A 144,179-nucleotide genomic window follows, 5' to 3' on the forward strand; every position below is an offset into this window, starting at 1 on the left:
ATTTTCATGATTGTGCTTTTCAGCCAAAACAGTCCTCACATGCTATTTTCTGCCCTGTTGTTTTGTACAGTCAACAATGTGTAACCAACACTGTCAACAATGGCAACCTTCTTGCCTCACTGTAATCTCCACACACCTCCCAATGGCAAGAACCTGAACATGTATGAATGCAGCCAACTGTCACCGATCATGACATCGTCAGCGTGCCATTCCAGCTGGCTGATGTATCATGTCTCCCAACCATCACTGTAGAAGCTGGCGTTCTCTCCCTACCATGGCAGTCAGCCACGATGTCATACTTCCACCAAGATGATGTGACTGGAATGATCACTGCCTCGCAAGAGGGGGAGGGGGGGGGGGGGCACTTCCCTACAGTGGTTGTCAGATGATGTAACAACTTGTTGTATAGTGGATGCCGGTTTCCCACTATGTGCCACATGTCTATGCTGGTTCCACCTGTGTGTCTGGCTCTTCCATATGCAAGTGCAGATGGACTTGGACATTTTGCCATCATGTGTGACCCATATTGCACATGCAGAATTGCCTGGAGAACGCTGTTACTGCAATGAACATGCAATTCAAGCAGCATAGCACGGTTCCACTGACATCTAGTGGGCAACTTGTTACACACTGTTCCTTCCTGAACAAGTGGAACACTTGTGTGACCAAGTTATGAGATATAATTTGCTGCTTTCAGACAATCCTCTCTCACAACAGACGGTAACTGCAGATCAGGGCATTCAATCTGCTGCCCATGTCACAGTTATGAATTTCCAACCTGATGACTCGTATCCTACAATCTCTGTGAGAAATGGTCCAGTTATGCCTCATACACCTTTGCGTCTTCCCATGAGAAACAGTCTGCCCACCCATGCTCTGTCCTGCAGCCAGCCATGACACAGGTGGTCACAAGCACCTGTCCTGATCCTGTGCTCTGCACTAGATGGAGTGGGGGTGGGGGAGGAGGCTGGTCTCTGTGGGGACTCGACCAGTGAGACTTCCCAACACAATATCTCTGACTATAGAGCAGCACCTAGTGGATACTCTCTGCCAGGTTAGTCTGGACCCAGCCTGTGTTACATTAGGACATTGAGTTCACAGCAGTGTACATACATAATGTGAATATAGTAGTGAACTCTAGTGTATGGATCCATGTTGTGTTTTATTGTACCCATCCATACATGAGGTCCTACAGACAAAATGTTATTGAATTAACATTAATCAGATTCAGGTTCAATTGAAAAAAGCATTTTGTATTGATACATGTGTGTAAATAGTACAAATGACTCGACTGTAATAAGTAACAAGTAATGTATTTTGTTTTTTACTAAAACTTAAAGGCGATTATTGTCCAGTTTCAAAAAGAATTTGTGGAAAAAATTAAATTTATGACACAGAAAAATGTCTCACTGTAGTTTTACTTTATTATATATAAAGTCACAAAGTTTGCAGTTTTGTTGCTCTGCACATACTTATGGTAGCTAGATCATCCCAACTTGGTAGGACCTATAACTTCAGTATTATCTTTTATATTGGAATATGACAGATTTTTACAACTCATTCCATGCTAAAATATTTTAAATTCTATTTGGCTCTAACAATATTAATTTCATGAGGCTCAATAGCCTGGTGCAAGTCTTTCAGCTGGATGCAACGTAAGTGACACCTGTGTTTCTGAGCCAACATCACCTGGTTCCCAGGTGGGCACCAAACCAAATTAACGCTTAACTAGGCCAGACGTTGCTTAATGCCAATGCCGTGGGAGAACTAGTATATCCATCGTGGAAAGGCCACAGGCAGGTTTGACTTGCATAGTTGTTAGTAGTAGTAGCAGCTTTATTCATCTGTAGATCTCTTTTTACAAGAATATAGGACATGTCGAAGTATTTAAAAATGTAGATAATTTTAAAATAAGCTAATTCGTATACACATATATTTACAGACTTCTAGTTAGAGACAATCATTAGATTTACTTCTGGTATACAATACTTTTTTTACAAATAACTTATTAAATAATGTAATGCCACATTGTTCACTCATATCTCACTATCAGTAACTGCACACACTATACACACATTGTTTCATAACACTTCACTCACTAACAATACACACACACATACACACACACACAGGTGATCTCTGGGCCGCAACTAACCATTTGCTATCCTGAAAAACTGAGTCAGCATCCCTCCATAATGAGTGAGATGTTGAGCTCAGAAAGAGGAGGAAGTGTTAGTATCGTGCTATGCATAGCTTGGGGTAATTATTTCTAGAAATGAAAAACCGAAGGAAAAAAAAACAAAGTGAAGGTGTTATGTGGAATGTTGGATATTTTATAATCATTATTATTATTATTATTATTATTATTATTTACTTGTATAACATTTTTTATCAAACCCCTACTCTGTTTTAGCTATGTAATACTTCAATGAATAAAATGTATTGCATAACAGGTACTTTTTAGCTGCCTTTTTAAATAAGTGTATTTTGGCAATTTCTTTAAGCTCTTTTGGTAATTTATTGTACAGTTTTATTCCTTGGTAGAAAATGTTTTTTTGAGTTTTATGTTTATTTTTTCTTGGTAAATGTAAGTTGAGTCTATCTCTTGTTGCATGGTCATGGACAGAGCTGTTTGTACAGTAATTACCAATGTTATTTTTGATGTGCATAACTGACTGGTAAATGTATTCACATGGAGCAGTTAAAATCACCAGTGTTCTGAACAGATCTTTACAATGAGCTCGACTAGTATTTTTGGATATTATTTTTATGGCTCTTTTCTGGAGTTTGAAAATTGTGTTCATATTTTGTACATTTGTTCCCCAAAAACGAATGTCATAGCTAAGAATTGAGTGTACATATGAATAATATGTAACTAAAAGACACTGCACACTACACACTGATGATAGAATTCTAAGGGCATAACATGCTGATGGCATTCTGTTTGCAAGTACCTTTGTGCGTTCACACCACTTCAACTGAGAATCAATATTCATTCCTAGAAATTTTGCATTTGTAACAGTCTAAAGAGGTGTCATCTACATTTAATTTAACATTGTCATTTTTTATCTTCAAACTGAAATTCATGGCATTAGTTTTCTTTATGTTCAACGTCTCTTTATTACTTATTGACCAATCATAAACTTCCTTGAGAGTTTCATTTGCTTTCTCGGCAAGGAGTTCTCATTTTCTCAGTGACTATAATATTGCTGTCATCAGTGAAGAGGATTTTTTCACCATGAGTAACACTCCTGGGAAAGTAATGATGTATATCAGGAACAGTATCCGTCCTAATATGCTGCCTTGTGGAATCCTATATTAATGTATTTTGGTTCTGATACGTGTTTTACTTAATGTTTGGATCTATTTGAAGTATGTGTTATCTCTACTCTTTGTACCCTATCTGTTAGGTATGATCGAAACCAGTCATTAGCTACCCCTCTTATTCCTAATGCTTCTAATTTATTTAATATAATCTTGTGATCGACTGTATCAAACGCCTTAGAAAGATCCAAAAATATGCCTGTGGCACACTTATCTTTATCAAGAGTATCAAGTACAACTTTTGTGAATTCTACTATGGCTAACTCAGTATTTTTGCCACTTCGGAAACCAAACTGTGATTCGCTTAAACGATTGTATTCAGGTAATTCATTAATCTGTCTTCCATAATTGCTTCTATTATTTTTGAGAATGCTGACAGCAGGGAAATCGGCCGGTAATTTTCTATGTCTTCTGCATTACCTTTCTATTTTAACTGCTCTGGAAATATCCCTGATGTGAAGGATTCATTTATTACATTTGTTAAGGGCCTTGCATAATCCCTAAGCATTGTTTCAGTACACACTTTGGTACTTCATCTAAGCCTACTGACTTTTTATTTTTTAGTTTTTGAATTGTTTTATTGACTTCATTCTCTGTGTATTGTAACATCATTGTATTTAGTGCAACATTATTTACAGGTGTTATATTTGTTTTGGGGAATTTTTGCTGTAACTTCTCTGCAATACTTGAAAAATGCTCGTTTACATAGTTTGCTAAGTGCTGTGGATAATTTATTACTTTATCCCCCTCCCTTAGCAGTATGTTATCCTGTGTTTGTTTGCCTCTCCCCGTTTCCTTTTTTATAACATCCCAGACTGCTTTGCTTTTATTCTCTGCATTATATATTATTTTGTCATTAAATGACTTTCTTGCAGCAATCAGCACCTTCCTATAGATCTTTTTGTACCTACGATAGAAATTTAAGAATTCTGCATCATTGCAAATCTTTTTCATGGAACTGAGGTGTTTGTTTGAGAGAACTTCTTAATACCCGCTGTCCCATCTGTTTTTGTGAGATGTTGATACAGACATGCATACTTTTGGAAATGCCTTTTCAAAGTTCAAATTAAACAATGTGCAGAATTTAGAGAATTTCATATTCACATTGGTTTCCTTATACACTACATCCCAGCTTTGTTTTTCTAGTTCTTTTAAAAAATCTTTTATTTTGATTTCTGATAGATGTCGTTTGTAGGCTCATAATTTAGGGAACGATCCGATGCCTGACTTTATTGTTGTCATTTGATAGAGATGGTCTGATAGTCCAAGATCTTTTACAGCTACATCACATTTTTCCCTGTCCATATTTGTGGCCACATGGTCAATTACTGATGAAGTCGTCGTGGTAACCCTTGTTGCACTATTGATCAATAGGGACATGCCAAAACTTTGAAGAATGTTTATGAAGGTGCTGCTGGATTCATTTATGATGGTAGTGTTGATGTTAATGTCCCCACACAGAATTATGTTGACCTTCGTACTTGAGACTTTATCTAGAACTTCTGTTAACTTATTGAAAAAGGTTTCCACACTACCATGGGAGATCTATACACACACGAAATGATTAATTTCTTGGTGATATCAAGCCGTATTAATTCAATAGCTGATATTTCAAAGTGTTTCTCTTTGCTTACGGTACTGAGGTCATGTCTTGACTTAAACTGTGTTCCTTTTCTGATATAAATGCTTGATCCTTCACCCCTTGAAGTAGTTCTGCAGTAAAAGTTTGCCTTTTCATATAATGATAATACTACATATTGGTTTTCTGTGTCAGCACCAGTGCTCAGTAATACAAACTAATGCGCAGATCAAAGATTGGAGCTCAACTTCTAATAGTTGTATTTTATTTTTTATTGATTGCATGTTTTGATGGAGGATTGTTAAGTCTGTGAAATGCCCCATGTTACTCTTTCCAGTGGTTTGTTTTTCTTTGTGACATCTGGCATATGTGATGTTTGAGGTGTTAAAATCTGTCTTGTGAGCAATTGTTTTAGTATTTTTTAAAGTGCTGTAGATACTCTGTAGGCAGGGGAACCTGTTGTCTGGATTTATCCTAAAAAAGACCTACTTTTCCCTACCTATGACAACAGGTATTTGACCATGTGTAGCCCGAGATCCACCCCTATACTTTCAAGAATCAGCTGTACCAATCTTTCCTTCCCAGTCCTGTTTAGGTGTAGGCCATGCCTAGTGAAACCCCATCTGTTGATAATCCCGACGGGCAGCAGAGAAATATGAGCAAAGTTGGCTGCCTCAGAGCTATCCCCAACCCCACACTGATTCGCCTCACAGCTCCATCAAGGTGTGGTCGATCATGATGCTGAAACAGCTCAACAAAGTGTACATTGGTGCCATGAGTCAGGGAAGTTATCTTGTCCAGGTCACCACCTATGTCCTATGCCCCATCCCTGTCCAAACTGTTTCCCGCCCCACCCACTATCACTACATTGTCCTCTTTTGTAAAGTCCTTACATAAAGACCCTAGGTCCTCTATCACATGACTTAGCCCTGCATTTGGCTTGAAGATACTGGTGGCCTGGTACACTGCCCCTAAACTTCCCTGTAACTGAGGCTTACACCTCGCCCATGGCTACTACGAGGGCAGTTCAATAAGTAATGCAACACAATTTTTTCCTCGGCCAATTTTGGTTGAAAAAACCGGAAATTTCTTGTGGAATATTTTCAAACATTCCCGCTTCGTCTCGTATAGTTTCATTGACTTCCGACAGGTGGCAGCGCTGTACGGAGCTGTTAAAATGGCGTCTGTAACGGATGTGCGTTGCAAACAATGGGCAGTGATCGAGTTTCTTTTGGCGGAAAACCAGGGCATCTCAGATATTCATAGGCGCTTGCAGAATGTCTACGGTGATCTGGCAGTGGACAAAAGCACGGTGAGTCGTTGGGCAAAGCGTGTCTCATCATCGCCGCAAGGTCCGTGCACAGCTGTGACTCCTGCAATGGCGGAGCGTGCGAACACACTCGTTCGAGATGATCGACAGATCACCATCAAACAACTCAGTGCTCAACTTGATATCTCTGTTGGTAGTGCTGTCACAATTGTTCACCAGTTGGGATATTCAAAGGTTTGTTCCCGCTGGGTCCCTCGTTGTCTAACCGAACACCATAAAGAGCAAAGGAGAACCATCTGTGCAGAATTGCTTGCTCGTCATGTGGCTGAGGGTGACAATTTCTTGTCAAAGATTGTTACAGGCGATGAAACATGGGTTCATCACTTCGAACCTGAAACAAATCGGCAATCAATGGAGTGGCGCCACACCCACTCCCCTACCAAGAAAAAGTTTAAAGCCATACCCTCAGCCGGTAAAGTCATGGTTACAGTCTTCTGGGACGCTGAAGGGGTTATTCTGTTCGATGTCCTTCCCCATGGTCAAACGATCAACTCTGAAGTGTATTGTGCTACTCTTCAGAAATTGAAGAAACGACTTCAGCGTGTTCGTAGGCACAAAAATCAGAACGAACTTCTCCTTCTTCATGACAACGCAGGACCTCACACAAGTCTTCGCACCCGAGAGGAGCTCACAAAACTTCAGTGGACTGTTCTTCCTCATGCACCCTACAGCCCCGATCTTGCACCGTCGGATTTCCATATGTTTGGCCCAATGAAGGACGCAATCCGTGGGACGCACTACGCGGATGATGAAGTTATTGATGCAGTACGACGTTGGCTCCGACATCGACCAGTGGAATGGTACCGTGTAGGCATACAGGCCCTCATTTCAAGGTGGTGTAAGGCCGTGGCATTGAATGGAGATTACGTTGAAAAATAGGGTTGTGTAGCTAAAAGATTGGGGAATAACCTGGTGTATTTCAATGCTGAATAAAACAACCCCTGTTTCAGAAAAAAAAATGTGTTGCATTACTTATTGAACTGCCCTCGTACCTAGCAGCAGCAATTTCTTCTTCCTGGCATTTTGTACATTCCTAGGCTTCTTGGCCTCGGTTGAAGTGTGCTGCACATTTCCTGCTTCTCGTTCTACCTGAGGCTCTTCTCCACTTAACTCTGGCAGTGGTAGATACCTGTTTTTTGTGTTTATGATAAAACTGTCCTCGTTCTCTTTCTTCCTATCCTCCTGCCAGCTGCCAGTTCACAACCACCCTCCTCCCCCCTATCTCCCTTGATCCTTATGAGTTCCTACCTTGCTTCCTCCAACTGTGCCTGAAGGGCACAGATTTTCATTTCCTGTTCCCCAATCAGAATGTTCCTACTGCATACTCTGCAGTTCCAGGAGAGAGCCTCTTTCGTTCTCCCAACATTCTCCCCACTGCATCCCCCCCAGTGAAAATATTTCCTACAAGATTGGCAACAAATCCCTCTACTCACTACCCTATAACAGCTCCCACATTTCTCACTCATGGTCAGTTTCGAAAGAACAATTAAGTCTCCGGCAGCTCACTGAGAAACTGGGTGAATATGGTAAAGATTGCATATTTTATTCTTTGATTTTAAGAAGGCATATGATTGCATACATTGCAAGAGCCTGCTCAACTGTTGAAGGGAGTTTGGCATGGCAGCGAAACTCATCAATCTGATAAAGATCTGTCTGAACGAAACACGTGCAAAGGTGAAGTTGGGAAATTGGGTAACTTAGGAATTTGAAATTGTGACAGGACTCAGGCAAGGAGATGGGTTGTCCCCTATCCTGTTCAACCTTGCCCTCAAGAATATCGTACGTGAGACCTTCCAAGAGAATGAAGGGATTGAAATCGGGGGAAAGAGGCTGGCATACTTAGCCTATGCAGACGACATCTGTTTACTCTCTAGGTCGGAAGAGGAGTTGGAGCAAATGACCAAAGCACTAAAGGAGGCTGCCAGCAAATTTGGGCTAAACATAAACGAAGCCAAGACAGAGTACCTCGTTATGGCGCGTGGTCATTGTCAGACTGCTGGTCATCTACAATCACTGCCGGTTGGGGACCAGTCCTACAAGAGAGTGCATGAATTCAAATACCTAGGGGCAATTTTCACTGAGAACTTTTCATGTGGAACAGAGATCAATGCCAGAATACAAGCAGGAAACAAATCTTACCACAGCCTAGCACAACTGCTTCGGTCCAGATATCTCTCCAGACAGTTCAAGATTCGACTGTACAAAACCCTGATCTAGCCTGTTGTTCTATACAGCTGTGAGATATGGAGTTTCCGGAAACAGGACTTCCATAAGCTCCTTGTTTTTTAGAGAAAAGTTCTTCGGAAGATCTTTGGTCTGGTTCTGGATGCAGATACAGGGGAATGGAGGATCAGATACAACCAAGATTTTATTGTTTATGTCATGCAAAATTTCGGGTTATGTCACGCAAAATTTCGGGTTATGTCACGCAAAATTTCGAGTTATGTCACGATTATCAGGACTTCTGCTAAAGAACAAGTTTTTTCAAGAACAAGCACTGCTGGGATGCTAATATTTAGTTGTGTGACAAGAACAGACACTACAGCAAGTATAAAAAACAAAGAAAATTTAAATTTGACACTATTTCCTCTTAAAGAAGTTCTTTTAGTGGACGAAGAAAATACCTGTGATCTCACTCAGTGGCCATCTTGATTCTCTGCTTTATTTATTATTTTGTCATTAAATGACTTTTTTGCAGCAATAAGCACCTTCCTATAGATCTTTTTGTACCTATGATAGAAATTTAAGAATTGTGGATTATTTAATAATTGGTTCTGAAATTATTCCAGCCTGTAATTCGATACCATTCACTTACTCACTTCCAACTTTGCATGCAGAAGCACCATATAAACACTAGATGACATTAAACAGATTTATGTACATCCTGCACCAAACTTGTAAGCCACGAGGTATAGAGTTGGAAGCAGGGGTTGTGTAAGGATGGACGAGTATATTGTGTAGGTTTGGTGTACGCGGAATACCACTGTGGGAGGGGTGGGAAGGATAGTGGGCAGAACATTTCTCATTTCAGGGCACGACGAGAGGTAGTCGAAATCCTGGCAGAGAATGTAATTCAGTTGCTCCAGTCCTGGACGGTATCGAGTTACGAGGGGAATGCTCCTCTGTGGCCGGACGGTGGGACTTTGGGAGGTGGTGGAAGACTGGAAAGATAAGACACGGGAGATTTATTTCTGTACAAGACTGGGAGGATAATTACGGTCTGTGAAGGCTTCAGTGAGACCCTCGGTGTATTTTAAGAGGGACCACTCGCCACTGCAAATGCGACAACCACAGGTGGCCAGGCTTCTTGGTATAGAACGGGTGGCGGCTGTCAAAGTGGAGGTATTGCTGGTGGTTAGTAGGTTAGATATGTACTGAGGTACTGATGTAGCCATCTTACAGATGGATGTCAACATCTAGTAAGGTGGCTTGTCGGGTTGAGGGGGACCAGGTGAAGCAAATGGGGGAGAAGCTGTTGAGGTTCTGGAGCAATGTGGATAGGGTGTCCACACCCTCGATCCAGATCGCAAAAATGCCATAAATTAATCTGAACCAGGTGAGGGGCTTAGGATTCTAGGTTTTTAGGAAGGATTGCTCTAGATGGCTCACGAATAGGTTGGCATAGGATGGTGCCACGGAGACGCCCATAGCCATACCCTGTATTTCTTTGTAGGTAATGACTTCAAAGGAGAAGTAATTGTGGGTGAGGATATAGCTGGTCATGGCATCTAGGAAGGAGGTTGTTGGTTTGGAATCTGTCAGGCATTCTTAACATTCAAGAAACTAACAATGCCGTCACCTTCATCCTCACTCTGCAAAGTTACATCAATGGACATTCTGTTCACTTACATTGTAAAGTTTTTGATGCACACATAATGCAATGGTTGAATATATATTAGGAGCAAATGCATAATGTTTTTTTCCTTAAAACTAAATAAGCATTCATTTAACCAGCCATTAACATTAACAGATTATGAGCAGCTTATTTAGTCTGCCCATCATTCCCTTTTTGCATCATCAGTGTTCCTGTTCCTATACTTAGGGCAATTTTCTTCTCACTTATAACCTTACACTGCAACTAATAACCTGTGCTTCCCCCATGAACCATGGACCTTGCCGTTGGTGGGGAGGCTTGCGTGCCTCAGCAATACAGATGGCCGTACCGTAGGTGCAACCACAACGGAGGGGTATCTGTTGAGAGGCCAGACAAACATGTGGTTCCTGAAGAGGGGCAGCAGCCTTTTCAGTAGTTGCAGGGGCAACAGTCTGGATGATTGACTGATCTGGCCTTGTAACATTAACCACAACGGCCTTGCTGTGCTGGTACTGCGAACGGCTGAAAGCAAGGGGAAACTACAGCCGTAATTTTTCCCGAGGACATGCAGCTTTACTGTACGATTAAATGATGATGGCGTCCTCTTGGGTAAAATATTCCGGAGGTAAAATAGTCCCCCATTCGGATCTCCGGGCGGGGACTACTCAAGAGGACGTCGTTATCAGGAGAAAGAAAACTAGCATTCTACGGATCGGAGCGTGGAATGTCAGATCCCTTAATCGGGCAGGTAGGTTAGAAAATTTAAAAAGGGAAATGGATAGGTTAAAGTTAGATATAGTGGGAATTAGTGAAGTTCGGTGGCAGGAGGCACAAGACTTTTGGTCAGGTGATTACAGGGTTATAAATACAAAATCAAATAGGGGTAATGCAGGAGTAGGTTTAATAATGAATAAAAAAATAGGAGTGCGGGTTAGCTACTACAAACAGCATAGTGAACGCATTATTGTGGCCAAGATAGACACAAAGCCCATGCCTACTACAGTAGTACAAGTTTATATGCCAACTAGCTCTGCAGATGATGAAGAAATTGATGAAATGTATGACGAGATAAAAGAAATTATTCAGGTAATGAAGGGAGACGAAAATTTAATAGTCATGGGTGACTGGAATTCGTCAGTAGGAAAAGGGAGAGAAGGAAACATAGGAGGTGAATATGGATTGGGGGGAAGAAATGAAAGAGGAAGCCGCCTTGTAGAATTTTGCACAGAGCATAACTTAATCATAGCTAACACTTAGTTCAAGAATCATAAAAGAAGGTTGTATACCTGGAAGAATCCTGGAGATACTAAAAGGTATCAGATAGATTATATAATGGTAAGACAGAGATTTAGGAACCAGGTTTTAAATTGTAAGGCATTTCCAGGGGCAGATGTGGATTCTGACCACAATCTATTGGTTATGAACTGCAGATTGAAACTGAAGAAACTGCAAAAAGGTGGGAATTTAAGGAGATGGGACCTGGATAAACTGAAAGAACCAGAGGTTGTAGAGAGTTTCAGGGAGAGCATAAGGGAACAACTGACAGGAATGGGGGAAAGAAATACAGTAGAAGAAGAATGGGTAGCTCTGAGGGATGAAGTAGTGAAGGCAGCAGAGGATCAAGTAGGTAAAAAGACGAGGGCTAATAGAAATCCTTGGGTAACAGAAGAAATATTGAATTTAATTGATGAAAGGAGAAAATATAAAAATGCAGTACATGAAGCAGGCAAAAGGGAATACAAACGTATCAAAAATGAGATCGACAGAAAGTGCAAAATGGCTAAGCAGGGATGGCTAGAGGACAAATGTAAGGATGTAGAGGCTTGTCTCACTAGGGGTAAGATAGATACTGCCTACAGGAAAATTAAAGAGACCTTTGGAGAGAAGAGAACCACTTGTATGAATATCAAGAGCTCAGATGGAAACCCAGTTCTAAGCAAAGAAGGGAAGGCAGAAAGGTGGAAGGAGTATATAGAGGGTTTATACAAGGGCGATGTACTTGAGGACAATATTATGGAAATGGAAGAGGATGTAGATGAAGATGAAATGGGAGATAAGATACTGCGTGAAGAGTTTGACAGAGCACTGAAAGACCTGAGTCGAAACAAGGCCCCGGGAGTAGACAACATTCCATTAGAACTACTGATGGCCTTGGGAGAGCCAGTCATGACAAAACTCTACCATCTGGTGAGCAAGATGTATGAGACAGGCGAAATACCCACAGACTTCAAGAAGAATATAATAATTCCAATCCCAAAGAAAGCAGGTGTTGACAGATGTGAAAATTACCGAACTATCAGTTTAATAAGTCACAGCTGCAAAATACTAACGCGAATTCTTTACAGACGAATGGAAAAACTGGTAGAAGCGGACCTCGGGGAAGATCAGTTTGGATTCCGTAGAAATGTTGGAACACGTGAGGCAATACTAACCTTACGACTTATCTTAGAAGAAAGATTAAGAAAAGGCAAACCTACGTTTCTAGCATTTGTAGACTTAGAGAAAGCTTTTGACAACGTTAAGTGGAATACTCTCTTTCAAATTCTGAAGGTGGCAGGGGTAAAATACAGGGAGCGAAAGGCTATTTACAATTTGTACAGAAACCAGATGGCAGTTATAAGATTCGAGGGGCATGAAAGGGAAGCAGTGGTTGGGAAAGGAGTGAGACAGGGTTGTAGCCTCTCCCCGATGTTATTCAATCTGTATATTGAGCAAGCAGTAAAGGAAACAAAAGAAAAATTCGGAGTAGGTATTAAAATTCATGGAGAAGAAGTAAAAACTTTGAGGTTCGCCGATGACATTGTAATTCTGTCAGAGACAGCAAAGGACTTGGAAGAGCAGTTGAACGGAATGGACAGTGTCTTGAAAGGAGGATGTAAGATGAACATCAACAAAAGCAAAACGAGGATAATGGAATGTAGTCGAATTAAATCGGGTGATGCTGAGGGGATTAGATTAGGAAATGAGACACTTAAAGTAGTAAAGGAGTTTTGCTATTTAGGGAGTAAAATAACTGATGATGGTCGAAGTAGAGAGGATATAAAATGTAGACTGGCAATGGCAAGGAAATCGTTTCTGAAGAAGAGAAATTTGTTAACATCGAGTATAGATTTAAGTGTCAGGAAGTCGTTTCTGAAAGTATTTGTATGGAGTGTAGCCATGTATGGAAGTGAAACATGGACGATAACCAGTTTGGACAATAAGAGAATAGAAGCTTTTGAAATGTGGTGCTACAGAAGAATGCTGAAGATAAGGTGGGTAGATCACGTAACTAATGAGGAGGTATTGAATAGGATTGGGGAGAAGAGAAGTTTGTGGCACAACTTGACTAGAAGAAGGGATCGGTTGGTAGGACATGTTTTGAGGCATCAAGGGATCACAAATTTAGCATTGGAGGGCAGCGTGGAGGGTAAAAATCATAGAGGGAGACCAAGAGATCAATACACTAAGCAGATTCAGAAGGATGTAGGTTGCAGTAGGTACTGGGAGATGAAGAAGCTTGCACAGGATAGAGTAGCATGGAGAGCTGCATCAAACCAGTCTCAGGACTGAAGACCACAACAACAACAACAATAACCTGTAGTCTTCATGTAAAAAAATATTACTGCTTGAAAGTGCTTTCATAACACGGAGGTAAGGACAGGTTAAAAGGCATTTTCAATAATAATTTAAACATGCAATAAAATACATTACTTATTATTATTATTATTATTATTATTATTAGAATAATTCTTGCAGATCTTCACAGTTATTTTCCTCATAATAGAATTACAAATATTCCCTCTAGTATGCTGAGATACATTTATGTAATGTCTGCTTTCCATGCATTTAACTACCCTTCAACTTGGGCTAGTTCGCCAACCTCCACTGCTACACATTTATATATGTCACGCAGTACATTTTGTGAGGGATAGTGGACCTAGTCCAAAAATCTTAACTTTGGCCTTGCTCAGAATGTCTTAAGAACACTAGGACAGAATTTGGCAGCCACTTTGTCACAAAAGATATGAGAGATCCTTTGTTACAAGGAAAATGTGTTTTTCATCAGTACATGTTAAATAATTTCACCCCAAATAAGCAGCAGTGAACAAATTATTTCAGTATATTTAAATACATATAAAATACAGAACTGAACTTTTTTTCATCCACATAACAATGAGCATTTAAGGCTAGGTAACTTCAGGAATGTCTGTCTCTACAATATCCATGTTTCCTTTCAGTCTGAGTTAACTGTAGATGAGATTACAGAGATTTTAAATAATACAAGTGAACGTGACTTCTCTCAACCTGAAAATTCTTACAAATGATAGAAATTTCCCCAGATGCTACTTCTACTCCTGAGATGCTGCAAATGTAAGATATTTTTGAGTCAGTAAATCTTGAGGATGCCCTCTAAGGTATAGCAATGTCATGGATTAATGGGGACTTTATTGCAGAAAGTCAGTCTTTTGTGGAGCTTCCAGCAGTTGATCCTCAAGAAATCCTCCCGGTTTGGAGTATTTTAAATACCTTATGGTACACTGAAATGATGAAACTCACTCTTCAACAAACTAGTATTTATAGAGCTTGGAAATAGAGCAATGTTTATTGGCATTCCTGTAATTGAACAAGAGCAGTTTTCAGGTATGTAGTTGCAAATTAGACTTTGTTCAAACACCTAATGTGAGATGTCATTCACAAACGAAGATAAATACAATCTGGTTGTCCAAGTAACAGCATAAAACTACTTTTTAAAAAATCAACACAATTTCCTAGGCAACCTTACTGATTTTTTCTTTTTTCTAAGTTATGGAAATTTTACATTCACTTACTAGGTTCTCAACAGTTTGCCTGTTATTTCCTTATTGGAATCAGTGTATTGAAAAAGAAATTACAGCTTTCAAAGGACACAGCAGTCTTTGACAATATATTCAAAACAAGACAATAAGGTAGGGCTTCAAAATGTTGGCACACACTGGTTTCTCAGGACATTTTTATCACTCGATACATACCAAGGTGCAGCATCTAATGTAACCACTTTGAAAATGTCTTGGTTACAATATTGTAACTAAACTAACTAGAGAACCAGAAGACAATCACTTTTTTAGTGTGTGTGTGTGTGTGTGTGTGTGTGTGTGTGTGTGTGTGTGTGTGTGAGGGGGGGGGGGGGGAGGGGGGCATGCGAGCATCTGTGTGCATGCGCACGTGTGCGTGGGTGTGTGAATGCAAATATCTCTGGCATTCTGAAAGAGGTTAACTTCACTGCAGGAATACGAATTACTGATTTTTCTTACGCGTCAGGAAAGTGAAGTTCAGCTAAAATAGCAGTTTCATTAGCATAGGTTACATTCACTTTTACAGATAAAAAAACCAAAACAGGCATTTCTGAACATTACAATGAAAACTTGCATTTCTTAACCTATGGGAACATATACATCTATAAAAAAGGAAGCCATTCTTGTGATTTCAATAACTGTCATAAGTCTGATAAGAAGCAATAGAGTAAAACGGTACTCAGTGATAAACAACATACAAGTTTCCTAGCACACTCAATGAAAAATAGCAAAATCCTAGGAGGAAACAGTTTTGCTTGGATGAGGAATGTGCAAGTTTCAAATGAAAGGAGACTTTTCTCTCAAATTTAAGGTACATAATTCCCATTTCTCATAATAAGGTACATGATTTCCATTTGTCATAATCTGAAGTTTTTCCTTCCAGCACCACAATGTACAAAAAAATCAATATTAACAAACATAGTCCCTAACACAATAATCAAGTACTTATAATTGAGCACTGAAATATAGAAAAAAATGTCTTTGTCAGTTCTTTTGCAGAAGTCTTGACTTATTTCTGCTTACAGAAAAATAAAAAAATAAAAAATTCATCTATGGTCAAATTACAATAAATGCAGTTTTCTATCTGGAGAAATATCAGCCTCTTGACAATCATACTGATAGTAAATCTGTATGTTTCTCTTTTGGTTCTACTTCATCTAAAGATGGTACAATGGTTGCACAAACGAGACCTATCACTGCGACTCCAGACACAGTCTGCCAGTCGGGACTATGATGTCCAAATACAGGCACTGCTAACAAGCAGGCAACCATACGTGCCACAGCATTAGCCTGTGGAGCGGCCCTTGTCTGTGGAGCCCATAGCTGCAGACATGTTCCCAGCACTCCGCTGCACAGACAACCAATATAGAATCTTATCTGCCGCCTGTGGCGGAAGTGCAACACGGAGAATGCCTCCTCCAAGTAAAAGCTTGCAGGGGCCAACACGACAACACTGAAATACACAAATACAATATATTCATTATCTGTTCATCATTGAAGTTCCAAATTAACAACAGTATGCTTATAAGAGTACAATAAAAAATTAATGTACGGACATAAAACCATGCCCTATGCCTACAATGACAGCTGTACTCTGCTGCTGTATATCCAGTGTTTAAGCCACATGAGTATGGCATGTGCAACAGAATGTTTAAACACAATGTTGCAGTATTTATCCAGAGTTAAGTACACAAAATTATATAGTAGAAAATTTTCTACAGGAAGATCGACATGCAGTGATACAAGCCACAAATCCCATTATTTCAAGATTTACAGTGCTAGTATCCTTATTGTGGAAAGTTACCATTTGTCTTCCTAGCCCTGAAAAGCCTGAGACATGACGACAAGAGACGCCAACTTCTAGACATCTTGTGAACAGGGAAGTGTAACATCTGCAAGCAGTACACCCTCATGGCATGCAAGTGTGTGTGTGTGGGGGGGGGGGGGGGGCACACACTTGTAAAGTCATTTCTAGAAATAACATGCTTGTAATTTATTGTGTGATTCAATACCTAACAGCTACTAAATTCCACAAGACTTGATGATTAACTCTCAAGAGCTCATTTGATTTTCATTCTTTATGCAGTGTGAAGACTAAGTCACAAAATCTTTGGCCCACCATGCACATTGCTTCCAACATTGACAGCTAAGATAAAACATATAAGTTTCATAATCTCTTTCAAATAAAAACTATTCTGAAGTATCACACTAGTTCCTCTTGTGCTAAAAACTGTTGCTCTCCTATTCCCTATACTACATAAACAGTTAATGTAAGTCTTCAAATCGATATCGGCTGCCATTCAGTTAGCCGTAATTTCAAATACACGGGTTGTCCAGTTACGCCACCTGATTCCTACAGCTGCCATCATGGCATGAGGGTGCTGCCATGAACAATTACGCCAATGCTGCCAATGAGATGCAAGCATCCCCTCTCTGGATATCCAGCAGCAGATGTACTTAAATTTACACATTTATGCACTGACCCCATTTTGTATGTCTGTTATTTACAGACTTTCATAGTGGCCAGGCATCTTCTGAATAGACATTCTATTGATGAGTGACAGATTTATAAATCTCTTGTATCCGTATATATTTCTACATTCAGATCTACTGTTAGCAACTGATGTTGCAAATACAGCAACAAAGTTATGTATTATTTTTACTAGTTAATATCAGATGTAGAATAAATTAATATCAGAATTCTCTGTTCATAAACAGCATCTGTTCCTCACTCTTGTATCCAATAAGGAATCCAACAGCAAGCAAGGGAAGACACAAAATCTCTGGCCAGTTCCATTTCCTATTGTTGCTGAGACAAAGTAGGTACATTGAACTTGCAGTTCTTAGTCATCTACCACAACTACAGTCATCATCAGACCTCCAGCCGAGAGTGTGTACAAAAGAATAGGTTAATGGCATTCTTAATATACCAGGCAAGTCATAGCATATGAAAATCCTTGAGATATTTAACATCTGGTACCAGACACACTGACCACAGGTTGCAATTGAAGCAGTTCTCTAATAAAATACCTGCTTGCACAATAATTTTTTTCCCATGTACGACCTCACTTTCAAAACTTCCCTGTTCTATAAATTGATGTTCCACTGTTGGGAGAATTGCACATGTACACTGCCATTTCATTAATACTACACTGGTTCAACTTTAATACTCTTCTATACCAGCATCTCAGGTTACCTGTTCACTATCTGGTTCAGTTCATTCCATAATTGTATTATAACAAATCACAAAGTACTGAGTATTAACTGCAAGACATTTAGATAATTTTAGAGATTAATGTGCCCTTATACAGAGCAACGAAACACACACACACACACACACACACACACACACACACACACACACACACACACACACACACACAAATCAAATCAACTAACCACTGAAGCTGCTAGAGTAACATGATTTTATCACAGATTATGCAATACATCTACCCTCTTGGCTAAACTTGGTACAGGAAATTTAAGTATTTTCCCTGCCTTTCTGTTAAAATTAGGGATTAGCTATTGGAAACTCAGGTTTCTCACATTGTGCTTTGGTAACAGTTATTTATTACTACAGGTTTAAATGATCACTTCCATTACTAATGTTAGGCTATACACTTTGGAACTCAAATCATGACGATGCAAGATTAGCTTGTCCATGATCTTCTGAGTCCTGCTGTGCAGTATGGGATCTGTATCAGATAGGATTAAAGCTCCTGTCATTCAGCTGAGACCTCAATCATCCCAATAAGCCTCACAAATCTTTGTGTAACTGATACCATGAATTTAACAGTTTAGTGCCCATAGTAAAATTGTATGAGACAAGTGCAGGTAACAGTCATACAGTAATTATATTTTAACTACAGTAAAGAAAAAAAATTACAAAAATGCCTTAAACTTACTCTCTCACGCGCGCGCGCACACACACACACGCGCGCACACACACACACACACACACACACACACACACACACACACACGCACACACACACACACGCGCGCGCGCGCGCGCGCGCGTTGGCCACCCTCCCTCTCATTACAACGTAAAATTCAGTTAGTTAAAACGTGGTATATGGTGTTTTGCAAGCCACAGACATTATAGACAAGAAAGAAGGGGGGAGGGGGGGGGGCACAGGAGATGACCTCTCACCAGAGTTTTATGGCATTATTAGGGGTCAATGCCCACTATAGACGCACCAGACTGACCGGTCTGAGCTCTGTGTTAAATGGAAGGTGAATCTTGAAGAAACAACTGGGGAACAATACTGAACAACCAAGGCAGTCCTCTGTTTTGAACCATCAGTGTACACTGCTTTAAAACAATGGTGTCTTTCTAAAATGTTATAAAACACAGATTTAAATGTTAAATCTGGAGTGCAATCTTTCTTAAAGTTTGTCATATCTAAAATAGTTCTTGGTCTCTTTAAGAGCCAAGGTGGAGATCTGCCCCAACTGTGGTATAAAACTTTAAAATCTCTAAAAGGCAATGTTTGACAATAAATACTTTTCTTTGTCTGTAAGTGGTCACTTCCTTGTTTGAGAGGAGGAGAATGAGATACCCAGACAAACACATTTGACCTTCCAGAAAGTATAAAACAGTTGCTTCATAGGAAAAAACAAAATATATGAAACGGAAACAGAATTTTTGTATATGTCGAAAATTTAATGCTAGCCCTTGATTAGGAAAGCAAGAAATAATAATAAGTTACAATTTGGGATTGAATTTCCTGAGTACTTATTCACAGGACCAATACAGCGCACAGAAAAATAATTTAGAAAAACAGGAAAGAGCCTAAACTGGAATGACATCATTAGTCCTGATCATTATTGTCTAGGATCATGTCTCCCATGTACACGGAATTCATATCCTTTTCATACATATTTTTACAGACATTACTTACATATTATTATGTTGTTTTCCTAAAACTATATTTCATAATACTCTATAGAACTGACTACATACAGGGTATTTATAAATGAATATCGGGGTTTTAACACTTTACAATATTTATTACATTAAACTTACAATTATAAATTATGTGTCAAATGAAAGAGCAACTCAAACAGTTTTACCAACAACCTTATAAATGTTCAATGTGAGCACCATTTGTCACTGGGCACACATCAAGTCTATAGCCCAAGCACTGGATAGGTCGCAAGGGGCCCAATGACAGGGCTTGCTTTGCATGGCCTTCACGTTCACCCGACCTAACACCATGCGATTTTTTCCTTTGGGGCTTCAACAAGGATCGTCTGTAAGTGCCTCTGCTACCAGCAGACCTACCTGAATTAAGAAACTGGATTGAAGCAGCTGCTGCTACAAACACTGAAGACACACTTATCAATGTTTGGGAAGAACTCGCCTATAGACTTGATGTATGCCATGTGACAAATGGTGCTCACATTGAACATAATAAATATTATAAAGCGCTAAAACCCCGATATTCATTTATAAACACCCTGTATATAAAGGTTAAAGCAGCGACACAAATAAACTTACCTAAAAATGTTGCTATAATACAGCTTATCTGTCTCTGTGTAGTGACTGTCAGTTATCCTGCCATGCAGAATTTGAGCTGTTATGAAAACAACATGTGCCAACAGCCAGGTGTATCCCGAATCTGCAAACTGTCCAGGTATGATTTTGAATACTGCAATAAAATGGAACAAACTGTTGACGACAACAAATTGAAATTAATATTTAATAGCATATATCAGCAATAAAATTGTCACACAGTCATTTGCAGTTCTGTTTCTTTGACATAAATCCATTTTTGTGCTAATTTCTTTTACCACAAGTTAAGAAATTAACTTTCCTACAGATTATATCTTCCTCTTTAAATGTTTAAGTAAGAAATAAGAGAAAATAATAAAAACAACTATTCTGAGCCATGTAAGCATTCCACTTAAATTGACAGAAGATGATGCAAAACAGTCTTCCACAATCTCTATCATCAATTCAGCAATCCACTGCTGTGTTTGTGTGTGGGGGAAGGGGGGCGGGAGGTGCTACTACTTTAATTTCAGCATTCAGTACTTTCATGTTGCCCTGCTTGTCCACCTACCCATTTATTTGTTCTATTTTTATTTCTTTGATTGCTATTAATAATTACTGATAAGTAAGTCTCAGCTGTCAATTTCTTTTTTTCTCTTTCTTTACAAGTTATGTCTCACAATTACTACAAGTCAAAACAGACATAACTAGCTAAAGACAAAACTTGTTTTTAAGAACTATGTAGCACACCAAAAAAACACTAAGTGGTTTTTTACTCTTCTATTTATTTATTTTTTACATCTGGTTGTTCCCCCCCCCCCCCCCCCCCCCTCTGTGGTCCCAGCTGCAAGAACAGGTCCATCTGGTCCGTCTATTGACTTCGTTCTCTTCTATGTGATGGTTTTATACATTTGTTGCTTAATATAACTGATTTTCAGGGATGCTTTCAAATTTGCTTTACTAAGTTTATCTGCACTATAAGCAAGCACACATACACAGGCCTACACCCCTGGATTAACTGTGTGTATTTTACTATCACTCAGAAAAGGATCATTCCGAAAGCTATTACTTTTTTAAAAAAATTTTTAAAGCAGAAAACTGCACTTGCCAAGTAATGATCCTAGCTAATATCAATGTAGTCCCTTAGCTATCTCTACACAGTTTGAAATGTTTCTGGAGGTCTTGGAAGTAATCAGCAAATTTTCAACTGTGATGTTTGTAAGCTCATTTGTTACAGCTTGTTAGATGTCTGTGATATCTTGATGAAGCTTTCCTTTCAGTCAACTTTTCACTCGCAAAACAAGGAAAAAAATTGTAAGACAAGAGGTTGGGCAAATATGGCGGATGAGAGATGGGAACAACAAAATGTCTGGCCAGATAATTGGTAATAGATAAAGCAATGTGGGGGTCTTGAATTGTCATGCACTAAGAACTAGTGCGGAGAATGCCAAAAACTAGGGTGGTGATGCTGAATTGCTTGTCACAAACATTTCAAGACTTCAATGTAAAGAGTTTGATTCACTGTTTGAGCTGGAGGAACATACTTATGGTGAACTAATCCTTTACTAGCAAAGAATCTGATCAACATTGCCTTTGCTCTCGAAGGTTGTTGTTAGACTTTTTTTGAGGCTGGTGATACAGGACTCCGCATTCAGCACTTTTGACGCTTCATGTGAGGGGATACTAGTAACACCAACTTTCATCCCCAGCAACAATCTTTGGAAAAACTATGGATCATGTCTAGCTCTATCCTAAAGTGTAGCAAAAATTCTTTGTCTTTCCTCTTTCCGTTCATCTGTTAGTATTCGAGGGATGAGTTCTGCACTAATTTTCCATTTCCCTAAATCTTAGCGTAAAATCTTATGACACAAATGATGAATCAAATTAAGTTCTTCTGATACTGCATGCACAATTACATGATGGTCTTCTTGCAATAACTGCTTTACATGCTCCACATTTGCATCGGTATGTGCTGTAGATGGGTGGCCAGCTCTGGAGTCATCTTGCACTAAATCTCTCCTTTCATGAAACTTTTGTGCTACTCAAAAACACAGCTTCTTGAAAGTGCCTCACCTGCATATGCTTGCTTAATCATTGTCCACATTTCATTAGGCATTTTACCAAGCTTAACGCAGAACTTAATGTTCACTTCTTGCTCACAATCAGCATCAATTGTGTCACTGTGACTAATGCACCAAGAACCCAAACAACATGTTACTAAGCACAGCCCTGCCACACAGTGAGTTTATGCGGAAACATGGCCAAGGTCATTTCAAGCATGCAAACATACCAGGTAACATAAAAACATTTTTTCCTTTTTAGTATTGAAAACTCAGAAAAAAGCCTGTCATGGATCTTTTCTGACAAAGAGTGTCGAATAAATGAATGCCATGTCTCAAGGGCCATTTGCACAGACTATGTTGAAACTGACTCAAAAACTACTCCAGCTTTTATGAATATTAAGTAAAAATTTAAACATTTCTACTGAAATATCATCAATTCTACATACCTTGCCTTTCTACAAACTGTAACTCATTTTATACACCTCACCTAGACATCACTTCCTGACAGTCACTACTTTCATTACAAACTAATTGCTTCGGCTTCATCTCAAACTACCCAAACATTTACAGAAGTCATCAAATGCTTCTAACAATTTTCCCTCCACCATAAGTTACTGTGCCATTTTTCATCTTATCCAATGAAATGTCATTTCTACTCACCATAAGTTATGGGGTTGTTTCCTTCATACTCCTTTTGTTTACACTTTTTTCTCTTATCAGACTGTAACTGTACCTTCAGACATCCTTTCAACACCATTTCATAGTATTTCTATTAACTCAGCCTATTCTATACGGTGTCTCAAAAGAAAGTTTATATCTGATGTGTCAAAACAAAATAGAGGCTGAAGTCTGTCCACAAAATCTTCATGTATTTTTTAAATTTACAGTTTCGGAATTTAGTCCTCAAACATAATGTCATTTAAATGGAATCCTGCAAGCCTATGGCACTCATTTAAATGATGAACAAAATTTTGCATGGCGGCTTCACTGCGGATATTTTCTTTCAGTTGCTCCAAAGAAGTTGGATTATTGAAATGCACTTTAGATTTGACATATCCCCATAACAAAAAACTGATGGGGCTCAAATCTGGAATGTGAGGGACCAGTTTATGTCACTCCTCCAGAAGATCAGTTTGCCAGGGGAAATTCCACGAACCCGTAGTATAGACACATTTGACAAGTGTGCTCTGGCTCCATCTTGCTGAAACCATATTCTTTGGTTTTAGCCGACAAAGTTTTACAATTCAGGCACCAAAAAGTCATTTAACATCATCACATAATGTTCTGAATTCACTGTAACTACACGACCACTCTTGTTGTCGAAAAAGACTGTCCCAATTACTCCTTGAGCTGACATCGCAGCCCATACACTAACTTTTGGTGAATGAAGAGGTTCCTCATGCTTCTGTTTAGAATTCATTGCACTCCAGTAATGGCAGTTTTGCTTATTGACATGACTGTTCAGCTGAAAATGAGTCTCATCAGAAAACGAAATGTTGTTAAATGAATGACACTCAGTCACATCGTTAATGAACTGCAGTCTATATGTCTGGCTACCTGAAGCTTTAATTCTTGCACCAACTGGATATTGTAAAGATGCAGTTTAAGGTCTTTTTGCAGAATTTGGTGTTTTGATGATCTATGCACATTTAAAGAACCTGCACAGATGAAAATGGGGAAGTTAGGATTGTCATGAACAGATCAATTTTCACTCTCCACGGATTCGGTCGCTCTTGATAACCTTGGTCACCCAATTTTCAGTTTGGTCAGTGTTGAACTAGTCTCCTCAAACGTTTTTATCCATTTCCAAATAAGGGGAACACTTGGAACATCATTTACAGTCTGCAATCCACAATCACTACAAAATTTCCTCCATGCTAGTCACAAAATCACCATTTTTATAAAATTCTCGTACTCAGAATATGCAGTCTGCCCCTGAGAAGCACTCCACATTTATTAATTCCTAAAGGCCAAGCAAACAATGAATGTACATCCAACTCTGCTCTGATTTGATATGCATGCACAGAGAGCTCTTCAATTACAAACTTTCTTTTGAGACACCCTGTATATTTTTCTTTATTGTTTGCTCATAATTCTCAGTTTTTCACAGTTTCCTCTTTCTATCTAAGATGCTTTTCTTTTTCCTTCTTCATACAGTATTTGCAACATTTTTTGGTATTTTTTAAATAACTTTGTTAAGCAATTATCCTCTTCATTTATGTCCACATGATCTTAATTTTCCAAGATGCTGAACTTGTTGCTGAATTTGATAAAGTGTACTTCACTATTAAGTGAATTCTCTTAATCAACATTTCTGATTCTCTGCCTAATATGGTTGCTTCTTTTGATTTTTGTGTCAATTTTTACTTTTGGTCTTAAAAGGTTATGATCAGTTGAAAATCTAAAATGGTTTCAGCCTACCTGCTCAATTTCTTCATTGTCTGATAAATATAATCAGTTACAGTCATCCGGCACGCTATTTTGTCATTTTTTCACTACTCTCTATGTAACCTTACAACATACAACATTTGGTTTAACTTCTTTTCCAAATCCACTAACCTATCACTCCTTCATAAAATTCTGTGATGTACTGTCTCTTGAATAAAAAAAATGTTTAAGTAGTTGGATTTTTAAAATCCAAATCATTGTTACGTGTAATTGTTTGTTACATTATCTAAAGTACATTAAGGTCTGACTGAATCACAACACACTTGATAAGTACTTCATCTCCTTCCACTGACAACAAAAAATTTGCCACGGTGCTCATAAACTGCTGTTTTATTCAGCAGTGAAGCAATAAATAATATAAAATGTACGAATCCAACTGTCTACTTTTACAATCTAAACTAACAAATAATAACTCATCTTCCACAATTCATTCAAAGCACTAGTCTCACCTACACAGCAGTGTTTACGACCATACATAGGCAAACCTTTGATACAGTGACAACAGAAATCCTGATGCTCGTACTGCTACAGAGGACAAATCCCATGGGCACCCAGTCATGGTGAGCTCGCTACCAACGAATATACTGCTGTCTCAATACTGATCATCCTAACAATGACTGTCAGTCATATAGCTATTGTGTGTGTGTGTAATTATTTAATTAGCTGAGGTAACAAGAGAATGCTCTCTCTTCATCGTGGTGACTATCAGAAATTAAACTGCTCATAACTGAATACACATCAAGAAATGAATAGATATTATGGGGTGAAAAAGTGGCTTAACTCAGAACTGGGAGGAGAATCCTTAAGGGGAGCTGGAACAATGAAAATGACAAAATTAGTGTATTTTGTTTTCTTTTTCATTATAAAATTATTTGGAGTTTTCTGAATAAAACAAATCAAGTTTCACCCTTCTAAGTGAATTCTATGTGCATTATTTATCGCTGCAAAGTTGACGTGCCGCGTAAACGGTTGTAGTGACTTGGTGTGTCACCTCCGACGGCGCTGCTCGCTGGCTGTAAAAATGTGCACCATTCCAGCAATAGTGTGTTTAAGAAAAGGCACAATGAGTGGAAGAAGAAATCTTTTGTTGTCTCGAAGGGAGATGCTGCTGAGACTGCTTCACCAACTACTCCAAATGAATGTGATAGAACTTCTTCCAGCAAGAAACTTTGTGACAACAAAGAAAAATTTGAGAACTATGAAAGTGACAGTAATGATGTGAATGGAATAATTAACATTTCCTTGCTCTCTAATATTTTGAAACATAACGTATTATGCCAAGTTTGCAAAGAAAGATGACTGGAATTGAAAATAACTTCACACATTGGTTTGGCATGTAAAATGTTATTGAAGTGTAACAAATGTGCTGCAGAAGTTTCATCTTCTAATTTTAACAGTATTCCTCTTATTGGTAATAATGGAAAGAAGGTGCATGACATAAATGTTAGGCTAGTGTACGGCTTGCGTTGCATTGGCAAGGGCAGTGTGCAGGGACAATGCTATGTGGAATTATGAACTTGCCAAAATCACCAACCAAGTTTGGATTTTATAATGAATTGGTGGGATCTTCTGCTGAAGATATTGCTCAAGCAACAATGAAGAAAGCAGTTGAAGAAGCTGTGACAGATAATGGGAATTGTAGAGATTTAACTGTTGCTTTAGATGGATCATGGCAATGTGGAGGTCATAAATCTCTAAATAGAGTTGTGGCAGCTACCAGTGGAGACAGTTGCAAAGTAACTGATGTTGCTATTCTCTCAAAACATTGTAGATGTAAGGGCAACACCAAGGACGAACGTAGTGAAAATTGTGAAGCAAATTTTCACGGTATGAGTGGAGCAATGGAAGTAGAGGGAGTGAAAGCAGTTCTTTCCAGATCACAGGAATGGTATAATGTATGATACACTAACTATCTAGGAGATGGTGATTCTAAGGGATATAAAGCTGTAGAGGAACTCAAACCTTATGGCAATGAAATTCACATTAAAAAACAGGAGTGCACTTGACATGTGCAGAAGTGCATGGGGGCTCACTTGTGCCAACTTAAGTAGACATTAGGATCCCAGAAGCTTAGTGATGGTAAGACCCTTGGAGGAAGAGAAAGATTGACAGATGAAGCAATTGATAGATTGCAGAGGTATTATGGGTGTGCAATTAGGCAAAATACAAGAAGCATTGAGCATATGAGGAGAGCAGTATGGGCATTATTTTTTTATACTGCATCAACAAATGAGCACCCACAACATGCACTGTGCCCCACAAGTGATGACTCATGGTGTAAGTACCAATCAGGAAAGGAATATGCCCATGAAAACAGTTTGCCAAATGCTGTAATTAATGTAACTAAGCCCATATTCAGAAGTTTATCACAGCCAAGTTTATTAGAAAAGTGTTTACATGGGAAACACAAAATCCAAATGAAAGTGTAAATAATTTAATTTGAATTAGGATTCCCAAAAGACTGTACAGATAAAAATGTTGCATTTTGGAGTGTATGATGCAGTGACAACATACAATGAAGGAAACATTATCAAATGTGGTGTGCTGAAATGTTTAGGTTTCCAACCAGGACACAACACCATTTCCACAATGCAACTAATTGATGAAGAAAGACTAAGAGGTGCAGGAAGAAGAGACAAAAGCCTACAACATGCAGCAAAAGGGAAGAAAAGACCAGTGCAAATGAAACAACACTGAAAAAAGAAGAGGATGCTGATAATCCATCATATGGGGCAGGAATGTATTAAAAAACTTTGGAAGCCATTTCCCGTAACTTAAAAATTTCCATCTTTGAGGAACACTTTCTCAAAAACTGCTAACAGTATACCATTTAAATTTATACACGACATTGTTTTCTTCTTTTCCTTCATTTTTATAACAAATTGTAAAAAAATATTGCATAATTCAAGAGTTATAGAAGAAAAAGTGCAAAATTTTAGAGAAAAAATAAGCATCTGTTTAAAAAAATTGTAAAACAAAAACCAATACATATTTCTTAACATGGCATTATAACTTTGTAGAGAAATATTCACTGAACATGTACTCCAAATTTCAGAGCAATATGTTTAATTTGCTAAAATTAACATGGAGGAGATGGACCATTCCGGCTCCCTTTAATTATACCTCAGAGAGGATTAAGGGAAACAACCAGATTCAATCCCATAGTCCAATCCAGAGACACTCATTATGCATCTGTTAGCCATTGTCTTCATGAATCACTTCATGGAAAACAAATACAAATGGGCTGCTCGCCAATCTGTTCAGCACACAACAAAATAAGTACTGAATATCTGCACCTCCTTAGACTAAATGTATTATGTGCTGCCAATAAAGACTGACTGCGAAATGACAATATCAGCATGAGATTCCCGCTGACCTGCTGGCCTACAATCAGTATGTGAACTGCTCATATTGATTCAGACTTTTAAATTCAGAAACACTCAACTCTGGGCTCAGAAAGCTATCAGCCTAACTTTGCCAATATTTATAATTTTTCATTTGTCTCATGGTACTTTTTGGCCTTCCATGATAGTGTACTAGCGGTAGGGCTCTCAAAAACCTTTCTGCCATAGGCAAAATTAGTATTCTGGTTCACATAAGTGACTACATGGAGGAGTGGACTGAAGGAACTTGGGCAATGGCTTCAAACACATCCAGTTATTTCTATATCCATATTTTACTGCATGAGATAGGGCTAAACTGTGATGCTGATGGTAGCGATGGTGGTGGAGGTGATATATTTGTTTCACTCCATGACACCTTGGTCTTTAGCACTCTTACGATGAGATGTGTGATGTTAAAAGAAAACAGTATTTTAGACTTGAATTAAAAGGTACGTCAAATCTCTCTCTCTCTCTCTCTCTCTCTCACACACACACACACACACACACACACACACACTAAAATCCAACCACCGGTCAGTAAAACTTCCGACTAAAAGAGAAATGACACAATGACTGTAAAAAAATTATGTAGCAAAAATCATGACTTAAGAAAGGTGAGCCAGCCACTTGAGCACACAAGACCTGCAACCTAATACAAGGGCCAGTCACAAAATTTTAAAGCACGAACCTTACTCGTTTCATCATCTTCTGAAATACAAGGCAGGCCCTAACATAACATCAAAATATGAAATGAATTTCATTAAAATCACACATAGGGAAATACCACAGGTATTGAAATGGTTGGATCCTTTCACAGGAGCTAAAGTCATGCCTAAGGTGCCTATGTCCTACATAAAACTGAGTGAGTGAGATTTTTTTTTTCTTTTTGTGTGATTGGAAGGAGGAATGCCACAGGTAGGTAGCTGCTTTCACAGACCACATATTCTTGCACACTCTATAGTGTGAGCACACACAATCAAACACTGCGCAATACAAGTGCCTACAGAGGTCGCATCACAATGTGGTCAGACAGTGCAGCAAGGTTTGTGCCATGTGCACAACAGCCCCATATACGTTCGGTGTACTGGGCCTCACTTATGTTTAAGCAAAGTTGTTGTATGTCACCTAAAAGACTCTATATTAATGTGTTCTATAATTACGAGACTTTGGACTGCTATATACTTCATTCAGTGTTATTGTGGATCTCTTCATGTGGAAGAAGAACATTGGCGGTGAGTGCAGCATTCTACTCCACGTGTTTCATTTCTGTGGTTCGATATATCATGTTAATTGAAGAACTTCTTCCATCTCTTGATGAATAACAGCGAGCTCTCACTGTCCAGTGGCAGGCTATCTCCATGGCATGAAGCATTTTGGCAGCCTCAGTGACATCACATTCCACAGCTGTTGACACAACCCCCACTGTTTCTTCCGTATGATGATTCCGTGGAGACTGGGACACACATGAAAAATGCCTTTGGCAACATTTTCAGGCTTTTGGAGTCACCAATCACAACTTCTGTATGGCTTTATTTTTTCCAGTAGATTTCTCCTCGTGTTTATCACCTTTTGTATCAGCTAGCTCCTCTTCAGGAACCTGCCAGTCTCTCTTTTGATGAAATATGTCAGTTGCTCTATAATTACCATTGCAAATGTACTCGTGTTATTGCTGCTTGCATTGAGTTATACTACTATCAAATGTGACGGTAAGTCATACAGAGCTTGGGCAGCAGAACTCCATGGGCTTAGTGTAGTCATTCAAGAATTTCTGTGTGAATTCTAGAACCACTCAGCCTTCTACCGTCTCAGACACATGATATTCTGGATATGAGTGTGGGGTGGTAGAATCTTACCAACTGCACGTCTCATGTTTGTGTGTGCAGGTTAAAAATCAGTCACAGGAAGAAAGTAGACGTGACGGATGAACGGCATCGACAAGTACCTGTCGGGCAATCCATAGATGTTTTAGTGAGTGTGTAAGGAAGAACCATGGAGTTTATATGCAGCTCTGTGCTTATTGGGTCATTGACTATTGTTATTAAAACAAAGACAGTTGAAAAAGAACTCTTGAAAACTCTTGACGTAACCTTGCTATAGGCAAGACTTACTTTGTGGTTTATGTTAAGAAAAGTTATGGTATGAAAGCCAACTTTCTTTTGACTGTAACTCAATTTGTTTCTGACGTTTGACTGTTACCGGAAGTTATATACTTATGTTGAAAGTGAGGTTTTATTGTGTATGAAAGTCAAATACATCGTTAATTGATGAAAAGGAAAGTTTGTATGTCTACTTATTTCATAAGTAGAAAGAGTCTAACAATTCCTGTACCTAGCTTTATTCGACAGAGAAGAAGTCAAGAGGGTTCCCAGCAGCCGGCTATCCAGTAAAGAAGATTGGCTGCAAATTCCAAGTAAGTCACCTCGCAAATAACTGGAAAGTGGTTTCGAGGAATAAACTGAAATAACCCAGATTCGCACTCACACTTTAAGTCGGAAACTTTAGATTAGCTGTCACTGCCAGTTTGTTACTGAAGCCTACAAGGGCTCATAAGCTGATTCAGTGGTTCGTGATGCTCTAACATGCCTGGCTCCTCCTCAGCTAGCATCGGTTAGTTCGTGGTAGAAGATGATGAGTAGCAATGCAATCATGGCCTCCATGCCGCATGGGGCAGCACCATGCTAATCAGCAGCAGCAGTTGGCATCAAAACAGCAGACATGTGCTCATCTCCCATCACAACCTTATTGTTTTGTTTAATACGTACTATGTGTCAACCTGCTTCACCAGACATAAACCTGGATGTAAGCAGTGTTTTCCAAGTGATGGAAGCCTCAAACAAACTCTACACTGAAGTATGTGTGATAGACAATGTTAAATGTGCAAATGTACACAGATGTGACAGTAATGTTAAATTTTTAAATGTACATGGATCTTGGATTACTGGCATTGCCATCTGTATCTCATCAGTTGGTGAGTTACAACAAACAAATAATACCCATACTGGGACAGTTTTCAACTACCATAGTGTACAAAGCAGTTGTTCAGCCTTTCACCTAACACTACCAACTCTCAAAACTTACTTGGGTTAGATGTCTTTGAAATTTTTAGGTTCTCTATTTCTTATGAAGTGCATCTGGCATCAGATCAAGCTCTGTATCAAAAACTGAATGTGTTCTGCTGGGATTTTTCCTCCCTGTTCTTGGAAGATTTAGGATGCGCTACCAATTTTAAGGATCATAAAACAATGAAACTGATGGCATTCTCCCCCTCACCTCCTTTTCTTTTGTGCCTGCCCAGTCCCAGCAACTTTATGGGAGAAAGTCAAAGTGGAACTAGATCATCTTACATCTTTGAGTGTTGTCACACCTGTTCTATAGTGAATATTCTACTCTGTTGGTAAATGTCAAAAAACCTAAAGGCTACCTTCAGCTCTATGGTGGTTTTAAAGTGCCTATAAATTCACTGTCTGTTAGTGATACTTATCCCTTACCCCATCCGGAAGAACTCTTATCACAACTATCTGGGGGCCAGTACTTTTGCAAAACAGACTTGTGAGAAGCCTATTTACAACTGCCTCAGGATGACGATTCCAACCATGTCCTCGTAGTGAATACTCTCTTCGGGTTTTATCAATCCCAGCACCTGCCATTCAATGTGTTTAGCACCCCTGCCATTTCCCAATGATTTTTGTAACAAATCACGGCCTCTGTGCTGGGGTGCAGGTTTCTTAACAGGCAAACATTTGCAGAACCTACATGCCTCGTTCACAGGTCTACCGGCCTCTGATGTAACTTGGGCAAGCCACAATTTTTTCAGTCTTCTACAGTTTATCTCTGTTTTGAAGTCTCACGTGCTGGCATCAAGTATTTACAACAGCATGTCGATGCCATTACAGTCTTGATGCATCCTACCAATGTCAAAGAGTTGTAAGTCTTTCTCGGAAAGATTGTATAGTATCATAAATTTCTTCCTGGTGTAGCCACAAAGGCCCGGCAGCTTCATGATCTCTTACGTAAAGTTGTTCCATTTCACTGGTCATCCACCTGCCAGTGTGCTTTTACCCCATTAAGGTCGAAATTACACTCAGCATCTTGGCAGGTGGTTCCGAAAGCCCTATTGCATACACTTCTTTAACATTAAATCAGATGCAACAGAAAAAGAAGCCCTTGCTATTTCTATGTACTCCAAAAATTTCATGTTTTCCTATACAGTTGTAAGTTTCATTTGATTACTGCTCATAAACCTTCAGTTTCTCTTTTCAGTCATTCAGCATCTTTACCAGATAAAGTGGCCCATCATCTGCAATGCTGGGCTCTGTTGTCATGCTGTAAAGATGAGATTCATTTCTGACCCGTAGCACAACACACTAATGTGGATGCTCTTTCTAGTTTGCCAACTGACCCTGATCCAGCATTTGAACAGAAGGAACTGTTGTGTTTCCATTTAGACATCAAAGCCCAAAACACCATGCCTGGTTTTCCCATTACCAGTTCTCAGACTTTGGTGGCTGTTGCAGCTGATTACGCTCTCTACCACCACCTCACAGCTCTCAATGATATTACTGTTGGCTACTGAAGAGCCAGCACCCAGGTTTGTGATCTTATCTGCAGTGTGGCGGGATGTCATTCTCCATTTGGACCACTGGGGTGTTTCTCATACAAAATTGCTGGCCTGCTGCCACATTCTGGCCAGACATTGACAATGACATGTGCATTGTAACAGCCTGCCTGCAGTGCACCAGGGTCATTCCATATCAAATCACCCAATATAAAATAAATTTTACACCCACCTCCTGAGATTTTCATGAAATTTGGCTCAAATGGTTCTAATACCATCCTGACAACACCTGCAATTTTTTTTTTGCTGTATCTCTTACAGTTTTTTTTAATAAATTTTTAAAGTTTTTATGTTTTGCGTTTTCTGAACCTTCAGAAATGGTCAATTTAATTTGTATTCAAAACTTTAAATTTGCTTATCTTAAAAACTCTTTTAGATAACATCATGAATTTTTGCAGCAAGTTTATTTATTATACATATTTGAAGATAAAAATGATGCTATTAAAATATATTAATATTTTCTATGAAAAAAAATATATATGTATTTTTTTCTTTTTTCTTTTTTTTACGGATGTTTTGTTTTATAAGAATTGCAATATCTAGAGTCTCAGACCTGATAGAATGCTCAAATTTGTTTTAATTTACTCTTAAACATATAGGCTACTTGATAAAACAAAAATAATGATGGCTTTTTAACATGTTTATTAATTATAGTAGATTACATTAGAATTATGTACAAAGATACTTACGACACTTATGTATAACCCAACTGATTGCTTGAAACATTGAATTTTTTGAGTAATTTTGTATTTTTAATAAACATTAATGCTGATTCAAACTGTTTTTCCACTTCATCCAAGAGCTTTCAGTTCTTTTGATACAGTCTTTTTTGAAGTAATACATTCTCCCAGTGCCGCTTGATTGAGGTGCGTCTACTACACAGACTATGTGCTCCAAAGGCACTATGCAGGAATCTTCTCTTTCAGGCCAATAAAATGATGCAGCGGGTCCTGAAGGATGTAGAAATAGAATTTCTGTATCTTCTTCATCATTGAATATTGTTTTTACCAGTCCAAAGTACCAGTTACCATCATAATTTGCAGCCACATAGCTATTTATGGATGGTTCAACACGAACCCAATCAGAAGAAGAATGGAAAGAAAAGACTAAGGAGGGTTTTACACTATCTGTAGTCCTTCTAATTTCAAGGTTGTTTGTTGGAAGTGGTTTGAAGTTATGAAAACTTCTTGTTCCAGGAATGGTTCGGGTTGCTGAAAAACGTTTTTCTAGTTTTAACCGTAGCAAATCAGCTTCTTTTTTGTCATTATTTGTTCTTTGTCTGAAAGCTGTAGACTGGCTTTCCTTAAAATTCTTTTAATAGTTCCTCCTAGGCCATCACAAATTGACTTCCCATGACTTGTTGCAAAAAAAGAGTGTTGGGCCTTCAAATTAGTCTCTCAAGTGTTCAGTCAAATTTTTAAAACTGTTTCTATTTTTGTACTGCCCAGCACAACCATCTGTGAAGTAGTGAACTGAGTCAATGTCAGTATGATGTAATGACAGCGACTTTGTAATTTCTTTTTGTAGAAAGTTAACAAAACCAGTGTCATGTTCTTCGTCATCACTAATAAAACAGTGGTTGGAAACAAAAACATTGTTTTCCTCATTTCTTAGAAAAACTCCAGCTGGGTGTAGAGTACAACCACCTCTAATCCAGTGGTAACTTTGGATCTCATTTTGTATAACAAAGGAATAATTTTCACTGAAATCCATCACAATAATTGCTGTTTTGGGTGGTGGGTCTTCTTTCAATCTTTTAAAGGCTGCTGATTAGGATTTTGCTATAAACAAGTTCGGGGTGAGCTTTTCCAATGACCTAACCAATAAAGAAATGTAGCCTTCAACACTGATAGACTGTTTGATCATTTCTGCCCTGTCTGTGTTAACCCACTGACTGATTACAATTTCTTCTTCTAAATCATAATATTCACTTAGTTTTTCAGTTAAGCACTCAGTTAGTGCAGTATTTGCAGGACAGCTGTTGCAATGATGTAGCATGCAGTTTTGGTTTTCTGTGTTGCACACAAGCATCTTAATTAAGTCTTTATAAGATTCTTACATTTTCACAGCATCCAGTAATAATTTAACATTCTGGTGGATACTGCATACACATACAGTGTGTGTGCCTGCAGCACCAGCAAGGATACACCATTTAGGTCTCAAGAAACAAAATTTTGAAAATCCTACTTCTACCTCGGGATTCTCCTATTTGAAATAATAATAGAGTTCTCTCAAGTTACACAAAATGAGTCTTTTTTGCATGTACACATTTTCTTGAACACTTACTTTGTCTTTCGTTCCAGGTAGCACTCTGGAACTTTCATCCTTTTCATAAAAATCTGTTACAAGTCTTACTGTATTTTCAGAAAGAGTTTTACCTTTTTTTGGACCAGGAGTTTCCAAAATACCCTTTTCAGATTTTAGCTTTCTAGCTTGTCGCACCATGTACTCACTTACATTAAATTCTTTCATCACTTTATTTCGACTCCAAGAATCTGGAGCCAAGGTCAGAATCTGGATTTTTCTAGACCTCCCAACAGATGAAATCTTCTCTTTCATAAGAGAAATCATTACATAAAAATCCTTTGCTTTCTCAACCACAGTTTTATCTTCTTCGTCATCATCAGAACTTGGTGCATCATATTTAAATGCTTTTGAAACTGCCTTTTTTGCAGTCTTTTCAATACTGCTAACCTTCCTTTTAAAATAAGACCCTTCACTTTGTTCTAACAAGCCATGAAGCTTTATCGGTGTTAAACCTAAATAATCAAGAGCAATGTTTGTTTGTACGAGGGATTCATTTCTGGATTCCAATGATTCTAATTCAACCATGACTTCATCATCTGTTTCACTTTCATTGACTTCAACTCTTAATTTTTCCTCACAAAAGTTACGGCATGTTGAGCAAAGCTTTTGTCCGGGTTTTATGCTAATATTTTTTTTCAGTAATTGTTTAGAAAGATCCAAGCCTACACTTCTCAATGATTTTTTGATGGGCTTTTTGTGTTTTTTTAGTGTGTCTACACATGTTGTTTGATACTTTTCAAAAACATTTAAAAAGTAGTAGCTGTGGAGTGAACATATATTCTTAAATTCACACAGATTAATTCCAGATCGTAAGTGGATCAAATCTTTTTCTTCCTCACTCAATTCTGATACCGGTTGTAACTTTTTTGAAGGTGTGTAGGTTGTTTGGAAACAGTCAGATTTTTTAAATAACCCTACACTACAGGTTTGAATATCTGACATACTGATTTCACTTTTGGTCTGATTACTGTTCTGGTTACTTTTGTAGGATATTGGAAAAGAATCTATGTAAACTAAGTAACAGTACTTACTGAGAGTTCGAATAAACTTAATAAAATACTATCCAAGCACTATTTAACACTGTAATAATTTTTTACTTCAAAACACAGGAGTAACAAAACAAAATCCAAGTGTACATTGCTACTCCAAGAAGACAAAAACTTATTTTCGGTGTCTAAGTCACTTGGTATTTTTTGTTTTTAAAATATAATTAATATTATTTTAAAAATTAGATAACTATTAAACAGGTTAAAAAGCCAACATAATTTTTCTTTTATCTAATAGCCTATACAATTAAGAGTATTTTAAAACAAATTTGAGCTTTCTATCAGGTCTGAGACTCTAGATATTGCAGTTTTTGTAAAACTAAACATCCGTTAGCTAAAAAAAAAATAAACAACTTGTAAATTTTTTTTCATTTGGAAGATTTTAATATATCTTTATGGTAATTTTTTTTAACATTTAGATATAATACACAAACTTATTCCAAAATTTCATACTGATATCTTGAGTATTCTTTAATATACAAATTTTTTTAGTTGTGAGGACACGTTAAGTTACAATTTCCGACTGCTGAAACAACGCCAAATCTAAAAACTTTAAAAATTTATAAAAAAAGAACTATAATAGATAGAGCAAAAAAAATTTACAAGTGCTTTCAGGATGATAAAAGAAGTAATTGTACCAAGTTTCATCAAAATCTGACATGGTTGGTGTCAAGGCCTGGGTGACTTGACATGGAATGACCCACCACCCATCAAGATCTCTCTTTCCCTTTGGCCCGCCCCCCAGCACCGCTGAGAGTGTGGTCATGCTGATCTTGTGGGGCTGATCATTCACTCCTTTTGGTTTGAAGTAGCTGATGCTTCTTCAAAATTTCCTTGTGTGGTTTGTTGCCTGTCCACTTCCACAGTGGCTATGGTCACAGCCCTCTCAAACATTTTTTTTTTCTTTAGAAGAACTGCCACATACACGTGTGGCGAACAGCGGCCAAAGTTTGTGCCTCAAGATTTCGTAGATTTTTGTACAAAGAGTGCCAACAAGCATGTTATGGCCCTCCATTTCATTCCCAGTCCAATGGAGAGGTGAAATGACTGGTCCATATGTTTAAAACGCAGATGAAAAAAACACTCACTCTCTTCCCAAGGAAGCCTTCGATAGGTTCTTGAGTTCATATAGGTTCACTTCAGTTGGCGATCATAGCCTAGCGGAGCTTCTTCATGGCTGCCGGCTGCTTCATCTGCTCTGGCCAACACCCAGCCATCCACCAGCATCCGACTCACCGCAATTCTATATGGGCTTTGCAGTCGGGGTCCACGGATTTGGCTGGCGCCCTAAGTGGGTACCAGTAGTCACCCATCACCACTAAGGCTGCTGCCTCTGTGTCGTGCGCAACTCTGGTGGCTCAGTGTCATGACACTACAACCAGCAAAGTCCGTAGGCGACCGACCATGCACCACAGGGGCCTCTGCCCCCATGGCCACTTCCACCATCTGTGCCAGCCTCCACAGTGCAATACACACCTCCTCCAGCTCAGAAGCCATCTTTGCTCTGGGTGCTGCCACCACTGGGTGGAGCAATCAGTGCCAGGCCACCTCCACCTCTGCAGGCCCTATTGCTGCCACCATTTTCTCTGCTACCTCCATCACCGCATGCCTGTCCGGATGTTGACATGGGTACAGCATCACCATCACCAGTGCTTCCTTACTGTCTCTCAAGGGGAGTCGGCACCACACATATCTGTGCCCGTGCCATTTCAGACCAAATTCTCCTGTGACAGCACGACAGCCACTCCAGCAGTCCTCACTTACCGATGAAGACATGGACAGTTTTCCCCAAGGGGGAAGAAGTGTTGGACCTTAAGTGTGAGTGTGTGTAATCGAAAAGTGCATGATGCAAGTGCCTCCACAGCTGGCCTTTGTACTGTTCTCTACCTCATTTAGTGTTAGTGTGGATCTCTTCATACAGAATAAAACTTGGCTGGTGTTACTTCTGATATTGTGTCCATACAACAGTACAACATCCTTCATCTCCGGTGACTCTTCCACCCACTAGTAAAGTATTTTTGGGCTCAACAGCAAGCTCACAGCCTGCACAGAAGTGGCACACTTTTCAATTCCATCATTCCTAAAGGCTTTTATTCCCATGTGCCCTTGTAGCAAGTAGAATGCTATATCCTGTTCATGCTGTTGCAGCAAGACAAGAGTATGCTGTATATTCTTTATAATTTCTCAGTCGGCTCAACATAACTGGAGGGCAACACATTTTAAAATGTTAGGAGCTTTGAGGGATTCAGTACCCATGTCGTGATATGTGGCACTCATGTAAGCTACCGAATGAAAGTGGTGCCCAGAAACCTCACTGACTCTTTAAATTTGAAAAGGTATCTCTCAATTTAAGTTCCACCATTTAACACCCCCTTTACAAACATTAAGTGTATTGTGTTGGTCAGTTACAACTGGATGTTTGCCTAACTTTTGACATTTCAGTAGCAGTTATGCTTGCTCAGCAAATGACATCTCTCCTAGAAGGATTCCATCCTAGAGGCATTCCATTGACTTCAAATTTACGTAATCGATTCTAATGTTATATGCAGTAAAATGGGGATACTAGAGGGAGTACTAGAAGGAATACATTTTGAAACATGGATGTTTTCACTTTGTGGTACTGATTGTTTTGGGAGCTAGTCTGTTGAGCTCTCCTGTTTAGTATTAATGTCAACCAATGATCTACATCTATAATCTGCAAACCACTGTGAGGTGCATGGCAGAGGGTACATCCCATTGTTGTGGCGTAACAAGCTAGCTACGCCACACTGAGAAGGGAGCTGAAAGGCACGCGTACACACACGCCGACTGGCGTCAAGTCTGGAACAGGATTCGTAATGACTGCTATAAAGAAAATACGTAGCTTTGGAATATACTTAACTTTTAATCACTCCTTGTGGTACATCTCTCTGGACTATACAAATGAGACTCGTAAGATACATGCACTGTTACAATTGGCGCCTTGCTAAGTCGTAGCCATTAACTTAGCTGAAGGCTATTCTAACTGTCTCTCGGCAAATGAGAGAAAAGGCTTCGTCAGTGTAGTCGCTAGCAACGTCGTCGTACAACTGGCGTGAGTGCTAGTACGTCTCTCGAGACCTGCCGTGTGGTGGCGCTCGGTCTACGATCACACAGTGGCGACACGCGGGTCCGACATGTACTAATGGACCGCGGCCGATTTAAGCTACCAGTTATTAGGGTTTCTTCTGGTTCCATTCATGTATGGAGTGCGGGAGAAATGATTTTTTGAATGTCTCTCTGCATGCAGTAATTATTCTAAATTATCTTCACAATCCCTATGTGAGTGATACATAGCAGGTTGTTGTATAGGATACTATGTTTTCTCATTTTGTGAAGTGCACTTCACATTTCTGAACATTTAAAGCAAGTTGCCAGTCTCTGCACCACTTTGAAATCTTGTAAAGCTCTGCCTCAATATTTATGCAGTTTCTTTCAGATAGTACTTCCTTAGAGATAACTGCATAATCTGCAAAAAGCCTGATTTCACTATTAGTATTTTCTTCGAGGTTATTAATATACAACATGAGCAGTAAGAGCCCCAATAGACTTCCCTGGGGCACATCCGAAGTAATTGCTACATCTGCTGATGACTCTATATCCAAGATAACATGCTGTGTCCTCCCTGTCACAAAGTCCTCAATCCAGTCACAAATTTCATTTGATACCTCATATAATTGTACTTTTGACAATAAGCACAAGTGTTGCACTGAGTCATATGCTTTTTGGAAATCAAGAAACACAGCATCTACCTGGTTGCCTCAATCCTAAGCTTTCAGTATTTCATGTGAGAAAAGTGTGAGTTGGGTTTCGCATGATCAATGTTTTCGAAATCCATGTTGGTTCGTACTGAGGAGGTCATTCTGTTCAAGATACCTCACTATGTTTGGGCTCAGATCATGTTCTAAGATTCTACAACAAGATAATGTCAAGGATAATGGATAATAGTTTTGTGGGTCACTTCTACTACCCTTCTTGTGCCTTTTCCCCTAGAACTGGGCATGGTTTTTTGTTCGAGGGATCTACAATAGATTGTAGTTAGAAGAGGGGCTAATCAGCCGCAAATTCAATATAGAATCTGATAGGGATCTCATTGGGCCCTGGAGCTTTGTTCAGTTTTAACAATTTCAGCCGTTTCTCAATACCACTGACACTAATACTTATTTCATTCATCTTTTCAGTGGTATGAGGATTAAGTTGGGGCTATTCTCCAAGGTTTTTCTTTGTAAAGGAAAATTTGAAAATGGAGTTAAACATTTCAGCTTTTGCTTTGCTACCCTCAATTTTAGTTCCTGTTTCATTCACTAGGGACTGGACACTAACTTTGGTGCCACTAACAGCCTTTACATACAACCAGAATTTCTTTGAATTCTGTGAAAGATCACTTGACAATATGTTGTTACAATAGTCATTGAAGGCATCACGCAGTGCTCTCTTGACAGTCAAACATGTTTCATTCAGCTCCTCTCTATCTACAGCCTTGTGTTTTGTCTTACATCTCAGTAATCTCTGTTTCTTTAGAAGTTTCTTTACAGTGACTGTAAACCACGAAGGGTCCCTTCCATTATGAACTGTTGTACTGGGTACATATCTATCTAGCAACTAATCTTTTTAAATTCAGCCAGAGTTGCTCTATACTCTCCTGCCCTGATGGACTGGACATCTTTTGGCCGAGAAAGATGTGAGCCATTTTGATTCTATGAAATGTTAAGGAAATACTTGCACATCCAGACAGAGGCCTTCATGTAGATATGCCTTATCAAATTGGGGAGCAGTAGGTGGCTCAGAGGCTGCTAGCTAACACTTGCTTCGTCTCAAAATCCATTAACCCCATTGGCACATAGCACAGTCAGACTGAGGGTGCTTTTTTATCTTCATGATGTAAGCATGCCCCCTCTGACATACAACATTTCACCTCTACATTGCACGATGGTCATTGAAAGTTTATGGTTACCAAGTACTTACGTTATTCAGCAGTCCCCAGCTCAGAAACTAAGGGTTCGGCAAACCCAGAAGCCTAGCTCCCTGAGGTGATCACAGTTTGACACAACCTAGGAGATAAACATTGCTTTACAAAAGTCATGGAGACAGAGATCATTACATTCAAGTAAGGCTTTGTAAACTGTGTGGTTACTTGATACGCAAGTGGAGTTAAAAGAGAAATCAAGCAGCATCAAATGGGGTACAGTAGGTCACAGGTGGACAGCACGCAGCCTACAGGTCAGATGTGGCACACAACTGGTGTGTTTTTGAGGTGTAATTTTCTACTGAGGCTTTTCATTAAAGAGGTGTCATTAATATCGGTGCAATATATCGTACACACTGTCATGGACACTACAGTTCTGGAGTGCTGCTGTCGTATCATGCCTGCGAGCCTAACAAACGTGTAAACAATGTCCACTGGTCACCAAAGGTTAAGACTGAGTACAGTTATCAGAAGTGCAGGAAAAGACCAACTTTACAAGGACTAAATTGAACTAAAAATCTCATTTATCATGGAATACCAAGCAATGAAGAAGCTATATTCAATTTAACAGTCATATATTATTTCAGAATATTTCATGTGGAGATAGACTAGTGCTTTACAAATTGAAACTAGGTATAAAACTAGAAAGAAACTTACTGATTAGGGAGGAAATCTGAAATGTTGCACAATTATTTAACAATTCTACTTATGCAAAAAGCAAAAGTTCAGGTGTGTAGAGGCCAAAAGAAAATCTCAAATGAAACTAAGCCGCTATTAAATATAATGTGAATTTCAAGCAAACGATAAAAGGAACACGGCGGAATACTCTGAACTAAACAAAATTATTCACAAATATCTTTAAAAGTATGCCAAAAGAGACAATAAAAATTTTGCAGGGGAAAAAGATATCAGTCAAATCCTTTGCAACACGATTTGTCTAAAAGTAAGAAATGAAATAGATGAGAGAAACAATGATGCACCTAATTTGATGTACACTACTGTCAGTGCCCTTCATAGATGTGTCCAATGTTTCTCTAATATATTTTATTTCTTACAGATAGACAAATCATTCCGCAAAATAATTGACTTTTTTTTAATGTTTTGTTCAAAAAGCATGATCTTTGTGGCACCTCATTTGCTTTTCTGGTGTCTTCTGTTCTGGAAACATCCTAAATTTAATGCTTGATTTGTAGGAAGCCATTTTAAAAATCAAATATTGCACCAAAGTTTTTTTACTCAAAATTACTACGCTTAGAAGAGATGACATTTTTAAAACCCCATTTGCCTTCCTAGTGTCTTCTGTTATTGATGTGTCCTAAATTTCGTACTTGATTCAAAGGAAATCTTTCTAACAGTTAAGTACCACACCAATGTAGCTATTTATGTGTAAAATAGCTAGGCCACAAAGAGATTAACTTTCTGACACTTCATTTATATGGCTAGCAATAGCTGTTCATGAAATATTTCAGTTTTACCTCAAATCACTAATTAAGTTTTCCTTAATTACCCAGATTAGTTTCAAGCACTTTATTTTTTTTTCTTTTTTTTTCAAATTATAGATTTCACACTGTCAATTTGACACCCCATTTGTCCATTTCCCACTCTCAGATCAGCTATATAAATTTGGACAAAAATGTATGTGTTATTTTGCCTCAAATCACTAATTAATTTTTTATTAACTACACTAACTTCTTTCAAGCAAATAAACTCTATTTTGCAAAACTACACCTTACGCCAGCCAATCTGATACCTTCCCATTCTTCATTTCACTAAAACAATGTAGCAATGCAGGCAAAAATCCACTGCATAATTGATAGGGAGTTTTGTTTTCGCCCCGCTCAAACATTTTACCAATAATTGAAAACAATAAGACTACAGGGAAAACAAAACAGAAACTTACAATCATTGCTTACCTGTTCTTACCTGTTGGGGATAATAACAACAGAGTTAAATGTACAAGATTCCAATATTATCTTCAAGTTCTTAGTGTGCAAGAGGAGAACCAGATAGTTGAAAAAAATGTCATTCTGAATGTAATGATACACAAGATGTACAAAGCCATGGGTATGAAGGAAGGAAAAGTTCATGGGGATAATTGTGATTCAATAGACTTGTTTATAGCTCACGGAAAAATAAAACATAACAAACTTACAAAGATTTGGTTAATATCACCTGCCAATAAGGAAAAGTCTGAAAAAATTCAATCAGGCAAAGCAATAAGCTGGTTCTGGCCCCTATCCAGGCAAAGCAATAAGACGGTCTCACATTTAGTCAACATTAATGTCAAGTGGTCGTTATGTTTGTTGTTATGTTTGTTATCAGTTGTTGTTGTTACTGTTGCTACTGCTGCTGCTGATGATTTATTATTAGAACCTGTTCATCAGGTATACTCACAGGCAGACTCACGTCCAGCAAGATGACAGATGTAGCTGCCAATAAGCAAACCAACCCTGCAGTCAGCTGCAATGCTGTAGCCTTGATAGCTGATGACACATAGTCCAGCAGGAACACACAAACTCTTGGAAGGCTACCCACACTCACGAATACCGGAATAGGCTGTAATCACAAAATTTTCCTCAGAAAGTAATAGCCACTATAAGTTAGAGTATAATGACAATAACTACCATAAGTTAGAAAAGAGAGTGTTAACAAAATTTAATTTGCCTTGATACCTGCACTGTTGTTCCATTTGAATGAGTGCTTTACAATAGCAAAATAATTTATAGATCACTTTTGAAACTAATGTTGGCTCAGTACACCTGTATTTACTTAAACTGGAGAGAGCAATAGAATTTTAATATCAGTGTTTGATCCTGTGTGTATTCACATGATTTTCAGCACTGGTAGAATTTAATGAAAACTATGTAATATTTGTACCTGCATTCATACTTTAAAATTCATTACACAAAAGCACGTGGTAACAGCTCCTGGTACAGAACTAACATACAAAGGTCCTTAATGACATCTTGGTGACAATTAAAGAAACTAACCATAGTAGATCCCAATGTCTAATCCAAATGTTCAAGCAGCAATTAGTACCCCAAGGTAGCACCTTCATGGTTTACTTTACAAAGAAATAGTACGTATGGGCTACTCACGGCAGATGGCAATATCTCCAGCCTCTTAGACTTCAAAGCATGTCACACAAAGACAGTCTGTTGCACAACAACATCAGCACAAAATCGCACACAAACAAATTTTGAGCCCACACTCAGACTCTGAAGTATTCAGACTTGAGATGAGGCTGCTGGACACACGTGTTGCCAAACTCTTTGAACCATGGCAGGCTATAGTACAATGGATACTGTCATGTGCTGGTTCATATTCCTGTCTGTGTGGCAGAATATTGGGAATACCACTCAGGGAACTCACACAATACCTCTACACCATGGACCAAATTCTTTGCAGTCCTCACAAAACCTCACTATCCGAAATTAGTTTCCACATCTATATCTACATACATACTCTGTAAGCCACTGTATGATGTGTGATAGTGGGTACCCTGTACCACTACTAGTCATTCTGTTTCCTATTCCACTTGCACAGGTGGCAGGGGTAAAATACAGGGAGCGAAAGGCTATTTACAATTTGTACAGAAACCAGATGGCAGTTATAAGAGTCGAGGGACATGAAAGGGAAGCAGTGGTTGGGAAGGGAGTGAGACAGGGTTGTAGCCTCTCCCCAATGTTATTCAATCTGTATATTGAGCAAGCAGTAAAGGAAACAAAAGAAAAATTTGGAGTAGGTATTAAAATCCAGGGAGAAGAAATAAAAACTTTGAGGTTCACCGATGACATTGTAATTCTGTCAGCGACAGCAAAGGACTTGGAAGAGCAGTTGAACGGAATGGACAGTGTCTTGAAAGGAGGATATAAGATGAACATCAACAAAATCAAAACGATGATAATGGAATGTAGTCGAATTAAGTCGGGTGATGCTGAGCGAATTAGATTAAGAAATGAGACACTTATAGTAGTAAAGGAGTTTTGCTATTTGGGGAGCAAAATAACTGATGATGGTCGAAGTAGAGAGGATATAAATTGTAGACTGGCAATGGCAAGGAAAGCTTTTCTGAAGAAGAGAAATTTGTTAACATCGAGTACAGATTTAAGTTTCAGGAAGTCATTTCTGAAAGTATTTGTATGGAGTCTAGCCATGTATGGAAGTGAAACATGGACAATAAGTAGTTAGGACAAGAAGAGAGTAGAAGCTTTCGAAATGTGGTGCTACAGAAGAATGTTGAAGATTAGGTGGGTAGATCACGTAACTAATAAGGAGGTATTGAATAGAATTGGGGAGAAGAGAAGTTTGTGGCACAACTTGACTAGAAGAAGGGATCGGTTGGTAGGACATGTCCTGAGGCATCAAGGGATCACAAATTTAGCATTGGGGGGCAGCGTGGAGGGTAAAAATCGTAGAGGGAGACCAAGAGATGAATACACTAAGCAGATTCAGAAGGATGTAGGTTGCAGTAGGTACTGGGAGATGAAGGAGCTTGCACAGGATAAATTAGCATGGAGAGCTGCATCAAACCAGACTGAAGACCACAACAACAACAACAACAACAACAATTCCACTTGCAAAGTGAGCAAGAGAAAATTGACTTTCTATATGCCTCCCTACCAGCCCTAATTTCTCTAGTCTTGCCTTCATGGTCCTTATGCGAAATGTACAGTGACAGCAGTAGAATCGTTCTGTTGTCAGCTTCAAATGCTGTTTCTATAAATTTTCTCAATACTGTACCTCGAAAAGAACATCGCCCATCCATCAGGGATTCCCGTTTGAGTTCTCCAAAGATCTCCAGAGGACACTTGAGCAGTACTCAAGAATGGATCACACTAGGGTTGTGTATGTGGTCTCCTTTATAGAAGAACCGAACCTTCTTAAAATTCTCCCAAGAAACCTAAGTTGATCATTCCCGTTCCCCACTACAATCCTTACATGCTTATTCTTTTGCAACATTATGCATAGATATTTAATTAATTGTACTGTGTGAAGCAGCACACTACTAAGGCTTTTTCTGTAACGATAAGATGAATTCTATAAATATAACTGCTTCTACTGCAATTTACTGAGGAACAATAAACACCAGAAATTTGGGGATCAAATATGGGTTATTGGAGTTGGAAGAGGTGTTAAAAACATTAAATGGGACATGACAGGATTATTAGAAGTGTGCAGAAGGGGGAAATCTGAACTTTGTGAGGAACTAAAAGCAAACCAATGAACAGATTGTATAGGATGTGTCAATCCTAAACAGCTTTACAATTGCTAGTGATCAGACCCTTAACACAAAGAGTTAAAATAATACTAAAAGAAACAGACTCATCAGGCAAGAAATAACATATGCAGATTATGATACTTTACTTAAGAATAGGTAAGCATACCAGATTAAACTATGCAAAAAATTGAATATCTAAGAAAATTAAGGTTACACAAATGTAAATGAATGGGGCCATTTTATAATGAAAGTTCTTATGGGAACAGCATATGATGTGCCAACTATGAGAAAGGAAAAGCAAAAACACAATGTCTCAAATTGAGCAAGGCAGCTATTGAGGGGAAGTGGAGAATTTCAAACAAACAATGAAAATAACATGACAGATTATGTGTGAACTATGCAAAGCTTTTAGTTAAAGGCTCTGAGGCAGATCTACCTCAAACGATACATAAAATGTAGTTTTCAGTAATGTATTACAGAACTTAAATTATCAGGAACCATTCCAAATATTTTCCACGTGGATTCAAATAATGACAGTCAACTTTTTAGAACTGCTGGTATAGAGAGATGTTTTTCAAGCAGCTAGTAGACTTAAGGCTGCAATTACAAATGAAGGTTAGCTCCATGTAATAGATGTTGGAGAGGGGAGAAGGGGGGGGGGGATGCTTCTATGGGGTACTGCTCTTTATGGGCTTCCAGAAGGTTCAAAATCCGAGTCTAGGGCAATTGTTCAATTGTAAGGGAACAATTACTGATACCCTTACCAATCATCGATAACAGCCACCTACTACCAGTGGTTACTAGAATGTTGGTCCTCTAGAAGGTTCCAGACAGGGCAGTTTCACATCAACAGTTGGAGAGTACCCCATTGGACTGCATGCAGTTGGGAGATGTTAGAGAGGCATCAGTGGATTACAAGTAGCCAAAGGTGGTGGACTGGTGATGACTCGGAAGCAGAAAAGTTGTTAATCTTTCTGAACATAAATTACATGGTGAATCTTGTCACTGAGCCTAGACAGCCTGAGTGACGTCAGACTGTGTGGGACTCACTAAGGACCATATACATGTTTAAAAAGATAAATAAACTGTGTTAAAATTGAACGACTCTTTATTATGCTGGTACTGTCATTAAGCATAGATCCATAAAGACATAGGAAGTATTGTGTACGTTGGTTTAGGCACATGGTAAAATTCAGTAGTTGCCTTCATATCTGTGTACCACTAAAATTGAGTGAACTGGAATTAATAAAGTAAATAAGGGGGAGGGGGGTCTACAAATGGCGCTGCATGAAACGACAGTAACTTTTGGTGAAGAAGTAATCGTGGACATTGAATACAGACGATATGCCACAAAAGGGAACTAGAAACAATAGATGCCAATGGTAATGCTACACATGAGGGAAGTGTTTTCATAATCACATTTGGTTGTACGCAGGAAAGAAGTACTGCAGAATCTTTACATCACACTGCATTGCCTTTGCAGTGTGTAATGGATCTGAGAGATGTGTTATTTTCTACCGGATTTGTCGATACCAAATCTAATGAGGGAGGTTGTAAATGTTTTCTTATATTTTTGTCAGAATATTTTTTGTGAATAGTAATTTGCCTTATTTTATGCTAATTTGCTTATATGTTCAAGAGTGACAGCATATTGATTAATATTAGTAGATGTGACGAATAATATCAAAGAGAGTGGTTACAAGTGGAAGCTTGTGTGTTGTGTGAAATGTCTTTGATGCTGGAGTCGTCTTTGACCGTAGTCAGTTGGCAATGAAGCACATTCAGAAAAATGGTATTTGAAGCACCAAAAATGAGGCAAACGCATTGAACCAGGACATTTCCGCAGCCGACAAAACAGCATTATGGAATCATACTTCCACTAGACGACTGAAGCCAACACAAAATAGTCAAATATCATCTCATAAACATCCACGGAAAAGTGAGTACTGTCACGAAATATGCTAAATTCAAGTGTATAAAAATAGTGAGCATATTTCAAGTGCTACACACCAGCAGCCAGATCATCACCATGTACAAAGAAAATGTTGCACGTAACAGCAAAGTACATTGTGTTTCATGGCACTGCATGGTTGCTAAGTGCAATTAACAATGTACATACTGTACTGCATTTTATTTTGTGGAATAACTTACTGCCCTTCGTTAGAATCCTTTTTATGTCATGTTGTAACAAATTCAAGATGACAAAAGCCAGATGGCCAAAATAGCAAACATAGACTTAGTTATAGATGAGAATATAAAAAAGAAATATCCATAGATTTAGGTTATGGGGAATATAATATAACTGAAGCCAGTTATAGTATGAATAATACTCTGCAGATAGTGGATCAAAATGCCTCTGCACCACTACCAGGAACTACACAATACAACAATACGAAATAAATATGAGCAATCCAGTGACAGAACATGAACAGTTTAAAGAGTGAAAACCAATAGAACATAGTGAAAACTCGGAAAGTACAGAAAAAAGTCAAGGTAGTGACCGTCTGCCGTTACGTAGTGTTGTGTCACACGTGGTGTGTGCACGTGTTTGTAAACACTGTGCTGTCAAACATTTTGCACCAGACACCAGGGACTCTGTGCTTTATATATGTGTTTTGGTTTTGTTTATTCTTTGATTTATGGTTTTTATGTTATTCTATCTTTCGTGCCTAATTATGGGATAACTTGCATGTATATTGTTCCTTGTGGATTAACATTGACTTATGAGCTGGTATTAATTGACTTATGAGCTGGTATTAAAATCCATGGAGAAGAAATAAAAACTTTGAGGTTCACCGATGACATTGTAATTCTGACAGAGACAGCAAAGGACTTGGAAGAGCAGTTGAACGGAATGGACAGTGTCTTGAAAGGAGGATATAAGATGAACATCAACAAAAGCAAAACGATGATAATGGAATGTAGTCGAATTAAGTCAGGTGATGCTGAGCGAATTAGATTAAGAAATGAGACACTTATAGTAGTACAGGAGTTTTGCTATTTGGGGAGCAAAATAACTGATGATGGTCGAAGTAGAGAAGATATAAAAAGTAGACTGGCAATGGCAAGGAAAGCATTTCTGAAGAAGAGAAAATTGTTAACATCGAGTACAGATTTAAGTTTCAGGAAGTCGTTTCTGAAAGTATTTGTATGGAGTGTAGCCATGTATGGAAGTGAAACATGCACAATAAATAGCTTAAACAAGAAGAGAATAGAAGCTTTTGAAATGTGGTGCTACAGAAGAATGCTGAAGATTAGATGGGTAGATCACATAACTAATGATGAAGTATTGAATAGAATTGGGGAGAAGAGGAGTATGTGGCACAACTTGACAAAAAGAAGGGACCGGTTAGTAGGACATGTTCTGAGGCATCAAGGGTTCACAAATTTAGCATTGGGGGGCAGCGTGGAGCGTAAAAATCGAGACCAAGAGATGAATACACTAAGCAGATTCAGAAGGATGTAGGTTGCAGTAAGTACTGGGAGATGAAGAAGCTTGCACAGGATAGGGTAGCATTGAGAGCTGCATCAAACCAGTCTCAGGACTGAAGACCACAACAACAACTATGAGCTTCTATTCTCTGGACCTAGTATGTGTATTCTCCATTTCTCCTGCGACTGCATTCAACAAAGTTTGTCATTGGTTGCACAAGGGACCTTTTCATGTTGCCCAATTTACCCATATTGAGATACATGCAAGATTATATCATCAAACTACAGCCTACCCGACTTGCACCAACAAACTGGTGGGATGGCCTGCGTAATACCACTGAATTAACGACTGCTCACAAAGGAGATTTATGAAATGTCTGAGACATCCGCTATGACTAATCCTGCTATGTCACAACTGGTCATACAGCTACCACAATCCGACTTTATGGTTTGTGCAGCTGGAGGCCAGATTTTTTATTCCAGAATTTTGGCGGATGATACCAAATTTGCACTGATAGTAAGTCAATCAGATCACCTGTGCACTGTGGAGGTAGTGCAACATGTAATTACCATACCATCAATGGCTAAATCCTGTGACAATTTTAAGGCAGAACTGATCCAGCGAATGTCAGCATCACAGGAAGAGTGAATACAGCACTTTCCCCACATAAGAAAATATCAGAGACAGAAAGCTTTTGCAGTACTTGCGGCACCTACAAAGCAAAGTGGATGTGGGGACCATACTGGGCTATTTAATATGCACAATATAGAGCAGCCATTTACCACCGCCTGTCAAAGCAATCATAGCGTCCCAGGCTCACACATCCTTGGACATGGTAGAGTAACTGGTAGCGGAACAGGATGCAATGAGACCGGCTCCTGTCGGCACAGTCCGCACTAGTGCAACGCCAACTGTTTTGCGCACAGCCCTGACACAAACTCTTTGCATGCCTAACTAAGCAGGAAATGCTTGACACTGTTCATTATACCAAGACAACGAACAGGCCTCCCTCATCTTGTAGACCATGATGTTTGGCTCCAGATCAACTGGTGATCACAAAGACAGTGCTTGCCTGTATGATCCATGAGGAGTCATGTGCCCATTCAGCTGCCCCTGGTACTCTCACTGTTACATCTAGTTCTGAAAAATTGTGGTGTGTGGGGTCTGTGTGACAATTATAGAGTTCTTAATGCCAGAACAATACCAAAAAGATACTATGTGCCATTGGTGCATGATCACAATTGTGTTTTGGGTGGTGCCAACATCTTCAGCATACTGGACTGTGCTAAAGCATAGATGCAGGTACCCATGGCACAACAGAATATCCCATAGGTGATTATAATTACTCCTTTTGAAGTGTTTGAGAGCACATTTATGATACTTGGTTTCAGGAGTGCTGCACAAACTTGGCAAAGGTTTATTGACTCGGTACTACAAGGTCTGTCTTTTTGCTTCGTCTATCTTGGTGACATTGTGATTTTTTTCAGCATCTTCAGAGCAGCATCTTCAAAATGGCCGAAATGGCATGGTGTGGTCCTCAACAGAGCTAAATGTACCTTCAGTCAGACACAAGCGGATTTCCTGGGGCACAGGATATCATCTGTGGGATTGCTACGACTACCTGAGAAAGTGGCAGCTCTCTTGCCCATCGCACAGCCCAGCAACACTTTGGAATTGCGCCAATTTCTGGGCATGTTGAATTTATATCGTTGCCACCTTCAACACTCAGCAGAGCTTCAAGAGCCATTAGCTGCAGCACTTTCTGTCCCAAAGAGTAAAGGCAACTCACCCATAATGTGGACTGATGGTACAACCTTGGCAGGAAAGTAGCCAAAAAGAGTTTCAAGTATGCTGTACTGCTTGTGCATTCTGACCCTAGTGCGCCCTTGGCAAAGGTAGTTGATGCTAGTCTGTCAGAAACTGGTGCAGTGCTCTAGCAACGGTGCAATGACGCATGGCAACCACTAGCATTCTTCACATACAAGCTGTCACCACTGCAAAAGAAAAGGGTATGACTGGGAACACGTAGCGATGTACAAGGCCATTAAATACTTCAGGCTTCAGCTGAACCCCAGAGACTTCACATTTACAATGATCACAAACTGTTGATGTATGCCTCTTGAGAGAACAACATGAACTGTTCACCAAAGCAGTAAACCAGCTGGTGTTCATCTCACAATTTAGCACCGATGTTTGACACATACCTGGTATTAACAATGAAGTTGCCCATTGTCTCTCTTGGGTCGGCAGCATCTCTAGCATGATTGATTAAACTAAGCTTGCCAGGGAGCAACAAATAGACCGGGAACTACTAACAACAGCATCATAAACATTGACCTCCAGCTAACTGAGACTGCTGCAACCAATATCAAACTGTATGCCAATACGTCCACCTTAAAACATCGCCCTATCCTACTAGCCACATTCAGAAGTGACAAAGTTACAACTTTCACACAAATTTTGACACCCTGGTGTATGATCAACGAACCGTCTGACGACAAATCGTTGTGTGTGGTTAAGGATACAAAAAGATTGCCATAAATGGATGAGCAGTTGCATTAAGGGTCAGTGCAGAAAGAGTCACAGAAATGTGCCTGCAGCTGTAGAGAACTTCTGGAACTCAACTGTATGCTTCATCCATGTCCACATCGAAATCATCAGGTCATTACCACCATCCAATGGCCAACGCTATCTACTCATTATCATGAACCATTTCATTCACTGGCCAGGAGCTGCAATGTTAAGACAATATTTCAGCAGAAATATTAGTCTTTGCTTTCTTTATTTCTTTCTCTCTTTCTTTTTTGTCGCAATGGGTACCATAATTCGACTGTCCGCTGTACATCACAACAGAGCATGCATGGTAATTTGAATTAAAGTGCACTAAATTTTGCTGTATAGTCCACCACAAAACGATGAGCTACCACCCGGCCAGCAACAAGATGACTGCAAGATAACACTGCTCATTTAAAGCAGCACTGATGTGCCATGACACTGAGTGGACTAAGGATGTTCCCATGGTGCTACTGAGCCTCAGGAACACTTATAAACCAGACTTACATGCTTCATCGGCTAAGCTAGTGCACAGTGAGTTGTTGCATGTACTTGGTGAATGTGTGGACTCCAACACTCTGCCACCACCGGATCAAGATTAGCCCAATTTTGTCCATCAGCTCAGAAACCATGTAACCCAGATCCACTCCCACCAGCCTTTCAGACATGGAACAGCCTCTACCTTTGTTCATCAGGACCTTAAAAAACATCTGTTCGAATTTCATCTTACACACACGAAGTATCAAACCATCTTTATAGCCTCTGTACAAAGGTCCAAATTGTGTACTCGCAAGGACTGGAAAACTGCTTGACATTTTGACTAATGTCAAATTGACCACATATTTCATGCATGGTCAAGCTATCATCTATATTTCATGAAGTACTCTCATTAGAAGTTCCAAGGCCCCAGCCTCATTCAACAGCTGCTCTACCACCAACACCACCATCACCAGTGCCGACTCCAGTGTTAACAAACCACAGGATCTGGCTAGTACATCCATTTTTCAGTCCGCTTCCACTGAGTGCGCAGATGTAGTGACCAACTGCCATTATGTAATGTTGTGTCACACGCATCAAATGCATGCGTTTACAAACACTGCACTGTCAAAATATTTTGCACCAGAAACCAGAGGCCTGAGTCATTTTGTTTATTGTTTGTTTGGTTGGTTCAATGATTAAAGGAGACAAACTATGAGGTCATCAGTCCCTCCTACCTGGAGCAGGCAAGTCAACAAAATTACCCAGCAAATAAGACCATAGTGCGTGAAACCCAAGGAAAGAAAACCTCATGACTTAGTGAAGGGTGATGAAGCCGAGAGAAAAGACCAAGGAAGAAGAAAATGAGGGGAAAGGGAGAAAAGCAGGAGAACTGCCCCATCCAGGGAGCAGCCGGAAGCTTCAAAAGGCAGAAAGTGCGATGGGGGGTACATGCCCTGTCACTTATCAGTGGCACTCCGCTCAACTACACCCAAGGAAGACTAGTAATATGAACGGGGGAGGGGGGGGGCAGAGAAAAGCACAGAAAAACAGAGGAAGAGCACCAAGTCAAATGGAACACATGAGAAGGGGAAAGAAGGGCAAGAGAGTGGGAAACACGAGTGCCAAGGGGGACAACCAAGCCCAGAAAGTTGCTGTCTGTTCGGGGCAGAGGAGGCAACAGGGCATCCTGCCAATCCCTCAATGGGCCACCAAGGCTGAGGTGTCCTCCCTTAGAGAGAGAGAGAGTTAAAAACATCCTTCACAAATAAACCATGAAACCAGGTAAGCTGCTGAGGCATCTACTGCTAACAGCAGGGGTAGAAAGTGAGAAAGATTTAAGAGTCCACCACAGGGTGGCTGGGTTAGGACAGTCCAGCAAAATGCAGACCTATGTCAAACAGGCACCACAATAACAGTGGGTTGTACCCTTGCGATGGAGGAGACGGCCATTAGTCATCCAAGTATGGCTGATGCAGAGCCAGCAAAGGATGATGGAGCACTTGCGAGAGGCCTGCATGGAGGACCTCCACAAATTCGTGGTCTCCTTTATCACATGTAGTTTGCTCGACAAAATCAGAGTATGCGATTCCACATCCCAAATTCTTTGAACTTGACAGCATAATAACAATCAAAGGTCCAATTCTGGAATACAGACCTCATGAGATGGTTTTCCAGTAGCCAATGTGACCAGCCGATTCGCAAATTCATTCTTTGGGATATCCAAACGTAACCTGGGATCTGGTATCAAAAGATCACCAAGCATCCACATTGTTCATGGACAAAAAGGGAATTCTAGACAGTCAGAACCAATGAATGGAGGTTGTAACACTGGTCAAGAGCTTGTAAATTGCTCAAAGAGTTACTAAAAATGAGAAACGACTCACTGGTGAAGGAATGAATATGCTCAAGAGCATGAGACATGACTACCAATTCCGCAGTGAAAACACCGCAGCCATCCAGCAAGAACTGGACTTCATTACATCCTGCATGAATATAAACAAAGCCAGTGTGACGCAACCATCAGTATAGATTACTTCTGAACCCCGAAACACTCTGAGAATGGAGAAGAATCAGCAGAGGGCCTCAGGGTGGTCAAGTCTTTCAAACCTCATGATAGGTCAAGACAGCTGTGGACAGGGAATGCACCATGGAAATGTATGTGAGCAGACTCAGAGAACAGGTGGTAAGGAGAAAGCTGGAGTTCAGAAAAAAAAGCCACATGAGGATGGTGATCATAAGCCCAGACATGTGGGAGGTGGATCTCTATATCTAGAAAAAGTAAATGGTAGTCAGAGGGCTCCGGGGAGCATTGGATGCATAGCGCATAAGTTATCACCTGCTGCTGGCGCAAAACCCACAACAGTGGAACCCCTGTCTCCTCTAGGAGACTGATCATGGGGCTAGTCCGAGAGGTACCAGTTGCCAGTCATACCCCACAATGATGTACTGTGTCCAGCATCTCTAACATCAAAGGTGATGCTCAGCTGTATGTGAGACTCCCATAATCTACACAGGACTGGACCAAGGCTGTATAGAGCCATATCAGAGTAGAGCAGTCCATGCCCCAGTTGGTGTTGCTGAGGTATCAAAGAGCACTGAGGCATGACAAACATGTCCAATTTAGCTCACAAAGAAGGGGGAAGTCATATCAATCAGATGTTAAAGACCTCTCCTAAAAACAATGAAAGTCCATCACATTGAGGGACTGGCTATGAAAAAATAGATATGGATGAGAATGGACTGTATGGTGACAACAGAAATGTATAATGTAGGTCTTGGTAGTTGAAAAACGGAAGATGAGTGGGAGCCCAAGATTGTGCTCAGCGTATAGCTCCCTACAGACTGCATTCAGTAATGCCCATCACAGTTGAACAAAACTAAATGCAAAAATCCACAGCATACAAAAAGGGGACACCACAGACCCTGCAGCCACCACTAGACTGCTGATATCCAGTAAAAAAGAGGTACTCTCAAAGCAGAACCTTGTGGAACCCCATTCTCCTGCAGATGAGAAGTGCTGCCGGAGATGCCAACCTGTACCTGAAAAGTGCAGCTTGAAAGACAGTCCTGGATAAAAATCTAGAATGGGTCATGGAGGCCCCACTCATGTAAGGTGGCAAGAAAGTAGTAGTGCCATAGGTATCATTAGCTTTATGCAGATCATAGAAGAGTGCAACAAGATTTTGATGACAGGTGAAAGTCATTTGGACAGAAGACTCCACATGGACTAAATTACCCACAGTACAGTGGCCTTGCCAAAAACCATCCTGGGTTGAAGTCAAAAGATCCCAAGTTTCAAGAATCCAATACAGCCTCACCATATGTTCATGTAACATGCACATGACATTAGTTAAACTGATCAACCTATAGCTGTTCATCTGAGAAAGCAGTTTACCTGATTTCCAAACTGGAATAACAACACTTTCTCACCACTGGGAAGGGAATTACTCCTCACTCCAGAGACATTAAAAAGGGCAAGTATATGACATTGACTAGCCACCGATAAGAGTTGAAGCATTTGGTTGTGCAACCAGTCCGGTCCAGAAGACTTGCCGGGGCAGAGAGCAATGGCGCTGGGGTATTCCAACTCACTAAATGGGGATACTATAAGGTTCCAGAACAAAGGATAAATAGAGTTGTTCCCGACTGTTTGAGAAGATGAAACACACACAGATAGTGGATCGACACTGAGGCCTGAGCAAAATATTCATGACGGAGTCCAGGCTGGTGAGGATAACACCGTTCAGGAAAATCAGAGGATACTTGCAGGAGTAGAGTAGCCCAAAATGTGCCTCGTCTTAGTCCATACCTGCGAAGAGGGAGTATGACACCGTACAGAAGTGACAAATTGTTCCCAGCAAATTTGTTTCTGGCGTTTAAGAAAATAATGGGCCTGGGCATGAAGGCATTTAAAGACCTGGAGATGGTCATGAGACAGGTACCATTTGTAGCACTGGAGGATACAACGGCGATCTTAAATAGCCGCAGCAATTTCAGGGGTGCACCAACGGACAGTCATCCATTGGGGAGAGCCTTAGGAAGAAAGAATCACTGAATTGGGTTGCCAAAATAGTGGTGCTGGTCAAACTCCATATGGACTCATCAATGTCGTAGTGTGGTGGAGTGGTTGGGATGGCAGCTGAAGAAAAAAGCATCCCAATTCATATTAGTAAAGGCTCAACTGGCAGGGCATGCAAGTGAGTGATGCTGAAGGAAAGATAAGACCGGAAAACGATCTCTGTCGTACAAATCATCACAAAGTGCCCACTGAATGGAGGGGAGGAATTCAGGGCTACAGCTGGAAATATCAATGGCCAAGAAATGCCATGTGCTATACTATAGTATGTGGGAGCTGCAGTATCGAGAAGGCAGAGATCACACCCTGCCTGCAGGACATCAACAATCCTGCCCTGGTCAGTGGTAGCAGAACCACACCACGGAGGGTTACGGGTGTTAAAATCTCCAAGGAGAAGGAAGGGGAGAGGGAGCTGTTGAAAGCGGTCAAGAAGAGCAGGAAGCATAGGAGGCTGATTTGGGTGAGATAAAGATTGCATATTACTACTGCAGAGTCTAAATAGATCTGAAGGGTCACCACTTCCAGCACAGTATGAAGAGGAAAGAACCTAGGAACTAAAAGTCTGTGTGCACCAAAGTACAGACACCACCAAAGACTTGCAGAGGGCCGACCCTGTTCCAGCAGAAGGTTTGGAAGCCACAAAGAGTCAGTGAAGAGTATCTACAAAATGAGATTCCCACAATACAATACAAGTTACAGACTAAAGAGAACGAAGATACTGCAATTCCAGTTGGTGATGATAGTAGTCATTAGAATTCCATTGGAGGAGAGTAATATAAATGGCTGGAAGGATGCTCAATGGGCCAGAATCGGTCACTGTGTCAAGTCAGCGTCCATCATCAGTACGAACAGAGTGACATCCTTGAATGTAAGATCAGACCCTGACTGAGAGGGAGGGGGCGACACTTGCTGCGATGTCGGGTGACCTTGTCACTAGAATTATGCAACTTCTTCTTCTCCTTCAGGAGGTGAGAGGAAGTGTGGTCAGGAAGAGAGCAAGTCACAGCAATATCAGGATCCGAAAGAGAACGAGCAGCCTTGAGGCTCACAAAGCATGGGTCGAGTGTCTGACTCAAAGTAATAGGCTTCTTGTCCTGGAGACACTGGAAAGGCGGGTTCCTAGAGGAAGCCCAACCTTTGGTGGGTGCCAGAGAAGAGGGCTGCTTCTCTGGCTGAGGAGGAGGAAAAGGAGTGGTTTTGTGAGGAGAGGGAATGGGAACTGCCAGCAAGGACAAAAGAAAACGATGACAGGATGACGGTAAGGAGGAGGAAGCAGGAAGAAAGAATACAACAGAAGTAAAAGTAAATGTTAAAGAGAATGAGTGGAGATGGTCAAATTTCTGCTGGGCCTAAGAGTAGGATAGGCAATCACGAGTTTTGAATTCCTGATCCTCCCTTTCCTTTCTACTGATCAGGCAATCGAGCGAGCGAGGAAAATGTTGGAGGGAACAATTCGAGCACTTGGGTAGTGGGGGCAACGACTCCCCACATGGATAGGGTGGCCAAAATTGCTACAAATAGGATTTGCCTAACATCACAAAGACATGTGACCAAAACAGACACACTGGAAACAAAGCACGGGAGGTGGGATACAGGGCTTCATGTCACAATGGTAAACCACAACTCTGACTTTTTCTGGAAGAGTATCCCCTCAAAAGCCAAGATGAAAGTGCTGTCCTTGTCCTTAAGACCTTCTGAATTCACCGGACAAAATAAATGCTGCACCGTTCCAGGTTAGTCCTGAGTTCCTTGTCAGACTGAAGGAGGAGGTCCCTGTGAAAAATAATACCCTGGGTCATATTTAAGGACTGTTGAGGAGTAATGCTCATTGGGATATCTCCTAAGCACCCACAAACACAAAGAAGCCAACTGACTGGCAGAAGAGCTTATAATCAGTAGGGAGCCAGATCAAATATTACTAGGTGAGTCAACTTCACCCAACTTATATTCAATATGTTCTACAAAAAAAGAGCAGTTTGGTAGCAGTGAAAATCTCCCCGTCTGTCCTGGAACAAACAAAGTAACAGGGAAAGGGTTTCACCCCATGCCGGCAGACCTGATCCTCCTCCCATGGGTTGGCCACGGAGGGGAAGGCCAAGGAAGTGAAAGTAGGAGCACAGAAAGAATCATTCCCATATGAAAAAACAGCTGTGTAGGAGGAGCCAGAAGTATAGAGTTTAGCACACTTCATGTGCAGAGTGTCCGCTCTGGTACCACCCACTCCAATCAGGGACTCATCCCACGGGTGCCCCTCAACCACAGCAAGGGCTGCCTGGCATGGCAATCACTGGCAGGAGTTCAGTGCCCCTAAAACACGAGTAACCACTCCTAGGCGTACACAAGGTAGCACCAGCTCAGGTACCAGAAGTGTGATTCCGGTGTTGTGAGGGGCCTCACCCCACCACGTACCACACAGACTGGCTACATACGCTGGTGACCTAGGGGGTTGGGGGTGCTACAGCAGGGAAGGGGAGGAAGGAGGGGAGGGAAGCGAACCCATGCCGGAGATGCTACGGAAGGAGTTCAAGTTATTCTCCAAATGGCTCACACTATGTAAACAGAATTTAGAAGGTCAAACCCCCAAGGGAACCAGAAAAAGCCAAGGAACCAAGGAAAATGAGAGCTAGAGAGAGAGAGAGAGAGAGAGAGAGAGAGAGAGAGAGAGAGAGAGAGAGAGAGAGAGAGAGGACCAAAAGGAACAGAGGTACCAAGGGAATGCCCGGGTCATCAAAACAGGAAACACCTTGGAAGAAAGAGGGAGGGGGCAGGGAGGGGCAAGGGGGACGGGGGAAAGTTGCAATGGGAAGGAGTGGATACAGGGACAGTACTGCAACTCAAGGGAGAAGAAAGGCTCCTAGAACTCAGGGCCCCATGCTCACTGCATACAAACCCACTTTGGTTAATGCTTTTTATGTTTCCCTATCCTCCGTGCCTTGTTATTAGTGTATAGTTATGGGATAAATATTACATACGGTTCTTCGTGGATTAACGTTGAGCTGTGAGCTTGTATTCTGGAAGTTATTGGCAACCGGAATAAAATAATAATTGGATCCTTTTACCAACCTCTTAACTCAGATGGTACAATTGCTGAAACATTCAAAGAAAACTTGAGTCTAATTTCAATCACATACCCGACTCATACAATTATAGTTGGTTGTGACTTTAAATTACCCTTGATATATTCACGAAAATACATGTTTAAATCTGAAGATACACATAAAATATCATCTGACATTGTGCTAATCATGTTCTCTGAAAATTATTTCCAGCAATTAATTCATGAGGCCACTCGAATAGTAAATGGTTGTGAAAACAAACTTGACCTCTAAGCAACAAATAATCCCAAGCTAATAACAAGCATCAAAATGGATACAGGGATTAGTGAACACAGGGGTGTCACAGCGAGACTGAATTCTGTAACTCCTAAAACCACCAAAATTAAAAGAAAAATATAAATGAAAAATATATCTATTCAAAAAAGCCGATAAAAATTCACTTGACACCTTCCTGCGAGAAAATCTTCACTCCCTCCATATTAACAATGTAAGTACAGATGAGATGTGGCTTGAAATCAAAGAAATAGTATTGACAGCAATTGAGAGATTTATACCAAATAAATTAACAAATGATGGAGCTGATCCCCCATGGTATACAAAACAGGTCACAATACTTTTGCAGAAAAAACAGAAAAAGCATGCCATATTTAAACAAATGCAAAGCCCCCCCCCCTCCCAAGATCTTTTACAGATCTTTTACAGAAGCTCAAAATTTAGTGCAGACTTCAATGCAAGATACTTATAATAGTTTTGTTGTGGACATCGTGTCTTGAAACCTGGCAGAAACTCCAAAGAGATTCTGGCTGTATATAAAATACACTAGCAGCAAGACACATTCAATGCCTTCTCTGCGCAATAGCAATGGAATTACTATCGATGACAGTGCTGCTAAAGCAGAATCAATTCCTTCACCAAAGAAGATGAAGTAAATATTCCAGAATTCGAATCAAGAACATTTGCTCAGTGGAGCAACTTAGAAACAGATATCCTCAGAGTAGTTAAGCAACTTAAATCACTTAATAAAAGTAAGTCTTCCCATCCAGATTGTATACCAATCAGGTTCCTTTCAGAGTACATTGATGTGGTAGCTTCTTACTTAACAATGATATACAACTGCTTTCTCAATGAAGGATCCATAAACAGTGAATGGAAATCTGCACAGCTCACAGCAATATTCAAGAAAGCCAATAGGAGTAATCCATAAAATTATAGTGCCACATCACTGATGTCGATATGCATCAGGATTTTTGAACATATATTGTGTTCGAACATTATGAATTACCTCAAAGAGAACGGTCTATTGATACATAGTCAACAAAGATTTAGAAAGCATTGCTTTTGTGAAACACAACTAGCTCTTTACTCACATGAAGTGTGAGTGCCATCAACAAAGAATTTCAAATTGATTCCATAATTCTACATTTGCAGAAGGCTTTTGACACCATACCTCACAAACAGCTTGTAATCAAATTGTGTGCTTGTGGAATACCTGCTCAGTTATGCAACTGCATTCATGATTTCCTGTCTGAGAGGTCATTATTTGTAGCAACTGATGGAAAGTCACTGAGTAAAATGGAAGTGATTTCTGGTGTTCCTTGAGGTAGCATTATAGGCCCTCTGTTGTTCCTTTTCTATATAAACAATTTAGGAGACAATCTAAGTAGCCATCTTAGGTTATTTGCAGATTATACTGTCATTTATCATCTAGTGAAGTCATCAGAAGATCAAAACCAGTTGCAAAATGATTTAGATAAGATATATGAATGGTGTGAAAATTGGCAATTGATCCTAAATAATGAAGAGAGCTAAAAGGAATGCATTAAACTTCAGATACATAATAAACATCAATCAAATCTTAAGGCCATAAATTCAACTAAATACATAGGAATTACAATTGCAAACAACTTAAATTGGGAAGAACAAAGAGAAAAGGATGTGGGGAAGGCAAACCAAAGACTGTGTTTTATTGGCAGAACACTTAGAAGATGCAACAGATCTACTAAAGAGATTGCGTGCACTACACTTTTCCATCTCTTTTTGGAATACTGCTGTGCAATGAGGGATCCTTAGCAGATAGGATTAATGAAGTACATCGAGAAGGTTCAAAGATGGGCAGCACGTTTTGTATTATCAAGAAATAGGGGAGAGACAGTCATGGACATGATACACGATTTGGGGTGGAAATCATTAAAACAAAGGTCTTTCTCATTGTGGTGGGAACTACACACAAAATTTCAATCAGCAACTTTCTCCTCTGAATGCAAAAATATTTTGTTGACGTCGACCTACAAAGGGAGAAATGATCATCATAATAAAACAATGGAAATAAGAGCTCGCATGGAAAGGTATAGGTGTTCATTTTTTCTGTGCGCTGTTTGAGAGTGGAATATTGTGAACCCTCCGCCAGTGGAATTTGCAGAGCAGCGATGTAGATGTGCATGAATATTTCTCTGTTGTTTCTCCTGTGAATGCATTCAATAATGTTTGTCACTGGTTACAGGAGGGAGTTTTTCATGTAGCTCAGTTTCTTCATATTGAGATGCTGCGGATTAAATCATCAAACGATAGAAGACCCAGTATCTGACACTAACAAAATTTTAAAATGCCACAAATATTTTGATGCTAAAATCAAAGAAAGCAAAAATGTACAAATGGACAGTTGAAAGAAATGCAGGATAATATAGCCAAGGAGTTCAAGGAAGAAAGACGAGTTCTTCTTCTGTTTCAGAAAGATGTAGCTAATAAATTGAGTGCAAAGTCAAAATTGCATTGTTGGTAAAAAGGATTTCACTGGTTTTAAAGAGAAACAAGAGAACAAGCTCAACAAGAGATCAGGAGAAGTAAATAAAATAATAAAGGAACTGGGAAGGAAGCAGTGATAATGCAGAGAGCAATAGAGTGGTGCAGGCCCAAAGGTAGCAAATTTTGATGTGAAGGTGCAAAAAGTGGCTGTGAAGCAGAGAAAGCTAGTGGTAAAAGTGACTCAGATCGTAGATCTGATAGCTAAAGACAACTGACACATGGTCTTGATCAAAAGCACACACCAATCCAGGCTCATGAGATTGGAAGGTGAACCAATGTGGTATATAGGTTACCTCCGGAACTGACCAAATGTATCAGCCTTTCCATGCATGCATTTCTGTGATGTAAGCAACGATGATTGATAGCGGATGTGCTTTCTCCAGAGTGAGATAGATTCAAGCCTCAAGGGGATATACATCTAGTAACATTCTTTAGAAGTCTTAGAGCTGTATTGCCATCAGCATGGGCTGACGCTTCATTGCTAACTGCTTGGATGGAGATGTGTGTAACTGGGGATAAAGGAAAAGTGATGTAGACTGAATCTGAAGCAGTTTCTTTGACACAGGAAAGACATTTCTTGGACTTGCAGGTTGCTACAGAAGATTTGTGGATGAACAGATACTGTACAGTGAAGCATTACATATTTTGGAGTGGTCAAGCAGCTGTGATAATGACTTTCAGGCCCCCAAGAGTAAGCTAGGTATTGCTCCAGTTCTGCGTCAGCCAGATCTGGATAGAAGGTTTTACTTGGCTTTTGACTCATCAGACTATGGAATATGATTGCAGCTGTATCAATTTACATGACAATGGAAAGATAATGACGTTCTGTAAGTTGAACATTAACTAGTAGGGAAAGAAAATATAGTGTGGCAGAGAAGAAAGCTAATGGATTTTCAGAGTTCCACTATTACCTGCCAGGGCAGAAATCATTCGTAGTAACTGGCCATAAAGCACTAGCATTCTTACTCAGTTGTAAATCGAAGCAAAGTCGATTAACAAGATGGATTCTAGTACTTCAAGAACTTGATTTTGGTACTCACCAGATACCACGACACGAATACACTGTGCCAGATGAATTGGCCAGGCATCCCAGAGGACTGAAGATTCACAAAGGACAACAGCAGATTGTGAAAGTGAAAATTAGAGTTATGAGAGAAACGCAATATGAAGAATTTCGTAAGAAAGTATTTCAAAATACTGAAATTGAGCAAGTATGATTGTACAGAGTAAAATAAGATTAGAACATATAATCTATTATAATATATCATCAGACAAATATACGACATGAAGACTGAAAACTGTGTATCCCAGAGCATGTAGTAAATGAGCTGATGTGGTATACTCACTACATACAGTACACGTCATTTTTGAGCAAGAAAATGTCTGGAGATGTTAAGACATTAATGCCTCTTTAATAACATGACTCAGGAGATATAAGAAGTATTGAGAAAAAGTGATATTTGTTACGAGATAAGGCTTATGTATCCAGTAACACGAAAACAATAAAACAGGTTGTTGTTTTTAATCTTGTGGGTCCATTATCACAACTACTGGTGCTGTCACACAGCTGCTAATAATATTAGAGCTATTCTCCAAATCCATTACAAATGGCAGGAGGAACTGCCATAGCATCAAAACCTTGTTGAAGGGCTGTGCTCTGGAGAAAACAATTAGTAACAATGGAAGGCAAATCACTGGAAAGACTTGGAACGAAATGCTGAATGAATTTAATTTTAAGTCAGTGTAAATATCACACTACAGGCCACCATTTAGTCCAGCTGAGCATGTAATGAAAGGAACTGGATATACTTTGGAGTATATTGCCAGAAAAGACATGGAAACCGAGTACAACCTGTCACACTCTTTGAGGATATGTTAAATAATACACTACATGATTCCACTTGATTTGGCCCAAATAAAGTATAATTTAACAAGAAACATGGCAGTTTAATAAGTAAAGCAATTAGAGATCTACCTGCTAATGATAAAATGTGTTCTGAAAGGATAGAAAGGTTGAAGAAACATTACTGAAGAAAGCATCAGAATGTAAAGCTTCACATAGTAAGTTGGTGCACACAGTAGTATATAAATCAGGAAATTTAGTTCTTGTGCGTACTCACACGAAATCAGAAAAAAAGGAGTACAAAATGTCATAAAGAACTTTTGACCAATTTATAAAGAACCTTATTGTATTGCTAGAATAGATCATACAAATATGCTTCAGCTTGAGCAGTCAGGCACTTGAACAGACTATGGAAAGGAACATGTAGGAAATGTTATTAAAAACTACGCTACAGAAAATAGTGACAATCATGCAGTGGATGCAGTGAGTATGTGCTACTGATTGACAGGCATCATCAGAGTGTTACAAACGCCCAAAGGTGATGGTCATTTGGCAGCCTAAAAGCAGGATAAGTTGTTATGGGTGAGGAAATATTAGTCTGATTGCAAACACAAGAAGTATTGAGAATAGAGGATGTGTTTATGTACACATGGAAGAAATTTTGTGAATTTATAAACGAAGCAAAGTAGTAATAATTAGTAAGAAAGGATTGTGGAGGAAAAGAGATTAGTGTTTAATGTCGAATCGACAACAAGGTGATTAGAGATGGGCCAGATGCTCAGATTAGGGAAGGATGACCTTATACCTGTTTCACAGATAAACAAACTGTGCTAAAATTGAATGACTCTTACCATGCTAGTACTGTCATTAAGCATAAATCCCTATATGCATGGTTCAGTTTATGCATGCTCTAAAATTCAATAGCCACCGATGTACCTGATGTCAATGCCACCCCCTATCCCTCCTCTGATATCCAGTAAAATTGAGTGACTTATCATTAATGACTTAAATATAAAATACTTAAGGGGGGTTTACACAAGCTCCACGTAATTTTCACATTCTGCTGCTTACAATGATGGGGAATCAACAGAGTGGCTAAGATCTCACTCTTGAATCTCTGTCTCTGTACCACTACTATGCAGTCAAGCATCATTAACCAACATTTCACTCTATCCTGCTAACAGCATGTGTGATTGTGAGTGCACCAAGTGTGGTTTCACTGCGTGTGAGCACGTAAATCAGCTGCCAACTGTATCAACGCATGCCAGAAACTGGAGGCTGCCGGTGGGAGGCACGCATGCGGCGTAGTCTCTGCCACGCTGTCTGCTGCCGACTCAGCAGTGCTGACCGGCCCTCTCTACGTTCTTCCAGTTGTGTCGCTAACATCAGTTGTTCTGTTTCTTTTCAAATGCAGATTCACAAGAAGCTTAATTCCATTAGTGTTGAGAAGTTACGAATAAAGGCATATTTGTGTTACTTGGATCAGTTTCGTGTACTACTTGGTTACTACCCTATTGGTGATGAGGTGGGGTGGTTTCCGCAAGTGCAGTCTTCAAGTGTAGTTTCATCAAATTAGTCATTATGGGCGCTATGCTACTGGCCCTGACTGAGAGGCTTACTTTGGCAGTGACCACATTGTCAGCTTGCATTAACAGACACTGTAGTGGACTGTTAAGGCAGCCAGTCCACAGTGAAGTAGCCGAAAGGGCACACGTCAACTCACGCCGTCTGGCGTTAAGTCTGGAACAGGATTCGTAATGAATGTGATAAACAAAAGAACGTAGCTACTAGAACACTTAACTTTTATATCGTCCTTTGGTATACAGCATTCTTGATGATACAAGCGAGACTATCTTGAGATACATGCAATGGTACAAATGGCGCCTTGCTAGGTCGTAGCCATTAACTTAGCTGAAGGCTATTCTAACTGTCTCTCGGCAAATGAGAGAAAGGCTTCGTCAGTGTAGTCGCTAGCAACGTCGTCGTACAACTGGGGCGAGTGCTAGTCAGTCTCTCGAGACCTGCCTTGTGGTGGCGCTCGGTCTGCGATCCTGACAGTGGCGACACGCGGGTCCGACATGTACTAACGGACCGCGGCCGATTTAAACTACCACCTAGCAAGTGTGGTGTCTAGCGGTGACACCACAGACACAGTGCTATTTCACCAGTTCATCCACGCACATTTTCTTTCATATGATGATTCAGATGAGGATTGGGAAGCTTATGAAAAAAGACTTGGTCTTCAGTGTGACAGACTCAAATTTGTGCAAACCAGTCTTCCTCTCATGGATTCCACCTAAAATGTATCTATTACTGTGTCAGCTTGCCACTTTACAAAAACCAGCAGCTCTTACTTTTGAAAACATGTGCATTTTATTGTCCAATTACCACTGCACATGAACATGTGTCATAGCGGCGCAAGTTGAATTCTACCGATGCCGCAAGAAACCAAACCAGTCATACAGGGCCCAGGCAGCCAAACCTCACAGTCTTAGCCATAAGTGTCGGTTTGTTACTGATGCCCATAATGATTCTTATGTAGACTTTATGGTGCGCGACACAGTTATCTGTTTACCTTCAGACAAGGAATTGCACCAGAAGGCTTTACTCTGTGAAAACCCCCCAGTGATAAAGTTTTGCAAATAGCACAATCTTTCGAAACTTCTTGGGAATCGGGTGACCAAATTAAAGCAGAGGGCGATGTGGCAGTAGTGTCATAAGATGCATCCACTAGGACAACAGATAGCCTGCACGAGGAAGCAGCAGTGGTGATGAAGGAAATGGCAGTGGTGGCAATATACACGCAGGTCCAGCACTGAGCAGACCAATGCTGGTCCCATCAGCCATGACAGCCACAGTGCCAGTGTCAGCTCTCTCTGTTCCCGTCTTGTCCTAACTGTTTTTTTCCAGCACAAACATTTAGTTGAACTAAGCACTGGGCTACTTTGTAATGCCTGCCAGAAGAAAGGCCACATTGCTTCCGTGTGTCATTGTCATTGTCAGTATAGGGACATGGATGCAATCTGAATGACTCCAGTTCTTGTGACTTCTCCTAAGTTATTTATTGAATTAAGTGTTCTTGCCAAGTGTTCCAGCCTGTGGTCAACACAGGTGTTGCAGTGAGGTTATTGAATTCTGAAACCTATGTGAGTTTAGGCTCGTTGCCGTTGACACTGGTCACATGGAAGCTGGTCACTTATAAAACAGAACATTGCACTGTTAGAACAATTTATGGCATCTCTCTCTTATAAGTCAGTAGTCCATTCCATTACATTTTTGGTGGTTGCTGATGCTGGTGCTGAGAACTTTTTCGTGATAGACATATTTCAAGCATTTGGATTTTCTACCACCATTGCAGTTAACCTTGTGTCCAGTCAGGTACCGTATTCTCAATTGGCAACATTGTGTTCAAAGTTTTCAGATTTGTTTTCGGAAAGTACAGAGTGCGCTATGAATTTTCCTGCTCATATTTCTCTGAAATTCATGGCTCGGCCTCATTTTTGTCGTGCTCGTCCTATACCTGTAACCCTGAAAGATCAAATGAGAGCAGAATTTCAATCTCTAGGGCTGGTGCAACCTGTTATGGCCAGAGGACGTTCATCTTTGCTGGTTGCAGTTCGGAAGCCGTTGGGGGAACTTCACCTCTGTGGTGACTTCTGTACTACTGTCAATGCACAGAGGACTGTGGATTCGTATCCTCTCCCACGCCAAGGAAGAACTGTTGGTAAAAATATTGGGTGGTCAGTGCTTTTCTAAAATTCATTTGTCTGAAGTTTATCTACAGGTTCCTGTACATGAAGGGTCTCAGCAAATTCTGGTTTTGATACACCTTTCAGTCTCTAACTATATTTGCACCTTCCTTTTGGTGTAGGTAATGCCTCTGCTATTTTCCAACTATTCTTAGAGCAACTGACTATGCCCGTCCCAGATTGCATTAATTATCTGGATGATATTGTTGTACAGGCTCTTCCAGGCCAATAACTTGAAAAATATGCACTCATCCACAATGCATCAGGCCTTCCTAGGGAAGATACTTGCTACCATAAATTCCTGCCGGGGGCGGCTACGTTGGTCCACCCATTGCATGCCTTGTTACGCAAGAATGTAAAATTTTGCTAGAGCCCAGATTGCAAACATGCTTTTCAAGTGTTGCAATCCAAATTAATTTCAGCCCATTGTTTAGCTACTTTCTCTCCGGACCAACACACAGTTTCAGCGACTGACACCTCATAGTACAGCTTCAGCATGGTCCCTGCACAAATACGCCAACAGCTCTGAACAACCTGTTACTTTCACCTCAAACTCTCATTCCGGCCAGCAGCATTAATGTCAGGTGGAAAAAGAGGCTCTTCCCATAGTCTATGCTCTCTGGAAATTTCATGTTTTTTTGTATGGCTCCACATTTCACCTTATTACTGACCATGAACCCTTGGTTTCCTTGTTTCACCCACACACTCCCTTGCCAGAAAAGGCAGCACAACATCTACAATGTCGGGCACTGTTCTTATCTTGCTACAATTATGAATTCCATTTTTGACTTTTGACTAAATATGCCAATGCAGACACCTTATGTTGCCTTCCTGTGGGTCTGATCCTGACTTTGATTGTGAAGTATTGGTTTGCTTCCATCTAGATACTGAAATGCAGACCACAGTCGAGAGTTTCCCAATTACAAGCTCGAGCATAACAGCTATCGTTGCCACCGACCCTGTTCTCCCCCAGGTGGTTCGGTTCGTTCAACAGGTCTGGCCAGATAAAATGCCAGGTCAGGCTTTGGACACCCCCCCCCCCCACACACACACACAATCATTTTTCCTTACGGTATTTTGCTGTCATCTGTGGAAGACTTCTCTCCCAGAGTAGTCCTTCCCACTGTGTTATGTGTGAGGTTCTACGCCTTCTCCACCGACGTCAATGGGGAGTTTTGCACACTACACTGTTAGCTGGGATACGTTTTCTGGCCTGGGATTGATGGCAAATTTCTCCATCTTGGCATAGCTTGTGAGCAGTGTGCCCAACAACATGCAGCTCCCAAGGCATCTCTGCCCACTCGCAGGAGAGCTTCTGTAAAGTTTGGAAGGTAGGAGAAAGAGGTACTGGCAGAAGTAAGGCTGTGAGGACGGGGTGTGAGTTGTGCTTGGGTAGCTCAGTTGGTAGAGCACTTGCCCGCAAAAGGCAAAGGTCCCGAGTTCGAGTCTCGGTCTGGCACACAGTTTTAATCTGCCAGGCAGTTTCAGAATGACTAGTGCATACATTCAAGTCTCAAATGAAAAGCCTATTGTAGATTCTTTGTTGGACAATGCCTTTCTCCATTTTCTGAGCACCTATCGCTTCATACCAGTAGTGGAGCGGAGGCCAACTCCGCACCTGCCGCTGTCGGGATCATTTGACCGCTTCACAGCGGGCTCACCAATGTGGGTGCAAGGGTTTGGTTGCTAACCCAAGTGGATACCAGCCACTGTTGTTCACAGCTGGGGATCATGTCTTTGTGACACTCATACAGCTTATGGGCTGGTGGCATGCCATTTTGATCAGTTGTGCCTTCACTTGCCACTGGAAGCTATTGATTTGAGGGTGCAGCTTCCATCACTGCAGCGCACCCCACTGCCCTCCTCCTCAAGCCCATCATCACCTCCTGGAGAGGCAGCCCCATCCCATTTGCTGTCTCGTCTAGGTGCACCACCCTAGGGTTCCAGCTTCCTAGTGTCGGGTACCAGTCTGTTGCCGCAGCCTGTCATTCTAGTCGGGCCGTCTCCACTGGTTCCCTCACCACGATCCCTCAAGCCATCGTCACCAATGGATCCAGCCCTTTCTCCTCTGCACTGGGACCTGCCTGCTGACGATGATGCAGGGATGGCGATGGCACCCTCCTCTCCGGCGCTGGCGTCGAGTGCCACATGGGGGGCCTTGAGCTCCGATGCCTGCCCAGCATTATCATCTCCTCCCCCTCTGTCAGCACCAGCTGCTGCCACTCCAGATCCAATGGATATGTCTCTCGTCGTGCTGCCGATGTCTCCTCGGTTGCCCGGGTGCCCACTTCGCACGAGGGAGAGGTGTGCTGTATCCTGCTACTAGTACACGTGAGAGTGAGTGTGCCGAGTGTGGTGTCGCCGTGTGTGTGCGTGCCGAATTTGGCCCTCAACTGTATCAGCACGGGTCAGCCACTGGAGGCCGTCTGTGGGAGGTGTGTGCACGGCACGGTATCCACCATCCCATCTGTAAGCAACTCACGCATATACATGTACGGAGCAGTGCTGTCTATTAGAACAGTGTGGCTATATTCTGTGTTAATGGGTCATGGCAGCATGTGACACATGCATATGCATTTTCTAACAGTGTGACATCAACTGCAGTGCCTCACATGGGCTCGTAACCGTATCGGTCGGACCCTATACAACTGGAAAACAATGGCCTTGTCACGTGGTGGCCAATTTCAGTTGGTAAGAGCTGATTGTAGGGTTCAAGTCTGATGCAGACCCCACAAAGGCATGGACCCCAGGATATCAACAGGGCACTGTGAAAGCTGACCGTGGCTTCAGACTGGAGTGGGCTGTGTTTACATGGAATGGGTCCTCTGGTCCAGCTGTGCCAATCATTGACTGGAAATATTTATGTTTGGCTACATGGAGACCATTTGCAACCATTCACGGACAATGCACCATGTCACCAGGCCACAATTGTTTGCGACTGGTTTGAAGAGCATTCTGGAAATTTCAAGTGAATGATTTGGCCACTCAGGTTGCCAACATGAATCCCATTGAACATTTAGGTGACATAATTGAGAGGTCAGTTCATGCATAAACTCCTGTACCACAATACTTTCACAATTATGGGTGGCCATAGAGGCAGCATGGATAAATATTTCTGCATGGGACTTCCAACAACTTGTTGAATCCACACCCTGTCAAGCAGCTGCACTGTGCCCTGCAAAAGGAGGTCCGACACAGTATTAAGATGTATCCCATGACCTCTGTGTAGCTGCATGACCTACCGAAAATTTCAAATACAATTAGATAAAATAAGGGAATGAAATGTGTCTTTACTTTCAGTTGGTAACAAGTGCCTTTCTTCCTAATGACATTTACACAATGAGTTGTTAGCATGTTTCTTTTTGTTACATGAGACGCATTTCCACAGCTTTTGCAATGTGTGCATTACATAAAACTACAAGAAATCTATATTTTCTGACACAATTTAAGGAACCAATCTCTGGTATTCAAGAAATGAAATGAGCGTATGGCATCGTTGGCCGGGAGGCCCCTATTCGAGGAAGTCTGGCCACCAGGTGAAAGTCTTATTTCATTCAATGCCACATTGGGCAACTTGCACACTGGTGATGGGGGTGAAATGATGATGATAGCAACACAACACCCAGTCCCCGAGCGGAGAAAATATCTGCCGCAGCTGAGAATCAAACCCAGGCCTGCTTGCATGGGAGGTGAGCACGTTACCACCCAGCTAAGCAGCTGGACTGGTATTCAAGAATATGACTACAATGGTAACAGATTTACAAGTTTCCCAGCATAGAAACCATGAGTTGCCTCCCATGTGGACTAAACAAAACAATATAGGGCAGTTCCGTAAGGAGATCTGATAAAGTATAATATAAGTTTATTATGAAAAAAAAAAAAAAAAAAATGAAAACTATGTCCACCTCCATAGCTGAATGGTCAGTGCAGCTGACTGTCATGCAGGGAGGGGGGGCAGGTTCGATTCCCGGTTGTATCGGAGATATTTTCTTCGCTCAGGAATTGGCTGCTGTGTTGTCATCATCAATCATCATTTCATCAGCACCAACCTGCAAGTCGCTGAAGTGGCATCAAATAAAAAGATTTGCACTAAGCAGGCGAACAACCCCAGATAGGGTCTCCGCCAAAAACGTCATATGATTATTTCTTTCAGTGAAAACATTGAGAATGTGATGAAAACAAATCAAAATATCCTATTTGAAGACACACTATGACAAATTTACCCCAACAGAGTGCCCAGAGAAAGTAAACCGTGGCTAGGTAAATTTCACTGACATAAATTTGTTGTCTTTCTCTTCTCATCAATGTTGTTCTCAGTAACAACTAGGTCATTCCAATTTAACAGTTACATTACTGATTGCAAGGAGGGGGGATGTCAAGTCGTATCATAGTAACATTACTAAAGGCTTTCTTAGCTTTGACAATTGCTAATTAATTTTCCTGGTCCCGAATGTAATGAAGCAAACCCTGACTATAGCTGCAGTGCTGTGTTCTGAACACTGACTGCCACAGTCAATGAGCCATGCTGACACAACACCCTCCACCGCAAGTCACAACTGGGCTCCAAGTGACTTTCACAAGGCAATGACAAAGTCATCGAATACTAACTATCTATATCTAGACCTACACCTACAGGGGTACTCCGCAAATCAGATTTAAGTGTCTAGCAAAGGGCTCATCGAACCACCTTCACAATTCTCTATTATTCTAATCTCGTATAGCCCGCAGAAAGAACGAACACCTATATCTTTCCGTACAAGCTCCGATTTCCATTATTTTATCATGGTGATCATTTTTCCCTACGTAGGTCGGTGTCAACAAAAAATTTTGCATTCAGAGGAGAAAGTTGGTGATTGGAATTTCGTGAGAAGATTCTGTCGCAATGAAAAATGCCTTTCTTTTAATGATGTCCAGCCCAAATCCTGTATCATTTCAGTGACACTCTCTCCCATATTTTGCGATAATACAAAATGTGCTGCCCTTCTTTGAACTTTTTTGATGTACCCCATCAGTCCTATCTGGTAAGGATCCCACACTGCGCAGCAGTATTCTAAGAGGATGGACAAGTGTAGTGTAGGCAGTCTCCTTATTAGATCTGTTACGTTTTCTAAGTGTCCTGCCAATAAAATGCAATCTTTGGTTAGCCTTCCACACAACATTTTCTATGTGTTCATAATTGTAATTCCCAGGTATTTAGTTGAATTTATGGCCGTTAGATCTGACTGACTTATCGTGTAATCGAAGTTTAACAAATTCCTTTTAGCACTCAAGTGGAGGGCATCACACTTTTCGTTAGTGTCAACTGCCAATTTTCGCACCATTCAGATGTCTTTTCTAAACCCATGTTGACTGTGTGCCAATAGACTTTTCTTCAAGGTAATTCATAATGTTCGAACACAATATATGTTCCAAAATCCTGCTGTATATCGACGTCAATGATATAGGCCGGTAATTAAGTGGATTACTCCTACTACCTTTCTTGAATATTGGTGTGACCTGTGCAACTTTCCAGTCTTTGGATACGAATCTTTCGTCGAGTGAACGGTTGTATATGATTGTCAAGTATGGAGTTAATGCATCAGAATACTCTGAAAGGCACCTAAATGGTATTCAGTCTGGACTGGAAGATTTGCTTTTGTTAAGTGATTTAAGTTGCTTCACTACCCCAAGAATATTTACTTCTATGTTACTCACATTGGCAGCTGTTCTTGATTTGAATTCTGGAATATTTACTTTGTCTTCTTTTGTGAAGGCATTTTGGAAGGATGTGTTTAATAACTCTGCTTTGACAGCACTGTCTTTGATAGTATCTCCATTGTTACCACACAGGGAAGGCACTGATTGTTTCTTGCTGCTAACATTCTTCACATGTGACCAGAATCTCTTTGGATTTTTTGCCATGTTTCGAGACAAAGTTTTGTTGTGGAAACTGTTATAAGCATCTCGCATTGAAGTCTGCTCTAAATTTCGAGCTTCTGTAAAAGATTGCCGATCTTGGGGATTTTGCATCTGTTTAAATTTGGCATGTTTGTTTTGTTGTTTCTGCAACACTGTTCTGACCCATTTTGTGTACCAAGGTGGATCAGCTCCACTGTTAGTTAATTTATTTGGTATAAATCTCTCAATTGCTGACGATACTATTTCTTTGAATTCAAGCCTCATCTGGTCTACTTATATTATTAATTTGGAAGGAGTGGAGATTGTCTCTCAGGAAGGCTTCAAGTAAGTTTTTATCTGCTTTTTTGAATAGGTATAAGGTGTACACTCCATACAAATACTTTCGAAAACAACTTCCTGACACTTAAACCTATACTCGATGTTAACAAATTTCTCATCTTCGGAAACACTTTCCTTGCCATTGCCAATCTACATTTTATATCCTCTCTACTTCGACCATCATCAGTTATTTTACTCCCCAAATATCAAAACTCCTTTACTATTTTAAGTGTTTCATTTCCTAATCTAATTCCCTCAGCATCATCCGACTTAATTCGACTACATTCCATTATCCTCGGTTTGCTTTTGTTGATGTTCATCTTATATCCTCCTTTCAAGACACTGTCCATTCCGTTCAACTGCTCTTCCAAGTCCTTTGCTGTCTCTGAGAGAATTACAATGTCATTGGCAAACCTCAAAGTTTTTATTTCTTCTCCATGGATTTTAATACCTACTCCGAATTTTTCTTTTGTTTCCTTTACTGCTTGCTCAATATACATATTGAATAACATCTGGGAGAGGCTACAACCCTGTCTCACTCCCTTCCCAACCACTGCTTCCCATGGAAGTGAAACATGGATGATAAATAGTTTGGACAAGAAGAGAATAGAAGCTTTTGAAATGTGGTGCTACAGAAGAATGCTGAAGATTAGCACATAACTAATGAGGAGGTATTGAATAGAATTGGGGAGAAGAGGAGTTTGTGGCACAGCTTGACAAGAAGGAGGGACCAGTTGGTAGGACATGTTCTGAGGCATCAAGGGATCACAAATTTAGCATTGGAGGGCAACATGGAGGGTAAACATCGTAGAGGGAGACCAAGAGATGAATACACTAAGCAGATTCAGAAGGATGTAGGTTGCAGTAATTACTGGGAGATGAAGAAGGTTGCACAGGATAGAGTAGCATGGAGAATTGCATCAAACCAGTCTCAGGAGTGAAGACCACAACAACAACAATAAGATGTACAACTTTGCTTCCTCCATTTTTTCCCCAACATTTGAGGCTTTAATGAAACAAATTGTTTACACATGTATCATTCAAAGTATTTTCCATCACTAGCCACTACTTTCTCCCATCTCCTGAGCAGTGTACAAGTCCCACGTCGAAAAAATTGTTCATCTTTTGAAGTGATCCACGAATCGGTCCAATTTGTGACTTCTCCATGAGATCGGAAGTGCTGGTCAGCCAGGCCATTCACCATTGATCTAAACAGGTGATAGTCAGAGGGAGCAGTGTTTGGAGAATACGGCAGGTGGGGTAGGACTTCCCATTTTAGCATTTCCAAGTACATTTTGACCTCTTTTGCAATGTAAGGTCGAGCGTTGCGCTGAAAAATCACTTAACCGTGCCTCTCACTGTATTGTGGCCATTTGCTCTGCTCAAATGCATTACTTGCATTCGATAACGAGCACCTGTGATTGTTTCACGTGGTTTTAACACCTCATAGTACACGACACCGAGCTGGCCCCACCAAATGCAGAGCATGATCTTGGATCCAGGAATATTTGGTTTGGCCATTGACGTGGAAGCATGGCTGGGGTATCTCCATGAGTTTTTGCGTTTAGGGTTATCGTAATGAACCCATTTTTCATCCCCAGTCACAATGTGATGTAGAAATCCCTTCCGTTTTTGCCTCTGAAGCAACTGTTCACAAACACACAAATGCCATTCAATGTCTCTTGGTTTCAGCTCACACAGGACCCAAGTTCCTTCTTTCTGAATCATGGCCATAGCATTGAGATGTTTTGAAATGGCTTGCTGTGTAACTCCCACTAATCGTGCCAATTCTTCTTGAGTTTGACATGAGTCTTCACTCAGCAATGTCTCTAATTCTGCACCTTCAATAACATTCTCTCTTCCACCACTATGTCAGTCTACGATGTTAAAATCACCATTCTTGAAGCGTTGAAACTACTCACGACATGTTATTTTACTAATAGCATCCTTACCATACGTACTTGAGAGCATCAGCTGCTGTTTTCTTCATACTGAAACAAAACAGTAACACCTCCCGCAAATGACGAGAATTAGACTCATAATCTGACATTTTCAATCAAGAACAACTTTATGATGCAGGCACAAATTGACTAATGTTTGAATGAGGTTATGTTGATGAAGGTCCAAGCTAACTGCCTGACATCTGCAGTCTGTTTCTTTCGACCGCTACTTACTGTTGTCGCCACATATCGGCAAATGATAGAAGCAAAGTTGTACACCTTGTATATTTTTTGTTTATTTTTGGAGGATTTGGGGGTTACAATATTCAATCTCACTACGACAACCCTGTGTTCACTAATCCTTGTATCGGTTTTGATGCTCATTATTAACTCACGATTATTTGTGGCTAAGAGGTCAGGTGTGTTTTCACAACTGTTTACTATTCGCATGGACTCATGAACAAAATGCTCGAAATAATTTTCAGAGAATGCACTTAGCATAATTTCTAATGATGTTTTATGCATACTTCCAGAATTAAACCTGTATTTTTGCCAACGTATCGAGGGTAAATTAAATTCACCACCAACTATAATCGTATGAGTCAGGTATGTGTTTGAAATCAAACTCAAGTTTTCTTTGAAACTTTCAGCAACTGTATCATCTGAATTGGGAGGACAGTAAAAGGATCCAATTATTATTTTATTCTGGTTGCCAACAATGAACTCTGCCCATACTAACTCACAGTAACTATCTATTTCAATTTCACGACAAGATAAACTACTTCTAACAGCAACAAACAAGTGACCACCAACTGTGTTTAGCCTATCCTTTTGGAACACCATTAGGTTCTTCACAAAAATTTCAGCTGAGCTTATATCCTGCTTTAGCCAGTTTTCACTGCCTATAACGATTTGAGCATCAGTGCTTTCTATCAGCTCAGCACTTGGAGCTCTGGTACTTTCCCAACACAGCTACAGCACTTTACAACTGTTATACTGTTGGTTCCTGTATCTACATTCTTCCTGTGTTCGGCCTGCACCCTTTGTGACTGAAGGCCTTCTTGTTTTTTCCCCGAGACCCTCTAACCTAAAAAACTGCCCAGTCAATGCCAAACAGCCCCTGCTACCCGTGTAGCTGGCTCCTGTGTATAGTGGATACCTTACCTATTCAGCGGAACCCGAAACCCAACCACCCTTTGGCACAAGTCAAGGATTCTTGATGCAGGAAATGGACGACTGAAAGCGAACTAGATAACATAGTGTGAGTTCAGGGAGTGAAAAGGGTGGAAGAAATTGCGCTGGGAGCAACAGGATGGTTTTGTGGTGTGAGCATATTTTACTGTACTTAAGTTATCATCATGTACGGGGAAAAAGCAAAGATTTAAAATTCTGACAGGAGGAATGTGGGAGGAGGACAGTGTGGTTTTGGTGGTTAAATTTAGTGGTTAGTTGCTGGAAAGTGTTAAGACTGTGATCCTATTGATGGGCGGTATGTAGAACAGCATCGACATGCCCCTCGTCACCCAAAATCACCCTAGACTGGAACATATGAACCATATCTTTCACCAGGTCTTTGTTTATCACTCATTCTGCCCTGAAATGAGGGATATCCCACACAAGATACTTCCTTCTCTTCTAAAGTGGTGTTCTGAAACCCACCCATCCTACACATTATCCTAGTCCATCCATACGCAACTCCCATTCCAATTGTTAACATAGGTATCACATCCCTGTGGCAGACCAAGGAGCAAGACCTGCCCAATTCAACCACCCAGGACTTCCTAGTCCAGTCTAGTCATAGGCTTATCCCAATCTACCAGCGGCTGGCCGAGAAAGCAGCCACATCATATACCAACGCTGCTGCAAATACTACACAGATTTTCATGTCAGTGTGACTACCAGTCAGCTGTCTACCAGGATGAATGGCTGTTACTGCTACACTACTGCCAAGAACAAAGTTGACCATGCCATGGCACACCATGTAACTGGGCACAACATGCTCAATTTCAATGGCTGCTTCACAACAATACCAGCTTCTCTGTACTACGCAGATGGGAGTTATCCTTACAACACATGCTCCGCACCCGTAATTGTCCTGGCCTCAATCTCAGGTAACCCACTGTCCCTGCTCCCTCTCAGCGTGTGCTGCTTACCACCGGCCCTACAACAGTGCAATACATGCCTAGCCTATATATCTGCTACACCTCACTCCTGCATTCCTAACCAGCAAACTGACTGCCAAGCCACTGGCCACCAACCCCAGCCCCTCTCCTTGCCTCCTTCTCCCTTTAACCACCCCACCTGACACAACCCCCACCACAACCAGTCCACATGCTGAGAAACAAAGCATTGGCACTGTTAGCCCATGTGGCAAATGTAGGGGCAGAGAGGTGAGAGGCAGAGAGAGTGTGTGTGTGTGTGTGTGTGTGTGTGTGTGTGTGTGTGTGTGTGTGTGTGTGTGTTTTTTTTACTCTAGCTCATCAAAGGATAGCTCTGAAAGCTAACAACTTTTCTTTCCTTTATGTGTGCCTATCTACAACTCAACACTTCTGCTTTTCAATGAGTGGTCTCCTTAAATCTGAAAGAGTTTACAAAGAAATTAATCCTACAGATACCAAAAGTAACTGCCAAATGGTCTCAAGAATAACTTCTTAAAGTCTTCCACTGGTGTAATAAGTATGTTACATTTGCTACCCAAGACCTACAACTGAAGCATTTCAAGACATTAAAAGCTTCAAATAAGCTCGCTTTCAATTCTTACACAAGACACAATGTTATTGAGAAATCCAGATATACAATCAAAGTCATAAAATTAAAATCTCCTTACACAAGTTACATTAATAACTGGGTCCCTCACCTGAATTTCACGTTAGTGAAAAACATGCTTACGGTAAACATAAGTCTTCTCTTGAGGAATTTAAAGCTAGTGGCCACTGTCCATTCTATCTGCTTCTTAATAACCATTTGAAACATAAAAGTTATCACTCTAAGGAAGTAAGAGGGGCAAAATACAATAAAACTACCACTGAATGAAGTGCATAATTTGCTTTAACATAATAAATAAATATGTACATTATTACGTTGACCACTACGGTACAGAAAGTTGCACTTAACATGGAGTGTTGAGGGACATCATTCTCTCACTAAAAATGGCTCTAAAGGATCGAGTTGACAACTACTAAAGAAAATTAAAGCAGAAAATGTCTACAGATTGTGTAGTGCATGAACCACACTTTATGAACTATTACTCTCAAAAGTGACTGTAAAAAAATTCATGTGACTGGCAGTTTAAGAAGATGATTCATAAAAGTTTTAGGCTTTAAAAACTAATTTAAAGCATAGCTCAAAGCCAAATTTAAAAATTTGTAAAGTGAGCCATTATACTTACAAGTTTCGATAATGCTTTCGATCCAGCAACAATACCACCAACAAAGAAGACGCAGTGTGGCAGCAACTGCAAAGCTGCTGATCTATCCAATGGAACAACATCTAGCATTTTCTTTGCATTCAAGTATTTAAAAATGACTGCTCCCACTAAAGTTTGCCAAGCTTGGAACACTGTGGGGTACGTGAAACTTAAAACAGAGAGAACATACTGAAAAAGAAGAGGGTTTGGGTTAAACATGGTACAAAAGATGCAATTCAGTGTTACACAAATGGAATTTAAGCAGTGCTATTGCAAAATACACTACTGGCCATTAAAATTGCTACACCAAGAAGAAATGCAGATGATAAACGGGTATCCATTGGACGAATATATTATACTAGAATTACACATGTGACTACATTTTCACGCAATTTGGGTGCATAGATCCTGAGAAATCAGTACCCAGAACAACCACCTCTGGCCATAATAATGGCCTTGATATGCCTGGGCATTGAGTCAAACAGAGCTTGGATGGCGTGTACAGGTACAGCTGCCCATGCAGCTTCAACACAATACCACAGTTCATCAAGAGTAGTGACTGGCGTATTGTGACGAGCCAGTTGCTCAGCCACCATTGACCAGACATTTTCAATTGGTGAGAGATCTGGAGAATGTGCTGGCCAGGGCAACAGTCAAACATTTTCCGTATCCAGAAAGGCCCGTACAGGACCTACAACATGCGGTCGTGCATTATCCTGCTGAAATGTAGGGTTTCGCAGGGATCGAATGAAGAGTAGACCTGCGGGTCATAACAAATCTGAAATGTAACATCCACTATTCAAAGTGCCATCAATGCGAACAAGAGGTGACCAAGACGTGTAACCAATGGCACCCCATACCATCACGCCGAGTGATACGCCAGTATGGCGATGACAAATACACACTTCCAATGTGCGTTCAACGCGATGTCACCAAACACGGATGCGATCATCATGATGCTGTAAACAAAACCTGGATTCATCCGAAAAAATTATGTTTTGCCATTCGTGCACCCAGGTTCGTCGTTGAGTACACCATCGTAGGCGCTCCTGTCTGTGATGCAGCGTCAAGGGTAACCGCAGCCATGGTCTCCGAGCTGATAGCCCATGCTGCTGCAAACATAGTCGAACTGTTCGTGCAGATGGTTGTTGTCTTGTGAACGTTCCCATCTGTTGACCCAGGGATCGAGACATGGCTGCGCACCCGTTACAGCCATGTGGATAAGATGCCTGTCATCTTGACTGCTAGTGATACGAGGCCATCGGGATCCAGCACAGAGTTCCGTATTACCCTCCTGAAATCACCGATTCCATATTCTGTATTCTGCTAACAGTCATTGGATCTTGACCAACGCAAGCGGCAATGTCGCGATACGAAAAACCGCAATCGCGATAGGCTACAATCCAACCTTTATCAAAGTCAGAAACGTGATGGTACACATTTCTCCTCCTTACACGAAGCATCACAACAACGTTTCACCAGGCAACGCCGGTCAACTGCTGTTTGTGTATTAGAAATCGGTTGGAAACTTTCCTCATGTCAGCACGTTGTAGTTGTCGCCACCGGTGCCAACCTTGTGTGAATACTCTGAAAAGCTAATCATTTGCATATCACAGCATCTTCTTCTTGTCCGTTAAATTTCACTCTGTAGCATGTCATCTTCATGGTGTAGGAATTTTAATGGCCAGCAGTGTAGTTCTACAGTATATTTCTTCTACAAGGAAAAATAAGCATAAGCTTTACAAAATGTTTCCAGGATGGACAAAATGTCAGGGAAGAGGAAAGCCACAAACTAACATCCTAAAATTCTGATGATGTAGATTTCCATAAACAGAAACAAAAATTGATAAATGACAGTAAATAAACTAAAAGCTAATAATGTATTTAACACCAAAGTAGGACAAATAAGAGAACAATTATCCATCAGGAGGGACTTTCAGAAATGACTGAGATCATATGCTAGCAGAATTTGCCAAGAACAACAAAGTTTATTTTTGGCACATTCTTCCATTTGAAGTATGAAAAAACAGATGGCTGGAGATAAAGGTGTTACAACAGAAATTAGTGAACCCGGAGGGATGCTAACTGAAAAAGAACCCTGCAAAATTAACTGCTGCATCTCTGCATAGAAAAAATACTTCACACAGATAGAAAAATGTTGTAATTAGAGTACTTTGCAGAAAAGGAGACAGACAAGGCTACAGTTATCAAACTCTCACTTTGGTAAGACTCTTAGATTTCGAGATTGCTACTAACTCAACTTCAATAACAGCTGTTTTACCAGCCCTTGACATACAAGATACTGATTCTATTTACGTTACTATGCTGAATAATACCTTCATCAATGCTAAAGCTTCAGTTTCACTATGTAAGGATTTTGAAAAACTTAACACTGATGGATTAGACATGCACCCGTCATTTGTATCACCAAAACTATTCTCAGCAATCCTAGAGGAAATTATCAGTCTTTCAATAATAAACACAGAAATTAACAAAGATGCTACAGAATCAGTTGATGAGTTATTGCATTTAGGGAAGTTGAGGAGAACCACTGGATGAGCTGCAGAAGAAATAAACAGAAGAGTAAAAGTGACCTGGAGTTCTTTTGGTCATCTAAATAGAATGTTCATAATTAAATTTCCAGGGTGTCTAAAACAAAGTTTGCAGCAAGGACACGTGGACGTTTCATACAAAAACAATTCAAAACTTTAATATCTCTACAAAAATAATAAATTTTTTATGTAATTAGATTGCTAAAAAGTTTGCTTACCAAGTGGCAGCAGGAGAACACAAACATAAAGGTATTGAAATTTGCAAACTTTCAGAGCCAGTGGCTCCTCCTCCTGGCAGAAGGGTTGAAGGAGAAGAAAGAAGGGTGGAGGAAAAGGACTGGTGAGGGTAAGGGCATTAGAGAAATTTGGGAAAGTCACCCAAGGGTTAGGAGAGGCTTACCAGATGGGTTGAGAAGGAAATACTGATTGTTGGGGACTGCACCAGACAAAATGCAAAAACGCAAGAGCTTAAAGATGTTAAACAGGGTACTGTGCAAGACAGGGACTACTGACAAAACATTATGCTCAAGTTAATAAGAGCGAAAAGCTAAATGTATTTCATGTAGTAGAGATAGGTTGTGGAAAATGGACAGGTCTGAAAGTAAAAGAGTTAGAAAACTAAAAGGGAGTGCTGAGAGGAAATACTGAGACTGAATAACATAACACAATATTAGACTAGGTGGCTGGTGGGTGCTGAGAACCAAGACATGTTGTAATGCCAGTTACCACCTGTGGAGTTCTGAGAAATGGTTTCTGGGGGAAACCACATCCTCATATGGCACTTTCTTTTTGAATATTTATTTCCTATATACTATTTTGTTCATTCTTTCACATCATGTCTAACCAGTATTGATGTTGAAGCCAGTGGCAGAATTAAGTTTCAAGAGCTCTGCAGGCAAGAGCTGGTGTTACAAGATGTCCTTGGTTCTTACTAACCACCTGGCCTTAACTTTATGTTTCTTTGATCACAAGAACGATTCTGTTCTTCATTCCCTTTTAATTCTACATCTTTTATTTTCCAAACTGTCTATTTTTCCTTATCCCTCCCCACCTCTACCACAATGTACATTAAGATGCTTGTCAGTAATCTCTGTCTTGCACATTATCCTTTATTCCACTTTTAAGCTCTGAGGTTTTTAAAATCTTAACTGATACAGTCCCCAACAATCAAGCTTTTGTTTTCACACCACCTAGTAAGTTTCCTGTGCACTACAGTTCCGGGCAACTTTTCCGAACTCTCCTGATTCCCTAAACCTCATTAGTCCTTTTCCTTGACCCCTCTTCCATCTCCTTCAATCCTCCTGCCAGGAGGAAGAGCTCCTGGCACCAAAAGCTTGCAAATTTCAGTACCTTTATGTGTGTGTTCTCTGGTTGCCACTTTCAAATCAAAAACTTACCATCATTCAGTCTGCAATGGGAAGATTAATTACCACAAGATGCAAATTTATCAGAGGACAGCCTGGAGCAGAAGATGTGGTTTGGGGGAGGTGGTGTAGGTGGGGGGCTGGAGATGACTTACGAATGATGATGTTTTTGTGTGTGTGTGTGTGTGTGTGTGTGTGTGTGTGTGTGTAAGTTATGAATGTTGTTATTTGTTATCAGTTATACTTTTGCTTTTGTTTGTGTAGTGGGTTCACTATGTCTAATAGTTGGGGAAGGAGGTGGGAGGGGGGGGGGAGGAGGATGTGGTCAGTTTGGGAAGCACCTGTGGATTGTTTTGTTTCTTAGGCTGTTCATGCTAGTGTGCATGGTTAGCCAGAAAAGATTTGTGCATCGGTAGCTTAGATGAATGAGTATTTTTTGTAGTGTTGTTTGATTCTTATTATAGTGTGTATGACATGTGAGTTATGTTTGTAATTGTGTGTTTCTTGTATATCGATTTCAGTAGCTATGCTAGCTTTTATGAATTTCTGGTTTGTGCTGTTAAGTGGATTGTGTTGGATTGAGATTGGTAGGTATCAAGAACATAGTTTTATCAGTGCTGGTGAGATTACATTTTCAGCATTTGAATTGTGTGCAAAGTTTCGTTTTGTGGTATCACAGACTTCATTTGAATTGTATTGGTCTAGTGAAATTTCTGATACCACTGTGTGTGTATGCACGTTTCTCTCTCTCTTTTTTTTCGTCTCTCTTCTGAGAATTTTGTTTGTTTCATTTCTGCTTTAATACTGGTTTTGGTACGTTTCCAGTATTAAAAGTGTCATATATTTAATTTATTATGTCACAGCCAAAAGTTCCAATTCTCACAGTTGTGTCAATAATTCCACTGTATTTCTGTAATAGAATATTTCACGTATTGTATGTCTGTCTCAGGGGATGTTGTGAGTGATGTCACAGTCATCGTATGGGATATGTTTGAAAGAGAGGTGTCTGCAATCTTGATGTCACTGGTCAAAACTGATGGGTAGTACCCCAATCTTCGGTTTTGACAATAATTGAGGGGGGCATTAGTAGAAATTAGTGAATTTTGTTTTAGGAACATTTTTCTCATTTCTCTGTGCAGTTATTGGAGGTTGGAGATGTGGTCTGAATATAAGGTATAACAACATCCTCAACTTAGTTTACAGAAGATTAAAAGTCGTAAGTGTAAGCCAATGTTAAAGTTTTTAGTCTTATGTTGTTCAGGACAGGCATGCTGCCACTCCACCAGACGTTATTAAAGTGAATTTAGAGGAGGAAAGTATGATATATTTTGACGGATAGACCACTAACATAAGGTTAGATGACCTAAACTATCAGCAGTTTATGGTTAATCATCAGGTGGAATCCAACAATTTTGAATTTTGGAGCATGTACACATGCTGTAAGTTTTTACTGGCTTGCAATTAGGGAAGCTGTTCTGTGGGGCATCGCAGAACTACACAGCTAACATATTTGTACGAGTATGTGTGGATGAAATGTGTGACTATAGGCGAATGGTTTGTCTTCCAAGATTCTTGTGAGAGGTCTTAAAAATTTAAACTTTTATTTCATTTTATTTATTGGTAGTCAGATCAGTGTGTTGACGTATGATCTTCATGTGCTTGTGAGTGTGGTGAGACGTATGCATCTTTAAGGTCAAGGGAAGAGTCCGATTCCAATGTGTCATAGCTGTGTGTGTTTTGGTATCGTGAGCTGCTGCTGGCCTACATAGGTCAAGGGAAGTGTCCGATTCCAATTTTCGTTGTTTTTGGTGTTCGTTTCGTGGTATCGATAGCTGAGGAGAGATTGTAATTTTTGGAGTAGTTGAGCTAGGGGAAACAATGCAGTTCATAAAAGCTGCATCACTTGGAGATTGCATATTTTGTCATATTCAGTACCTGTCAAGTTTCTTCTTTCATATGGGATCTGTGAAACACGAGAGATGAATTAACAACCAGGTAGCACATTTGTTGATCACTGGTGTTTGGTCGTTGATGGAATACATATTAAGACTTAAGAGTCGACAATCTTCTGCTTGTGGCGTCGACATACTGTTCGACTTTAATTTAAAACTGCCGCCATCAAACAACGAAACAAGGGGTAAAATAATAGTTAGATTTTGTTTTCCATTCAGCTCCACTTCAGATCAGGCCGTAAATGAATGCCAACAAAGCAAAGCACATGTGGTGATGTCATGTATTTACCAGTACTCACCTTGTTTATAAAGACTGTGGAAACGAAAAGAAAAGAATGAGTCACAAACTCTGAGTAAACTATTTTTTCCGCACAGTGCATTTTTTTAATTAATGCACAATAAAGCTCCATCATTCTTGCCATATGAGACCCTACTTCCACATGACAGGTGGACCTAAAAACAAGTACGTGTTGTCGTGTTTACAACGCTGAATGCTCCGCGTCTCTTTATATCGACAGTTACGCTATCGATTTTACTCCGACTCTCTAAAATCGATCGATAGTCCAACTCCCAATAGCCACAGCGAGATTTTAAATTTCTGCTAGGGAAACTGCATAGTGTTACACATTTCTTTATCTAGTAATCGACGACTTTTATACTAGTCTGAACTATTTATTTCACATTTCAAAACTTGTTCCTGAAATTGATATATACTTAAGGAGGTTCTTAGTCGTTATGTGAATTGCCCATTTGTATTTTAGTTCATAAAAAAACTGTTTACACAACTTTAACTACGAAAGATTATACGTAGATTGTCCTCGGACTCTGAATTTCATAGACGTCAACCTCCTCTAGAAGAGAGGTTATGGTTTCTAATTTTGTATTTTTTGCTCCAGCGATGTCCTTCATTTCAATTCCTAGTAAACCAAGAGCTACATATACACCATCATTTCTTTTGTTCAGATGTCACACTCCTCAGTTGTTGCCTCTAACGTCACCATAGCATGAATATTCGTCCTCTGTTTTCTTATACACTTTTCGTAAATTTCTCGCTTATTCTTCCCCGTTTTCCCGCTTCGAAACTTGCGGTAACTTATTCTTTAGAGCAATATGATCAGAGACTTTTTATCTCTTTTTATCTAATACTTGACGCTCAACGCATCACATCTCAAATATGTATTGAAATAATCTTGAGAAGCGGCATTCCATACGACTTTTCTTTGTCTGTAATCTCCTAAGGCGTGCTTCTTTTGGGGTCAACAGATACTTTTGCACGTAAATAACTTCACAGCATAACCTCAGCATACTACACGATGAACCACACATTGGCCCCACCTACCTGTCGTCTGCAAAAAAAGCGCACAGATTCCCACCGAAGGTCGGTAGCAATGCGCTAAACGCACGGCCTCCGTGTCCAGGAAATTACGCATGCGAATGCGCTGTTGGAAATTTCTTGCGCGTGCGCCAAGTTGAACAGAAGAAACGCATCACGTGGATGCCCCTTTAAGTACGACTCACTGATCGAACAGTGTACACCACATTTCGGTAAACCTCGGATTCGATCTTCCGATCGGCCCTCGATCAAACGACTTCTGTTGCTACTATTTGCACGATGTATGTGGCACTCTAAAACAGCTTCTGCCATGCACCTCATGGCAGTTTGTAGAGCATAGATGTAGATGTAGAACTGTGATGTGCTGATTGCAGTATCTTCTAGGGTGCTGGTAATATGTAACTAACAAATAAATAAAAGATAACAATCACGATGCAATCCAGTTCCCGAGCATTCGTCCATCCCACTATCTAGTGACATCCGTTGGTACTGTCTCCACTACGAGTCTTGCCGCTGTAATTTTCTCTCGCGATAATGATCATAGTCAGCATAGTATGATTTATTTTGTTGATTAGGCATTTAATTTTCTTCCTTTTCCCTCTGAATGTTACCATTTTGTTTTCAAACTGATTAAGGTCAGTAATGTTTCTACCCATTATTACAGCATAATACTGGTATGCGGACAGGGATCGAAATTCTCCTTTGCAATACACTTCATAAATCATTACAGTCTCTCATTGCCCGGCATAAGCTGTCACCAGCTTACTAGTTGGCAAAGATGAAGGGCAAAGATCGATAGTAGGCGCTGGATCAAGAGTCCTATCACGAGAGAGGCCAGAGACACACTGACAAGCAACACTCAACCAACGCCCTCTCGACGGCAGGTATTTAGGCTACTGACCGGATGGCCTCACTCGTCTCACTCTTCCATTTTGGCGTCTGTCTGTAAAGTCGCAGAGTGGGCTCAGTTCACATCACAGGCTATAACAGTTCATAGCGACCACATCAGCGACTACAGCGAGACTAAAGTTTGTAATAGCAAGATTACCGATACTGTCTGCAAGAGGACTATTACTGATGAGCTTGTACCAAAGCACATGGACTCTATTCCAGTTAAGGAAACATTCATGTAAATAAAGAACCGTATTAATCCACATGCGCCTTTGTGTTGTAGAAAGAGGATGAGGGCCATCCACAACAACATGCTCTCCTTTGTTTCTTTGCAGTACAAGACTCTACACTCATAATCAAGTAAAAAGTTATGCTTGGTTAAGAATCAAGAGATATTTTCTGAAGGACAACATTTTCGACTCGACTAACACCTTTACTTAAAAAGTAGCATAAATGTTTGTATATCTATACATACCAGTACTGTACAGCAACCCTCTTGCAAATTTTTTCAAATACAGCAAGAGTCTGTAAGATGGAAAGATTTAATGCTATTTCCTCATGTGTTTCACGAAACTGTCAAAATTTAATGAGAGCTATAACCTATAGGGGCTAGTCATAGTTTCTCACATTCGCTCCACTTGAGTCAAATGGCACGTGGATGTTCGAGCAGGTTCGACACTGTATCGAGCTCTGCAACGCATTGGAAATCTCAAGCCCATTCGAATGCGAGAATTATTTGCCCAGCTGTAATTCCATCTATATTTGTCGCTGAACTACTTATCACATCTGCCACAACACAGCTGGTTACAATCGTTGGACATTTATAATGTGAATGAATTTATTTTTATAAAAAGAAGGTAACGAAGAGTGTCTATATGGCTATGCATCGAAAACACAAAATGATGACCTCTTCGAGAAATAGACAGAAGCTATAACGATTAGAAAACTGGATGTAGAAAAGAGAAGTACAGCAGGGGTGATGGAGTTGTTGGGACCTCACCACTGATGACGTAAAATATTCTCCCACAGGGAGAATATTTTCGCCATCCACAAGACATATGGTCCCAGGGACCTCATCCACTGCCGCCATCAGACCATCAGCCTCAACATGTCAATGCCAAATTACTATGGAGCATATATACAACGAGTTTTCTCCCTAAACTACCGCCCTTTCAACCACAAATCTGGCAGCACAGTTCACAATCATCGACTTCATACCACACAGCCATTGCAGCTTTGATGATACTTCTAAGTCCAGAGTCTACTAGACAACATAGTGGACACGCCCTCATCATCAGCGATGTCATACAAGCACCACTGGCTGATACTGAATTTGTCTCTTCTGAGGCAGATGGGGCAGCCGGACACCACCTCAGGTTTGGAATAATCTCAGTACATCAACCAACTCAACTCTCATGCCAGGCAGTCTGCTATGGATGACACGGCTCATAGAACTACTGCCTCAGATAAAGTTAGCAATGATCTCGTATAAAAGCAAAATGATGGAATGCGAATTATTCCAGGCTGATGGACTTTTGCTATCCTACAGAAACAACAATACACGAAATGTGACAGATAAAATTGATTGCCACCAGTAAATTCCCTGCACTACCTGCCACCTGCTGCCACAAGCATCCAACGCAAACTGAGTGATTCTGTACACTTATGAGAGTGATGCCACTAGACCCCACTGCAATGTGGTAACATTAAGTCAGTCGCAACAGTCATACCCACAGCTGACAAAAACTTTCCTCTTACAGGCGAGCTGATGCAACCACAGCTGTGTTGGTTTCACAGTCTCTTTGGCGAGAGGGCACACAACTGCTCTATGCCCTGGATCAGTCCAAATTCAAGACATCATCTGCAATAGGCACTCCAGATCACCACAGGCACTTAAGCCACCACCAGATAAAGCATTTGGGCCAAGCTAGTTATAACCTGTTTTTGAGTGACAGTATTAGACTGTGTGTGCCGAGGTACATTAACACCTGTGTGACTAGTCGCCCAGTCGACGTGCAGTTGTGTTTGCCTCACATGCAACTAGAGGCACACGTGTAGCATCTACACTGCCTCTTCAATATGTTCATGCAAGTGATTCTGTTTACAACTGTGTTCACACTGGGCACCTCTACTTCTCTGTGGGGCAAACTACAGCTGCATGGCGACCAGCCGCAAGGCGCACAGGTGTAAAGGCATCTTAAGACAATCTAGCAAATCAATAATGCCTGATAGACACCAGCTCAGAGAAGAGCGTCATCCCCACACAGTAACCATAAACAAAGCTTATGATACCTGCTGTCCAACTGCAAGCTGCAAATGATACTCACATCAAATTTTTCGGAACTGTCACACACGCTGTAGACTTTGGTGTGCATGAGAAGCTTGCATGGCAGTTTCTGGTCATAGATGTTAGAGAACCAATATTGGGCACGGATTTTCTCTGTCGATTTCATCTTTGCTCTGGATATAACCTGAAGTGTCCTCAGGAAAACCAGCAGTGGAGAGTCGGTACCTGGTTTCACCTGCAGTCCAAGTGAACCTACCTCACTACATAAACATGACACTTGTTCGCAACTGCTTAGTGACAGGCTTTAGAATCAGAAATACAAAATGTGATGATGAGCTATGATGTAGTGAATACGGAGAAGCTCAGGCTACACAACGAGAATCGCGGATTGCACACCAAAATACTTCCGTCAGGGAAAGTGAACTTGATGCTATACATGCTTACATGTGTCACATTTAGCAGGAATGGCATCACCAGCTCCAAACACCCAGTGAGAATGACACAAGACCTGCCGTGATGCTGACGAATGACGCGCACATACTGTTCAACGTACCACACCACACGATTCATCACAAATACAGGTCAGCACAGTGAACTTTTCTAGTAGTGTAAATGCATCTCCGAAATATGCCTCCCATGTTCCCCAGGAAATGTGCAAGATATTTAAATAGAAAGGTGTTAGACATGGTTCTGTGCAAAATATTAATACTACACCGGGCCCAGCTGTTGCATCACAAAGTGCACGGACTGGCACTAGCCAACTATGAGAACCTATGACTGCTACCGACGAATTAATGCAAGCTGGCATATTTATGCAGTCATATAACATGTGGGCTTCGTCAGTGCACTTTGTTTCCAAGAAAGATGGAACATACAGATTATTTGGTGATTATCGGGCACTCAGTCCACCCACAGTACTAGTTTGTTACCTAACACCGAACATCCAAGATTTTACTCACACCTTAGAAGGTACTTCAATTTTTAGTGCTCTAGACTGTAAAGAAGCGCTTACTTGCAAATTCTCAATGCTGCTGAGGATGTATCGAAAACAGCGACAGTAACATCGTTTAGAACTTAGACATTTTTGTTCATTCTTTACAGTTCGAAAAACAAAGCCCATACGTGGCAACACATCATTGACAACTTTCTCTCAAAATTTATGTTCTGTTGCCCATATTGTAGACGATATTTTAGATTTTTGGCATTCCACAACAACAACATAAGGAACATCTTACACTGATTTTTGTATCCTTGAACATTTATGCATAATGATAAATGAGAAGTACCAACTTCGAAAATCTGAAGTAGCATTTCTGAAGTATTCTGTTGGTCAAATAGTGGGTTCGACCCACAACCCGACACACATAACTTATTCATCACTTTCCATGGACAGGGATTATCATGAGTTACTGCCATTTTTCAGAAAGATTACTGTGTACAGAGGTCACTTGCCACAAATGGCACCACCGACAGATGCATTGGCCGGCAAAAACACACACGGCAAGCAGGCTCCTGCTTGAACCCTTCAAATGAAACAAGTATTCGACCAAATGAAGCTCAGCTTTTTACACCCTACAACATTAGCCCACCCAATCGTTACAGCTCCCTTGTCAATTATCTCTGACGTGAGTGACACTGCAATTGAATCTGTGCTTCAAGAGACAGTTAAAGGCGAGCAAATGCTACTACCCTTCTTCTCAGAAAAGGTAACGGAGTGTCAAAGTAAGTTTTCAGCTCATGATAGAAAACTACTTGCTCTACACGAGACAGTGAGACTCTTAAAGGTCGACATCAAAGGCAGACCACTCACTGTTTACATGGAGCACCAACCACTGGCAGAATCCATACATAATCCAGCAAAAGACTGTTCTCCGTGCCGTTTCCACCCCCTTGATTATGTTGCACAATTTACTACTGATTTTAAGCATTTCAAGGGTGTGGACAATGTCATGCATGATTACCTATCTGGAATACATACGCTATTAGTTGATACCAACAACAATGAAGTCGCCAAGGGCCAAAAACAAAATACACAACAATTCAATCTCCTACAAGATACTATGGTTTGAATCTTGAGTGCACTATCCCTGGTTCATTGCGCATGTCTGGTGTGACGTGTTACAAAACCGCTGCTGCCCACTAGTCTCTCTCCCTATGAGGAAGACTATTTTCGACTGCTTGCACGGCAAGAGCTGTCAGAGCTGTGAGTATGCCTCACTACTGAACTACTTATGGACCAATTTGCCCGGCTGGATGTGAAATGAGACTGCAAACTGTGGACCCAAACCTACATGGCTTGCCATAGCTGCAAGACTAATCGACACGAAGATCCAAAATACAGGCGATATGAAATACCCAAAGGTCAGTTACAATATGTCCAGCCCAACCTGATGGGCCCCCTATCAGAGTCTGAAGGTTTCCAGTATATTCTTTCTGCGATCGGTTGCATCACCCATTTGGCTGACAGTGAGACAGCATCCTTGTCGGACATAATGGAGAAAGCAATGGTGAGGACATTTGTGCAAATGTGGATATCATGTTTCAGCTGCACTGCGCCCATCACTACCGACCAAGGCTGTTTATTTGAGTCTGCACTACTCTCCAAATTACATAACCTTTTCGGAGTCCAGTGCTAGCAGACCAGAGCCTTCCATCCACAGAGCAATGATTTGGTGAAATCCTGGCATCGAACACTCAAGGTGGCATTTACGTGCCATGGAGACCAGAGGAGTCCTTCCTTGGGGTGGCTTTGAACGTGCACTTCGCATTCAAAGATGGTCTCTGAGCCTCTTTGGCAGAGATTTCATACGGCGAGCTGCTCAGTTTACCAGCAAATTTAGTGTAGTCTCGAAATCTTAAGTGTCTTACAACTGCCAGTTGCACTGGAAGAAGCTTTGAACGATTTTCAGCTCAAGGAAGATATCCTTAAACTATGACTCATAATGTCTTCTATCTTTCAAAGTACGCCATCAGTTTTTGAATGAACTGAAATTAATGATTCCAATTGGAATCAGTTTATGTAGTATGTAGCAATTACGAATGGAGCAGAAATTGATATGAGTGAAAAAGATTGCTAGGTGTAGTGTAAAGTCGTGCTTTATGCAGGGAATAGCGATCTGCAGGTAGCAAAATCTACTTATGCGTCTACAAGTGCTGAAATTAGTTCACATACTGTGAGCTACATTTATCAAACCAAACTGTTGTCGATTGCTGCCAGTCGTACAGCACATTTGTGTTAAACTTCCTGAGACAGGTTGAGAAATTCGATGGAGATCCATCTGAAGCTGTGTCAGGTAACTGACAGATCGATAAGAGAAAGTTCACAAAGGCATGGGAAAGACAGGGAGATAGTTCAAAATGGTTAAAATGGTTCTGAGCACTATGGGACTTAACATCTGAGGTCACCAGTCCCCTAGAACTTAGAACTACTTAAACCTAACTAACCTAAGGACATCACACACGTCCATGCCCGAGGCAGGATTCGAACCTGCGACCGTAGCAGTCGCGCTGTTCCGGACTGCGCGCCTAGAACCGCTAGACCACCGCGGCCGGCAGGGAGATAGTTGTTTGAAGGTGTGGAGAGAGGATTTTACAAACATTTTTTCAAGATTGTGATTCACCAGACAAAATCATCAATTCTCGACGTTATCAACCAAAACCTATCACACAACACATCCTTCACTTCCTATTGTTTCCAATAATATAAGCAGCTATCTGACGATTGTTTCAAACTCATGAGTGGAAATACACACCTGGAAATTGAAATAAGAACACCGTGAATTCATTGTCCCAGGAAGGGGAAACTTTATTGACACATTCCTGGGGTCAGATACATCACATGATCACACTGACAGAACCACAGTCACATAGACACAGGCAACAGAGCATGCACAATGTCGGCACTAGTACAGTGTATATCCACCTTTCGCAGCAATGCAGGCTGCTATTCTCCCATGGAGACGATCGTAGAGATGCTGGATGTAGTCCTGTGGAACGGCTTGCCATGCCATTTCCACCTGGCGCCTCAGTTGGACCAGCGTTCGTGCTGGACGTGCAGACCGCGTGAGACGACGCTTCATCCAGTCCCAAACATGCTCAATGGGGGACAGATCCGGAGATCTTGCTGGCCAGGGTAGTTGACTTACACCTTCTAGAGCACGTTGGGTGGCACGGGATACATGCGGACGTGCATTGTCCTGTTGGATCAGCAAGTTCCCTTGCCGGTCTAGGAATGGTAGAACGATGGGTTCGATGACGGTTTGGATGTACCGTGCACTATTCAGTGTCCCCTCGACGATCACCAGTGGTGTACGGCCAGTGTAGGAGATCGCTCCCCACACCATGATGCCGGGTGTTGGCCCTGTGTGCCTCGGTCGTATGCAGTCCTGATTCTGGCGCTCACCTGCACGGCGCCAAACACGCATACGACCATCATTGGCACCAAGGCAGAAGCGACTCTCATCGCTGAAGACGACACGTCTCCATTCGTCCCTCCATTCACGCTTGTCGCGACACCACTGGAGGCGGGCTGCACGATGTTGGGGCGTGAGCGGAAGACGGCCTAACGGTGTGCGGGACCGTAGCCCAGCTTCATGGAGACGGTTGCGAATGGTCCTCGCCGATACCCCAGGAGCAACAGTGTCCCTAATTTGCTGGGAAGTGGCGGTGCGGTCCCCTACGGCACTGCGTAGGATCCTACGGTCTTGGCGTGCATCCGTGCGTCGCTGCGGTCCGGTCCCAGGTCGACGGGCACGTGTACCTTCCGCCGACCACTGGCGACAACATCGATGTACTGTGGAGACCTCACGCCCCACGTGTTGAGCAATTCGGCGGTACGTCCACCCGGCCTCCCGCATGCCCACTATACGCCCTCGCTCAAAGTCCGTCAACTGCACATACGGTTCACGTCCACGCTGTCGCGGCATGCTACCAGTGTTAAAGACTGCGATGGAGCTCCGTATGCCACGGCAAACTGGCTGACACTGACGGCGGCGGTGCACAAATGCTGCGCAGCTAGCGCCATTCGACGGCCAACACCGCGGTTCCTGGTGTGTCCGCTGTGCCGTGCGTGTGATCATTGCTTGTACAGCTCTCTCGTAGTGTCCGGAGCAAGTATGGTGGGTCTGACACACCGGTGTCAATGTGTTCTTTTTTCCATTTCCAGGAGTGTAATACAGCACTTTCAAAGATGTTGTCACAGATACTCAAATGAACATCTTACTTACACCTAAACATCAATTAAAATAGCACTATGAGCTACAAGGAACTGCAAAAAGCAGTTCTATAGTTATTGTTTGAATACACCTGAAAGAAACAGTGAAGAAAGGAAAGAGAATCTTCATGTAGTTCATGGCAGCTGCTGCATCTGCTTAAAATGCTAATGCATTAAATTTCCCCTGTTAATTGATACAACTGCTTCTACCATAGATCACTATGATATTATTGAAAATATTACACAGACTAAGGCTATGGATACATTAGAAAACGAAAGGTTTCGTTAACAATTTTCACCACAACAACTTTTTATTACTATTTTGTTATGAACGTCATTCTCACAGACTGATCCTATCAAACAGCAGGGAAGAACATCACACATGGGTGTGTCTGAAATATCGACCCTCAATCTGCCACATCATACACAACATGACTGGCATTTGAATGCACCTGGTAAGAGGTACCGGTAATTGCATGGCTAGTTACCAGAATCATCTCGTTTGACGAAATGAGTATTCAGTCTATCCCAGTGATTTGCAACTGCGTTTACTCGGCTTTTTTTTTTTTTTAAGGGAAAATCTCCATAAAGACAGAACAGTAAAATATGTGTCTGTATAATGGAAACAGCTACTAGTAAAACAAAACACTCCAGCTTATAAAAAGTCATGAATCTTAAAGGATTATAATATAGTAGCTATTTCCATCAAGAACAGACTCGTCCTTAATCAAAAGGATTAGCTTCAAATTTCCATAGAGAAAAATGAAAGGGCAGATGGAACGTCAGCGAATGTTTATCAGAATATCAGATGAGAACCATTGAAATCTAAGGATACCTGTGTATACAAGCAACTGGCATGGAGCCCAATGGAGGTGGTAATTCACAGAGTAAATGTAGCACATGATAAAAAATCTACACTGCCAGGGACCGCACAGTCGCACTGCCCAGTATTTGCAGGATAATTAATTAGCAATTCGGGATTAGAAACTATTTTTCAGGGTTACATGCACATGATCAGGCTATAAAGCACTGGAAATTATTGGTGAATGACATAAGATTATGTTTATCTTCGAAAGTTTGAAGCCTGCATTCGACTTAACTGAAAATTATTGAATAACATTTTACATATTAAAAAGAGCAAAAGAGTTTTATTTATATTTTCTGTTCTACTCTGATTTTTAGTGACTATTACAAACTTGTACCATAGTACTCCTTGGAAAACAAACAGCTAATCTGCCAGGACTGAAGAAACAACGCTAAGTTGAGATGGGTCATCATTCAACAAAATACCAGACTATCACAAAGTTATACCATAATACTGATAGTAGAAGTTGTTTGCTTAACATTGTCAACAATGTTCATTTAAAAATCGTTTGTTGATACACTATCACATGAAACTATGTAGGCCACTAGGTAACAACCAGAAAACTCCCAAGCCTGACAGCTCTAAATTGAATTGAGGTTACTGATGACCCATCTCACTTAGTGTTGTTTCTTCAGTACTGTTGTAGATTTGTGTCACTGCTCTGTGGTCATCCACATGTGCATTCCAGTGTGCAGGTCCAGTATACACTTTCGTGCAGTTTTGCTTATTCTCCCCAGAGAGATAGACTATACAGGGTGATTTTTAAAAAAAGTTTGTAACACTGATCAGTAATCACATAGGAACCAGGGCTCGCAAACGCACGAGAGGGCGCTACAATCATGAGAGGTCGTTACTATACAAACACGGGTAGAGCGCATGGAGGCTGCCGCCATTCACGTCCCGGAAGCGTTGGGAGTAACACGAACCACAAAATAGCTGAGATGTATTTGATTTATGGTGCGGCCAAATGCAGTGGGCGAGAAGCCATGCAGTTCTATCATGCGAAATATCCCAATAGAAAGGTGCCGTGCCACACAATATTCGCTATTTCGCATCGCCGATTGTGCAAAGCGGGCTCGTTCCACGTTATCAGAACAGTTGACAGTTGCGGTGGAAGAAATCGTTCTCGAATGGGTGCAATGTACGCCGTCTACAAGCACACGGCGTGAATCTAGGGTTCCCATACATCCCGTTACATCGGGACAATCATCGTTTCACGCTTCTTGTCCCGACATCCCGACAAAACCCGATTTTGCAAAATACTGTAACGAGCTTGGCTCTAGTACTGAAATAGCACCATCTTTTAAGGCAACATGTAAATGTAGTCTCAATTAGTTTTATTTATGTCAAGAAGTTTATGTTGGTAAGGTCATCTCAGAGATGGCTTAGCATGTTGCGTATCCTGTATTGACGATGTAAGCAGCTTCCAGATCTAGCGCCATCAGTCAAGAAAAAACTAGACTATCACAAACTTATACCATAATACTGTTAGTAGAGGTTGTTTGCTTAACATTGTCAGCAAAGTTCATTTAAAAATAGTTTTTTTGATATACCGTTACATGTAACTATGTAGGCCACTAGACAACAACCAAGTCTGACAACTCTAAACTGAATTGAGGTTAGTGATGACCCATCTCACTTAGCGTTGTTTCTTCAGTCCTGTCAGATTAGCTGGCTGTTTTTCAAGAAGTTCCTTGCAGGGTGGGGAAGTGGCTATATATATATAAAACAGTATTCCATTTGAGTCCATAGACATATCACAGCACTGCGCTGAGAAGATATTTGATTGTTGTGAAGGGGCAGTTGAATTTAGTGAAACTTAACTTCTAATTGTCGTTGTTTATAGGTCCCCTAACTCCGACTTCAGAGCATTTCTGCTCAAGCTAGAGAGGGCTCTTGATTCACTTTGTAGGAAGTACCAGGAATTAGTTACGTGTGGTGACTTCAATAGAAATTTTCTGTATGATGGTGCAAGAAAAAGGAAGTTGATAGATCTCCTAAATTCATATGATCTGATGCAGAGTGTGTTTTTCCAACCAGGGAGCAGGGGAACAGTAGCACAACCATACACAATATTTTTATTCATTCTTCAGTACTAGATGGGCATTCTGTTAGTAAAAGCGTGAATGGCCTTTCCGACTATGATGCACAAATTTTAACGTTAAAAGGCTTTTGTACTCACACAAATGTCACATGTAATAACAAACTACGAGTATGTAGGAAAGTTAATCCAACAGCAATAGAGAGTTTTTAAAGCTTGTCAAGGGCCAAGAGTGTCGGGATGTTTACAGTGCTGATGACATATATGATAAATATAATGCTTTCCTTAACACATTTCCCATGCTATTTGAGAGTTGCTTTCCATTAGAACGTTCTAAATGGGGTACTAGCAGTAACAGGCAGCCTGGGTGGCTGACTAGTGGAAAAAGGATAACAAGTAGAACAAAGCAGGAATTATATCAAAATGTTAGAAGCAGTCACAATCAAGCTACAGTAGCACATTACAAACAGTACTGAAAGGTGTTTCAAAATTTTATTAGGAAGCCAAAGAGTACGTTGTATGCAAATAGAATAGCTAGTTCACAGGATAAAATTAAAACCATGTGGTCAGTTGTGAAGGAAGTGCCTGGTCAGCAGCACAAGGCGACGATATAAAGTTAGTTCGCAGTAAAAATATTTCTATTACTGATAAATCAGGTATATGTACAGTATTTAACAATCATTTTCTGACCATTGCTGGAGAATTAAATAAAAATTTAGCTTCTACAGGGAATCATATAGCTCTCTTGGCAAATGCCATTGTGAGATTGATGTCTGAAATCCTCCTCTGTGATACAGACAAGAGGGAGATAGAGTCAATAATTAAATCACTGAAGATTAAGGGCTCTCATGGTTATGATGGAGTGTGTAGCAGAATATTAAAGTACTGTGCTGCACATGTTAGCCTTGTACTTTGCCATATTTGTAATTTTTTCTTTACGAATGCTCAGTTTCCTGAACAATTAAAGTACTCAGTAGCAAAGCTGCTTTATAAAAAGGAGGAAGGGACCACATAGACAATTTTAGATCTGCATTTATGCCATTAGTGTTTGCTAAAGTTATTGAAAAGGCTGTGTATGTAAGGATAATTGATCATTTTATATCACATGATCTGCTATTAAGTGTACAGTTCGGCTTCTGTGTAAGGTACTGGATGGGTTAAACAAAAGGTTTCGAACAGTAGGCCTAATTTTTGATTTAACTAAGGCATTTAATTGTGTTGATGACAAAATATTGCTCATGAAGTTGGACCATTACGGAATACGGGGAGTAGCCAACCTCTTACTTTAGCAACAGACAGCAAAAGGTCATTATTCACAATGTTGAGAATGGCTGTGATGTGGGCTATGAGTGGGGTATGGTCGCGTGTGAGGTGCCCCAGGGATCAGTGTTGGGGCCACTCCTGTTCCTTATTTATATAGTATTATGGTTAACTCTAAAATATTTCTGTTTGCTGATGACACTAGCTTGTTAGTAAAGGATGTTGTGTGCAACATTGGCTCAGTTTCAAATAGTGCAGTTATGACGTAAGTTCATGGCTTGTAGAAAATAAACTAACGGTAAATCACAGTAAGACTCAGTTTTTGCAGTTTCTAACACACAGTTCAACAAAACTTGACGTTTTAATTTCACAGAATGGGCATATGATTTGTGAAACTGAACAGTTCAAATTTCTAGGCGTTCAGATAGATAGTAAACTGTCGTGGAAAGCCCATGTTCAGGATCTTGTTCAAAGACTTAATGCTGCCATTTTTACTATTCGAATGGTATCTGGAGTGAGTGATCGTTCGACACGAAAATTATTCTACTTTGCTTATTTTCATTTGCTTATGCCATATAGTATTACATTCTGTAGTAACTCTTGCCATTGGAAAGGGATATTTTTGGCTCTGAAACGGGCGGTTCGGGCAGTAAGTGGTGTAAGTTCACGAACCTCTTGTCGACCACTGTTCACGAGTCTCGGTATTTTGACATTAGCCTCTCAATATATATATTCCTTATTGTCATGTCTTGTTAACAATATTTGCTTATTCCCAAAAATAACCAGCTTTCACTCAGTTAATACTTCTACATCTACATCTACATCTACATCCATACTCCGCAAGCCACCTGACGGTGTGTGGCGGAGGGTACCCTGAGTATCTCTATCTGTTCTCCCTTCTATTACAGTCTCGTATTTTTCGTGGAAAGAAGGATTGTCGGTATGCTTCTGTGTGGGTTCTAATTTCTCTGATTTTATCCTCATGGTCTCTTCGCGAGATATACGTAGGAAGGAGCAATATACTGCTTGACTTTTCGGTGAATGTATGCTCTCGAAACTTTAACAAAGGCCCGTACCGAGCTACTGAGCGTCTCTCCTGCAGAATCTTCCACTGGAGTTTATTTATCATCTCCGTAACACTTTCGCGATTACTAAATGATCCTGTAACGAAGCGCACTGCTCTCCGTTAGATCTTCTCGTTTTCGGATTGCATTTCCTTAGGATTCTTCCAATGAATCTCAGTCTGGCATCTGCTTTACCGACGATCAACTTTATATGATCATTCCATTTTAAATCACTCCTAATGCGTACTCCCAGATAATATATGGAATTAACTGCTTCCAGTTGCTGACCTGCTATTTTGTAGCTAAATGATAAGGGATCTATCTTTCTATGTATTCGCAGCACATTACATTTGTCTACATTGAGATTCAATTGCCATTCCCTGCACCAAGCGTCAATTCGCTGCAGATCCTCCTGCATTTCAGTACAATTTTCCATTGTTACAACCTCTACAAACACCACAGCATCATCTGCAAAAAGCCTCAGTGAACTTCCGATGAACTTCGAAGAAAGCAAACTTGCATTTGCATCAGACTTCCTTAATTCCTGTGCAGAAAGGTGTGCAGTATACTGCTGCATCCATTTTCAATAAGCTAACACTCGAATTCAAAACTCTAGAAAAATAATTGATGATGGTCGAAATAGAGAGGATATAAAATGTAGACTGGCAATGGCAAGGAAAGCGTTTCTGAAGAAGAGAAATTTGTTAACATCGAGTATAGATTTAAGTGTCAGGAAGTCATTTCTGAAAGTATTTGTATGGAGTGTAGCCATGTATGGAAGTGAAACATGGACGATAAATAGTTTGGACAAGAAGAGAATAGAAGCTTTCGAAATGTGGTGCTACAGAAGAATGCTGAAGATAAGATGGGTAGATCACATAACTAATGACGAGGGATTGAATAGGATTGGGGAGAAGAGGAGTTTGTGGCACAACTTGACTAGAAGAAGGGATCGGTTGGTAGGACATGTTCTGAGGCATCAAGGGATCACAAATTTAGTATTGGAGGGCAGCGTGGAGGGTAAAAATGGTAGAGGGAGACCAAGAGATGAATACACTAAGCAGATTCAGAAGGATGTAGGTTGCAGTAGGTACTGGGAGATGAAGCAGCTTGCACAGGATAGAGTAGCATGGAGATCTGCATCAAACCAGTCTCAGGACTGAAGACCACAACAACAACAACAGCAGCAATCCACGCGCTTTCAAATCGAAACTGAAGAGTTTGCTAATGTGTCACTCCTTCTATTCTGTCGAGGAGTTCCTTGAAACAATAATCTGATTCTTGTTGTATTGTTGATTGCTTTTACTTAAACTTATGGATTGGCTTTTTTCGGGTTCGTAAACATTTTATTTTTATCTGTTACTACTTTTATGTTGTAATTTCATGTACTGAAATGTTCAATGATCTTGGAGATTTGAGCCTCAATTTGACCCTACGGAACTTGACGTGTAAATAAATAAATAAAACTTCTTCAATAGTATGGAGCTAGAACTATTTAAGGAGCGCCATGCAGATGAATTTAACTGTTCCCATTTGAATAGAAATCCGATAGGACGTTTCGTTCTAAACGTATTATAAACAACGAGTGCAAGTTAGTGATGTTTGAAGTGTTTACTGAGGGTATATAGGGCGTGCAGTGTATAGTGACGTGTTCTTCGGTGACTGTTGTGTTATCGTCGACTTTTCACCGTCTAATGATCTTATTTTACCACAGCTTATGAAAATACCTAAGCATGGAAAGAAAAGGTGTCACTTCTCAGATGGTTACACGAAAAAGTGGTCTTTTGTCAAGAAAGGACGCATGGACCAGAAAGCGTTGTGTTAGATTTGTAACTGCTTCATATCAGTAACTCATGGAGGGAAGGCAGTTTTGAGGTATCACATTTCTACAAATACTCATACAAACAGATCCGCAGTAGAATTGACATCAAGGCCTATTTCTACGTTCTTGACTAAATGAAATACCCAGGAAGAATTGCTCGTTGCTGCTGCAGAACTAATAACGGCTAATAAAGTTGTCAAGCATAATCAATCCTTCAGTTCTCTTGACTGTACCATAAAACTGAATGCCGCGACGTATCCCAACTCCGAAGTCGCCACAAAGCAGTCTATAGCCAGAATCAAAGCTACAGCGATTGTTAAAAATATTGTCACACCACACTCTTGATAAGATGTTTCCTTTGGTTGCTCAATACTTTACTGAAACTGATGGAATCCAAGAGAAGCTATTGAAGTGTGATTCGCTGATTAACAAAACATCGGGGACAATTGCGTGTTTTGTCTAGAGACTTCAAGACAACTGCAAATTTCATTGGACAAATTAATAGCTTTTTGGGGGACCTTACCAATTCCAACTTTGGAGGGCTTTATCAACTTGGCCATCGGAATGTGTTTCACCAAATTAAAGAAAAACTAGGAAAAAGTGTAGAAGGAACTGGAGGCCCTGCCCATATTCTTCACAATACTATATCAAGCGCTGCTGGGGTATTAACTGTTGACATTGAAATAATCGTTATGAAAATATTTATTTTTCAATATATACGGTAAGGACAGAGAAGCTGAGAGAGTTCTGCTTATATGTTGATGTCAATCATCAATCTCTTCTATCTCACCCAAAAACTAGATGGGTGTGGTTAATGCCTGAAGTTGAGAGAATTCTAAGCTTTGGATTCCATTAAAACAATTTTTTGGTGCCAAAAATAGACCACATAAAATAATTACAGATTTTTTCAGTAGCTGTATCAGTGAAATTTACTTCGTGTTTCTGCAGTCAGACTTAGCTCTGTTTGAAAGAAATATAAAAAGCGTGGAGAAGAGTAAATATCAATAATTGAAATAAGAAATATATTAATCGACACTCAAAGACGTCTGAATTAAAGGAAGACTGTCAATTTTACTGACATGCAAACCAATATCAATTTGAAGAAATTAAAGAATAAGAACCCTAACCAAGAAATAATTAATTCGATTCCGAAATTTGAGGAAGAGATAATGGCTCTTATACCATAGCATTTGATTACTTAGAGAAATGGGCTATTTCTTTCAATAAATATCAAGTATTTGATTCGATGACGCTATCTGAAGCCCAGGATTGAGTTATTATTGAAAACACTGTTATATACCTGACTAAAAATGGTGTGGACATTTCAGGCGATAATTGTTTTCAGGAATATATGAATCTGAAGAGCTTTTTAGAAACTAAGTGTGAATCGCAAGAATGGAATTCTAACCACTCGATGGAAGTAAGGTTGATTTACTTTCTTAAGGAAACAAAAAATTCTGAACACTAATGTCAGCTGCTAAAATTATTCGAGTTTTGTTTACTATTCCCGCACACAACGCCACTGTGGCTAGAGTATTTTCGCTCATGTTGGCCCAGCGGACTTATGAAAAAAGTCGACTTCTGCCAGGGACTGTGAACTCAATATTACAGTTCCAGTTTAACTACAAGCTGACTTGACTGGACTTTTATAAATACGTAAAAGGGAAAAAAACTTGCTGAAAAACGCGAAATCTTACGAAAAGTATGGTGTACCTGTTGTGTCCTGCCTACTCTTCGAACCTACCTAGGAAACCTGCTTTCTCGGATCGCTAGACAACAGTTCAAGCAAATCGTATTAATGAATTTTTATTACAGTAAGATAAATGTCAATACTTAACTTTGAGAATTTACAATGATGTGTCGTAAACAATGGGCGACAGACAAAATAAGAAAATCGCTTCAGTACACACAACTCCTAATACAAGTGAAACAATACTGCAGAGCTTGTAGAACGGCTAGTCTTCAACTGGGCTATGGGCAGGCGGCACACCGCTTATGTTCTCTTCGTCTAGACGCTGTCTTGGTATCGTCCTAGAGAGGGGTAGGTCAGCATACTATTGGCTGACGTATTCGTCACAGCCCTATCTGCTCTACTATTCCTGAACGTCGTGTCGGCGTTTGACTTTTATGCTGCAACTAGCAAATCTTCTGCCGCAACAAGTTCCTTGCATTTGTGTTCAAAATAAAAAGTAATTCCATTAAATAAATTTTTTACCTCATTTTCACATCCCCATTTCAGAGTGTTCCAACAGAGGTTCCAACTACATATGGCAACACCAAATGTAACCCACGCCACTGATTTCCCTCAACAGACTGTCTGTCGCACAACGAAGGTCTGCATCCGTTTCATTTTCAACATGTCCCAGCATTGCAACTGGGTGACTACAACAGGTGCATGGGATCTGTCTGGTGGTTTCTGCAGGAATCCACTGTAGACTGAAGTTTCACAGCGAGTGTCCTCTTCACCAAGGAGGGTGCATTCTCACTCCAGGTGTGATGAACGTTCACGTCCTGCATACGTGGGTAAATGTGAACGTACATGCTACCTGTATGCATGCCTAACAATGCAAATTTACCCATAACGAGTCGTCTGGCATTGTAGGGGACGTTTAATTGCGACGTACAGTCTCCCGCATGGATTTGGTGGTCACACATATCTCATACTCCTGTGAAAGGTTGTGGCGGATATACTGAATGATATTCGCGTTCCTATTCGTCATCGCATTCTGCTTCAGCACGAAAGAGCCCCAGTGCATTTCAGCAGAGAAATGAGAGTACATCTTTAGATAACCTTTCCTGCCTGCTGGATAGATCATGGTGGGCCAGTCGTACAGCCACCACGATTACCCGATCTGCCCTCAGTCGTTTTTTTCATGTGGGGATATCTGAAGGACCTTGTGTATGCAACACCTGCTACATCTCCGGAGGACCTAGTGAACAGGATCGTCACGACAGCAGGATGTCTTCGATATACACCAGGTATCTTTGAGAGGGTGTGCTGTTCAACGCAGCATCGATGTCAGGCGTGTCTCAGTGCATCTGGACAAAACTTTGAGCATATCCCGTGGTGGGTATCCAATTGCAGCATGTGACTAAATAACTGCAACTCCATTTAGTAGACCCAGATGGCCTTAGTGATTCTTGGTTCCTTTGTGATTATTCATCCTTTTATATGCTCAATGTGCCATTCAATTTGTAAACTTTCTTTCTTTTAATCACCTTGTATATTATAGAGGCTGTGGCACATTAGTTAGCGCTCCTTGCGGAGCCACGCTATACCATTAGCCGCCATATTTTCATAAGTCAATCTGGGGTTGTTCTGAAGGCGAGGTAGTATGTGTGCGAACCTGTAAGGCATGCAACTGCTGAATTTCTTTTCGAAATCATGCATAACATTTGTGCAGCATGTAAATGCATGTTCAGAAGAAATAAAACTACGAATATTTCTTATTTCAAATGAATACTGTTTGACTGGTCGTCCGGGGTTACAGTGTTTACGTGAAACCTACTGACACTGTCGAGAGATGACGTGTGCTATACTCAGAGGTAATATTCTTTCTGGTTATAGTAGTTAAGCACCAAAAGTTGTAATTTCGTAATTCCCTTGTGTGCAATCATGTTCCATGACGCCCTTTTATTGACTTCTGAAAATATGGCGGAGGGTTATTCACAGTGATCTCTATACTATGGAGATCTCTGAAAATATGGCGGAGGGTTATTCACAGTGATCTCTATACTATGGAGATCACTGGTTATTCAGTTTGCTTCAATATAGTCACAGTGTTGCCTCTCTGTGGTATTCTGTCTCTTTGATTCTCCACAAAGTGTCGCAATGTTGTGTTCCGAGATTCCACTGCTAAGCACTATATACTTCAGACTTTCTAAACTAAGGTGTCGTCGTGCTGTATGGTGTATTCCTGTAGAGTGAGTCAGGTAGTTTCATTCTATGCAGAAGTTTAAACTTGATAAGTCAGTAAAATGAAACATTTTACTTTACAAAGTGATCTATAATAGTTTTGAATCAATTTTGAGGCACTTTGTACAACTCAGTGTGTGCAGTGTCTGTTGCTGTTAGTTCTGCTTGTCAGTAATTGAAAAGACGGTAAAAACCAGAATCAGTGGATACCTTAGCCTTCCCACATAGTGAAACCAAAGGTGAGAATACCCGGTCAGCTGGTTAGTCTACATATATAGCCTACACGGCCTAAGTATGTAGTGGTCCAGAAATGGTATTTAAATTTTATGCAGGAGAGATTTATTATTATTCATCAAAGGCAAGTTATATAAACTTTACAGACTTACAAGTCCAGCCACAAGTGATCTGAGCAAATGTTGTGGTTATTTTCAGCATTTACAAGAATATATTTTATGCCACAAAAACCGTACCGAATATTTGCTATACGATTACAAACTGACCATTATAAATTTCTTTCCAGATTCAGGATTTCAGATTGGATCTCCCAATTTTCGCTACCAGCTGCTTTTAATAATCAGGTTACCAGTTACTGTACTGAACCGACTCGATTCCACAGTGTCCAATAAGTTTGCCTCAAATTCTTTCCAAGCATACGTTCAGTACTTACGAACTACTCTTTAGAAATTTGTATAGTACAGTTCACTGTGTCAGCGTTAAGCCCTGCCTGTTTACAAACTGTTCTCAGTGCTGTGCTATTCCAATGTCAATGGACAATTTTTGTGCGTTGTTTGAGAGATAACAGAGGCAAAAAATGTGACACTCCGAATTTAAATCAGTTCAAGAAGTGCAATAAGGTAGCCTATTCTGGTAAAGCGAAGAAAGTCGATCCTGGTTCGTGTACTGCACCTAGCATAAATTTTCAATGGTCACATTGTAACACATAAGTATCCAGTATTAACGAGTGGTGGAATTTTTTACTAGTGCAGTATTTGCACCACATGTTTCTTGCTGTATCTCCATCTGACAGCGTCGTCAACACACTACGATGTTCGCTATCGACGATTTTGGAGGCCGATAAGAGACGCCAGCGGTTCGTCACTTGGGCCTGGCCGTTGATGTGAAGCCTGAAATAAAATCTGGCCGCCAAGCAACTGCAAGACACTTCGAATCAGCGTGTGTATTAGGACAACACACTAATTTCGTTAATCATGGATCTGGAATTCATGAAACTGTGGCAGCAACAACTGCAACTATAGATGCTTCAAAAGTCCAATGAGAAGAATAGTGAAAGCAATAACTGCAACTTCGAATGTAATTAACCAACAATAGAAGCAACAGTTCATATTACAGAAACTCATCAAGCCCAAACAGCATCCGCCACTACCATTTGCACCATTTCACCCAGAAGCTAACTGGATTCCATACTACTGACATCTGCAATTCCACTTACAGGCAAGTAGTGAAACCGACGTTATTAAGCAAAATGCTTTTCTGCTATCTACAAATCCCCAAATACTGTGTCTTCCACAAAAATTACGTCTTCTCGATAAACCTGAGTGTTTGTATTTGTCTGAAATCCGTAGTTTGCCCTCTACGCATTACAAGCAGCAAACTCACGTTATAGCAGCTAGGCTCGCATTTTTTTCATTGCCACAAGATGTTGCATCGATTGTGTTCTGCATGGGCAGCTTATCTCAAAGGCCTGACCTTTCAGTGGCTTTTATTTCGTGCGAAAATTGTAAATGATCCTATGCTGGATCGTTCGTTCTTGATATAATAATTACTGAAGTGTTACTTTTTGGAGAAAGAATATATTTTTGTTAATATTTGTAAAGAGCCAGACTCCTGTGCATATGTTTTTTTCTTTAATAGGGTATGTGTATGGGTGTGATTTTCTTTCACATGCTGCTGTGAGTCCCTATTTCCCATGTATATATTACAAATAGAACAGAAATCATTTATCAGAAAGAAATGATTGATTAAATGAAAATACTAAATTATGATGAAAGCAATCTGAATGACATGTAAATATTGTATAAATGAGTACACAGAAACAAAATGGGGAATGTAGTATTTAAGTTCTAGTTTTAGTAATTGAGATTATTAGTTTTAAAGAAATGAAACAAAATATAAATACTGTAAATAGAAGAGAAATGATTAATGTAAATATTGTGAAAGATATGTAAATATTGGAGCAAATAAAAGAACTGATTATAAGTCTATTGCAGTATTTACATTCATCTAGTTTTAGTGCAAATAGTACCTGAGATTATTAATTTTTGTGTATAGGAAAATTACAAGAAAAATAATTTATTCTATAATATCCTTGTCAATGAAGCAGAAAATATTATAGTTAATAAATATACAAAAACACTTAACTAAGAAAATTATTGACAATAAACCATACACTATTTTTATACCCTTTTCATTATTTTCAAAAACCTTGCACAACTGAGTGCTACCGATTAGGCACATGCAGTAAGTTAGCTGTATAGAGACAGAGAAAATTATTGTTGATAATTTCCTGTTGTTTATAACAAACCTGCACCTCCCCCCATGATGCTCATACCTTGAATGAAAAGGCCAGCACACAGTTGAGCTTGTTATAAAAGATAAGAAGGGGCAGGAGGAGGGGTTCCTGATCTTCATTGGCTCTTTATGTTTCCCAGCATTTTACTGTGCTTCCGTTGGCTAAGTGGAGTTCCCACCAATTTTATATCACATTATCACTATAAAGTAACGACGACTCATCAGTGGCATCACTGTATTAGTATTGTCTAACTTAGCTCGACAGTCACCGTTAAAAGAGGAAGCAAAAACATTTAAAAATCAAAATTACGACAAAGAATAATGATAGCACTACTGCAAAACATAGTACTTTTCAAATAACTATTATTAGTCTAATTAATATGAAGAAAATACGAGAGTATCTTACACTATAGTTTAAACAGATAAGGGCAATGAGAAACAGGTGAAGTGGAAGCTAATCATACTGGGTATTTGTGTTTAAAACGAAATTAGAGAGAAATTCAGGTCATAGATCCTATACACTCTATAAATATCTTTAACATTATACGAAAGCTTATTAAGTTTGCTTTTTTAACATATTGTTTTATTATTGGTCATTTTAAAGAGGTGCATTAAATGTGTTAATTATTTCGTTGAAAGCTTTAATTGTATCACAAGAGCGCATTACTAGAGTCAGCTGGTGACCGCTATAGTGAGCAGACCCAAATGTAGCATCACTATTAAGAGGTATTGCATTATTAGAGTTGTGAGCGGGCCATTAAAGAAAGCAGACATGAACGTGATGGTCGAAGCCAATTGCAGTCATGAGAATAAAATTTTGTTAATTAAATGAGCTGCAGGGTACATAACTTGGTTTACTGCTCACAAAATGTGTTATATCAAGCATTGTTGGATTTGTGTGGCAGGATGTTACGCAAGTGAGAGACGGTGTATTCATTATTTCATATAATCATTTCTTGTGATAACTTTGCTGACGTAAGACTTAGAGCATAGAACAAAAGTATGATAGCTCTGAAATTCTATTGAAGGGCTCCTATAATCAACTTTTACAACACCAATTCATAAACGAATCCATGACCGAGCATGTCTTTTGCAATCAAGAGGACATCATCATCTTTTCAAGAAGCCAGACAGGAGAACTAAAAACATTGCGAGGTGTGCCTGTTGTTTTACCTCTCCAACTATAGCCTTGATGTGTATGGTCGGTCTGTTACAGCCAGTTACCGGAACACGTGAGATAGTAGTTTGGTGAACACTATTTTGAAGAGGATCTACAGTGACCTGTGATCATAATATCACTAAAGATCATAAAAATTAGTGTAAGTCACTTTGGCGATTTTTGTTATGATCTCAAAATTACGAAACACTTAAGTGACAGTACGTATTTTGAGACACTGTGGGTTGCTTGAGGAACATATTTGATTCTGAGGTGGGATTCGATGTAAAAGACTGACATCAAGAAAACAGGAACTGAAGACTTTGGTTATGAGATAGCATATTGCATTGGAGTGGAAACACAGCAGGTGCTATGTTGGCTCCGACCGCGACCAGTAGAGTGGTACCATGCGACCGTACAGTCCCTTCCAGTAAGGTGGCATAACGCCGTCGCACTGAACAGAGATTATGTTAAAACATATTGTTTTGCAGAGGAAAGAGTGGGGAATAATATGATGTATTGGATCATATCTTGAGTCCTGAATAAGATCAACCTACTTTTTTTTAAAAAAAAGTGTTGTATTACTTATTCAACGTTCCTTGTATATTCCTGCTGTGGAAAGCATTGGGCGTAAGACCTTTGCAGTGTGTAAATATTCATGCACCTTTCTTGTTGGTTTAAACACCGTATCAATATTTTGTTTACCGAGTACTTTACTGATGCATGCTGTGATGATTTTTTTCAAATCGAAGGAAAACTTTCCGTTGACTTGGTTCTATTTCATTCCTTTTAGGATATAGCGCCCTACTTACCCCTTTGTCAGAGTAATCATTTTTTCTGGAGGCAGTTCTTAAATGATCGAGCTCTTCCTCCAATTACTAGCGTTCAAAGATTATTTTATATTTCCTGTTTGGGGTGGTGACCGGAATCTTTGTGATGGTACCTATCAATGCGAGTGGGCTTTCTGTAGACTTTATGCCCTAAATTTCCGTCATATTTTGTGATTATCTGTACATTTAAAAATGAAATTTGGTCGTCTTTCTCTTTCAGAAAAAACGGCTACTCTCACAAAGACGTAAATAGGGTGCTACAGCCTAAGAGGTCGAGAGTACGGCTTGTTCAGCTTGTTTGAGTCTGTAACAGCTCCCTGAGTTTGCCTCTGATGAAGTCTCCATCAGCGGGAGACGAAACGTTAGTCAGAGCATGCAGTAGATGCTCATTGTCATCCTTCTGGTCTTGCCACAATATAGTAAGGAGTTGTAACAGTAGCCATCAGTAAGGCCCATAGTTTGTATCCAAACCGTATGTGCTTGAGTCTGATAAACTGCGTTATAGGGTGATGTCCATAGTACGTCACAACTATTTCATCAACTGCTACATTTCCCTGAAAGACTCACCACCTCCGATAATTTTATGCCGGGGCCACTGCTAATAGTTTTACTTTAAAATGTTTTTTTTCCGTTGGCCTTTTTATTATCACCGAAAAGTAATACAGATTTAAGTACAAGGTACCTGTTACGAGTCATTGCATATTTCACTATTTGGCCGCCAAGATCATCTTCAGACTAACAATCTCTTTCACTGGACAACTTGTGATAGCCAGTTAAGATCAAGAGCCCACCAAATACACGAATTTCATCAGGTACAACTGAAAAATGTATTTTATTTTCACACTCCCTAGTGTATCTTTCAATTTCCTACATAATCATGCTTACAACTTCTTCTGAAAAGAGTTGTTCAAAAACCTGTACGGGAGTGAGACCACACAACTTTTATTTCAATTCATCCGACATACAAGCAGCTTTCTTATAGTTATTTCCTGACAACTCATCTCCAACATTTTTCTCATCTGTCTGCTCATTTACATCTGGAGGTAGAGCTACCACATCTGCTTCTGTTTCTTAAAAAAAAAAACAGGTACTCTGCTCCCCCTTCAATAGGTTTAAAAATTTGGCGAGCCATGACAAAGAAATCTTAAAAAACTTTAAGACATAACATTTACCACTTAAGTGTCACGTGTCCTCAATGAAGACAGTAAGTTTTATGCACTGGAACACAAAATGCTACAAACTATTTTGGCCATCACTACTTCGAAACACTATTACAGTATTACATTACGCAGCAGCAAAATATAACTGTGGTCTTACCTTAGACACAATCACACTAATAAAAATAGAAATAATCAGCAGGCTCTGCTAAAACACTCCACTCGTCTTAACAGTCTAGAACTGAGTAACTGTAGCAGAAAGATAACAATAGTATCCAGTGCTGAAGGAAACTCAATTTACCACAACAAAAGTCCATTGTTGGTTTGAAGCAGCACACATTGCAATAATAACGGAAAACCGACTGTCCTCAACTGAGTACTAACGCATTAATGGGTTAACACTTCTGTATAATACTTGTGTTGTCCTCCATGTTATCGATTTCCATATAACGTGATTGTCCAGTTTCTCCCGGCGTATTTCTTTGTCGAACAGTCCACGGGTGTACTGCCGGTCCATAGAGTCCAACGGGCACCTGACGATGGCGACATGTCTGATCCCCGAAATATCGTGTCCGTTGGACACTATGGGCCGGCTGTACACCCGTGGACTGTTCGAGCGATTTCCATATAGTTCACAGGGAGTAACGAAGTGTGTATGTTATGAGAGCTGGGATACAATTAACTGAGTCCAGGAAGCTACGTGCAAAACAATCACTGTCAACTGTACATAACAAGCTAGAATATAACACGCATTTCCGACAAATACATATACACTGGGAAACTAAATACAACACGATATGACGCCAATAATTTGCATACAATACAGACTAAGTAAAAGATGCTATGTGTACACTGTAATCGTAAAGTATCCTTTTAAAAGAAAACTGTCTAACAAGTGGAGAACAAGTGGAAATATTTCACTAATTACTTTATTACTCTCACCACTATTATGGTGGAAACGATTCTCCAAAGCCGATGTTGCTGCTGAAATTTGTAGAAAACGCTTATGTAACTCGTAACCTTCGATTTACTGTGAATTGTATTACGTATAACACTCCCAAAACTTTGAAAAATTCTCAAAAATATACCACTATTCACTAGATATATAATAAAATTGTGGTCTGAATGAGGATAACGTAACCAAAATTTGTATAAAGCAAGAATATAGATCGCAGCTGATAATATAGCATGAATTATACGTTTCGAAGCGCTCATTGTTCTAAAACACACTATATGTAGTATCAACACAGAAGCACGAGTAGTCACACAGTCACTAAAAGACAGTGAATAGACAACGAACGACGTGATTGAATTGTATGTATGAGATCTAGATTTTGAATGTGAATTTATCTGACACAGGTAATATCACGTGCTAAATAGATGAATTTGACATCTACACCATCCTGTCAGACATGAACGCTGCAGTGTTCTTTTATTCCACTAGAATTAGAGAAAATAATGCAGCACAACAAAGGGCGTTTTCTGCATCAGGCGGTTTATATAGCTTAGTCACCACACAACTTCTCTCACTCCCTCGAAGTCGAATATTATGCTTCAATAAATATACCACATGGCTAACGTCATACAGAGAGTCGATATCATTCTGCACTAAATCTGTAACAAAAAGTTCATACAAAACGAAGATGTCACTATTTTTAATGTAATCCAACTTGTCCTCAGTAGCCAACCATTGTACAAAAAAACATCTCTAAAAAAGTAAGGAAACATATTTAAATTGTCATTGTTTATAAAGTCTCCTTAGGAAAAACATTTCTGATAATTCGATGGCGTCACCATTTATTGGAGTTAGCTACGTGTATCACATATCATTTGAATGAGTCTTTAATCGAAGTGATGTGGAACGAGTCGGTTTACAGGGTATGCATATATACGTAATGTTAACATCAATGAACACATTATTTTTTAGTCATACTCATGCAATTACGCTTCAAAATCGTTTCTAATTAATACAAATTTGTCCGTGGAATAGAAAGAATTGTACAGGAGAAATGATTTTAAGTTAAAATTAAAACTTACTTTGCTGTCTGCCAGACGTTTTATGTAATTGGGCAAATGATCAAAAATACACCTGAACTCCCTTCCGAACCACTGTGAGCATAACGACGGGTAATAAAGATCATTTTTCTTGCAGTTTTGTAGGTGTGGACATCACTATTCTTCTCAAATTGTGATGCATTATACAATGCAGCGCCAAAGAAACTGGTATAGGCATGCTTGTTCAAAAATGGTTCAAATGGCTCTGAGCACTATGGGACTTAACATCTATGGTCATCAGTCCCCTAGAACTTAGAACCACTTAAACCTATCTAACATAAGGACATCACACAACACCCAGTCATGCTTGTTCAAATACAGAGATAGGAAGAATACGGCGCTGCGGTCGGCAACGCCTGTATAAGGCAACAAGTACTTGGCGCAGTTGTTAGGTGGGTTACTGCTGCTACAGTGGCAGGTTATCAAGATTTAAGTGTGTTGAACGTGGTGATATAGTTGGCCCACGAGCGATGGGCACAGCATCTTCGAAGTAGCGATGAAGTGGGGATTTTCCCGTACGACCATTTCACGAGTGTACCGTGAATATCAAGAACTCAGTAAAACATCAAATCTCCGACATCGCTGCGGCCAGAAAAAGATCCTGCAAGAACGGGATGAACGACGACTGAAGAGAATCGTTCAGTGTGACAGAAGTGCGACCCTTCCGCAAATTGCTGCTGGGCCATCAGCAAGTGTCAGCATGCGTACCATTCAACAAAACATCATCGACATGGGCTTTCGGAGCCGAAGGCCCTCTCGTGTACCCTTAATGACTGCACGACACAAAGCTTTACGCATTGCCTGGGCCAGTCAACACGAACATAGGACTGTTGATGACTGGAAACATGTTGCCTGGTCGGACGAGTATCGTTTCAAATTGTATCGAGGGGATGGACGTGTAAGGGTATGAAGACAACCTCATGAATCCATGGACCCTGCATGTCATCAGGGGACTGTTCAAACTGGTGGAGGCTGTGTAATGGTGTGAGGCGTGTACAGTTGTAGTGATGTGGGACCCTGATACTTCTACATACGACTCTGGCAGGCGACAAGTACGTAAGCGTCCTGTCTGATCACCTGCATCTATTCATGTCCACTGTGCATTCCGACGGACTTGGGCAAGTCTAGCAGCACAGTGCAACACCCCACAGGTACAGAATTGCTACAGAGTGGCTCCAGGAACACACTTTTGAGTTTAAATAATTCCACTGGCCACCAAATTCATATTGAGCGTATCTGGGATGCCTAGCAACGTGCTCTTCAGAATAGACCTCCACCCCATCGTACTCTTACGGATTTATGGACAGGCCTGTGGGATTTATGGTGTCAATTCCATCCAGCACTACTTTAGACTTTAGTCGAGTCCAAGCCACATCGTGTTGCGGCACTTCTGCGTTCTTGGGTGGAGGGGGGACGCGGAGCAGGAGGGAGCTACACGGTATTACGCTGGTGTATCAGTTTCTTTGGCTCTTCATTGTATATGATGAATTTGATCAGCAAATATGTGTATTGTTATGGTGCGTTCAAATGTGTAGTTCCTTGAAGACGTACATACATGTCAACCGTTGGGTGAACACCATACGTTATTCATACTGTACACGTTTGTGCAATCAATACGTTCTTTTTAAAAATGAGTCACCCCATAAAATTACTCCGTATTGCATTATTGAGTGGAAATATGCAAAATATGTTAGGAAGCTTGATGTTCTTTCAAATCATTCTGGTTCGATATAGATAAAAAAAAATTTGGAAATTTGTGGTAAGACCCTATGGGACCAAACTGCTGAGATCATCGCTCCCTAAGCTTAGACGCTACTTAATCTAACTTAAACTAACTTACACACACACATACACACACACACACACACACCCATGCCCCAGGGAGGACTTGAACCTCCGACGGGGGGAAGCCGCGTGGACTGTGACAAGGCGCCCTACACCACGCAGCCTCGATATAGATAAGAAACGAGACGCGGGATGGCATCTTCTTCATCGTCAGCATTCTGAATATGTGTTCTTGCCTACTGAATATGCACTTTTGAGCTATGGCATCTACTTACTGAGCTGAAATGCACTTCCCTTCTCATGTTGCCATTCTGATGAATCGACACAGGAGGCATTCATTACACTGGGCAAAGTCATGGTACAACAGCATCATCCCTAACCAGAGAACGTGGTATTACCAGATCAGAGGCTGCAATTTATAACTGCAGAATGTATGGTCTGTTTTATCCTGCACAAACAAACGGTGTTTAACATGTGCTCTGCTGTAATGTGTCAGATGTTTCTATATTGTGTAAACTATCAGACAGCTTACAGAACAGCGGCTGTGTTATGTTTGACAGTATTCTGACATGAGTCCACTTGAACCGTAAGAATACGCGAAAGTAGACTAACAAACCTTCCAGACAATCGAGACCGAGAAAAATTATAAAATATGTTTTCATGCCGACAGTTTTAATTATTTACGTGTAAACTATGTCGTAATTGATAACACAAGGGACACCATAGGTATTATATGGAGATGTTATGTTAAAGCTGGAGAAGAAAAAGTCGAATTGGGGCCGGTGGCCACAAATGACGTCATTTTGGAGCCCTTAAAAAAAAGAACCCAGTGTATCGAACACATCTAAACCATTTCTGATTACAGAAATTACTCCTTTAAGTGCAATTAATGTATTATGTGTACGATAAGTAGAACTGGAAATGGAAGAGAAAAACGAAATCTGGATCATTTGTCGACAACTGCTATAAAGGAGGATGAATTGAAAGTGACCAGACAGGAAAGCTAGGGCAAATGACGTCAAAGTTCCCAACGATTAGGTCAAGTCACCCCAGCCTGCTGAGATTTATAGGCCATGGGTATTGCTCTTTAAGAAACACTAGCCAGGCTCATACACTGACAAAAAATAATCGCAACACCAAGAAGGAGTTGTGCTACATAAACAAAAGTTGATAGGCGTGTTTCTACACCCGAAAGATGTTTATTCCAACTATGAGGAGGCAAATAATATTTCCTTTAAATACACGATGTTATTCAATACGTATATTGAGCAAGCAGTAAAGGAAACAAAAGAAAAATTCGGAGTAGGTATTAAAATTCATGGAGAAGAAATAAAAACTTTGAGGTTCGCCGATGACATTGTAATTCTGTCAGAGACAGCAAAGGACTTGGAAGAGCAGTTGAACGGAATGGACAGTGTCATGAAAGGAGGGTATAAGATGAACATCAACAAAAGCAAAACGAGGATAATGGAATGTAGTCAAATTAAATCGGGTGATGCTGAGGGAATTAGATTAGAAAATGAGACACTTAAAGTAGTAAAGGAGTTTTGCTATTTAGGGAGTAAAATAACTGATGATGGTCGAAGTAGAGAGGATATAAAATGTAGACTGGCAATGGCAAGGAAATCGTTTCTGAAGAAGAAAAATCTGTTAACATCGAGTATAGATTTAAGTGTCAGGAAGTCGTTTCTGAAAGTATTTGTATGGAGTGTAGCCATGTATGGAAGTGAAACATGGACGATAAATAGTTCGGACAGGAGGAGAATAGAAGCTTTCGAAATGTGGTGCTACAGAAGAATGCTGAAGATTAGATGGGTAGATCACATAACTAATGAGGAGGTATTGAATAGAATTGGGGAGAAGAGGAGTTTGTGGCACAACTTGACGAGAAGAAGGGATCGGTTGGTAGGACATGTTCTGAGGCATCAAGGGATCACAAATTTAGCATTGGAGGGCAGCGTGGAGGGTAAAAATGGTAGAGGGAGACCAAGAGATGAATACACTAAGCAGATTCAGAAGGATGTAGGCTGCAGTAGGTACTGGGAGATGAAGAAGCTTGCACAGGATAGAGTAGCATGGAGAGCTGCATCAAACCAGTCTCAGGACTGAAGACCACAACAACAACAACACGGTGTAACAGTTGTGGGCGTTGCCTTTGAGATTGAACACAGTGAGTTCATGTTAGTCAAAAATGCCTTTAAGGCGACAAAGACACCATTATCAAGTTCTGAATCAGGTCGTGTAAAAGGGCTACGAGAAGCTGGATGTTCCTTCTGCGATACTGCAGAAAGGCATGGCAGGAATTTGCCAACTTTACGTGATGGCAGCAGTGGTCATTAGAATGTACGGCTCAAAGAAGTCTGGGCTCTGGATGACCACATGACACTACCAAGAGAGTAGATGATCGTGTTTGGCGTACGCCTCTGTCGCATCGCACTGCACCTTCAGCAGCAAAATAGGCAGCAGTTAGGACCACAGCGACACAATGAGCTGTTACAAAGCGATTACTTCAAGGGCAGCTCCAAGCCAGACTCCCAATAGCGTGTATTCCATTTATCCCCAACCACCGTCATTTGCGACGTCAGTGATGTTAAGCGAGAGTTCATTGAAGGGCAGGGTGGAAGTATCTCGTATTTTCTGATGAAAGCTGGTTCTGTCAATTGATGGGCTGCAACAGACTAGACGCAATGGATCTACACCTGGATTTGTGCTCTGGTGTACCATTTCATATGGTTATGTAAATTTTCAACACTGTCCGGTGGTTCGACCTGTTCTGCTGCCATTCATGAACAGCATTCCAGTCGGTGTTTTACAACAGGATAACGCTCGCCCACATATCGCTGTTGTAACCCAATGTGTTCTAAAGAATATCGACGGGATGCCTTGGCCCGCTCGATTACCAGATCTGTGTCCAGTCGAGCACATATGGGACACAATCGGACGACAACTCCAGTCTCATCCGTAAACAACAAACAACATTAACTATCTCTGTGTTGACCAGCCAACTGCAAGACGCATGAAGCCCAACCCCCAAACTGATATTCTACACCAATACAACACATTGCATGCCTGCATGCAACATTATATATATATATATATATATATATATATATATATAGGGTGAGTCACCTAACGTTACCGCTGGATATATTTCGTAAACCACATCAAATACTGACGAATCGATTCCACAGACCGAACGTGAGGAGAGGGGCTAGTGTAATTGGTAAATAGAAACCATAAAAAAATGCACGGAAGTATGTTTTTTAGCACAAACCTATGTTTTTTAAACGGAACCCCGTTAGCTTTGTTAGCACATCTGAACATATAAACAAATACGTAATCAGTGCCGTTTGTTGCATTGTAAAATGTTAATTACATCCGGAGATATTGTAACCTAAAGTTGACGCTTGAGTACCACTCCTCCGCTGTTCGATCGTGTGTATCGGAGAGCACCGAATTACGTAGGGATCCAAAGGGAACGGTGATGGACCTTAGGTACAGAAGAGACTGGAACAGCACATTACGCCCACATGCTAATACCTTTTTATTGGTCTTTTTCACTGACGCACATGTACATTACCGTGAGGGGTGAGGAACACGTTCGACGGGCGTTTCATTGGACGTGGGGGACGCATAAATTGGCCAGCCCGTTCTCCTGATCTTACACCTCTGGACTTCTTTCTGTGGGGTACGTTAAAGGAGAATGTGTACCGTGATGTGCCTACAACCCCAGAGGATATGAAACAACGTATTGTGGCAGCCTGCGGCGACATTACACCAGATGTACTGCGGCGTGTACGACATTCATTACGCCAGAGATTGCAGCTGTGTGCAGCAAATGATGGCCACCACATTGAACATCTATTGGCCTGACATGTCGGCACACACTCTATTCCACTCCGTAATTGAAAACGAAAACCACGTGTGTACGTGTTCCTCACCCCTCATGCTAATGCACATGTGCGTCAGTGAAAAAGACAATAAAAAGGTGTTAGCATGTGGACGTAATGTGCTGTTCCAGTCTCTTCTGTACCTAAGGTCCATCACCGTTCCCTTTGGATTCCTACGTAATTCGGTGCTCTCCGATACACACGATCGAACAGTGGAGGAGTGGTACTCAAGCGCCAACTTTAGGTTACAATATCTCCGGATGTAATTAACATTTTACAATGCAACAAACGGCACTGACTACGTATTTGTTTATATGTTCAGATGTGCAAACAAAACTAACGGGGTTCCATTTAAAAAAACGTAGGTTTGTGTCAAAAAACATACTTCCGTGCATTTTTTTATGGTTTGTATTAACCAATTACACTAGCCCCTCTCCTCACGTTCGGTCTGTGGAATCGATTCGTCAGTATTTGATGTGGTTTACGAAATATATCCAGCGGTAATGTTAGGTGACTCACCCTATATATATATATATGTAGGGTGGTCCATTGATAGTGACCGGGCCAAATATCTCACGAAATAAGCATCAAACGAAAACCTACTAAGAACGAAACTCGTCTAGCTTGAAGGGGGAAACCAGATGACGCTACGGTTGGCCCGCTAGATGGCGCTGCCGTAGGTCAAACGGATATCAACTGCGTTTTTTAAAATAGGAACCACCATTTTTTATTATATATTCGTTCGTAAAGAATAATGAATGTTTTAGTTGGACCACATTTTACTCTTTGTGATAGACGGCGCTGTAATAGTCACAAACGTATAAGTACGTGGTATCACGTAACATTCCGCCAGTGCGGACGGTATGTGCTTCGTGATACATTACCCGTGTTAAAATGGACCGTTTACCAATTGCAGAAAAGGTCGATATCGTGTTGATGTATGGCTATTGTGATCAAAATGCCCAACGAGCGTGTGCTATGTATGCTGCTCGGTATCCTGGACGACATCATCCAAGTGTCCGGACCGTTCGCTGGATAGTTACATTATTTAAGGAAACAGGAAGTGTTCAGCTACATGTGAAATGTCAACCACGACCTGCAACAAATGATGATGCCCAAGTAGGTGTTTTAGCTGCTGTTGCGGCTAATCAGCACATGAGTAGCAGACAAATTATGCGAGAATCGGGAATCTCAGAAACATCGGTGTTGAGAGGAATGTCGTTACACGTATTGCCAAATGCATTGAGGTTGACGAACATCATTTTGAGGATTTATTGCATTAATGTGGTATTTACAGGTAATCACACTGTAACAGCATGCGTTCTCAGAAATGGTAAGTTCACAAAGGTACATGTATCACATTGGAACAACTGAAATAAAATGTTCAAACGTACCTACGTTCCGTACTTTAATTTAAAAAACCTACCTGTTACCAACTGTTCGTCTAAAATTGTGAGCCATATGTTTGTGACTATTACAGCGCCATCCATCACAAAGCGAAAAAAGTGGTCCAACTAAAACATTCATATTTCTTTACGTACTTCACGAATATATAATAAAAATGGAGGTTCCTATTTTTAAAAAAACGCAGTTGATATCCGTTTGACTTATGGCAGCGCCATCTGGCGGACCAAGCATAAGCGTTTGACGCTTATTTCGTGATATATATATATATATATATATATATATATATATATATATATATATATATATATTGTTGTGGTCTTCAGTCCTGAGACTGGTTTGATGCAGCTCTCCATGCTACTCTATCCTGTGCAAGCTTCTTCATCTCCCAGTACCTACTGCAGCCTACATCCTTCTGAATCTGCTTAGTGTATTCATCTCTTGGTCTCCCTCTACCATTTTTACCCTCCACGCTGCCCTCCAATGCTAAATTTGTGATCCCTTGATGCCTCAAACCTTGTCCTACCAACCGATCCCTTCTTCTAGTCAAGTTGTGCCACAAACTTCTCTTCTCCCCAATCCTATTCAATACCTCCTCATTAGTTACGTGATCTACCCACATTATCTTAAGCATTCTTCTGTAGCACCACATTTCGAAGGCTTCTATTCTCTTCTTGTCCAAACTGGTTATCGTCCATGTTTCACTTCCATACATGGCTATACTCCATACAAATACTTTCAGAAACGACTTCCTGACACTTAAATCTATACTAGATGTTAACAAATTTCTCTTCTTCAGAAACGATTTCCTTGCCATTGCCAGTCTACATTTTATATCCTCTCTACTTCGGCCATCATCAGTTATTTTACTCCCTAAATAGCAAAACTCCTTTACTACTTTAAGTGTCTCATTTCCTAATCTAATCCCCTCAACATCACCCGATTTAATTTGACTACATTCCATTATCCTCGTTTTGCATTTGTTGATGTTCATCTTATATCCTCCTTTCAAGACACTGTCCATTCCGTTCAACTGCTCTTCCAAGTCCTTTGCTGTCTCTGTCACAATTACAATGTCATCGGCGAACCTCAAAGTTTTTACTTCTTCTCCATGAATTTTAATACCTACTCCGAATTTTTCTTTTGTTTCCTTTACAGCTTGCTCAATATACAGATTGAATAACATCGGGGAGAGGCTACAACCCTGTCTCACTCCTTTCCCAACCACTGCTTCCCTTACATGCCCCTCGACTCTTATAACTGCCATCTGCTTTCTGTACAAATTGTAAATAGCCTTTCGCTCCTTGTATTTTACCCCTGCCACCTTCAGAATTTGAAAGAGAGTATTCCAGTCAACATTGTCAAAAGCTTTCTCTAAGTCTACAAATGCTAGAAACGTAGGTTTGCCTTTTCTTAATCTTTCTTCTAAGATAAGTCGTAAGGTTAGTATTGCCTCACGTGTTCCAACATTTCTCCGGAATCCAAACTGATCTTTCCCGAGGTCCGCTTCTACCAGTTTTTCCATTCGTCTGTAAAGAATTCGCGTTAGTATTTTGCAGCTGTGACTTATTAAACTGATAGTTCGGTAATTTTCACATCTGTCAACACCTGCTTTCTTTGGGATTGGAATTATTATATTCTTCTTGAAGTCTGTGGGTATTTCGCCTGTCTCATACATCTTGCTCACCAGATGGTAGAGTTTTGTCCGGACTGGCTCTCCCAAAGCCGTCAGTAGTTCCAATGGAATGTTGTCTACTCCCGGGGCCTTGTTTCGACTCAGGTCTTTCAGTGCTCTGTCAAACTCTTCACGCAGTATCTTATCTCCCATTTCATCTTCATCTACATCCTCTTACATTTCCATAATATTGTCCTCAAGTACATCGCCCTTGTATAAACTCTCTATATACTCCTTCCACCTTTCTGCCTTCCCTTCTTTGCTTAGAACTGGGTTGCCATCTGAGCTCTTGATATTCATGCAAGTGGTTCTCTTCTCTCCAAAGGTCTCTTTAATTTTCCTGTAGGCAGTATCTATCTTACCCCTAGTGAGACAAGCCTCTACATCCTTACATTTGTCCTCTAGCCATCCCTGCTTAGCCATTTTGCACATCCTGTCGATCTCATTTTTGAGACGTTTGTATTCCTTTTTGCGTGCTTCATTCACTGCATTTTTATATTTTCTCCTTTCATCAATTAAATTCAATATTTCTTCTGTATATATATATATATATATATATATATATATATATATATATATATATATATCCACACACACACACCGCTAATTCTCAATTGTGCACAGTACACCCAGCTATGGGGTCGACGCTAACCACTAGTCATGAGATGAAGCCTGCTTGCAGTCCGAGATGAAGCAGACAGCGACTGCCATCAGTATGGAGTCCATTGGTGCCTTTGCGCCACTGTGTCACCCACTTGGTGACTACCAATAACTGGTGGCCTGTGGATTTGAGTCTGGGCCATGTAGCTCTCCCGCCACTGCAGCCACTTGTGGACATAAGTCATTTACTGTTCAGCATCCAGAGTGGGCACACACCACCATCATTACCCATGCCGGAGACTTCATGTTAAAGCACCCCCCGTCCCTCGTCGGCTCTGATGTGTTTCCAGTTTAGTTACAAAAGCTGCCCATCACAGGTAGGTGCCAACTGCCTTGCATCAGACCTCTACTGTTGTGCTGATAGCAGCAGAATGCTGTCAGCCATCATCTCGCCACACACAATCCTCCTGGTGAACAACTGCTGATGGCACAAACTTCAGTGGCGGTGGACTCCTACGTTACAGAGAACAGCGACCGCATCTCAAGCTCCGATTTCACCACTGAAACAGTTATGAATATAGTACTTTCCCAACAAAGAGTGTTTATGTGACGGGCCACCATTTGACACCTACGAGCATCACCGCTGCAGACATATCCTAGTGGGGAATCGCATTTCATCTTGACATACCAGCAGCTGACTTCAGTCCCTACTGTAGGATTCAATCTCCCAACCCCTACAACTCATATTAGAACACTTTATAAAAACGGCAAGGTAGCTACCGCTATCTATGCCTAATGTGTTCTACAGGAAGAAATATTTTCAAACGTCATGCAGAGAAATATAAATGTTATACAGAGATGTATTAGATACCACAGCGTGGAACTATTGGAGAGAATAAAGGTATGAGACACAAGGGATTCTTTCGATTTAAATTTGAAATTTGTAGTTTATTTTACATATTACTCAGTGTCAGATGAAACCTGCAGAACAGAAATTTCTACAAAACTTCTGTATGATGCTCATTACATAGGAGAAGTTTTGCGTGAAAACAATTCGCCACCTGTACTTGAAAATCGTTATGTAAATATGAGGTGTTTCACCTGTAGCGGAATTTCAATAGTGCAGTAAGATAGCTAAGAAAGAATATTCGAATTTTGCAACAAACACCCACTTACATGCTGAGTGAATTAAATACTATAAACGACACAACTATAAGGTTTTAAGTGTATGTAATTAAAAGTATTATGTTCCTTTCGTCTTCCATGGTGATTCTGAATAAAAGACTGAAAACGAAACGAGAACCATTTATAGGGAGATTACGTAAAAGATATTTATGTCGCTGTTGATTGTTAATAATATGACTCGATGAAATGAAACTATGTGGTTACAGAGACCTTTTCAAGTCTCAAACAACCATGATGTAAATATGCAGGCTCAAGTGACAGATGAAAAGTTGTACCAAGACCAGCATTCAAACTTGGGCCTCCTGCTCACTTGGCAGATGCGCTAACCACTGTACAGTAGCTTTGCACAACTATAACGACTACGCTAGCACACCTCCCTCCTCAGTCCAAATTCCCATTCACATCTCAGCCCACTGCTTTAAGGGGGAACCTTCATGACATTGATAAAAAATGTCAATTTTCAATTTATTTTTTATTCGTTAGTAAAACTCATGGACATTAAGTTCCTAAAGTTTCAAGGATGCAGTCGCATCAGAAGTTCCTGAAATACAACTAAATGTGTGATGTGATCTTGTTGGCACTTCACTTTTTGAAGTTCAGTGAACAGCGATTCCGTGGATGATTCTCAAGCAAACTTGGATGGAATACATCCAGAAGGTTGTGATACATACTCTTTGGTTTTATAGGTCGTCTCTGACTCTGTACCATATCTTAGAAACAAAAACAAACCAGCAGCTTTCTTTATGAAAAACCAATTCTTGTTTTGCATTGCGCTACTTACGGAGATGGCAAGGCTATTAGACAGAACCTGTCCTGCGTGACATGAGAACTGCAGTATGGGCTACATATTTCCATGTGGTGTCAACAGATGGACATCCCACTCATGATCTGTGCCACATTAGTTGGTGTAAATATCTACAGGCTCAGAAGGTTATCAACCCTTACAGTCACAAGGAAAGGGTTACATATAGTATCCTGGATGTTGTCAAGCCCACTCACAGGTTTCTGACGATCCTTACTCCTAAAAGAGTGTGTTCATGGCAAGAACCAGAATCAAAATGAGACTTTAAATTTACTCGTAAGGGAACAATACCCTAAACCCACATTTCATTTTCATCTGCTACAGTTGTCAGAATTGCAACTTATGAAGCAGTTCTTGCATTTAAGGACGAAAACGTAGGGGGGAGGGGGGTAAAGGTATTAGAGAGAATGGGCATTAAGATGGGAAATTTCACTCAAGACATCTTGAGAAAAAAAGTTTTTCAGAACCTATCTGCATCTAAAAAATCAACAGAAGACCTGGTAAAGGAAAGAAGGCAGAAAACAAGAAACCAGAAGAGAAGCCTTGAAGGGAAAGAGGACCCTGAGTACAATCTGGGGCCTTCTAAATAGGTGACACAAGAAAAAAAAGTGTTGAAGTTAAAACTGCTTCTCCTGAAAATTATGTTTTTAAAAGTTTATGTATCTTTTCTTAGAATCTATGAAGGCTAAAATTATGAAATATTGTATACTTGTTTCTATAAACCCACTAAATTTTGTCTCAAGAGTAAATTTTGCATTTCTGAGTGAATGATGAGATATGGAGCAAAGTGCTTGGAATTTTGCTTGAATTTTTTTTATACAAGGGTGAGTCAAATGAAAACCTTAAATTTGTAATAAGAAATCGAAATTTCGCGCCGTTATCCTGTAAGTTGGTAAGCGTGCTACAAACAGCGTGCAGAATGGCCTGTAGGTGGCAGCATAGTGCAGGTGCACACATACTGTCGCAGTATCAGTATAAAGATGGCCGCCCCACTTGCGACTTGCACAAGGGAAGAACAGCGTTCTGTTATTCCGTTTTTGCGTTGTGAAGGTGTGAAACCTATTGGAATTCATCGACGAATGAAGGTTCAGTACGGTGATGCATGATTCTCACAGCAGCAAGTCTACAAATGTAGTAGGAAGTTCGCAGATGGTGTGACTTCAGTGGATGATGCTCCTCGTCCAGGTCAGGCACAACAGTTGAAGCAATAGTGAAGGAAAATCGCCGCGTGACACTGAATGACATTGCAGCATGTTTACAGATTAGTCATGGGTCAGCACACCACATGGTGCATGATGTGCTCCAGTTTCACAAAGTGTATGCAAGATGGGTGCCACGGCAGCTGACTCCTGAAATGAGATAACGACGTGGTGATGCTTGTGAAGAACTTGTAAAGACAACAGTGATGAATCGAAATGGAATTTTTATATTTTATGAAGTTTCCAAAGACCTTTAATAGTTATAGTTCATTACTGATAACATGATGTAATATCTTTAAAAAAATTTTTTTTTGTTTATTCTTTGGTAGCAAAGATGTGATGATTCTGAGATGGCTGCTAAGCAAAAGTCAATAAAGAAGTCTTAAGCAGGCCAAGTGGCGTGTGTTCTTGGTGATTTAAAATTAGACTAAATATCATCAAGCAACATCTTTTGGGAACTGCCGCAAATAATACGTTACAGCAGTTATATTTGGTGACCCCGACGCGATAAGAAGAAGATATGACGACAAACGGGAGCGGTTCCGAAATCGCCTGGAAGCAAACAAGGTCGGCATCAAAATTCCGCCTTTTTGGAGTGAAAAACCCGAAATTTGGTTCTATCAAGTAGAACCACAGTTCAGCATTTGCAAAATTGTCACAGAAGAAATTAAATTCAACCGCCTAGTGTCACAATTAGAACCAAAATACATCGAGAATATTTGGGACATTGTTTGCGGCACAGGTGCGAATAAATATTCGCTGGCTATGGAACGTCTACTGAATATTTTTAAAGAAAGTGAAGATAAGCGTATTAAGAGATTAGTTACTGGAATTGATTTGGGAGACCAAAAACCTAGTCAGTTATTACGCAAAATGCAAGCTTTGGTAGGTGTATATGTGTCGGAAAAAGTCCTAAATACACTTTGGCTAGAAAAACTTCCAGATTCTATAAGGACCATTCTAATTGTTAGTGACGAGGGACTCGAAAAGGTGGCTATAATGGCTGATAGAATAACAGAAATAAATCCCCATAACGAATTGTTCGTCACAAAATGTGGTGCTTGTAGCCAACAGGATGTTTCGATAACGATGAGTGGCTTGATGAGAAGAATTTCTGGGCTAGAGCAACAAATGGCCGGGCGCTGTCAACTGGTTATCGAGGCAGGTCTCGTAACAGAAGCTGTGAGCGTCAATGTACAAGAAGTCGCAGTACGTCTCGAAATAAACACAACCCCAAGGGCAAGGACTGTTATTACCACTTTCGCTTTGGGCAGAACTGCAAGCCTGAAAAATGCACACCTCCATGTAGCTGGACTGAAAAGGGAAAAGCGACCCAGCAGCTGAATTAGCGGCTAGTTCTGCTGCCCAAGTCCATTGCCGCAAAACCCGCTTATTTTTAACCGACAAAAAAAACGGGATAGCAATTTTTAGTCGACAGTGGGGCGGATGTTTCTATAATTCCCGCTCACGCAAATGTTATTGGTAATTCACCATATAAATTGTATGCTCCGAATTGTACCGAAATTTCTACATACGGAATCGATCTTCGTACTATTGATCTGGGACTGCGACGTCGATTTCAATGGCCATTTATAGTTGCGAAGATCAATAAAGCTATTCTGGGTGCCGATTTTTTGAATAAATTTCAATTATTAGTATATGTCTATAATAAAAGATTAATAGATGATGTAACCAAGCTCAATGCTGAGGGTAAAGTTATGTCAATCTCAGAGGAAAACTTCCTGAGCACCATGAGCTAAAACACAAAATTTACAGATCTACTGTTACAGTATCCAGACATAGCTAAACCTAATTTGGTACATAGCGAAATTAAACATATTACCACTGAAGGCCCGCCCGGTTTTTCTAGGGCAAGACAATCAGACCCAAAGCGCATGGCCGGCCGCGGTGGTCTAGCGGTTCTAGGCGCTCAGTCTGGAACCGCGCGACTGCTACGGTCGCAGGTTCGAATCCTGCCTCGGGTATGGATGTGTGTGATGTCCTTAGGTTAGTTAGGTTTAAGTAGTTCTAAGTTCTAGGGGACTGATGACCACAGATGTTAAGTCCCATAGTGCTCAGAGCCATTTTGAACCAAAGCGCATGGCGATGGCAAAACAAGAATTTAAATTCATGTTAGACAATGTCATCATTAGACCATCTAAATCTGTATGGGCAAGTCCTCTCCAAATTGTACCTAAGAAGGTTGACTCAATATGTCCGTGTGGAGATTATAGACGGTTAAATGAAAGAACAGTTCCCGACCGTTATCCTGTACCTACACTCCTGGAAATTGAAATAAGAACACCGTGAATTCATTGTCCCAGGAAGGGGAAACTTAATTGACACATTCCTGGGGTCAGATACATCACATGATCACACTGACAGAACCACAGGCACATAGACACAGGCAACAGAGCATGCACAATGTCGGCACTAGTACAGTGTATATCCACCTTTCGCAGCAATGCAGGCTGCTATTCTCCCATGGAGACGATCGTAGAGATGCTGGATGAAGTCCTGTGGAACGGCTTGCCATGCCATTTCCACCTGGCGCCTCAGTTGGACCAGCGTTCGTGCTGGACGTGCAGACCGCGTGAGACGACGCTTCATCCAGTCCCAAACATGCTCAATGGGGGACAGATCCGGAGATCTTGCTGGCCAGGGTAGTTGACGTACACCTTCTAGAGCACGTTGGGTGGCACGGGATACATGCGGACGTGCATTGTCCTGTTGGAACAGCAAGTTCCCTTGCCGGTCTAGGAATGGTAGAACGATGGGTTCGATGACGGTTTGGATGTATCGTGCACTATTCAGTGTCCCCTCGACGATCACCAGTGGTGTACGGCCAGTGTAGGAGATCGCTCCCCACACCATGATGCCGGGTGTTGGCCCTGTGTGCCTCGGTCGTATGCAGTCCTGATTGTGGCGCTCACCTGCACGGCGCCAAACACGCATACGACCATCATTGGCACCAAGGCAGAAGCGACTCTCATCGCTGAAGACGACACGTCTCCATTCGTCCCTCCATTCAAGCCTGTCGCGACACCACTGGAGGTGGGCTGCACGATGTTGGGGCGTGAGCGGAAGACGGCCTAACGGTGTGCGGGACCGTAGCCTAGCTTCATGGAGACGGTTGCGAATGGTCCTCGCCGATACCCCAGGAGCAACAGTGTCCCTAATTTGCTGGGAAGTGGCGGTGCGGTCCCCTACGGCACTGCGTAGGATCCTACGGTCTTGGCGTGCATCCGTGCGTCGCTGCGGTCCGGTCCCAGGTCGACGGGCACGTGCACCTTCCGCCGACCACTGGCGACAACATCGATGTACTGTGGAGACCTCACGCCCCACGTGTTGAGCAATTCGGCGGTACGTCCACCCGGCCTACCGCATGCCCACTATACGCCCTCGCTCAAAGTCCGTCAACTGCACATACGGTTCACGTCCACGCTGTCGCGGCATGCTACCAGTGTTAAAGACTGCGATGGAGCTCCGTATGCCACGGCAAACTGGCTGACACTGACGGCGGCGGTGCACAAATGCTGCGCAGCTAGCGCCATTCGACGGCCAACACCGCGGTTCCTGCTGTGTCCGCTGTGCCGTGCGTGTGATCATTGCTTGTACAGCCCTCTCGCAGTGTCCGGAGCAAGTATGGTGGGTCTGACACACCGGTGTCAATGTGTTCTTTTTTCCATTTCCAGGAGTGTAGAATAGTAGATTTCCATTGTATTCTTCAAGGCAAAAACATAGTTTCTAAAATCGATCTCTTTAAGGCCTATTATCAAATACCTATGGCTGAAGAAGATAAGCACAAAACAGCTGTAATCACACCATTTGGACTGTATGAATTGAATGTCATGAGCTTTGGCCTGCGGAATGCACCTTCAACATTCCAGCGATTCATTAATGCAGTTTCCTTACATCGATGACATTTTAATCGCCTCATCCAGTATAACACCGAACACACCTGAAACTAGTCCTGGAGCGATTGTCTAATTATGGACTTCGAATCAACATATCAAAATCAACTTTTGGAGTAAATGAAATTGAATTCCTGGGGTACTGGATAACATCAGAGGGATCCCATCCACTACGTGAGAAAGTGCAAACAATTTTAGAGTATAAATTACCTGACAGACTGCATGAGCTCCGCAGATTTCTTGGCATTGTCAACTACTACCGTCGCTACCTTAAAGATGTGACAGAGACTAAGGCTGTTTTGCATGACTATCTTAAGGGAGCAAGAAATAAGGATAATAGACAAATTCAGTGGACTGAAGAAGCAAATAAATTGTTTGAGAAATCTAAACAAGATATAGCAAATGCTGCATTTTTGGTTTTTCCTAACTCAGAGTTACCCCTAGCATTATGTACAGACGCATCAGATATTGCTGTTGGTTCTGTGCTCCAGCAACTGGAAAATGGAAACTGGAGACCTGTTGCATTCTTTTCTCAGAAACTGAGTAAATCACAGAAGGGTCACAGTACCTATTACCGAGAATTATTGGGAATTTACCTTTCTGTAAAAAAGTTTAAACATTTACTGGAAGGAAGAGACTTCATAATCTTCACTGATCATAAGCCACTCACATTTGCTTTCAAGCGAAACAATGATAAGGTATCTCCTCGACAGATGAGACAGTTGCAGTACATTTCACAATTTTCGACTGATATTCGTCATGTCAGTGGCCATGACAATATTGTTGCAGATGCCCTATCCAGAGTTGATGAAGTAGAAATTCTGGACTATGATGAAATTGCCCAAAAACCAGCAACAAGATCAAGAACTACAGCAACCTCGAACAGGGAACAACTCCTTAAACTTCAAGTCATATCAACTTCCATAAGGGAAAACATTGTGGTGTGACACATCCACTGCAAATATCAGACCTTATATTCCTCAACCTTTTCGCTATCAAATATTTCTTCATTTTCATGGTTTAGCTCATCCTGGCATAAAGACAACAGTGAAACTGTTGAGTAGCAGAGCCATTTGGTCAAACATCAAAAGTGATGTGCGACAGTGGACTAAATCCTGCGCCAGTTGTCAGAAAACCAAGGTCACTCGCCACACAAAATCACCGCTAGAGAAGTCTGAAGAACCTGATGAACGTTTCAGTGTTATACACATTGATCTCATCGGACCTTTTCCTCCTTCTAATGGCATGACTTATTGTTTAACTTGTATTGACCGTTTCACATCTTGGATGGAAGTCATACCACTTGAAGATATTTCAGCTGAAAAAGTGGCAACAGGCTTCTACCAGCAATGGACTGCAAGATTTGGTGTGCCATCACAGGTAATCACTGACCAAGGAACACAGTTTAGATCGTAGTTGTTTAATAATTTGGGCATAATATGTGGAATGAAAATTCAGCACAAAACGCCATAGCATCCTCAATGCAATGGTAAAACTGAGCGACTACATAGAACTCTGAAGTCTGCAATCAAGGCCCATAACAGTTCTAATTGGACAGAAATTCTGCCTACTGTTCTATTGGGGTTGCGCACTGCAGTGCGAGAAACATCGAACCATTCCATTGCACGGATGGTATATGGAAAAACTATAAGACTTCCTGGTGAATTTTTTGAAGAGCCCACTACAAAGTTTGGCCTTGATTCATTTGCATCTAATTTGCAAAAGCAAATGCTTCATCTTTATCCTAGTAGGCCTACACGTAGCAAATCAAGATCAGTATTTGTTCCAAAAGATCTGCAAACCTGTTCCCATGTCTTCCTGAGATGTGACAGGGTTAGAAAACCATTAGAACCTACATATGATGGTCCCTTTCCTGTCATTTCAAGACATGAAAAATATTTCACTATTAAAAGGAAGTGCAAACACATAAATGTGTCAGTGGACAGACTTAAACCAGCTTATCTCCTGCAAGAAAAATGGGAATCAGAGAAGGAACTTCCAAACTTTTCCAAGGACACAGAACCACAACATCCCACAGAGGAACCATCTCCAAATATCAGAGTATCGAAGTCAGGACCGATTGTAAGGTTCCCTCCTCGATTCTTAGAGCAGTTGTCTCTGTGGAGAATTAATCAAATATCATACCAGACATTGTAAAAAGTTTTTGTAATTATTTTTATCAAATCTTTTGTCATTCCAATATGATTAATACACGGTAAACGTCAGTTTGGGGATGCGAGTTAAGGGTCTTGAAGAAAACAGTTCTTTTAATGAAAAACTGGCTCTGTTAGCTGCTGTTAATCTCCTTGCCTTACACCTTACACCACAGTTGTACAGTCTTGCTAGTACTGTGGATCGCAAACGCCTCACCATGATTACGTAAGGACCTAAAGTCAAAAAATAACGTCCTGTGAGACAAGTTATTCTTCGGAACCGGGGTCTCCCTACCCCAATGTCAAACACACTGAGCCAACGCCACCTAGACTGAGAAGGCCTGTGCGCTGAGCAGCCCACATTCTAAGACTAGTCCAGCAAGTTTTGTCCACCCAAGAACACTTCTAGAAACGTTTTTCTCTAGCTAAATGTTACATTTCTAGTGACACATTGCTATCCTCATATGTTCTTTTAATTTCAGGAGGGTTGAAAATGCTCTTCGCATACCTACAACCAATAATCTGCTTGGCAGTTACACAGGACTGATTGCCATGATCCTAACAAGGAAGAAATAATATTAGTGTGGGACTAGTTTAAAATAAGTTTTTCAGCACTTTCGTATTTGTAACTGTTCAGTATTGCATTTTATAAATGTTACTGGTAGGTATCTATGAATTATTAGCTGAATTATGTTAACGACCTCGGTGTGCGGCCATTCATATTAGGCTACCTCCTCCTTCCCAAGTCACGTTATTCAAAAAGCACCGTTGTTAGTCTGGAACGGCCACATAACAAAACACCAAAATAGAGCCCCTTCTCTAATCGCTTGGCGCCAACTCAAAACTGTACTCTTTTTGTCGTACTGTTAACTGTGATTCGAGAACCTTGGCGTTAGTCTGCTGAACCACTAATCCAGCAACTGCTAGCCATAATGTCTTCTTAAATTTCTACGAGCAGCTTCGATGACATACTAATACCCCCCCCCCCCCCCATATGTAGTTCTTTAAATCAATAACAAAATAATCTCTCTAAACACGTTACTTGGATCACAACCTTGCACACGGCGGTACATTCTTTATCCCTGTCACTTTTCACCTATATAACAAATAAACAACTAAAGTGTAATCAGGAAATAATAACACGTTGTAAGTAAAAATTCGCAGGCAAATGTTACACACGAAACCCAACAAGAAATTGGTGTTTAGTGTCCTGTAAATTCTGTGGATACAACTATTGGAAACATTTGTGAAAAATCAAAATTCCGAACTACAAAATTTAAGATAATAATACAGAACTGCCAAAACAGTGACAGAGAGAGTACTAAGTTACGTGTAACTCTAAGGTTATGCTTCACGCTATTAACTTCATACAACGGTATAATCATAAAGCAGCTTAAATGATTTACCTATGTTGTTTCTCTGTTAGTTGAATTTACCGTTTCCATTTTTCTAATAACTGGTCTTCCTTCGGAAAAGAAAAATACTTGCACTTCCGGTCATGCCGGATAATTTCTTGAGATCTGGTGACATAACATCAGTCGGATATTTTGTCTGTTACTAACACAACTTTGAACCGTGCATCACATGAATAACATTAAAATATTCTCAAGCAGTCACAGTGTGCGACATTCACGTATTCCCAAGTTACACAACACTTGTGTATGCTGTTATTAATGGCTGCCCTTGTTATACAAATCACGCTGTTCGCAGGCAGCGGTAGATAAGTGATCATGCGTTGGACACTTGTACCGCAACTCACGAGATAGAATCCACTGGAGGATGGCGATTATTTTTTGATTCAGACTTTATAAGTCTACTGCACTTTAAGCCTATATGGTATAAGGATACAGCTTATCTCTAATTTACTCGTGGTTATCCTACATTCCCATACCCAAATTGTTGCTGGTAGAGAAGGCATGGAAATTAAAATGTCAGGAATTCGACGTCCTTGTAGCACAGTCACTGGTGGGAACGCGATAGCTGTATTTTCATACGATAATTCAGAGTTAGTCAAAATTGCTATTGCTGTATGTTGACGTACAATAATCTTGCCTCTTTCATAATTTGCTGTTGTTTTGCTACTCTTCCATTTCATTATTAAATCTCGCGTAGTTTCATTGAACCCACCTTTGATTCAAATAATTGTTTTATGGCCTACCTAAACGATATGATATTAAAACTACAAGATATTGTGTTCTAGAAACGGGTAAGAACATACTATCACAAAGAGGGTGGCAAACATGTTACTAACCTAGCGCGTCGAAAACCTGTAGTCAACAGTGGCAATAGTGGAACAATACAGAGGATTACATAGCAGAGGCGGATATATAGCCTACATACTCCACCGACACATTTCTGGACGTGTGACCAGGTTCTCATATTCTTATAAAAACCATCATGTCGGTCACTGGCAAAAGTGGCCTATCGTTCATCCATATAACAACATGACAATAAGATAACATATCAACATATCAGGACGCGTTTTATTGAAGTTTTTACAACAAAAAATGAAAGAAATCTTTATTTAGTACAAATCGATTAAGTGTTTATCAAAATATTCGTCGTTAGAGCTTCTACAGTTTTGCATAAATTCTAACAATTTCTAGAAACATTTTATCGTTCTGATGTTGGTTCTTCAGTACCATTGTTTTGGAAGGAGTCAACAGCTACTGAGATGATGCAAACCGTAGTCCACTATTTCCTTGTTTGACGTAAAAGAACAAAATGAAGTCATTAGGTGGTAAGTTATGCAACAGGATGTGACAAGATATAATGATGATTTGATAAGAGAAGTGAAAATAATGAACAGTGTGAAAAGAGAACAGGAACTTCTGTTGTGAAGACATCACATTTTATAAATTAAGAAAGCAAATGGTACAATAACTGATACTAGAGGCAAAATTATGAAAGCAGTGTTGGCAAAGAAGTGGGATTATGTGTAAAAACCTTGAGAACAGAACGTTAACGGAGGCTGTCGTAAGACATGTCGTCATTTGTTGTCTAAATAATGAATCAGCAGTTTGGTATTTTCCAGCTGCAAACTCCGTATTTCCAGGCAATAACGAAATTTTAAGCGAAAATCAGTTGTGTGATCCTTCTAATATTGTGTAATAGCTTTGAACTATTTTAAATGGCAAATTATTACATTTGATAATTTTTTTCAAACATCTGTAGCACTGTCTGGTGCTACAGGAACAAACTGGCTGAAAGGTGCGCCCTGGGTTTAGTGCATTACGTGTAGTGTCAGAAATAGATAGAAGAAATCTTAGGCAATAATCAGCTGCCTGCAGATGCTGAAGTCTGCAAATATGAGCACAGTTTAATGGGTGAGATACACTGGCGCAATAGACGTACACAGTTAATACAGGCACATATAAAGTCGGCGTTACACTAGTAGGAGGGAACCAGCCAGAAACAGTCCATGCAGATCCAAGAATCAAAGTCAGTGTAGTCAACTGACAGCAGCCAGTGAAGTGAAAGTTCCGTGTAAGCAAGCACACGACAGAATTAATGCTCCGAACTGTGGGCGCACATTTATCGCCATTCAGTGGTCATAGGGCCCCACCAGATGACATGAATTGCGCTGCAGAGCCATGGCTTCTTCCCAGAGCGTCAGGAAGTGACTGCTTGCAGGTCGTGGCGCCACCAGTGGTGAGGATTGCAAGTAAGGTGGATCTCCGACAGGTGTCATAGCTCTAAGTCGCTGTAGGAGCCGGTTACAGCATTCCTCTCCTGGAGAAGGTGCATGGGGCAGAATTGGCCCAGCTTGTGCCTGCTCTGTGAAGGTCGCGGGGGCGCTGCACCTGCAACTGAATCTGGGAGCAGCTGCATCTCAACCTCAAAGACTTCAGGCTGAATGGGGGCAGACACAACTAGGTCCACATCACTCGTCGAAGTTAGGTCTGCAGCTGCTGATGCTGTAACAGAGGAATTTGGGAGTCTCATAGTTCAGCCTGTGGCCGACTGGTCACATGGGGATATGGTGTTGGCAATGGAGGAAGGAGGCAGTTGTAGCTGATGAGACCGGCGCCACAGGTTACACCGACCAGATGGGCACACTGGCAGTCTCTTGGAGTGCAGCTGGTTCTCGTTGTGCCTCCAGAGGTGGCCCTCAGTGGAGGCCTCATACGTCTGGTGGCCTTGTGGAAATTAGATGATGGCCAGAACCCAGGTCATATGGTGTCCAAACAATCATGCCCACTCCAGGATGCTGGTCTGGTTCTGGTGACGGCCTGGAGACCAGGATAGATGAGTGTCTGGGGGTGAGAGTGGAGAGAGAAGGGTCCAAGGCTGCCTCCCAAAGAGCACTTCAGCTGGGCTCTTTCCCATAATTGGAGCGGCCCTATGTGGTAGATGCCCAAGAACAGGGTGAGTGCATCTTCAAAGGGGGTGGATTTTGCCAGGGCCCCTACCTTCTTTTTGAAGCCCTGCACTATCCGTTCTGCCAACCCATCGGAATGGGAGTGTAATGTCAGCGAGAGAAGTTGCTGCATCCCTCACTGCTCATAGAAATGGGAGAACTGGGAGAAGGTGAAATGCTGGCCACTGTCGGAGATGATAGCCTTCAGAAGGTCATAAATGGCCAAGATTTGTGAAGGCATCTTGATCACACTTGCTATGGAGGTGGAGCACTGGGGTAGACACATAAAAATTTAGAGTATGAGTCTACCACAACGAGCCACACCTAACTCAATAAAGAACCAGCAAAATCGATATGGAGGTGCTCCCAAGGACCTGATGGGGGATAGGGTGAAAACACTTTGGGTGGATCAGATTGCTGCTGAGCGCTCATGGTGGAAGAATGGGCCATGGTTGTAACCTCCCCACAAAATAAACTGAAATTAAAATAATTATTATGGATAGCGATTCTAATTTTTGTGTGACCTCAGAACAAAATTGGTTCCCATTTATAATCTCTGTGCACAAACGCATTCACATTTAATGTACCCACAAAATTCTTTTCTCATTTACTGTAAGCACGAAACAGAAAAATTCTTAAACCACATAATAAAAAATAAATTCAGTAACCTGGTAAAATTTGGACGACAGCAGTGCTGCGTCGTGGCCCTGTAAGATCATTCTGAACAAAAAGCAAAAATTCTTACCTCAATAAAAATGGCGAATATATCTGCTCTTACTTAACATTTTTCCGGCACAGCTCCATGCAATGCTGGCCTATACATTTGTGATTTGTGAAAGGAAGCAACAGACTTTTTTTTGAAATGAATGCTTTTTTTTAAAAAAAAATCACTTTATATTGCAAAAATTATTATTACGACATTTTTTTAAACATTTGGATGACAGTTCAGATACATTACTAGATATGCGCGAGGCTGCTTTTTACCTTATACAATAATACTCAGGCTCCGGCATCGCTGCACCGCGACCGGCCCACCCAACATGATACACCAGACGGGACTGACAAGCGCAGACTACTTCAGACTAGCGACTAGCAACAACTACCTGGTACAGTTACACAGTTCGTACTGCCGTCAACACTGCTCTCTGGTCAGCGATTTTCATATCGCAGGCAGCGCATACCTCTTACATAACCCTCCACTGGAGGGGCAAAAATTTGGCAGCGATGGTGAGTCAATTGGACTTGCCATGAGCAACAAATTTTTCTTAATTAACTAAGTTTACAGTCACAGAATATATACATATATATAAGTGCAGAACATGAAATAAAATATAGTGCACATGCACTGAGTATAGAACATATCAAGAAATCACAAAATGTATACGCAATGAGTACAAATCATATTAACAAATGACATAAAGTGCACACGCACTGTAGTACAGAACATATCAGGCAATGACAAAATGTATACGCAATGAGTACAAAACATGTTAACAAATGACGTAAACTGCATATGCACTGTAATACGGAACATATCAGGTAATGACAAAATGTATACGCAATGAGTACAAAACATATTAACAAATGACATAAAGTGCATACGCACTGTAGTATTTTTTCACCATTTTACAAGAACTAGGATAGGAAAGGGAAGGATTGCATCATGGTTGTAGCACAGTAGGTTGCACGTAGCTGCACTGAAAGTCCATATCTTTCTACAGAAGCACAACACCAAGTGAGACAATCTGAAGTTCTCTTCCCTGAAGTATTAATCAGTGTAGCCAAGACACTGAAATGTCGTATTAATACTCAATGTTATCATTTTGGTAGTACATTAGGTACACCAAACAGCAGGACAATAATAACATCTCCATCGCTCAAGGTGGTGGACAGCATGTGGTGTCAACACCACGTTCTTGAAAGGTACACCAATGTAGAATTAGTGCAAAAACCAAATATAGTCCTCCGTGATCATGAGGATAGATAGGACAAACGGATATTAAAGTAATTTCTGGTAATTAGGTCAGAAGGTCAAGGACATTAAGTCTTATGCCAGTCATCATTGAGAATTACACTAGTCTATCAACTGATTTGAGTAATTGGTGGCACTCATCGCCTAGTTACTGAACATTTCTGTACTATGTATGAAGTATTACAGAATAATGTTCATAGGTCATCTGATTATAGTGAACATTGGCACTCATTGGCCAGTTACTAAACATATAGCAAGTATTGAATATTACAAAACATTTTTCATCATTCAAGTGACATACAGCATATTTAAAATAATTATTGGCATTCATTGGCCAGTTACAAACCATCGGAAGTCATCCTTCAAACGGGAGCTAATGAGTGTAGCATCAAGCTACTGGTATTCATATATAATAGCATGTAAGTGACATAATACAAATTTAAAATATAAGAAACAGTGGCATTCATTGGCCAGTTACTAAACATATAGCAAGTATTGAATATTACAAAACATTTTTCATCATTCAAGTGACATACGACATATTTAAAATAATTATTGGCACTCATTGGCCAGTTACAAATCATCAGAAGTCATCCTTCAAAACAGGAGCTAAAGAGTGTAGCATCAAGCTACTAGTATTCATTTATAATAGCATGTAAGTGACATCAAGTGACATATGACATATTTAAAATGTAACACACTGTAACTATTACTCAAGGTCTGTGATTAGAAAACATCATTCAGTATTACTCAGAACTCCCTTAAACTGGTAGCATTATTTGGGACTGGTAATACATTTTTTTGGTGCTAGCAATGCATTGCGTTGGGATCAATAATTAATTGCTGGGGGGTAACAATATTTACTCTTGACTTATTGCTGTAAATGAGGATAGGTAACGTCATTCGTCATGAATCAGCTGTAGCAAGGTTATGAAACAAATAGAGTATATGTGATCAAATTCATGAATGACACACACAAATGGGTAAAAAAAATGCAAGTACTAGAACAGGTTTAATGACCAACTGCTTATAGCACATTAATTTCATGAATAGCTTCTTCTGGAAAAAATACAAAATCGATTATTAAGCTGAAAGAAGAAACGCATATTATGCTGAAAAGTAGTGAACTTCGAATTAACAGGTAATGAAATGTGTATTCAATATATATGTTCTCTAGCTGTCTTTTCCAAAACCTTCAGTCATTATACCATGCGACATAAGACATACTGTCAAAACGAACTGCAACAAATACTTAAATAACTACATAGCATTTCTTAACTAACAGTAAATATATAAATTTCATCATTATCCTCATCTGCAAAGAAAAACTTAAAGGTGGTGCGTTTAGTGGCCATATAAAATTTATCACTATCATCACCTGTAAACAAAAACTTCATTATTCATATCACCATTACTTCATTATTATCATCAACTGCAAGGAAAAACTTCATTATTCATATTACCATATTCTTCATCACTATTCATCACCATTCATTATCATCTGCAAAAAGACACTTCATTATTCATATTACCATTTACTTCATACAGCTATTCATAGTATAGAGTTCCTTATTTCTAGCATATTTCACAACTAAAACTAAGATGTGTAGTTCTGTCTGACAGCCTGTATCAGTCGCCTCGTATTCTGAAAGAAAAAATTAGTTAAGACCGCTATCATACGATGTGTATAGTATATTTTTGTTAATGCTTGTTAATTCTGATCCATTTACCCTTCGTGACGAGATATTGCATCTTCTTTCGTTCATTCCGAAGGTGAAATTCCCATTTCATAGTAATCCTCTGTGGTTTGTTTCATTTATTTCATTTACACGTTATTGCTTTCTGAAAATGATGAACAATGATTAATGTCTTGCATTTAAATCATATACCCATTAAATAAAAACTGGTTTCTAGTGATATAATTGAGCATACAGCATAGTATGACAGAAAACGTAATATGTCAAAAACATAGACAGTGTGCAGGTGCAAAAATGTACACAGAGTATCACAATGTAGCAGCAAAAAATGTAAAATAGTCACGATGTAGCCCATGCCTACTACAGTAGTACAAGTTTATATGCCAACTAGCTCTGCAGATGATGAAGAAATTGATGAAATGTATGACGAGATAAAAGAAATTATTCAGGTAGTGAAGGGAGACGAAAATTTAATAGTCATGGGTGACTGGAATTCGTCAGTAGGAAAAGGGAGAGAAGGAAACATAGTAGGAGAATATGGATTGGGGGGAAGAAATGAAAGAGGAAGCCGCCTTGTAGAATTTTGCACAGAGCATAACTTAATCATAGCTAACACTTGGTTCAAGAATCATAAAAGAAGGTTGTATACCTGGAAGAATCCTGGAGATACTAATAGGTATCAGATATATTATATAATGGTAAGACAGAGATTTAGGAACCAGGTTTTAAATTGTAAGACATTTCCAGGGGCAGATGTGGATTCTGACCACAATCTATTGGTTATGAACTGCAGATTGAAACTGAAGAAACTGAAAAAGGTGGGAATTTAAGGAGATGGGACCTGGATAAACTGAAAGAACCAGAGGTTGTAGAGAGTTTCAGGGAGAGCATAAGGGAACAATTGACAGGAATGGGGGAAAGAAATACAGTAGAAGAAGAATGGGTAGCTCTGAGGGATGAAGTAGTGAAGGCAGCAGAGGATCAAGTAGGTAAAAAGACGAGGGCTAATAGAAATCCTTGGGTAACAGAAGAAATATTGAATTTAATTGATGAAAGGAGAAAATATAAAAATGCAGTAAATGAAGCAGGCAAAAGGGAATACAAACGTCTCAAAAATGAGATCGACAGGAAGTGCAAAATGGCTAAGCAGGGATGGCTAGAGGACAAATGTAAGGATGTAGAAGCTTTTCTCACTAGGGGTAAGATAGATACTGCCTACAGGAAAATTAAAGAGACCTTTGGAGAGAAGAGAACCACTTGTATGAATATCAAGAGCTCAGATGGCAACCCAGTTCTAAGCAAAGAAGGGAAGGCAGAAAGGTGGAAGGAGTATATAGAGGGTTTATACAAGGGCGATGTACTTGAGGACAGTATTATGGAAATGGAAGGGGATGTAGATGAAGATGAAATGGGAGATATGATACTGCGTGAAGAGTTTGACAGAGCACTGAAAGACCTGAGTCGAAACAAGGCCCCGGGAGTAGACAACATTCCATTAGAACTACTGATGGCCTTGGGAGAGCCAGTCATGACGAAACTCTACCATCTGGTGAGCAAGATGTATGAGACAGGCGAAATACCCACAGACTTCAAGAAGAATATAATAATTCCAATACCAAAGAAAGCAGCTGTTGACAGATGTGAAAATTACCGAACTATCAGTTTAATAAGTCACAGCTGCAAAATACTAACGCGAATTCTTTACAGACGAATGGAAAAACTGGTAGAAGTGGACCTCGGGGAAGATCAGTTTGGATTCCGTAGAAATACTGGAACACGTGAGGCAATACTAAGCTTACGACTTATCTTAGAAGAAAGATTAAGAAAAGGCAAACCTACGTTTCTAGCATTTGTAGACTTAGAGAAAGCTTTTGACAACGTTAACTGGAATACTCTCTTTCAAATTCTGAAGGTGGCAGGGGTAAAATATAAGGAGCGAAAGGCTATTAACAATTTGTACAGAAACCAGATGGCAGTTATAAGAGTTGAGGGGCATGAAAGGGAAGCAATGGTTGGGAAGGGAGTGAGACAGGGTTGTAGCCTCTCCCCGATGTTATTCAATCTGTATATTGAGCAAGCAGTAAAGGAAACAAAAGAAAAATTCGGAGTAGGTATTAAAATTCATGGAGAAGAAGTAAAAACTTTGAGGTTCGCCGATGACATTGTAATTCTGTCAGAGACAGCAAAGGACTTGGAAGAGCAGTTGAACGGAATGGACAGTGTCTTGAAAGGAGGATATAAGATGAACATCAACAAAAGCAAAAGGAGGATAATGGAATGTAGTCAAATTAAATCGGGTGATGCTGAGGGGATTAGATTAGGAAATGAGACACTTAAAGTAGTAAAGGAGTTTTGCTATTTAGGGAGTAAAATAACTGATGATGGTCGAAGTAGAGAGGATATAAAATGTAGACTGGCAATGGCAAGGAAATCGTTTCTGAAGAAGAGAAATTTGTTAACATCAAGTATAGATTTAAGTGTCAGGAAGTCGTTTCTGAAAGTATTTGTATGGAGTGTAGCCATGTATGGAAGTGAAACATGGACGATAACCAGTTTGGACAAGAAGAGAATAGAAGCTTTCGAAATGTGGTCCTACAGAAGAATGCTGAAGATAAGGTGGGTAGATCACGTAACTAATGAGGAGGTATTGAATAGGATTGGGGAGAAGAGAAGTTTGTGGCACAACTTGAGTAGAAGAAGGGATCGGTTGGTAGGACATGTTTTAAGGCATCAAGGGATCACAAATTTAGCAATGGAGGGCAGTGTGGAGGGTAAAAATCGTAGAGGGAGACCAAGAGATCAATACACTAAGCAGATTCAGAAGGATGTAGGTTGCAATAGGTACTGGGAGATGAAGAAGATTGCACAGAATAGAGTAGCATGGAGAGCTGCATCAAACCAGTCTCAGGAGTGAAGACCACAACAACAACTGTCACGATGTTGAGGTATCATAAGGCAAAATGTCAAAGTCAACTGGTGTTTGTTATATCTTAAAGATTTCATAGTGCATACAAACAAAACAGGAAAACAATCATACATACATGAAGAATGGAAAATGTGCACAGTCTGATGTGTAACGACAAGAAATGCCTTTCTTTGTTCAGCTTGTATGTTGTGTAGTTGATAGAGGCGAGAGTTGAAGACTTAAATGGAAAAAGAATTTGATAAAATTAATATGTCACTAGATAGAATTGCATAATTGGTCATAAAATATGTAAGCTTATCTGGAAAAATGTGCACGGTCTGATGTGTAACGACAAGAAAAGCGTCCTGCTAACC

The 144,179-nt window shown here is 40.5% G+C and overlaps 2 protein-coding genes across 3 annotated transcripts; one reads left to right on the forward strand and one right to left on the reverse strand.

Moving 5' to 3' along the window:
- Positions 1 to 14,121: 14,121 nt before the first annotated feature.
- Positions 14,122 to 86,339, reverse strand: LOC126260043 (transmembrane protein 241-like). Of its 2 annotated transcripts, XM_049957225.1 has the most exons (6): positions 86,146 to 86,339; positions 85,830 to 86,003; positions 79,961 to 80,167; positions 43,599 to 43,760; positions 20,365 to 20,492; positions 14,122 to 16,314 (listed from the first exon to the last, which is right to left on the reverse strand). In XM_049957225.1, the coding sequence occupies exons 3-6, from the start codon at positions 80,066 to 80,068 to the stop codon at positions 15,972 to 15,974; spliced, it is 741 nt and encodes a 246-aa protein (XP_049813182.1). In that variant the 5' UTR covers positions 80,069 to 80,167; positions 85,830 to 86,003; positions 86,146 to 86,339; the 3' UTR covers positions 14,122 to 15,971. The 2 variants fall into 2 exon arrangements, with proteins under 2 accessions (XP_049813182.1, XP_049813181.1); XM_049957224.1 differs by lacking the exon at positions 85,830 to 86,003.
- A 46,008-nt stretch (positions 86,340 to 132,347) lies between these two features.
- LOC126260307 (uncharacterized) lies at positions 132,348 to 132,875 on the forward strand. The gene has a single exon (XM_049957631.1). The coding sequence runs from the start codon at positions 132,348 to 132,350 to the stop codon at positions 132,873 to 132,875; it is 528 nt and encodes a 175-aa protein (XP_049813588.1).
- Positions 132,876 to 144,179: the final 11,304 nt, after the last annotated feature.

This window comes from Schistocerca nitens, chromosome 5 (genome assembly GCF_023898315.1).
Source record: "Schistocerca nitens isolate TAMUIC-IGC-003100 chromosome 5, iqSchNite1.1, whole genome shotgun sequence".
Taxonomy (NCBI): domain Eukaryota; kingdom Metazoa; phylum Arthropoda; class Insecta; order Orthoptera; family Acrididae; genus Schistocerca; species Schistocerca nitens.

Bases quoted from the DNA above. Each gene is read 5' to 3' on its own strand.
- LOC126260043 (XM_049957224.1), bottom strand. From the start codon at position 86,268: ATGGCAAGAATGATGGAGCTTTATTGTGCATTAATTAAAAAAATGCAC. The intron at 43,761-79,960 runs GTAAGTATAATG...TTGTGATTACAG, and splicing joins CGAAAGCATTATCGAAACTT to CCTATTCCGGTATTCGTGAG. The intron at 20,493-43,598 runs GTGAGTATACCT...ATACCTGGACAG, and splicing joins TGCTGGACGTGAGTCTGCCT to TTTGCAGATTCGGGATACAC.
- LOC126260307 (XM_049957631.1), top strand. From the start codon at position 132,348: ATGGTATATGGAAAAACTATAAGACTTCCTGGTGAATTTTTTGAAGAG.